The sequence below is a fragment of the Astatotilapia calliptera genome, chromosome 3 (assembly GCF_964374335.1).
Source record: "Astatotilapia calliptera chromosome 3, fAstCal68.1, whole genome shotgun sequence".
NCBI classification, from domain to species: domain Eukaryota; kingdom Metazoa; phylum Chordata; class Actinopteri; order Cichliformes; family Cichlidae; genus Astatotilapia; species Astatotilapia calliptera.
Window position 1 is genome coordinate 43,737,551 of NC_137424.1, and position 105,776 is coordinate 43,843,326.

Sequence of the window (105,776 nt, forward strand, 5' to 3'; positions counted from 1 at the left end):
AAACTATCAAAGCGGACATAAATAAGAGGCGATGACAGGCAGTTTATGGGAAAATGATGCTGAAAAGCAAAAGTCAAAGAAGAGAAGTGATGCAAGTCATAACAAGACGTGTGAAGACAGGTGAACTCGGTCAACAGGTTTCGCATCCATTACCAAACCTGCCACATGACTGTGGGAAAGAATAGGATGAGGCAATTTGTCACCCAGCTAACGTTGCTCAATCAAAAACCCCTTCATCGACCCACAGACATATTCTCCCTCTGTGACAAAAAAGCTTTTGTTTTTCTTCATAGAGATGTGAAACACGTGCAAACTGAAGAATGAGGAGATGTTTCTTGTTAAGTGGAAATGGGGCACTACACAAAACACGCAAACACTTGCACAGATTGAGAATAGAAGCTGGGAAAACTTCCAACATTTCTCCCAAATAAAGCCCCCCAAAAACACACACAACATGCTGCTTCTGCAGCTTCTGAATTGATAATCACAAAAGGCCCTTCAGGTATCACAGTAAGAAAAAAGGATGTAAAGTCTCCTCCTCTGGACTATTTCTGGAAATCGGGGGTGGCTGAATAAATAGAGGAAGGAAGGAAAAATGGCTATCGTGTGAGAGGTAGGGGGGGGGAGAAAAAAAAATATGGCAAGCACATTAAAGCAAAGCTCCCAAAATAGGAAGTCCACATGGACACTTAAACCACACAGGGGCTTCAAAATCTTCAATAAATTAACACTTAAAAAACTATTTTTGCCTGGCATCAAAGCACAGAGGTCAGTGGAGAAACAAAAGCAAACCAGCACGCGCTCAGGCGACACACGCAACACGGTGAAAACAGCTGGATAACAGCTGTGGCGAGGAACAAACGCCTCGCCGCAGGATTCGGCTTCGCTTCCTTCCATCCCATTTAAGCACAGGGGTAATGAACGAGTGTAACAACAAATAAGGCATTTCAGAGAGGAGGAAATAGATGTGTAGTGTAGACAAAGTTGTTTGTTTTAACGTAAGCACTAAGAAACATCATGAAGATATTTCTGCCAGACGCTGCAGCAGAGTGGAGAAGCCGGCCGCCTGCTGGGAGAGCTCTGCGACACGGTCCACCATCTCCTGGGTGGCAGATACTGATGGATAGTTCTGTGCAGCACCCTTTGTTGCCACCACGACTGCCTTCAAAGCTTGGCAGAGCCGTCCCCCCGAGGTAGTGATCTGATGGGGGAAAAAAATATTAAAGATATTACACCGCTATGAAATGCTGGATCTAAACATCATGCCAACTTTTCCACATACTTTGGCCCGGAGGTCAGCAGACGTGAGAAGACGGGAGAGCGTGTCCCCGATGAATACCAGCTTGTGCGCAGTTACAATGAGGCTCTTTCCTCTGGCGACGAAGATTCGAGGAGGTTGGTTTCCCTTCACGCTGCTGAAGAGCACATCGACGGCATCCGCCAGGCAGGAGAGGTGGGCGAGGCTTTGAGAGGAGTAGAAGGAGAGCAGCTCTGAGTCCTCCAGGCAGAGGGACACTGGCAGAGGAGGGGAGGGGGTCAACTGAAAAAGATGAGAAAGGAAAATGAAAATCTGCACAAGAAATGTAGGAAAGTAGCCAGAAGGTTTCTAATTTGAATTAAGGAGAATGAAAACAAGACTTTCAGATACATAAACAGCAAACTGAAAGAAGTCCTGAGAAATTAAAATAAAAAACACAACGCACATATTTACAGCACTGTGCAAATCTCATTATTTCTTAGGATAGTGCATGGAAAATGGGAGCAGCGATTTATTAAAACACGTGGAAACATACATAAATGTATAGTATATAAGGCAAAAACAGAGGTGGTACAAGCTAGAAAGCTAATATTTGGTATGACTGCCTTTATTCTTCACAATCTGAACTCTCTTTTGCAATCCTTGGTGTCATTTCTTCAAGTAGTCTTTGGTTCTCTTCTCTGTCAAGATGGTCCCACTGCTTCAATAATGTTCAGGGTCCAGGCTCTGCCACTCCATTGGCTGTGTTTTTGGGATCACTGTCATGCCGAAAAACGAAGATGCTGCCAGTGTGAGATGTTCTTAAATGGATCATAATCTGATGTTCATGATGACCTGCGTTCATAATTCAACCAATTTTGACAAGATCTCAAACAACACTGGCTCAAATACAGCTCCAAACCATGACAGAGCCTCCTCCGTGTCTTACAGATGCCTGTGGACACTCACTTCTGATGAGGCTTCAGTGAACAGCAGATGGATCAACTGAAGCATCTCTCAGCTCCTGTGCAGGGTCTTTGATGCAAAAATACAATTTTATGCCTGTAACTGTGTCATCTTTGTTATATAGTCAATAACAAATGACGTTTTATTCTGGCTCAATCAAAAATTCAGTGCAACAGCCTCCACTTTCCATCCTAGAAACACGTTACAAAAAATTGCTTCGGTCTCTCAGTTTTATAACATGTTGGTTGAGAAGCACAGAGGCACCTCAGACAATAAGCGACAGGAGTGAATACAAGAGTTAGAAGATATTTCACCCATTGAGTGGAGTAAAATATGTTTAAAGACACACACCCAAACCATCAACACCCGATTGAGACTTTAACTGGATAATGCGAACAAATGTCTCCCCTGCAAATAAATAAATTTGATCCTAATATACTGGACAAATGTTGTAAGTGTACCAATCACCAAGCTTCATTGTATCACTGTTTGTGGAAGTGTAAAAAGTTTTGGTGCTCAGTGTTAAAATGCATTTCTCGGGTCCCATGTTTCCCTGTTCTGTTAAGTCCTGTGTTCTGTATTTTAAGCATTTATCCAGATGACTGTAATTTATCTCGTACAGAGAGAAAGACAGTTTACCTTTGCTTACTCCAGGCCAAACGTTGTGTTGCAGTATGCTGGGAGAATGTTGATAGCCCCTCTTTTGACCAATGGTTAAACAATGTAACATCGAGTTTAGTTTGTTTAGGGAAGTTGAGGAAGTGGAGAGAGAGTGAGGTAATGAAAAATACATAACTAAATTTGGGAATATGCAAAATCCAATAAATATATGTTTAAAAAAATGGGATCAAATGATGTGTTGTTGCAGCAGGCTGCTACTAACAAAGTGCCTAAAGATACCACTTAATATTGGTTATTTGCTAAATTATGATGTGTAGACAGAACTCTGGTTCAACACTTGAATTAGGTGCTTTTTACGATTGCATGATTCATACATCTGAAAATGGTCAGGTAGGAGGGCTGGACTGAAAATGAGTGAAAAAGCAGCCAAAGAAAAACTTTAAGGGAGCTTCAGAAAGACTGGAGAAGTATTGCTCAAGACCACATTAAATAATCACAATAGAGTCAGATATAAAGAAATGAAAGGTGGCTCAAGACTTTTGCAAAGTATTCTATATTATTTTTTAACCTTAGCAATAATCTGCAACCATGTCTTAACTAATCATTTAGTCCACAAAGTGTAAAAGAGGCTGAGAAACCACCTGCAATAAACGTCTTAGAGTCCAAATGGCTCCTTCTGATTTATTTCTTTCCTAACTGAGCTCCAAAATACCAAAACAGACTGTCACAGGACTGCGTCCTAAAGCCCAGAAATTCCTTCATCTCAAAGCTTAAGACATTTTCACATTTTATTAACACCCCACTTACAAATCGTGTGCCAGAGAAGGCATTTGATTGTCAAAGTAGTTCTAGGCTTCAGTCAACTGACTTCATATTTTAATATTAGCCAGCAAAGACAAAGTCCTAAATGTCAGAGTTTCCTATCAGAGTTGCGCAAGAATTGCAGCCACTGTTAATTGTGCCAAATAACTGTTTAAGGCTGTTTGTCTTCATAAAATCCAAATAGGATCAAAGCATGTGATACATACACAAAAAACGGTCCTAATATAATAGTCAAATAACAGGAAATGTATTAATAACACATGAAAAAGCTGCTAATGAGAGCAGAAAATATATAACCAAATTAGCATATGGTAAGTCAAAGCAGGCAGCCTTGAACTGAACCCGAGTCGTACAAACAGAGGGTCCATACAGCACGTCAGCCACTGCTCAAAGGATGACTGTGCTCTTCTGTCACTCATTGTCCTGGAGTCTCCGTCCTATGTAAGAAAGTCTGTTGAGATCCACAAGTGACCTCTTGTTACCCGTCGATGACAAAACAAGGGAATGTAGCGAGGGGCAGGAAAAATGCAGACGGAGCAATAAGAAGACATGACTTCAGTCTGATGCAACAGAACTGACTTCGAGTTTTCGCAAGACAGGACAAGGTGTGATTAAAAAAAAAAGCTCAGAGACTGTCGTCGTGTGTAAACTGAGCACAGCATGGTCGTGTTGATGCCTGTGGTGTACCACAAGGTTCAATTTAAAGCCCCATTTTATTTTCCGTCTTCATACTCTCACTTGGCAAGAGTATGTGAACGTATATTTTTGATTGCTGTGCAGATGACACGCACATATACATCTAGGGTTGACACATGGTGATGCAAGAAGCCCAGGTTCACAGAGATGAAGGCCACAATTTGTCAGGCTATCAAAGCAGAGTTCTCCTCAAACACCCTGAGGTGACTGAGGGAGAGGATCAGCGCTAACCCAGAGTTTTGATGGATGCTTGCTCACATCCAAGTTTTTTTGGCTGCACCTCTACCACCATCTTTCCCTGCTGCTCTGCTTTATTCTCCAGATTTCAACCTCATGCTCTTTTCCAAAATGGAATTCAAGATTTCTTTTGGCACAGTGGAGGAGATCCAGGTGCCTGAGGTGCTTACAAAATGGGCCAAGGAACAGCGTATCCATCCACAATGTGACTAGTTCTGAAGCGATGGAGGCCAAATACAGATAAAAAGAATTTAATTTTTTTGATGGCACCTCATACATTTATGCTGATGTATGTGCTTACTTGACTTTCCTGTCAACCTGGATGACTGATTTCAGAATTAACTGCGGAGTAAACAGATTCATTTGAAAGACTGCAGTAGCATACAAATACACAGCACTAGGTAAACTTATGGAGTATAAAGCTTGTATTGGTAAAACAAACAGCTGCTGCAAACTGGATTAAAGAGTCATACTGTTCACTAGTAAACAGAGCAGACTGTGAAAACAAGAGTGAATCGATGCCTTCGCTGTGGGGAATCACTGTGAGTGAGTCAGGAACAAAGGATCAAGTAAACAGAGGTAAAAACACAGAGGGAACAGCTCACCCGTGGCTCTGAGGTGATAGTTTGTGTCTGTCCGTTCTCAGTGCGGGCGTCAGGAGGCGGTTCAGGTTTACCCTAGAGCAAAGTGACCAGAGAACATGTGTGACTAGTTACCAGCAAAGGAAAAAATGTGTTAAAGCACAATAACAGAAACTGTAAGGAATTAGATGCATATATAGCATAAATATCAAGGTAAGGAAGAAATTAATGTGATACTATAAAACGATGCATTCCTAACATAATAAAAACTAACCTGCAGCTTTACATATCCAACACTGTCTCCAGTAGGAACTGGAGCCGGGATGGGAGTCAAGCCGATCCCAGCATACTCGTTGCTGGGATCATCTTCTTCATCAGCAGGTCCCACTGTGAGCATCACCGTGGCTGGAGTAGGAGGCAAGGGGAAAGCAGGCTGAGGGGTTGGAGGCAGAGGCCTCTCCTGGATCCAGCTGCTTTTACGGGAACCCATTCCTCCTCCAGATGACTTCCCATCAGGCACCGGGAGCGCAGGCAACGGCCTACGTGACAGAGATTCTTGGGAAGGCAGACGGGGCCGGCCCTGAGCCTGTAAGAGGAGGGTGCTTTCCTCAAGCGAGCGCTGGACCAGCGACAAGAGCCCTTCGGATGGAGGAGCGCTACCGACGGCAGACAACGCTGGGAGCAGGTCCGATAAGCGTGCCCAGGCCTGCTGAAGGGGTGGCGGGGGATCCCCTGAATGACTGGCTTTCCAGGTGGACAGGATTTCCGCCAGTGAGGTAGCCAGGTCCCGTGATGACAGAGTGGAGGGCGAGTTGGAGACTGTGGTGAGCACAGAGTGGACCAGACTGGAAAGCGAAGCTCGCCACTGCATGTCACCAGAGCCGTTACTAGACACAGAGAGGCGGCGTGTGGAGGTGGAAGAAGATGATGAGGAATGAGGAAGGACTTCGACAGTCAGAGCTGGCATGTCATAAATCCCACCATCGGGCTCAGAGTCACCACGGCTATTATCTCCACCACTGACTCGTTTCTCGGATCCAGGAACACAAGAAACCCGTCCGACCTGAGGAACTTCCTCCCCACAGAGGCTGCTGGTCGACTCTCCCGGTGCCAGAGGGACGCCCGGAAGTGTAGGGACACTGTAGACTTCATCATCAGCTTCGTCAGGCTGAACATCTACTGTGGCCTTAGTCAGAGTGATTGTGGGGACATCATAGACCTATCAGTGAAGAGGGAAAAGCAGATTTGATTGTTTAAATAAATAAAGAAAACATTGCGAAACTTTGACATTTGAAAAACATATGAAGAAAGGAAGGAAGATACTCCAGGTAGATTCTTTATTATTTAGTCCAATAATGGCATAATAATAATAATAATAACATTTCATCCATGCAGTAAATGCAGTAAGTACCAATTATATGCTACATTAAAAAGGGAACCCATATGCACTCTGTAGGTACATCCAGCAAAGAGTTACTGACTCCCACTGATGTGGGAAACACATTTTTATTCATTAAGTCTTAAAGCGAGCCTGCAGTCCACATACAGTGACTGCAGGCAAGGAGGGAAAAAATAACCCAGCAGCTGGCACACATTTTCAAGCAACTTTAAAGTGGAGACCACTGGGGGCAGGGATGTGGTGGTGGTGGTGGTGGTGATGGCGGTGGTGTATCCTTGGCATGGTTGTGACAGATGGGTGTGACTGGGAGAAAAATAGAAGCAGCATTTGTACTGGATAGACTGGCTCCAGGAGCACACAGAGACAGGTGTGGCCTCGCCTCGAAGGGGGGCAGGGAGACAGGCTAATACTGGAATGTGGGAAGAAATAGTGGCGGGGTATATGATAGTCATCTCTTGTTCTTTGCTTGTGTAGGCATGCATTCAGCACAGCAGATTCCCACAGTTTCCAGCAAAATAATATACTAGGGTTGGGGGTAATCAGAGCATTTTGATTCTGCTGGATGTTTGTCAGGTCAAAATATGACAGGAACAAAACAGAAACACAGAAGCCCTGTAAGTAATTCTCTGTCAGACGCTCTCTAAAGTTGATTTTGCGTTTTGTGTGCCGGGAGATGAAGCACCAACTGCAACGTACCACTGTTTCAGTAATTCCTCTAAGTGATATTTAATACTGGCTTAATTAATTAAATAAATGTGTGTGGACCTAGATATGAAAACAGGTGGATGGATTGACCACAGGAAAACAGTTTGTTCCAAACATTTAATCATTATAAAACACTGAACTTCCAAGCTACCACAGCCAGCAGTGGAGCTCATCGTGGCCACACAAGGAAGGCAAAGAGGATATAAAGCCACTTGACAGCTCACAGTCAAACAAAAAATAAAGCAGTTGCTTTAGACACTAATTCAGAGGTTTATCCATAAGTCAGCCTCGTGTGCAAAGTCTTTACCTCTGACTCAGCGTCGGCCTGCGGTGGCACACTGCGGGGGGTGTCGTAAATGCTGTCATCTTCTCCAAGTGCAGAGGGGACTGGATGCTGCCACCTGCCCTTCGGAGGTGTATCGTATACCTACCAAGGCAACATTAGAATTTAAAAAAAAAAAAGAGAAAAATCCATAAAAAAAATATTTAATTTAACACTAAAATATTCCCAGTAAATATGATGGAGACTTTAAAAGTTTATTGCCAAACAAGTACCATCCAGGAGTAATAAAAGGATTCATGTACATGGTGAAGGGCTTTTCCTGGCTCAAAATAGACGTCTTTAAAGTTTTGGTGCGGGGCGTTGACAACGGACATGAGAACAATCAGTCCACATATAGTTAGAGAACAGTCTTTGTTACCTTAGTTAACACAAGTTTATGCAGTTTCCTGATATTTGATAAACAAAACTGTTGTAAATCAAGCCATGCTTAAAAAAATACTGACTTAAAGTTATTTTGTAACACTTCTGGTGATTTTTCCACTTCTTTCACAAACATCTTCTGTATGCAGAGGAAAAAAAACTGCTTATGATGTCATCATATTGAGAACTAAAGCAACATTACAGGACGACCCAACCTGTTTAACACACCACTAAAAATGCCTCCTCCCCCACCCCCTAGATGAAACCCAGCAGGGTTTCCAAAGAACGAAACAAAAAACAAACATTTAACAAAAACAAAACACTTTTTTAAAATCTGATATGAGTCACATTTCTTTTTATCAAATGGTCAAAACTGAACAGGAAACGCAGATTTTTTTCTGTTCAGCAAGGAAACAGGCTCACTGCCCTCACAGCATGCAGAGCTGCTGAGCCAGGATGTTATTAACAGGTAATAACTTTATTCTTACTTTATAAATACTGAAGAATTAGATAGAACAACTTTTAATCGCTTTAAGTATAATCGTCACATACCTGATCATCAACAGGATCTGAATAATCCTGATTTTCTCCCTTTTGATTCTGCACACTGCTGCTTTTCTCCACGCCATTACTCGTCCTTTCCTCCGTTCCCTGGGGGGCTGCCCTCTGTTTGCCCTCTTCTTGCTGCAGGCTTGCAGAAGTTGCTTGAGCAGCAGATTTGGGGACAGAGTTAGAGTCAGCTGACAGCTGTGATGGTTGTGTGTCCTTCCTGGTGACGCTCCTTACTGGAGGTGCTGGTGGAGGTGGTTTGCGGGCGAAATTTGGCGATCCAGGAGCCCTGACCTGGCCAGCTCTGATAAGCAATGGGGATCCCCGGTGAGAGGCAAGGCCGGGCTTGCCCCTGGCAGCGGCAGGGGTGGGCGAAGCTCCCTTGAGCAGGGCTCGAGGAGACGCTTGGGCAGAGGTTATCTGAGGCGGGTAGTGGTGAGCCAGAATTGTCGCTGGTGTCCTCGGAAGGCTCACTCCCACAGAAGTGGGTGTTTGGTACATCCCAGGTGTGTCCTGGTTCGCTTTTGATTGGGGGGTAGCTGTAGTTCCATTGGTTATCAATGGTCCATTAGAGCAAAAAGCACTGGCCACAGAGCCTCCCGTTGGGGATTGGTAAACATCATCGCCTGCAAGAGGCGTGCCTTTGGGCACCAAGTAACAGTCATCCGAGGCCCCCGTGGTTATTGTTTCTCTGGGAACAAGATATGTAGCGTCCTCTGCTTCATCGGCTGTCCTCGGCACTCCGCTGGGGGCAAGATACACAGACTCTGAAGCCAGGTGAGCTCCTGGCTGCCTCGCATGCTGAGCTGCTGCAGGCGCGGGACTCACTGGGCTCTGATAAACCGCTCCTGTCATGTCTGTTCCTCGTCCTCTCAAAGAGGGTGAGCGTGGCCGCCCCACCACCCCGATATCCCAGTCAGGTCTGGGCCGGGTGCCAGAGCTAGAGTGCGAGCGTGGCCGCCCGCCCTCAGTTCTGCGTAGCTCCCCTGGTCTCGACCCCGCTCCTCGTCCCTCGCCCACCGCTGGCGGGGAGCGATAAACTCCGTCCGCATCATTCGCGGTCCGAGCCAGCGGGGCACCAGGCGACAGGTAGACCGAGTCTTCACTGGAGCCACGACAGGGGTCCGAGCCAGGGGGCGGGGCGGTCTGAAGGAGTCGAAGGCGATTAGCGGGGGCGATCCCCTGTCTGCCATGCAGCGAACAGAGCCACCACCCGGGCCCGCCGCTCTGCTCCTGTTCAAGAACCATGAGGATGTCGCCCTTTCGGAAAGCCAACTCTTCTGGGCTTTCTGCCGTGTTGTCAAACAACGCCTTTGCCAATACCGTCTGTGCAGGAGGAAGAGACGAGAGCAGCAGTGATCAGCACTGACCCACAAAAACACACACACACAAAAACAACAACTAAAATGGCCATATGAAAGCACAAATTAATCAACAGCCTGAATTCACACTCCCTGCACGCCACAAACAAACAAGTACATTGACGTGGCAGTGCCAAGTGAGGAGTATAAAAAGGGTGATTGTTTCGATGCTGAATGGAGAGTGAAAGGGAGTGAATAGGGAAGATCTCGTTAAATGTCTGTGTGAAAGACCTGGTTGGGGGGGGGGGGGGGGATTAGCAAACGAAAACAAAACAAAAAAAGAAAAAGATGGAAAATTTAAAAGCCAAATCAAAATTCACAGCTGTGCAATTCATCCTGAGGAAGGGAGAAAGAGGGCCACAGTCAGGGAGGATCAATGATCAAATGGACACAAGAGCTTAATGGTAATGAGCGGGATGAGAGGGAAGGGGGAGGGGATGAGAGGCACATCTGTCCCTTGCTGTTTAGGGTTTAATTGCCAACCCAAAGCCAGAGAGTCAGGCCCCCTTTCATTCTCTAAACCAACCCCCCGGGGACAACCGAGCTCCAATGAGCCATGTGGGACCTCTTTTGCAATGGAGGCACTGAGGATCCCAATATAAGACACAGAGAACAAATAAACCATTTTAAAAGAAAGAAAGAAAGAAAGAAAGAAAGAAAGAAAGAAAGCGAGGAAAGCAAATTATTCCTTGACTTTCAAAGTATCCGAGCTATTGCGACACTGCCACACGAACACATGCAAATCCACGAACATAAAGAGAAAAACTGTACTCACCGAGACAGACATGATTGCCAAGTGATCAGCTTAGTCTCCGAGAAATTATCACTCAAGTGTCCACACCAGTCGGGTCATTTTTGGGAGGTCAGCTGTCACGGATATGCCGGTGGGCAGAGACCCTCGGTGCCGAGGCACAGCTGGCTCTGTTTAGGACACATCGCCCGGTCTGGGGGCTCCGTCGTCCCCGGTCTTCATAAGGCTCCTAAAATTCACACGGAAACGCTTTTTTAAATGTTTATTTTCTCACGAGTCACATGTAATAGGTATAGACAGCAAAACTTCACCCGTGCGCTCTGAGTCTCGCGTGAAACTGAAAGGTAGGCGGACGGAGGTAACACCTGTCTATGCCTTCCACGCCCAGTAACGTTTCTTTAAAGGCAACCCTATCGGGGGAAGCCCGCAACAGCTTAGCATCGTTTGCAAAAAAGAAGCGGTGTGCAGTGAGCGTCTAAAATACGGCGTGCAGCTGTGTATGAAACCGCTATCTAGGTCAAACGATAATTCATTTGAACAGTAGCCAGTATAAATAGACGTGCAGTCGCGGCCTAGCCACTAAACACCAGCCAACGCGGGCTAACGCTGCGCTAGCTAGTGCTGGTTTAGTTCAAAACAACAATGGCACCGCCGTATAAAGCGGCCAAAGGCGATTTATTTACCGAACAGCGTTAGCACTCAGGACCGCCGTAATGAAAATTATTACCTTTCTCTTTTCTTATCGCCGATAAACTTCCCATTGGGGTACAGCCTCTGATACGTAAATCCCTTCTTTTCATGCGTGAAAATCTGCGGTCATCGCCGTTCAATCATCTTCGATGACAACAAAATTATCTCCGCCCCTTTCTTAGGTCGCGGAGCTTCGCTGATCTACAAGTAACACCAGGGCGTAAATTCCAGCGTTTACACCAATCCCGACGTGTGTAAAATCGCGCAGCTAGCCGTCGCCTCAAAAATAGAGCTCTTCTGATTGGCTCGTTCCTAAAAGTTGCGTTTAAGGACGACTGACTCTGTAAACCAGGTAAACGATTTTCAAATGGGGAAAAATAACGGTCAGCTGCTGTTGGCAACTGCTGTTATCTTTATTTGCCATAGAAAAAAGATTAATTTGCACAATTACTAGTATTATTAAAGTGAGCATGGTTTCAGCACTTTTATATACATATGCACACAGCCAATTGCGAGCGAAGTAGGCTGTATGCTTTTATTTTGACAGGGGGACGTTTACCCGGAAAATATCGACTGTAGCGACACGAATCGTCAGTAGTCAAAGGTCTTTGAGAGTCTTTTATCAAACTATTCCTCTGCACCTCTTCGTGTTGAGCTTTTCATGCATTGCAGGGTGAGACAATCCTCTTCGTCACATTTGCACAACTGCATTTGCTTTGTAAAATGTCGGACTGCGAGTGACAATAAAGTTGGGAATGCGAGCTCAACAAAGTGCATGGCCTCTGCCCTCCTTAACTGCTGTTTGCGCTGAAAACATATCCGTGCGTGCTCTCTGTCCACAGGTGATGCTGAGGAGTGTATTCAGGTGCCTTAGGACCAATCTTGTAGCTGGCCAAAGAAATATGTCTCAAAGCAGTCTTTCTGGCAAAGTAGCCATAGTCACTGCCTCCACAGATGGGTAAAAATGACGTGATTGACCCCTGATTGTTGGTGCTGTCCATGAAAAAACAAACAGTAACCAAGCAAGGACTGTGTTAGTCACCTGTCTCCAATCATGACAAATCACTGATTATTGGAGAATTAGTAATAGAAGAGCTTAGTCCATGTTTGTTTGATTGTTTTGTGTATGTTCTAAAATGCTTATTTCTCAGATTCAGCACATTCATGAGAGTAATTACTGCTGTAAAGGGGTTAAAGCGATGCATCATAGAGCTCTTCTCCCCCCTCCTCAGAATCGGGCTGGCTGCGGCTCAGGCTCTGGGAAAAAGAGGTGCCCATGTGGTTGTGAGCAGCCGGCGGCAGGCCAATGTAGACAAAGCTGTGGCACTGCTGCAGAGCCAGAGCATCCAAGTGACTGGAACAACCTGTAATGTTGGGAAAGGGGAAGACCGAGAACAACTGGTTCAGATGGTAAGAAGCCGTCCATCGTGCTCAGAGGTGTAGAGCAGCACATAAACTATACAAGACCAAGCTTTGGCTCTTTATTATAACACAACTATTAAATGGGTGCTCATTTCTACATATATTTTTACTCTTGGACTCTATTAGAGTAGCTTCATGGTTCAAAATAATTATTATATGTCTAGCCCCTCAGTTGATCCTCTGTGAAAAAACCTATGAAACTTTATCTGGCATGAGCCACTTGAGAGGTGGAGAAAAGTTCAGCCAACGTGCACCTAACAATTTTTATCAATCATTAACAATAAAAAGGAATCCAAGCTGGATTTTAGTAGAATAAAGTTCAGCCTGATATTTTCGCTGTTTTTTCAATGTAGTTCCACTTAAAGTTGCTATTTGTGAAAATGTGTTTTTATAATGTTTTTATATGAAGCCGAAGTCCCTCGCTGCCACATTCCTCTGCCCTGTCAGCAACAGGAACGCTTCCAGTTACAGTTTCCCTCCTTTTCTATGCAGGAAATAAGTAACTAATTGGCAATGAGTTAAAATCTGGCCATAGTTCCACCCCAGATGCTTCTTACTTGTGTGAAGGGCAGAGTCAGAGCATGCTGCTAACACAAGCACTGAAACTACAGCTGTGCGCGACTGGACGACTCAGAGAACCACTATGACTGTTTCAAATACCTCCCGTTTCTAATGTGGACTGTATGTAAAGCGTTTTCAAGATTTAAGTTGCTGTCACAGCTCTTTCCCACGAAGAACTGAACCTACTCTTATGGTCTTACCAAACTGTCCAAAAACTGTAATTTTGCCTTTAGCTGCCTGTCTACATCTGTTATTAGTTACTCTGTAACTTTGGTGTTTTAACATATTTAGCTCTGACGCAAACTCATTAAAGTCCCCGATCATCCACACCACACCTGCAGGGCTTTCCCCACAGTTTAAGAGCCACTGTGGCTCAGGTGGTAGAGCGGGTTATCTACCAATCAGAGAGTTGGTGGATCGGTGTTTGACTGCACCCGCTGAGTGTGTGTGAACAGATAAAAGCTCGTATGAATGTGTGTGTGACTGGGTGAATGAGTCTGTATAAGTCTATGCTATTTAAGTCCACTTATCATGCACTGCTGTGCTTTCATCTGATTGGCTGCTTCTCAAAAACAGACTATTTGGACAGTCTGGAGCTTATCTCTATTTACCTCAGTGTTCACAGTCAGAGCTTTGTGCCTGAGATGTGCATGTTAAGGATATCTGTGCTCAGTGACATCACAGAGAGCTAAAAGCAGAACAAGCTGCCTGAAGCTGAGCGTTTCGGGCGGTCTGAGCCTGAGCTTCTGGCTCACAGTGATTACTTGTACATATGCTGGTGTCATTATTTGAAACTCTCCATGTTACTGTGAGCAAAAAGTCCCCTTTCATCATCCTCAGTGGTGGTGGAAAAAAGTAAGTGGGAACCATTAGCTGAGCCTCTTTTGGTGGTTTGGTGGTTACCTAGAGCACTTTCTGTAGCTGCACGTGCTCAGGGGGGATAATGGACCCCTCTGTCTTAAAGAGGCACTCCAGCTCAGCCATATTAGGATGTCTGGTCTGTGATGTCATTCCACAATAACCGATGGGTTTAAGGTGAAGCAGATTTTCTTGGTCTGCTGTATTTTTAAGGTTGGGGTCGCTGTCATGCTGCATCACTCAACTGGTCATGAGCAATTCAGACAATTCATCAGACTGCAGACGTTTCCCAGAAGCACTGTGGACTGCTAAGGTGCTCTGTGGAAAACTTTAGTGGAGGTTTTTTTTTTTACATTTTTTTGTGGTTTCTTCTGTGGAGTCCTGCCACGTAAAACATGCCTGCATGGTAGACTCATTAAGACAGATGTGAACCAGCTCCAGCCATTCCTTTAGCTTTTCCTCTGAGCTCCTTTTGGACTTTGTTTAGTATTTAGTGGCGTTCCTTTGACCTTATTGTATTCAACGCTTGTTTTTAAGGACGACAGCGGCCACGCAAGTAAAACGCTTTGAGTTTTAGACAGTGTATCTGAACAGTGTCTTTTACACGACTTTGTAAGAGTTTCATGAAAGCAAACAGTTCATCTTTTGGGCAAAGCGTGGTTCACATCAGCAGCTGCTTTTGTGACTCAAACTGCATTAAGAGGTGAAGTGCACGTGTCTGTTAAAATGTCCTCCACTTGTTGGCGTCACTGTGTAATAGCGTGAACGAGTGCTTGGCTCTGTGTTTGGTACAGACTCTGGATCGGTGTGGGGCCATTGACATCCTGGTGTCCAATGCAGCAGTCAATCCTTTCTTTGGAAACATCATGGACTCCACAGAGGAGGTCTGGGATAAGGTACGTACAAAAATTGAGCCCACACCAATCATTTATGATGTACGACATAAATTTGCATTTTTTTAAATGAAGGATACAGTAGCACTGATATGTTGTCATAAAAAAACAACATAAATCCAAAATGTGGTTCTGAAGAGCTGTTTACGTCACTCTGAGATCACTCTGTTATTTAAAGTATTCACTGTCACTGTGTCGACATTTTTCAGATCCTAGATGTGAACGTAAAATCAGCCTTCCTCATGACCAAGCTGGTGGCGCCTCATATGGAGAAGAGAGGGTGAGTGACAATGGCACCAAAAGGGGCGTCCATAAAAACCTGCCTGCTGTAATATTTCTAACACCTCTCACAGGTCTGTGTTTTTCTTTCAGAGGTGGAAATGTCATATTTGTGTCATCTGTGGCTGGATACCAACCAATGCAGGTCAGTGAGGAATTTCTCCTTGGCAGGAATTCGTGTGGTGCTGTGACTGAATCTCATCAGTGCGGTCAGGATTGGTTGGTCGCCTCCTTACATCACATCGAGACATAGAGATGGAAGTGAGAAAGCAATTCTCTGGAGAAAAGCTGTAATGTTAAGCATCTATGTTACTCACAGACTCCAGTATCTGCCAGTGTTTGACACAGCATTAGAGGTGTGGAGCCTGAGCTTTTATGGCTTTTGAAGTGGGAGAAAAGTCTTAGAAACCCTGTTTGGTAAGGTAGTCTTAGTGTACCAGGAGATTTCAGAAGAACATAAAAATCCCTTGGCGGTTGTGTCTGGAAAGGCAAATGTGCCAAGTCAAACATGCAGAGGCACCCGCTGTGGCGCCGTGTTAATAAGGAAACAGCTAATAATGGATATATGCACTTAAAACGAGTGAGACATAAACCTGAATGTAAAGAAGTGACATGCTCTGTTTTGTTTCTGCAAACCTGTTCACGTGGTGTGCATGTGCACCTCTCCAGGCTTTGGGTCCTTACAGCGTGAGTAAGACGGCCTTGCTGGGTCTAACCCGGGCTCTGGCCCCGGAGCTGGCTCAGAGTAACATAAGAGTGAACTGCGTGGCCCCTGGAATAATCAAGACCCGCTTCAGCTCTGCGGTGAGGACACGCGCTGGAGTCCTTTGCTAAAAATGTGGTTTTTGTTGCATTTCAGTCGTGCTTTCTCTTATTAGTGTTGTACTTTTTATAATAAACTCTTTTGTTCCAGCTGTGGCAGAATGAAGGCATCGTGGATGAGTTCAAAAAGCAGCTATGCATTAAAAGGTGAAGTTCAAGGTCACAGGAAAGCTTGTTGGTAATATTCAGAGTCCAGGATTTGACACGTTGAATTTGCTTCTCCTGTCAGAGTTGGAGAACCGGAGGAAATCGGAAGTGTGATCGCATTCTTGTGCTCCAAGGAAGCGTCCTACATCACCGGAGAGACCATCACAGTGACCGGAGGGATGAACTGTCGACTTTGAACGCATCGTTTTTAATTGGATTTCTTCTATTTTTCTGAAGTGCTGGCAGAGAACAGCCACAACTAAGCTTAGCGCAGGAGCTGCAACACACTAATATAAACCAATATAATGAAGCAGAGAGCTCTGGGTTACTGTGAGCGTCTTGAGTTTCCAGGTTGATTTTTGTTGTGTAAAGGTTTCTAATGAAAAATCTGATGTTTTTGTAAAAGAAAATAATTTAAAATGAGGAAATGTGTCATTTTAAACTGCACCAGCTATGAGATAAAAGCTTTTTCAGTGCATAAACATATTCATGATTTACAGGCCAGGGATGGTTTTATTAACAGTCATTACATGAGCTGAACGTCAGGAGCCGTTTGAGAGCTTCGCCTTCATCGATGAACCAAATGGAGCGTGCACCAGTCTCATCATCAACCAGTTTTTATTTTGCATTTCATTTCATATATTTCATACAAAAATCACAAACTTTATTAACAGAGATATTATTACATATTGCAAGTTAAAAATATTTCACATTTGTAACAGACAATCCAGATATGTTTTTAAAAAATGCAATTTAAATGACTTAAAAAAGCTGTATGACACTGCCTGTAACCGTGGCTACGTTTATCCACGATGTCAAAGCACCTGTTCAAGTTTTAATCGCCCTGAGTCAGGTTTATTTCAAGCAAATGGAAGATAAAAGTGTCCATCAGTCTCAATAGCATTTAAAAACCTGTTATTCTTTCCGACCATGTCGCCGGTGGAGGACAAAAATCGTTTCATCACCTCCGTTTGTGTCCAGCAGACAATAAGCGGCGCCGGGTCATCGCAGGTTTCCAAAACTCCCTCAGGGTGGGCACGTAGGTGCCGTGTTTGGTCTTGTAGTAGCGTTTCATAAACAGCTGGGGGAGACAAAGGGATTCAAAGCACTAAGAATAAGAGTTTACTGTGTTACAGGCATCAGTTACCGCACGGACGTGTAACTTATTTTACACTGAGCTGTAAGAATTCATGAACATGTATTTGAGCCTGCAATTCATGCCCTCCACATTTTACAAAGCCACCCGATGTGCCAGATTGAAGTCCTTACCAGGCCGATTTTACCCCCCGAGTCTTATGCTTTACACTCCCATTTATTCTATTTTGTCTGAAACTGCACATCATTCAGGTATAATCAAAGCCAAGACTGGATATGTTCTGCATACGCACCCTGACTTTGAAGTTCTTCGTCGCCTCATCCTCTGAATCAGCCACGTAGTCGTCATCTTCTGCACCGGCCAGCACCTCTGAACAGAACAGTAAACACACCTAAGCTCAAACCTTTGCAGGTGATACATTTCTTACATAATTACACCCCACATTCACCTGTGTCACTCTGCTGCTGAGAGGGAGAGCTTCTCATGCTGTGTAGTGCAGGATGGTTTCTGTTGAGGGGAAACAACAGTAGCTGTTAACTGGTGACTAATCACGGGGGGGGGGGGCATCGAGCTGACCTGCTTAGCTTCGTGCACTTCTAACTGAAGTCTAAAGGCAACCAGAAAACACTGAAGTACAAATGTTGATCAGTGTGTGTGATCTAGCTGCACATAGTTAAGTCATTAATATCAGACAAAAGAAACCAGAAATCTGTGGAGCTAAATCAGATGTTTTTATTGTATTCAGACAGTTTATACCATGTTTAAACGAGTTGACTGAACCACAATATCTATTTTTACTTCAAACATGTTCTTAAACAAATATGCAGCCATAGCATTACCCATATATTACTTATTCACACAGACCACAGTGCTTGGTTTATTGCCATTATGCACTTTAGTCCCTTACTCTTTGTCTTGCGAGCCGGGAGACTCTGTGTCAGACGACAGATGGCTGCTTGTCTGTCTCTGCGTTGACGTTGTGGCCGGTAACTTCCTCCTCTGCTTGTTTTGTGCCTGGTAAGAGGATGTTTCCTCTGGCCCAGATGTACTAGCCCTGAGAGAAGCAGCTGACATTTCTTCGATGACAACCCTGGGCTCCATGATCAGACAATCGACAAAAACAGAGTAGAGGTGTTGATCTTCAGGGTGATATAGTGTTTTAACACCTAGCTTTCTCATCCGGGCTGCCAGGACTTTCCTGCTGCATCCCTCTTTTCTTATAGTTTCTGCTCGGCCTTCCTTCCTCCTCTGGCCACCTTTACTCTGCGTCTGCCCGCTCAGTCTCTTTTCCACGGGTGTTGTTACACTTAGAACTTCTTCCTCCTCCAAATCGCTTTCTCCTCTGTCAGAGTTCTTGCGCTTCACCCCACTCCTTTGACTTGGGGTGCATCCCTCCTCCTCCTCCAGCTGCTCTCGCCCTTCCTTCGCTCCTTTATCGTTGGCTTTTGGCCTCTGTTTCACTGAGGTGAATTTGGAGTTCAGCTGCTCATGTCCAGCATTGTCAGCTGGACCATCACTTCTCTGTGTTCTTTTAATGCCAGAGTTCAAGACCGGGACGTCTTCATTCGATATTAGTCCAATAACAGGTGCGATAAATGAAGGTTTGCTTTTTGGCTCGGCGCCCTCAGATTCATCCACTGACAACTTCCTGGCTGCTGTCGGCTGATCTGATGGGACTCTTCCGGATGGTGGCAGAGAGAGTGAAGCCAGGATGGAGTCTCCCATATTCGGAGGTAGTGACGCTGTAAAGAGCAAAGAGCATTATCATGAGCTGACACTCAAAGTCTTCCCGTCACAGTCGTCACAACACAGATCTTATCTTTTTCAACCTGCTGACTCCAGGTGGCCAAGGCAGGTTTCATGCTGAAGTAAAATCTTCAGGAGCTGGGGCTGCGTGGCTGCCCGTGCACACTCCTCCAGGACAGGGGGGGCGTCACTGAGCCACGCTGCAGTCTGACAAAAAAATTAAATAAAACCCAAATATTAGATCAATTCTTGCACACAGAAACTGTTAAAGCAGTGACGATAAGAGCAATAAATCATGGCTAACGCTATGGAAACAGCCGTTTTCTCATTACCTGTACTAGGTTGGGAACAGGAAGCAGCTGGTCCAGTCGAACCAAAAACTCCCACAGCAGCTTCTCCAGCTCCTGGTCAAACGTTGCTCCGTAATCCACAGGAAACACTTCCTGTCAGGAGAGGGCGTGAAAGTTCATCAACAGGTGGAGGTGCTGAAGTGTGTGCTGCAGAGGCGAGGTACTCACTTTGTAGAACTTTTCTCTAATCGCTGGGTCTGTGAGGAACGTGTGAATCAAAGAATGGAAATCTCTCACTGTTCTCATTAGTTTTACATCCTTACTCTGGGAAGAAAAAGAGAAGAAATTACATTTATTTTCTCCACAATCAGGAAATCTGCAAGTAAGCAAATAAGACATGTAGATTGGTAACATAAAAATCCCCATTTGGCACATCGTCTTTTTGAATACATAATCTTTGCATCACAATGCAAGTATTCAGCTACAAGTACTGTGCTGCAACACACTATGAGCTCTTCCCTAAATATCAAAGGTTCAACTGAGCAATGTTTAATTCCGAAATCAGCTCCATGTTTTGTGGTCAGTGCCTGAAATGAATCAATCACAGAGCAGAAGGAATATGAAAACACTGAGGAAAATCAGTATCAAATTTTCACCACAGAATAAAAGTTGTCAAAAACGGCAGTGTGATCTGTGAGGTCACTTACTGAAGAAGTTCCAGCAGGTACACGGACTCTTTCCAGGTGTTCCTCAATCACCTCAGCATCAGGCTGTGAACTGCACAGCTCCAAGGTCAACTTGTTAAACAACAAACAAACAAACAAACAAACAAACAAAAAAAGAACGAGGTAAAGATCATCTGACTACAGAGAAACACCAGGTACAGTCCCCGCCTCCACTCTCATAGCCTCCGATAGGACCGCCATCATATTTTTGTAATTTTGCATCACTGGTGTGTTTTTCCTCTCTTCTATAAAAAGGTCTGCATGGTGTGAGAATGAGTGCGTGGTAACTGCTACTGTTGTTACAAGTCAGTTTGTGAAGTTTCTTCCCTCCTAGATATTCAAACATCAACTCTTAGTGGTGTTATTGCAAAGTGAACGTGTTTATGGACCACAGCAACTCAACCATGAAGTGTCAGACCACTTTAAGGCACAGAGCGGCGTCAACAAGTGCTGAGGGGCATAACATAGGCACTAACGTCTGTCTGCTGAAAGGTTCGTAACTGAAAGGTTCAAAGATTTAGTTTGTCTTTATGGCTTTTTTCCCCACTGGTATAAAATTCAGTCCACCTCAAGGCACTTTATACTGTAATATAAAGACCCTACAGTATTCTGGATCAAAATGAGTAACATAATCTTAAAAGTAGTGACAGTGTCTATCTCCCAAATCCAAACTGGGAACTGGTTCCTCAGAAGAGGGGCCTGAAAGCTGAAGGCTCTCCCTCCCATTCTACTTTTAAATACTGTAGGAACCACAAGTAAACACGCACTCTCACAGGGAAGTGTACTGTAGGGATAATATAAGGTCTATTAATGACAAGCTGTATGCAAGAAGAAGGATTTTAAATTCTGGATTTAACAGGGATCCAACGAAGCGAAGCCAATATAGGAGAAATATGCTCCGTCTTTCTAGTCCCTGTCAGTACTCTCACTGCAGCATTTTGGATCAACTGAAGGGTTTTCAAGGAGTGTTTAGAGCAACTTGATAATCATGAATTATAATTTTAAAGGCTAGAAGCAATAAATGAAATAAATGCATGAAAAAGGTTCACTGAGACAGAGTGCTTCCAATTTTAAAGATGATGAGCAGATAAAAGAAAGCAGTCCTGCATAATATTTCAATTTGCAATCTGCAGGACATATCCTGGTCAGAAATGACTCCAAGTTTGTTCATAGTGTTACTTTTCCTAATCGATGCTGTGCTGTCTTCCAGCAATGAGGTTAGGATGGTGTGCTTCCTTTTTAATACTATGTCAAAGCCCTAATAAACATGCAAACTCCAGGCTAAAGCTGCAGAGGTGGAGACTGGGACTGTGCCATTCTTGGACACAGTACAGTGGTTCAAGCACACATTTAAATCCGATTTCCAAATCAAATCCCTTTTATTGTCACATCACATGTGCAGGTACATGTGAGTGAAATTCTTGTGTGCGAGCTTCACAAGCAACAGAGGTGAAGCTTCTCCTGTTATACTCACTCTTGCTCTCAGCCCCACTGTCAGCCTGCCCTGGTGTCTCACAGTGAGCAACCCAGGCACAGCCTCACAGGAAGATGTCACGAACTCCTCCACAACCCCATACTGCATCACATCCCTTCGCTTCAGCACCTTCCACAGGGCTGCAGACACCAGACGCACAGGCGGGGCAAGCAGCTGGAGAGCAGCGAAAGGAAGGCTGGCATCTGCGCAAGAAACAAAAATAGACTACAGTACTGAATCACACTTGCATGAGCTCCTGACAGTAAAAGTTGGAAATAGTGGCATCAATCACCACACGTCCAGTTTAAACGTTACGCTTACCGCTTCCCTTTGGTTTTCTGGGGGCCATTCCACTGAAAAAGTCCAGAAGGAAACCGGCTCTAAAGTTGACGTTAGCTTAGCAACTTGGAGAGCTTCTAACCGCACTGAGCTTCAAAATAGCACGGGCACTAACACTGAATGCTGAGGAACTTATTTAGGAATAATAACACATACTAGCTCGAGTACTGTTTGGAGTCACCTGTTGATAAACATAAATGGCACTGCTGTTGTTCCCGCGATGCAAATAAAGCTCGTTCACGTCCACCAAAAGTTTGCCTTCTCGTCCTCCCGCCTTCACTGACAGGCTCGCAGTCATTCGCAGTGTTCATTGGAATCTGCCGAATGGGCGGTGCTTCAGATCAAAACACAATACTCCACCCCTGGCGTGTGTTGAAACGTTTTACACAAGCGCACCCAATCTGGTTTCAGGAAATGACGTATTGACGTTGCCTGCCAGCCAACACTTCATGATTTAAAGAAAACATTTAATGGAAAAAAGGTAAATAGAAATGAAAATTATATATTAGCTGAGGCGAGGAATACCAGAAAAGATTCATTTAGATTAATTTAATAATTAATTTAGTTTATATCTTTATAACGACCCGAAAGTGTTTATTTACTGTTTCTAAATTGCAGTTTTTAGATGATAGTTTTATTTATTAAGGCGAAAAAAAATCTGTACAAATCTACCTGATCCTCTGAAAAAAATAACTGCCACCTAAACCTAATAACTGGTTGTGCCCAACTTGGCAGCAAAACTGCGGTCAAGTGTTTGCAATAACTTGCAATAAGTGTTTCACGTGACATTGGAGGAATTTTGACACACTTTGTCTTTCTTCTTCTTTTTTTAAGCCATTCAGAGGTCGAATTGCTGATGTGTTTTGGATCATTGATCTTTTCCATAGCCCAGGTGAACTTGTCCTTCAGTGAGTCTCATCAGGATTTTCTGGTAAAGAGCAGAACTCATGGTTATAACAATTACAGCAAGCCATCCTGAAGCAGCAAAGCAACCCCAGACCATCACACTACTACCACCACCATGTTTGACTGTTAGTATGAACTTGGAAGGTTCATACTGGTCCAAGTTTTCTCCTTTTGTGGAAAATCGCTCTCAGTATGGTTCACTGGAATCCCAAAGCCTTAGAAATAACTTTTCAAACCTTTCCATACAGACAGATGTCAGTTTGCTTCCCAGCTGTCCTTGAGTCTCTTTAGATCGTGGCATAATGTGTTACTTTTTGAGATCTTTTAGCCTACTTCACTTTGTCAGACAGGTTCTGTTTAAATGATTTATTGAACACCTTATGTCAGCCAAAAATTACAAAAAGATTACAATGCACTATAGTTATCTCCTACAACATAAAACAGTCTCCAGTATACAGGCTTACAGACCCAACAAAGCTAACACCATCTAATAATTCTTTAAAGAAAAAAAAAGAGACTTCTTAAAAAACTGTTTATGTTCAGTTATAAAAACACAGGAAACAACCTCTGAATTATCAGCTGTAGATATCATTATTCTGCTTTTCAGATAAAAGAAGGCACGTCTGAGTCAAACACAATCAATATGAACTTTACCCTGTTCTGTTCTGTATCTGAATTATCACCAAGTCCCGGGGTAAAGTCCAGCAACTGGGTCAAACACAAGCAGCACGAACACTAATACAGTGTGTGACACCAAAACAGCCCCAAAAACATCAGGCTGAGAGACGAGAAGGGAAGAAACTAACCAGCATGGATACAACATCTTCATTCATCAAGTAAGTGACAAATGAGTTTTAACGTACCAGTTAGTACACTGCTGCTGTCTGCAGCTTGATACGATCGTAAAACAGGCATAAGTAACTTAATGATTCGACAGGTGTTCCCAAAAATGTACAGTACTGTGACTTATGTAAGACTGAGGTATGAAAAAAACTTTTTTCTCATTTCAGATTAAAATGTTTAAGAAAAACCGTAAAATAAAATAAAAGCAGGTAAAATCAGTGTGACAATGGAAGAGTGAAATTGAGAGGATGATTTAATGTAAATAAAAATACAGATGGTGCATAAAATAGAAATAACAATAAAAAAAGGAATGTATGTGAAAATGGTCTCTATCGCACAAGGATCAAACTCACATAACAGTTTGACTCATGTTAAGTACTTTGTGTAAATAACAAAACTAAAAACGGCTCAATGCAATTTAGTTGATAGATTTTGGGGTCATGTTCGGGTAATATCAGCTTGTTAATATAACCTACTGGGACACAAAACCAGCATCCTCTCAGATAAAAGTCAAACATTTGTTAAAGAGACCGTTCTATTATTTTCAAACCTTTTTTTGTCTCGTCTGTCCTCAGGTCTGTAACCAAGCGAGTGTGGTCCCCGACACAGAGACCTTTCAGAGTGTGCTGTCACAACAGGAACACCAGGAAAGGCGTCACGGCCGGGACGCTGGAGGAGCTGAAGGAGAGGGTGAGAGTGACTGAGGAAAGGTTCTCAATAGGGTGAAAATATTTTCAGCCAAAAATGTCAAAATAAAATAGAAGATTAAGAAATCTATTAAATTTGAAAAAAGAGAAATAAGCTTTTAAAATTATAAAATTAATTAATAGGGCAAATGATTTCAATGTGGCAATAAAAGAGGATTAAATAATCTTTTAGAAGATAGTTCATTACCTTAAGGCCATGACATCATCTAAAAACATGATATCATAATCTATAATTTTTGTATAGGATCACATGAAGTCATTAGTCAAATATTCACTGCCTTTGCCTGCAGAATATAAGAGGGCCAAACTGCATTTCCAAACGCCAGCTGAATATCAGCTATGTGTACAACAGCTCCACCTAGAGGCTGATCAAATGCATTTTTTCTTGCCAATTGGGTGCCATAAAAACTGGTTTATTAACTGATGATCATGGTATTAACAAAGGCTAAGACTAAGTCCTTAAGATGGCATGGAAATGTTTCCATTCAAGTCCATATCATGTTGAATTATTATTTAATGCTAATAAATGATTAAGAATGAGGGTTTGTTTTTTTTACAGCTGGGAAGTAAATATCACTAATTCATATTCTCTGTATATACCATACCATACCAACTTTATTTCTAAAGCACTTTAACATAAAACCAGAGTTTCACAAAGTGCTGTACATGTTAATAGCATACGTAAAGAAAATTAAAATGAGATACGATAAAATAAACAGATACAATAAATTGAAACATGTTAAAACAAATTGAGTCAACCCCTCTAATCAATGCCAAAGGCTTCAGCGAATAAATATGTTTTAAGAAGACTTTTAAATTCAGAGAGAGAAGAGGCCTGCCTAACATGCAAGGGCAGATCATTCCACAACTTTGGAGCAGCTACAGCAAAAGCACGATCACCTTTAAATTTATACTTAGTTTTCGGTACCTTAAGGAGCTGCTGATTGGCGGACCTAAGGGAACGGGCAGGTGTATATGGTTGTAGTAGCTCCGAGAGGTAGGGGGGGGCCAGGCCATTAAGAGATTTAAAAGCAACTAAGAGAATTTTAAAAACAATCCTAAAATGTACAGGTAGCCAGTGGAGTGAAATTAAAATAGGGGTAATGTGCTCAAACTTTTTTGTTCCAGTTAAAAGACGTGCTGCAGCATTTTGCACAACCTGCAGGTGCCTAATGGACGCATCACTAACCCCAAAATAAAGTGCGTTACAATAATCCAGCCTAGAAGTAACAAAGGCATGGATTACTGTCTCAAAATGCTGTTTCGATAAGATAGGCTTTATTTTGGCTAATTCCCTCAAATGAAAAAAGCTAGATCTTACAACAGCTCTGACCTGGCTTTCAAGTTTAAGATTTGCCTCTATTTTAACTCCCAGATTAGTGATGACTGGTTTAACATACTGTGCCAGTGAACCAAGATCTATAATAGTGGCCTCAGAAGCGCCACCAAAAACCATCACTTCTGTTTTCTGTTCATTAAAATGTAAAAAGTTCAAAGCCATCCAAGTCCTTATTTCATCAAGGCATCTGAGCAGCGGGTCTACTGAGAAGCCATTTATCTTTTTAAGTGGGAAATAAATCTGGGAGTCATCGGCGTAGCAGTGGAAAGAAATCCCATGTTTCCTGAAAATAGACCCAAGGGGTAGGAGATATAGAGAGAAAAGAAGCGGGCCTAAAACTGAACCCTGTGGAACCCCACATTGAAGAGAAGCAGTAGAGGATACAAACTCCCCTAGTTTCACAGAGAAAGTTCGCTCTGCCAAATAGGATCTGAGCCACTGCAGTGCGGTACTCCGCATACCCACCAACTGCTCTAAACGGGAAATTAAAATATTATGATCCACTGTATCAAAAGCAGCAGTTAAATCTAACAGCACAATAATAACACAGTCACCTGAGTCATTTGCCAAAAACACATCATTAAAAACTCGTAAAAGGGCAGATTCGGTACTATGTAAAGCTTTAAAACCAGATTGGAAAACTTCTAAAATACCGTGTTCTTCTAGGAAGGACATTAATTGCTTGTAAACTACCTTTTCAAGAATCTTTGAGATAAAAGGCAGTTTGGAAATAGGTCTGTAATTCGCAATAATATCAGGATCAAGAGCAGGTTTTTTGAGTAGAGGCTGAATCACTGCTTACTGTCCTCATACTGACAGGTATGCCAGGCGTTGCTGCTCTCGCTGTCTGCTGTGTCTCTGTGTCTGGTTTGTGAGGATGACGGTACAGAAGTCGACTCTGATGAGTTCCTCATGACCCTACCCGACAACGTCATGCTCATGGCCCTGGAGCCTGGACAGACGTGGAGATCACAACAGGTGGGTTTGACCGCAGAAGCTGTGTCTGGGTTTAGGGTGTGCTTTTTGTCTCTTGGTGACAGTTTTCTAATCTCTCTGATGCCCCCCAGGGTGCAGTTGTGCCCAAAGCTCAAGACCACAACAAGTCACGTACTGGGAGAGACATAGCCCGCGTCACCTTTGACCTTTACAGGATGAGCCCCAAAGATGTGTTTGGCTCATTGAATGTGCAGGCCACATTTCAAGGCCTGTACTCAGTGAGCGCTGACTTTCAGTGTCTTGGGCCCAAGAAAGTTCTCAGGTAAGCCAAGTGAAAAGGTTAGGAGGGTAATAAAGGTTCATTTGGATATGTAGTGCTGTGCAAGCTTTCAGTGGCAGAAGAAAAATTCAGTCTTTTAGCATCAATACAGACTTTAGTTTGCACTTAATAAAAATGAACAGACAGAACTTTAGTAGCAATAACTTTAACACGTCACATTGGACTCTATAAAACTTTGGTATACAGAGGAGTTCACAGTCAACTCACTGACTGTAAGACGCCCAAATCATCACCACCTCCACCACCGTGTTTCACAGTTGGTGTGAGGTGTGTTTGCTGATAGGCTGAGTTTGGTTTTCTTTAAATGTGGTGCTGTGCATCTCCACTTTGTTCTCATCTTAAAGGACATTGTTTCAGATGTTCTGTGGATTGTTCAGATGCAATTTTGGCTTGGGCATCAAGGCTTAGGCTCACAGACCTGTTCAGTCTTTTTCAAACTCCACTGTCATTAACTTTAATATTTGACATCATAACTCAGACCTGTAGAGTCTCAGCTGTAGCTACTGCGATTTTGCAGTTTCTCCGAGCATTGCATGACCTGACCCTGAGGTAAATTTGCTGGGATGTTGCATGGTGTTATCACACAGACCAGCAGACTGCCAGAACTTCTGATTCTCAGTTAACAAAATGCATTTGATCAGCAGCAGCACAATAATTCCTATGGAAGTAGTAAGGGTGCAGTAAGTTACCTGGTTTCCTGCCTGCTCTGGCTCCAGCCTGTGTTATGTACTTCAAATACATTTTAATAGTTAGGTGGAGTTCAGCTGATCCACACGATAAATTTTATTACACAAATTTGCTTTGATTTTTCTGATATTTCTTGATTTTATACTCCCAGATTAGTACCTCAAATAATAACAGTATAACATCTGAATAAAAGGACACTAAAGAAATACTTGTGTATAAGTCTGTTTTCTACAGATTTTGGATTATTTAACTTTAAACTTTAAAAGAGGATAAGAGAAATAGCAGCTGTCACTCACAGCCAGCTATTAAAAGCTTAACGATCACATTAGATGTTTCTGGTTCAGGCTGAAGAATCTGCACTGACCTTTAATCCTGATAACACTGTGCTGTTCCCAGAGAAGTGCTGCGTGTGGCCTCCACCCTTCTTCAGGCTGCTGGACACCTGCTTCTCACGTCTGCCACCATGATCCGCCGCATCATCGAAGGCGCAGAGCTCTGGCAGCCGCAGAGGGCGGAGTACGCAGCCAGATGGAACTGAGATGGACCCGTTTACATGCAACCTAAAGTAATGAGGTCTTTTGTGTGACTGCTGGACCTGTTTGAGAGCCTCTCAATTTACTCTAACCCTTCAGTACCTACAGTATTGGAAAATTATGTTTTACCTCCTTAAGAAGAGGAAAAAGAAAGCACCTTGTTAAGAGAAACATCTGCTGAGGTAGCATCTGTAAATATTAACTGTGATTGTATGAATAGATGTCGTATTTTTGTAATCATATTTCAGGTTTAAAACTGATTTTTAATACTTTTTGCCTCTAACAAAGCAAGATTTAGTAAGATAGCTGGCTAACTTGTGAAATATTACCCACTTAATATCTTTCACAGCAGGGCCAGACCAGTAAAACTCCTGCACTGAGGTTTAACTGCACATTTAATCCTGGACATAGTATGTTATTATAATAAAAATAAGCGCTCTTTGGGTTTAAATTGTAAGAAATAAAAGTGTAAAATAACAGAAACTTCTGGTAGCTCATTTTCTAGACTGTCTTTAAGTATAAAACTGAACCTAACCTAAATAGCAGAAAATGAAAGAAATGTACACAGTGGGGAAAAAATAACTTCTCTGTCATTTAGCTATTAATTACTTTGGTTTAGTATGAATGACCTGCAGAGCTCTTAGTAGGAAAACATGTAAAATTTAGTGAAAAGCCCAAAATCTACACTCTCCTTCACAGTTTCAGTCCAGGACTGAAGTCTTTATTGGGCCGATTCTTTGCCCCGGGCCTTATGTTTGACACCACTGTTTTAAAGTGTCCAGTGTTGGTGTAATTTAGTGTGGATTACATGCTGAAACATGTGTCTTCTTTCAAACATCCCTGTGTTTTCTGTCCGCACTGAGGAATAATTTGTGTTTTGCTGTAACTAATCAGCTGAGTCCTGCTGGAAGAGCAATAAAAGTGCTTTTATTAAGACAGTGAAAACAGCTGCACAGCATAAACAGACTAAAACTGCACCTAGAATCCGAATGAGGATCTTTTGAACACACTAACTAAAACAGCAGGAAAAACATGGAATCAGGGGGTCTGTCTAACATGGGACCTTGATAAACAAGTTGACAACTGCCTGAAGAACAGATGAACTAAAAAACGATCCAGCTGTGTTTTTATATGAGCCATAAGAGCTGTTGTGCTATTTCTACTCTGGAGGGATCTTCACATTTTTCTCCTCGCTGTAGCCTTTGTTCCCTTCGAGCATCATAATCCAGGAGTTAATGCTATTGGGCAACTTTACTTTAGTCATCGCGTTCATGTACTGCTGATACATGATGTTGCCCAGTACCCGATGGTGCTCCTCCTCATTCATCCAACGAGGCCTCCCTCTCTTAATGAAATAGCGCATGTCGGCGAACCACTGAATGACCGCCAAGCGTGGCACACCGACCAGCCTTGCCAGCCGGCTGTACTGCTCCTTGTCTGGGTACTGGCATTGCAGGAACGCCATCTTCATCATTGCCAGCTGGGCCGGCGTCTTGCAGTGGAGCCGAGTAGTAGGTGTAGGCTCTGCGGAAGAGGGGGTGTTTTTCACTTCGATGAGGGCCTTTAGTTTGTCAATATCTGTGATGAAAACGCTGTGGTCCGGCTCTGCTTGCAGATCTGCACCCTCGATTTCTTTTTTCTCCCTGAAGTCGCCGTCTATGGTAGAGCAGGGATCGCCGGCTCTCTGCAGCAGACGTGTCTGGTTGTCAGGCGCTGGAGATGCATCAGAAGTTTGGTTTTCAGCCTGGGGGCCGAGCAGAGAGCTGGGAGCCGGAGGTGCATTACTCTCCTCTTGCATGCAACTTTTGATCACTCTTGGTTTTTTTCTTTTTCTGCCACGACGCTTGGGGCATTTTTCTCCCCCACTTTCCACTTTATCCATCATCTCCTCCTTATCACGCTTCATGATCTTCTTTCCCATCTGGTCTGTTGCTGTTGTCTTTTTTCGTTTTTGCGTGCTGCTTTTTTTCTCCTTCACTGGTTGCTCCTTCATGTCTCTCTTCAACTGCTCATTAACATTTGCGCTGTCTCCTCTCACTCCTCTTCCCTTTGCATTCCCACCAGTTGCTTTCACTTTTCTCTTCTCTCTTCCGTCCTCCATTATTTCTCTCTCCGTCCCGCCTTGAAGCTCCTTCTTTTCCTGACTTGAGTTGAACTTCCTTTGGACCTCACGGATGTCTTCATAGTCCCAGCTGATGCCGTAGCGGAGCCTCTGTGCCATGAACCACGCCTTCACCTGGTCTGGGTGCAGGTGGCAACTCTCTGCCAGTTCGGCGGTCTGTCTGTGTGTTAGGTAGGGAAACCTGTCAAAGGCCTCGTCCAGCTCCGCAGCGCCGTGTATCTGTGAGTCGATCTGGTGCGAATGCACCCACATAAGCTTCCTACTCTCAGAGATCAAGGGGAAACACACCACACTTCTCTGGTTCATGCCGTTAGCCATGGGGGTAGGGCTCATGTCTGAGAAAGCTGGAGTCTCTTCACGAGTGCCAGGTGGTTTCTGACCGAGTCCGAGGAGCTCTTCATCAGCAAAGTGCCTCATCTTACTCATCTGTCGTGATGCACTCCTGAAAACAGCAGACAGAAACATGTACAACTAAATAAAATACTCTAAGGTCAAAATTACTGAGCAGGATTTTCCCAGTGCCTGTGATGAAGTATTTGATTTCTTAGATATTTGATTTGTTTATCGTGCACTTCCGGTAAGTAGCAGCCAGGTGCTGATAATCAAATGCACCTGATTAATGAGGTATCAGCAGGCGTGAGCATGTCTATAAAAGCAGAAGTTTTGGCAGTTTAATGGTCTGGAGCATTCAGATGTGTGTTAACATAAAGACTCAATCTTCCCAGGAGAGGGCGTCCCAGCAAATTCACAACAGGATCAGACCATGCAATCTTCAGAGACACTGCAAAAAAACCAAAGAGCTCCATCTCAGGCTCTACAGGTCTCAGTTAGCACGATTAATGTTAATGTTCATGACATTATTATTAGAAAAAAAACTGAAAAAGTATGGCTTGTTAGAAAGGGTTAAGGGAAAAAACTCTTCTGTCTAGAGCAGGGGTGGGCAATTCCAGGCTTCGAGGGCCAGTGTCCTGCAGGTTTTAGATCGCACCTTGGGTTAACACACCTGAATCACATGATTAGTTCATTACCAGGCCTCTGGAGAACTTCAGGACATGTCGAGGAGCTAATTTAGCCATTTAAATCAGCTGTGTTGGTTCAAGGACGCACCTAAAACCTGCAGGGACACTAGCCCTCGAGGCCTGCTCACCCCTGGTCTAGAATGAACATGGCAGCAGATCTGAACAAAACCAGAACACAAGCAACGAGGAATATCCCAAAATTTCTCCACAGCTATGTGAGAAACTGATAAGATACAGAAGACGGATAGATAGATCCCTCGGGTAGGTTCCTCCAGGAAAATGTCTGTTGCACAGTATTTTGACTATTGTCAGTCTATTGCACAGTGATTAGTTCTTAAGATGAATAGTCCAATATCTTTATTTACATTATGAACGGGCATTATAAGGTGTTATAGATAAAATTTTAAATTTTTAAAAATGACCTGCTTTGCAAGCATCCTTATAACTATGCATTATTGTATGTAGTCTGTTTCACATTATAATCAATCCAGTCCTTTTGGCCACTTAAATGTCTTGATATTAGTGTTATATTATATTTCTTGCAGTTTTTTATACCAGATTTTTGATGTCAATGAGACATTTTGCCCACATAAACAAAAGATATATAAAAGTGACTTTGCCAAAGAGTGGCTGCAACTTCTACATGCTGGCAGGTCTTTTCTTACTCGCTTACATAATGGCTTTTGATCATTCATTAGAGACACATTTGATAGATGATAGGTCCACAAAAGTTTAATATCAGAAATCACTTTTTGGCAGATGATCACCATTTTCACCGTGGCGCTGCTAAAGTTGTTTCACAAACTTAATGGTGCTGTGTAATTTATAACAGCTGGTTATTTTATATATTTTTTAAAATATTAATTATAAAATTAACTCATACCTGGAGCTCAATTTAATCCCCTAAGTTAGTAGTACCTCAATAAGAGTAAGACGTAAGAGTAAGAACTGAACATATTAAATACTCTAAATGTTAATTTTAATCCTTTTGGTTTCAGTGATTTAATGCCCAAGAAAGTAAGGTTACACCCAAACTGATTCCTGTTAATTACGTATTACTTTAATTAATTAAATATTACTTATTGTTTAATACTTTTAGCTAATTAACTAAACAAAGTCTAGATAACTTAGCTAGCTAACTTTAGCTGGCTACACTTTGATGTTAGCTTGTTATATTCTGACCGGGACTGACCTCTCTAACCCGGTTATGAGTAACACACAGTGATGTTAAAAAGTACTGGTTACCTTCACTGTTCACCCCGTTGCTTTATCGGAGCACTGCTGCCTGTTTGTTAGCACTAGCGGTACGTTTAAGGCTAACTTCGGTGCACAGGTGTAGTTAGCTTAATAAAAGTATTTCCTGGGTTTGCCTTGCATTCATAAAACTTTGGCGCCCGCCAACCTTGAGAAACAACGTCAGCTCCTGTCTGATGTTCCCTTTGAAAACTGTCCGAAATATACAATAAAAAGGCGAAAAAAATAATTTACAAATTCTTCCCCGAAGTCACTGGTCACATCATTAGGAACACATTGTTATTTGGCTCATGACTGAGGTTATATATGAAATGTGATAGACTTGCATTCACTTTACATATAAGGTACATCTGGGGTGCAGACCATTTTCAATCTCCCAAATGAAATGTTCTTAAATCATTTTTTTTCCGATTTTAATTTATTAAATGAGAAAACAAAACAAAATTAATTTTTGTCTCGATGACACCCCACAAAGAAATACACCTGGTTTTAATAAATATCCCATTTAAAAATATTAACTGGGACAGAAAGAAGGCAGGAAAACTGGGAGAAAAATTGCAGTAAATGGTCCCATATTCAGTCCTCTGCAACAACCTTATGGCACATGGTTTACCTGTTCAGCCAGGTAGGCTATGCTAGGAATTTCTTTTTTAAATACAGTTTTAAGAAATGATATGAACTGCCCTTGTGGCCTAACCCTGGCCACAAAGGTCAATCATTTCTTAGCTGACATACGTTTTATTTAGGTGTGGTGTTTATACTTGTAACTGTGTATTTATTTTGCCTGTGTTAAACAATTTCATATTTTTTGACAGATTTTTTTATGGGAGTGTGAACATATAGGATTAGGTTGCTACGATAAGAATTTATAGCTGACACTGGGTTATTTCTGAGTAAAGTATACCAGTGAGGACGGAGTGCAGCTCAAACTATCGCATCACACTGGGGTATGCACACTGATCAAAGCTTTTTAATTTCTGAATCTTTGGAAACAAGACCAATTCCTGTCAAAATCTTCTTTCTTCTAAAACATGTCTGACAACATACAAACAAAAAGGAGAAGAACAGATCCACAAACTATCCTCTGTGACATGTGTGCAGAGGACAGGAAACCAGCAAAGAAGACGTGCATGAAGTGTGAGATCTCCATGTGTGTCCAGCACCTCCAGCCTTTACCACCACTTGAAAAGGTGTTGTGGAACTTTGATGTCTCCTCACTCTTCTTCTACTGCAGAACCAGACAGCACCAGAGGGATGAAATAATAACTATTGAGATGAGCCTGAACAACAAGGAACTGACTCCATTTGTACGACTGGGAAAGGAAAATGTCCAAAACACGACCCAGAAGCAAGAATGGAAGTGCTCATGTGGGAAAGCTTACTACAGGGATGGTAATGGATACAGAAATAATGTGTCCTGCTTTTCTTCCCAGGCTAATTGTTCTTGTGGAAAAATGATTGGTGGTCCATGTGTCACAGAAATGGTTTGTAAACTCTGTTAGTTCAAACTCTGCTGATCATTTAGTCATTTTCTGTCCCTGTATGAATATCAATGTAACTGACTGTCTTTCACATTCATAAACTGTGAAGACATTGTGCTGCTTCAGTGATTAACTTGTTGTGCGATGTATCACATATGAAAGTAATGTAAATTAAAAAAGTAAAACAATTTTGTTTTTTTTGTTAATTAAAATATTCTTAGCTCCAGTGTTTGCTTTAAATGTAGCAACAAATTCTTTTAGTTTGAACCGTTTCTACTTTATTTCACCTGCAAGTTGAAGACGTGTGTCTCCATCTGCTGGTGGTGCTCTCACATTGTTCACACAGCTCTTCGGTCTTATTATCGACAACAAAGAAACAGCTGTTGTTTTATACAATGTAAATGATCTGATAAATAATAAAGTGAGTATACTTTTAATATATGCAATGCTTTACATATCTGAGTAACTGAAGCGAGAACATTGCATTTTCATTTGTGTTAATTGGACAAAAGAAAGTTACTGAATTTGCCAGTTTAAGTACACCTTTGTCAGTATAAAAGTAAAGCAAATCAATCTGCATTCTATTGGTTTTAATTAGTTTGAATATTCAAAACTGAAAAGACTGAGAGACCAGGCTGCAAAATACTACGGGTCTTATATAAGGACACAAAAACTGATAAGATTTTGTCTCATTAGATAAGAGCAGGCTCATTGTTTCACAGTAACTTGTAGGCACATACAGGGAACTATTGTTCTGCCATAAAGGTTTATAATCTACAGGCAGGGCGGTCAGTTTCCAACAATCTGATAAATACAGTTGTTCAGTGCTGACAGGAATCCTGCCTCTAACATCAAAGCCTTTAAATAATCACCAGGTATTGTGACTTTACATTAAAAATGTTTTTCCTCTTTGTTACACATGATAGAAAATAAGGGCAGCTGAACGCCAGTGAATGAATGTCATCCATAAGCTACATTATGGTAAATTAACAGTATTTTAATGTCAGCACAACAATGGAAAAATTGCTCTGTGGATTTCGTAATTCCATGTAAGTCCATGTCTTTTCTACCCTAAAAGTGTGTTTGCCAATCAAACTCTGATCATTTTTTCTAACACGTCCATATTTCTGCAGTTAAACTTGCCTGACTCTGCCTGTTCGCTATTTGTTTTAGCAGTGCAAAGTGCAAACTAACTTCCAGATGATCCAAACTGTTGTACGGTGCTACTGGATTTATAAATAAGTGAGAGACCAGGCTAGAAAACACTTCTGTTCATTGAACTGGAGTCAAACAAAGAGCAGCAGAGATTCTTTAAGGACTGAATGACATTCAACAAATCAAATCAGGAGATCCAGATTTAAATAAACATCTAAAAACACCGGCCGATCCATAAGCTGTTCTGTGTGAAAGAGGAAAGAAAACCAGCAAAGAAGACCTGTATGAAGTGTGAGAACTCCAGTATCCTCTTTGTTTCATTTAATGATGATGCTTATTTTGGAGCTAAATGAAGATGTGGTTCTGTACAAACATATGAAGTGAGAAAATGTGAATATTAAATAGCTCCTAAAATCTTGTGCTAATTATAACTGGCTTATTGCTGCCTGGATTTTATAGATTGCTTATTCAGTGTTTTAACATTTTGAGTGTTTCCTGTCAATCTTGGAGGAAATGAAACTGAATTGCAAACATTATAAAACAGCTGCAGTCACATTTGTCTGACTCCACCCCTTCAGTGTGGAGTTTTCAGGGAATTGAAAGTGTGGTGCAGCGCTCCTGAGCAGACTAAGCAGGTTGATCAGAAACAGGCAAGAAAAGAGCAAAACTCAGGAGTTCATCAAATTCCAAATTTTTTCTAAAAGAGAGTTGACAAGGACTTTATTCAACACTGAATTATACTCAACAAATCTAAGGAGGACCTCCTGCTGGAAAACATGTCTGACAGCATACAAACAAAAAGGAGAAGAACAGATCCACAAACTGTTCTCTGTGACATGTGTGCAGAGGACAGGAAACCAGCAAAGAAGACGTGCATGAAGTGTGAGATCTCCATGTGTGTCCAGCACCTCCAGGCCCACCTGACCACACCTGTGTTACTGCAGACTCATCTTCTGACTGAACCCATGGCTTTATGTGGGAACACCAAATGTTCTCAGCACGGCAAGCTCCTGGAGTACTACTGCTTGGACGACATGACCTGTGTGTGTGTTTCCTGCGCCATTGAGGACCAGCACCGCCTACACAATATGAAGACCTTCTCCACAGCCCACAAAGAGCTCCTGGAGAAGCTGAAAGCTGAGCAGCTGATCTTACAGGAGAAAACAGACGATGAGAATGTGAGTCTGGAAAAGTGGGAGAAGAGTGAAAGAGAGAAGCTGGGTCGCTGCAGTGTGCGTCTGATTGAGGCTGTGACTAAGCTGCGTGACATCTCTCTGACCAGCGTCCAGAGCTCAGTCTCTGCTCGTATGGTGTCCCTGAAAACCAGCAAGAGCAGCATGGAAGCAGCACAGAAGGAGAAGGACACCTTCAGTTTCCTGCAGATGTATTCTCAGGTGCATCAGGATGTGGAGAAGGCCAAAGCTGTGGATCTGAGTAAAGGGCTGGAGCCGGGCAGCCATCGGGACAAACTGGTTGAGGAGATGAGACAGAATGGGGAGAAGATGGTGAAGCAAGCGTCTCAGTTCTGGGGATCATTGCTGACTCTGGTTGATCCTGAACACCACCAGGAGCTTGTTCCCACTGGTTCAGACCTGATCTTTGAGCCACAGTCTCTGGGTCCTGGCATGTTGCTGTCCACTGACAACAGGAAGGTTTTCCACAATAGCTGGCTGGGACAGTGCTGTGCAACTCTTCTAATCTGTAGTACCAAGACAGCCAGCAGCTTTCAGAGGTGGGTGGTCAGTCTGTCCGAAGAGTCTGATTGGACGATTGGTTTATGTGATAAAAAGTGTGCAAAGAACTTGAAGGATGGAGCTGTGTATGGACTGTGCTGGGAGGATAAGCAGCTCAGCAGCCTCACAACAAAGAGATGTAATACAGTTTCCCATGTTTCAGATAGATCATTCAGAATGGATGAATGGGAAGAAACACCTCTGATTAAAACAGTGAAAGAATACATGGTGTCTTCATTATTAATCACATATCAGGGGGAGAATGGAGAAGAGCCTGTACCACGACCGGAAAAGGTGGAGGTGTTGTGGAACTTTGCTGCCTCCACGCTGTCCTTCTGTCCTTCATTACCTGACAATAACTTATCGTCCCTGGGTGGGCTTGAACCACCTACCTTTTGGTTAACAGCCAAACGCGCTAACCGATTGCGCCACAGAGACTGACAATCCGCAGCCCACAGGCGTCGAGACTGCACGGGGGACTGGGGGAGGGTGTTCCGGTGTTTTTGGTTGTGGGGTGAAAGGATTGTGCAACAGAGACTGAGTAAAGCCAAGCAGGGGCCTCGAGAGAGGGCCGGGTGGCTGGATGGAGGTGCTCTGGTACTTCCTCTCCATACCGCCTTGATTGTTTAAAATATGTGACTTGTAGGTAATGAACTTGGCAATAAGTATGCAGTTGCTGAAGAACAACACCACCCCAAAGATGCATATCACCCTTGATAAAACAGTTGACTGCGTTCATCAAACGACAGTCCTGGTTATAACATGGTATAACCAACATAACTGTCGCACTGCACGTTTGTGCAGGATTCTGCATTACCTGACAATAACTTATCGTCCCTGGGTGGGCTGAACCACCAACCTTTCGGTTAACAGCCGAACGCGCTAACCGATTGCGCTACAGAGACTGACAACGTGCAACACACAGGTGTCGAGACTGCACGGGGGACTGGGGGAGGGTGTTCCGGTGTTTTTGGTTGTGGGGTAAACGATTGTGCAACAGAGACTGAGTAAAGCCAAGCAGGGGCCTCGAGAGAGGACCGGGTGGCTGGATGGAGGTGCTCTGGTACTTCCTCTCCATACCGCCTTAATTGTTTAAAAAATGTGACTTGTAGGTAATGAACTTGGCAGCAAGTATGCAGTTGCGGACGAACAACACCACCCCAAAGATGCATATCACCCTTGATAAAACAGTTGACTGCGTTCATCAAACGACAGTCCTGGTAATAACACGATTGTTATAACATGGTATAACCAACATAACTGTCGCACTGCACGTTTGTGCAGGATTCTGCATTACCTGGCAATAACTGTAATATCGTCCCTGGGTGGGCTTGAACCACCATCCTTTCGGTTAACAGCCGAACGCGCTAACCGATTGCGCCACACAGACTGAAAACGCGCAACACACAGGTGTCAACACTGGACGGGGGACTGGGGAAGGGTGTTCCGGTGTTTTCGGTTGTGGGGTGAAAGGATTGTGCAACAGAGACTGAGTAAAGCCAAGCAGGGGCCTCGAGAGAGGACCGGGTGGCTGGATGGAGGTGCTCTGGTACTTCCTCTCCATACCGCCTTGATTGTTTAAAATATGTGACTTGTAGGTAATGAACTTGGCAATAAGTATGCAGTTGCTGAAGAACAACACAACCCCAAAGATGCATATCACCCTTGATAAAACAGTTGACTGCGTTCATCAAATGACCGAGTCTAGCATGGACGCTATTGTGAAACAAAATCAGTGCTTTTTTGGGAAGCACTTGCACTGCACGTTTGTGCAGGATTCTGCATTACCTGGCAATAACTGTAATATCGTCCCTGGGTGGGCTTGAACCACCAACCTTTCGGTTAACAGCCGAACGCGCTAACCGATTGCGCTACAGAGACTGACAACGTGCAACACACAGGTGTCGAGACTGCACGGGGGACTGGGGGAGGGTGTTCCGGTGTTTTTGGTTGTGGGGTAAACGATTGTGCAACAGAGACTGAGTAAAGCCAAGCAGGGGCCTCGAGAGAGGACCGGGTGGCTGGATGGAGGTGCTCTGGTACTTCCTCTCCATACCGCCTTAATTGTTTAAAAAATGTGACTTGTAGGTAATGAACTTGGCAGCAAGTATGCAGTTGCGGACGAACAACACCACCCCAAAGATGCATATCACCCTTGATAAAACAGTTGACTGCGTTCATCAAACGACAGTCCTGGTTATAACACAATTGTTATAACATGGTATAACCAACATAACTGTCGCACTGCACGTTTGTGCAGGATTCTGCATTACCTGGCAATAACTGTAATATCGTCCCTGGGTGGGCTTGAACCACCAACCTTTCGGTTAACAGCCGAACGCGCTAACCGATTGCGCCACACAGACTGAAAACGTGCAACACACAGGTGTCGAGACTGCACGGGGGACTGGGGGAGGGTGTTCCGGTGTTTTCGGTTGTGGGGTAAACGATTGTGCAACAGAGACTGAGTAAAGCCAAGCAGGGGCCTCGAGAGAGGACCGGGTGGCTGGATGGAGGTGCTCTGGTACTTCCTCTCCATACCGCCTTGATTGTTTAAAATATGTGACTTGTAGGTAATGAACTTGGCAATAAGTATGCAGTTGCTGAAGAACAACACAACCCCAAAGATGCATATCACCCTTGATAAAACAGTTGACTGCGTTCATCAAATGACCGAGTCTAGCATGGACGCTATTGTGAAACAAAATCAGTGCTTTTTTGGGAAGCACTTGCACTGCACGTTTGTGCAGGATTCTGCATTACCTGACAATAACTTATCGTCCCTGGGTGGGCTGAACCACCAACCTTTCGGTTAACAGCCGAACGCGCTAACCGATTGCGCTACAGAGACTGACAACGTGCAACACACAGGTGTCGAGACTGCACGGGGGACTGGGGGAGGGTGTTCCGGTGTTTTTGGTTGTGGGGTAAACGATTGTGCAACAGAGACTGAGTAAAGCCAAGCAGGGGCCTCGAGAGAGGACCGGGTGGCTGGATGGAGGTGCTCTGGTACTTCCTCTCCATACCGCCTTAATTGTTTAAAAAATGTGACTTGTAGGTAATGAACTTGGCAGCAAGTATGCAGTTGCGGACGAACAACACCACCCCAAAGATGCATATCACCCTTGATAAAACAGTTGACTGCGTTCATCAAACGACAGTCCTGGTTATAACACGATTGTTATAACATGGTATAACCAACATAACTGTCGCACTGCACGTTTGTGCAGGATTCTGCATTACCTGGCAATAACTGTAATATCGTCCCTGGGTGGGCTTGAACCACCATCCTTTCGGTTAACAGCCGAACGCGCTAACCGATTGCGCCACACAGACTGAAAACGCGCAACACACAGGTGTCGACACTGGACGGGGGACTGGGGAAGGGTGTTCCGGTGTTTTCGGTTGTGGGGTGAAAGGATTGTGCAACAGAGACTGAGTAAAGCCAAGCAGGGGCCTCGAGAGAGGACCGGGTGGCTGGATGGAGGTGCTCTGGTACTTCCTCTCCATACCGCCTTGATTGTTTAAAATATGTGACTTGTAGGTAATGAACTTGGCAATAAGTATGCAGTTGCTGAAGAACAACACAACCCCAAAGATGCATATCACCCTTGATAAAACAGTTGACTGCGTTCATCAAATGACCGAGTCTAGCATGGACGCTATTGTGAAACAAAATCAGTGCTTTTTTGGGAAGCACTTGCACTGCACGTTTGTGCAGGATTCTGCATTACCTGGCAATAACTGTAATATCGTCCCTGGGTGGGCTTGAACCACCAACCTTTCGGTTAACAGCCGAACGCGCTAACCGATTGCGCCACACAGACTGAAAACACGCAACACACAGGTGTCGAGACTGCACGGGGGACTGGGGGAGGGTGTTCCGGTGTTTTTGGTTGTGGGGTAAACGATTGTGCAACAGAGACTGAGTAAAGCCAAGCAGGGGCCTCGAGAGAGGACCGGGTGGCTGGATGGAGGTGCTCTGGTACTTCCTCTCCATACCGCCTTAATTGTTTAAAAAATGTGACTTGTAGGTAATGAACTTGGCAGCAAGTATGCAGTTGCGGACGAACAACACCACCCCAAAGATGCATATCACCCTTGATAAAACAGTTGACTGCGTTCATCAAACGACAGTCCTGGTTATAACACAATTGTTATAACATGGTATAACCAACATAACTGTCGCACTGCACGTTTGTGCAGGATTCTGCATTACCTGGCAATAACTGTAATATCGTCCCTGGGTGGGCTTGAACCACCAACCTTTCGGTTAACAGCCGAACGCGCTAACCGATTGCGCCACACAGACTGAAAACGTGCAACACACAGGTGTCGAGACTGCACGGGGGACTGGGGGAGGGTGTTCCGGTGTTTTTGGTTGTGGGGTAAACGATTGTGCAACAGAGACTGAGTAAAGCCAAGCAGGGGCCTCGAGAGAGGACCGGGTGGCTGGATGGAGGTGCTCTGGTACTTCCTCTCCATACCGCCTTAATTGTTTAAAAAATGTGACTTGTAGGTAATGAACTTGGCAGCAAGTATGCAGTTGCGGACGAACAACACCACCCCAAAGATGCATATCACCCTTGATAAAACAGTTGACTGCGTTCATCAAACGACAGTCCTGGTTATAACACAATTGTTATAACATGGTATAACCAACATAACTGTCGCACTGCACGTTTGTGCAGGATTCTGCATTACCTGGCAATAACTGTAATATCGTCCCTGGGTGGGCTTGAACCACCAACCTTTCGGTTAACAGCCGAACGCGCTAACCGATTGTGCCACACAGACTGAAAACGCGCAACACACAGGTGTCGACACTGGACGGGGGACTGGGGAAGGGTGTTCCGGTGTTTTCGGTTGTGGGGTGAAAGGATTGTGCAACAGAGACTGAGTAAAGCCAAGCAGGGGCCTCGAGAGAGGACCGGGTGGCTGGATGGAGGTGCTCTGGTACTTCCTCTCCATACCGCCTTGATTGTTTAAAATATGTGACTTGTAGGTAATGAACTTGGCAATAAGTATGCAGTTGCTGAAGAACAACAAAACCCCAAAGATGCATATCACCCTTGATAAAACAGTTGACTGCGTTCATCAAATGACCGAGTCTAGCATGGACGCTATTGTGAAACAAAATCAGTGCTTTTTTGGGAAGCACTTGCACTGCACGTTTGTGCAGGATTCTGCATTACCTGGCAATAACTGTAATATCGTCCCTGGGTGGGCTTGAACCACTAACCTTTCGGTTAACAGCCGAACGCGCTAACCGATTGCGCCACACAGACTGAAAACACGCAACACACAGGTGTCGAGACTGCACGGGGGACTGGGGGAGGGTGTTCCGGTGTTTTCGGTTGTGGGGTAAACGATTGTGCAACAGAGACTGAGTAAAGCCAAGCAGGGGCCTCGAGAGAGGACCGGGTGGCTGGATGGAGGTGCTCTGGTACTTCCTCTCCATACCGCCTTAATTGTTTAAAAAATGTGACTTGTAGGTAATGAACTTGGCAGCAAGTATGCAGTTGCGGACGAACAACACCACCCCAAAGATGCATATCACCCTTGATAAAACAGTTGACTGCGTTCATCAAACGACAGTCCTGGTTATAACACAATTGTTATAACATGGTATAACCAACATAACTGTCGCACTGCACGTTTGTGCAGGATTCTGCATTACCTGGCAATAACTGTAATATCGTCCCTGGGTGGGCTTGAACCACCAACCTTTCGGTTAACAGCCGAACGCGCTAACCGATTGCGCCACACAGACTGAAAACGCGCAACACACAGGTGTCGAGACTGGACGGGGGACTGGGGGAGGGTGTTCCGGTGTTTTCGGTTGTGGGGTGAAAGGATTGTGCAACAGAGACTGAGTAAAGCCAAGCAGGGGCCTCGAGAGAGGACCGGGTGGCTGGATGGAGGTGCTCTGGTACTTCCTCTCCATACCGCCTTGATTGTTTAAAATATGTGACTTGTAGGTAATGAACTTGGCAATAAGTATGCAGTTGCTGAAGAACAACACAACCCCAAAGATGCATATCACCCTTGATAAAACAGTTGACTGCGTTCATCAAATGACCGAGTCTAGCATGGACGCTATTGTGAAACAAAATCAGTGCTTTTTTGGGAAGCACTTGCACTGCACGTTTGTGCAGGATTCTGCATTACCTGGCAATAACTGTAATATCGTCCCTGGGTGGGCTTGAACCACCAACCTTTCGGTTAACAGCCGAACGCGCTAACCGATTGCGCTACAGAGACTGACAACGCGCAACACACAGGTGTCGAGACTGCACGGGGGACTGGGGGAGGGTGTTCCGGTGTTTTTGGTTGTGGGGTAAACGATTGTGCAACAGAGACTGAGTAAAGCCAAGCAGGGGCCTCGAGAGAGGACCGGGTGGCTGGATGGAGGTGCTCTGGTACTTCCTCTCCATACCGCCTTAATTGTTTAAAAAATGTGACTTGTAGGTAATGAACTTGGCAGCAAGTATGCAGTTGCGGACGAACAACACCACCCAAAAGATGCATATCACCCTTGATAAAACAGTTGACTGCGTTCATCAAACGACAGTCCTGGTTATAACACAATTGTTATAACATGGTATAACCAACATAACTGTCGCACTGCACGTTTGTGCAGGATTCTGCATTACCTGGCAATAACTGTAATATCGTCCCTGGGTGGGCTTGAACCACCAACCTTTCGGTTAACAGCCGAACGCGCTAACCGATTGTGCCACACAGACTGAAAACGCGCAACACACAGGTGTCGACACTGGACGGGGGACTGGGGGAGGGTGTTCCGGTGTTTTCGGTTGTGGGGTGAAAGGATTGTGTAACAGAGACTGAGTAAAGCCAAGCAGGGGCCTCGAGAGAGGACCGGGTGGCTGGATGGAGGTGCTCTGGTACTTCTTCTCCATACCGCCTTAATTGTTTAAAAAATGTGACTTGTAGGTAATGAACTTGGCAGCAAGTATGCAGTTGCGGACGAACAACACCACCCCAAAGATGCATATCACCCTTGATAAAACAGTTGACTGCGTTCATCAAACGACAGTCCTGGTTATAACACAATTGTTATAACATGGTATAACCAACATAACTGTCGCACTGCACGTTTGTGCAGGATTCTGCATTACCTGGCAATAACTGTAATATCGTCCCTGGGTGGGCTTGGACCACCAACCTTTCGGTTAACAGCCGAACGCGCTAACCGATTGCGCTACAGAGACTGACAACGCGCAACACACAGGTGTCGAGACTGCACGGGGGACTGGGGGAGGGTGTTCCGGTGTTTTTGGTTGTGGGGTAAACGATTGTGCAACAGAGACTGAGTAAAGCCAAGCAGGGGCCTCGAGAGAGGACCGGGTGGCTGGATGGAGGTGCTCTGGTACTTCCTCTCCATACCGCCTTGATTGTTTAAAATATGTGACTTGTAGGTAATGAACTTGGCAATAAGTATGCAGTTGCTGAAGAACAACACAACCCCAAAGATGCATATCACCCTTGATAAAACAGTTGACTGCGTTCATCAAATGACCGAGTCTAGCATGGACGCTATTGTGAAACAAAATCAGTGCTTTTTTGGGAAGCACTTGCACTGCACGTTTGTGCAGGATTCTGCATTACCTGACAATAACTTATCGTCCCTGGGTGGGCTTGAACCAGCAACCTTTCGGTTAACAGCCGAACGCGCTAACCGATTGCGCTACAGAGAGTGACAACGCGCATCACACAGGTGTCGAGTCTGCACGGGGGACTGGGGGAGGGTGTTCCGGTGTTTTTGGTTGTGGGGTAAACGATTGTGCAACAGAGACTGAGTAAAGCCAAGCAGGGGCCTCGAGAGAGGACCGGGTGGCTGGATGGAGGTGCTCTGGTACTTCCTCTCCATACCGCCTTAATTGTTTAAAAAATGTGACTTGTAGGTAATGAACTTGGCAGCAAGTATGCAGTTGCGGACGAACAACACCACCCCAAAGATGCATATCACCCTTGATAAAACAGTTGACTGCGTTCATCAAACGACAGTCCTGGTTATAACACAATTGTTATAACATGGTATAACCAACATAACTGTCGCACTGCACGTTTGTGCAGGATTCTGCATTACCTGGCAATAACTGTAATATCGTCCCTGGGTGGGCTTGAACCACCAACCTTTCGGTTAACAGCCGAACGCGCTAACCGATTGCGCCACACAGACTGAAAACGCGCAACACACAGGTGTCGAGACTGCACGGGGGACTGGGGGAGGGTGTTCCGGTGTTTTCGGTTGTGGGGTAAACGATTGTGCAACAGAGACTGAGTAAAGCCAAGCAGGGGCCTCGAGAGAGGACCGGGTGGCTGGATGGAGGTGCTCTGGTACTTCCTCTCCATACCGCCTTAATTGTTTAAAAAATGTGACTTGTAGGTAATGAACTTGGCAGCAAGTATGCAGTTGCGGACGAACAACACCACCCCAAAGATGCATATCACCCTTGATAAAACAGTTGACTGCGTTCATCAAACGACAGTCCTGGTTATAACACAATTGTTATAACATGGTATAACCAACATAACTGTCGCACTGCACGTTTGTGCAGGATTCTGCATTACCTGGCAATAACTGTAATATCGTCCCTGGGTGGGCTTGAACCACCAACCTTTCGGTTAACAGCCGAACGCGCTAACTGATTGCGCCACACAGACTGAAAACGCGCAACACACAGGTGTCGAGACTGGACGGGGGACTGGGGGAGGGTGTTCCGGTGTTTTCGGTTGTGGGGTGAAAGGATTGTGCAACAGAGACTGAGTAAAGCCAAGCAGGGGCCTCGAGAGAGGACCGGGTGGCTGGATGGAGGTGCTCTGGTACTTCCTCTCCATACCGCCTTGATTGTTTAAAATATGTGACTTGTAGGTAATGAACTTGGCAATAAGTATGCAGTTGCTGAAGAACAACACAACCCCAAAGATGCATATCACCCTTGATAAAACAGTTGACTGCGTTCATCAAATGACCGAGTCTAGCATGGACGCTATTGTGAAACAAAATCAGTGCTTTTTTGGGAAGCACTTGCACTGCACGTTTGTGCAGGATTCTGCATTACCTGACAATAACTTATCGTCCCTGGGTGGGCTGAACCACCAACCTTTCGGTTAACAGCCGAACGCGCTAACCGATTGCGCTACAGAGACTGACAACGTGCAACACACAGGTGTCGAGACTGCACGGGGGACTGGGGGAGGGTGTTCCGGTGTTTTTGGTTGTGGGGTAAACGATTGTGCAACAGAGACTGAGTAAAGCCAAGCAGGGGCCTCGAGAGAGGACCGGGTGGCTGGATGGAGGTGCTCTGGTACTTCCTCTCCATACCGCCTTAATTGTTTAAAAAATGTGACTTGTAGGTAATGAACTTGGCAGCAAGTATGCAGTTGCGGACGAACAACACCACCCCAAAGATGCATATCACCCTTGATAAAACAGTTGACTGCGTTCATCAAACGACAGTACTGGTTATAACACGATTGTTATAACATGGTATAACCAACATAACTATCGCACTGCACGTTTGTGCAGGATTCTGCATTACCTGGCAATAACTGTAATATCGTCCCTGGGTGGGCTTGAACCACCAACCTTTCGGTTAACAGCCGAACGCGCTAACCGATTGCGCTACAGAGACTGACAACGTGCAACACACAGGTGTCGAGACTGCACGGGGGACTGGGGGAGGGTGTTCCGGTGTTTTTGGTTGTGGGGTAAACGATTGTGCAACAGAGACTGAGTAAAGCCAAGCAGGGGCCTCGAGAGAGGACCGGGTGGCTGGATGGAGGTGCTCTGGTACTTCCTCTCCATACCGCCTTAATTGTTTAAAAAATGTGACTTGTAGGTAATGAACTTGGCAGCAAGTATGCAGTTGCGGACGAACAACACCACCCCAAAGATGCATATCACCCTTGATAAAACAGTTGACTGCGTTCATCAAATGACCGAGTCTAGCATGGACGCTATTGTGAAACAAAATCAGTGCTTTTTTGGGAAGCACTTGCACTGCACGTTTGTGCAGGATTCTGCATTACCTGACAATAACTTATCGTCCCTGGGTGGGCTGAACCACCAACCTTTCGGTTAACAGCCGAACGCACTAACCGATTGCGCTACAGAGACTGACAACGTGCAACACACAGGTGTCGAGACTGCACGGGGGACTGGGGGAGGGTGTTCCGGTGTTTTTGGTTGTGGGGTAAACGATTGTGCAACAGAGACTGAGTAAAGCCAAGCAGGGGCCTCGAGAGAGGACCGGGTGGCTGGATGGAGGTGCTCTGGTACTTCCTCTCCATACCGCCTTAATTGTTTAAAAAATGTGACTTGTAGGTAATGAACTTGGCAGCAAGTATGCAGTTGCGGACGAACAACACCACCCCAAAGATGCATATCACCCTTGATAAAACAGTTGACTGCGTTCATCAAACGACAGTCCTGGTTATAACACGATTGTTATAACATGGTATAACCAACATAACTGTCGCACTGCACGTTTGTGCAGGATTCTGCATTACCTGGCAATAACTGTAATATCGTCCCTGGGTGGGCTTGAACCACCAACCTTTCGGTTAACAGCCGAACGCGCTAACCGATTGCGCCACACAGACTGAAAACGCGCAACACACAGGTGTCGACACTGGACGGGGGACTGGGGAAGGGTGTTCCGGTGTTTTCGGTCGTGGGGTGAAAGGATTGTGCAACAGAGACTGAGTAAAGCCAAGCAGGGGCCTCGAGAGAGGACCGGGTGGCTGGATGGAGGTGCTCTGGTACTTCCTCTCCATACCGCCTTGATTGTTTAAAATATGTGACTTGTAGGTAATGAACTTGGCAATAAGTATGCAGTTGCTGAAGAACAACACAACCCCAAAGATGCATATCACCCTTGATAAAACAGTTGACTGCGTTCATCAAATGACCGAGTCTAGCATGGACGCTATTGTGAAACAAAATCAGTGCTTTTTTGGGAAGCACTTGCACTGCACGTTTGTGCAGGATTCTGCATTACCTGGCAATAACTGTAATATCGTCCCTGGGTGGGCTTGAACCACCAACCTTTCGGTTAACAGCCGAACGCGCTAACCGATTGCGCTACAGAGACTGACAACGTGCAACACACAGGTGTCGAGACTGCACGGGGGACTGGGGGAGGGTGTTCCGGTGTTTTTGGTTGTGGGGTAAACGATTGTGCAACAGAGACTGAGTAAAGCCAAGCAGGGGCCTCGAGAGAGGACCGGGTGGCTGGATGGAGGTGCTCTGGTACTTCCTCTCCATACCGCCTTAATTGTTTAAAAAATGTGATTTGTAGGTAATGAACTTGGCAGCAAGTATGCAGTTGCGGACGAACAACACCACCCCAAAGATGCATATCACCCTTGATAAAACAGTTGACTGCGTTCATCAAACGACAGTACTGGTTATAACACAATTGTTATAACATGGTATAACCAACATAACTGTCGCACTGCACGTTTGTGCAGGATTCTGCATTACCTGGCAATAACTGTAATATCGTCCCTGGGTGGGCTTGAACCACCAACCTTTCGGTTAACAGCCGAACGCGCTAACCGATTGCGCCACACAGACTGAAAACGCGCAACACACAGGTGTCGAGACTGGACGGGGGACTGGGGGAGGGTGTTCCGGTGTTTTCGGTTGTGGGGTGAAAGGATTGTGCAACAGAGACTGAGTAAAGCCAAGCAGGGGCCTCGAGAGAGGACCGGGTGGCTGGATGGAGGTGCTCTGGTACTTCCTCTCCATACCGCCTTGATTGTTTAAAATATGTGACTTGTAGGTAATGAACTTGGCAATAAGTATGCAGTTGCTGAAGAACAACACAACCCCAAAGATGCATATCACCCTTGATAAAACAGTTGACTGCGTTCATCAAATGACCGAGTCTAGCATGGACGCTATTGTGAAACAAAATCAGTGCTTTTTTGGGAAGCACTTGCACTGCACGTTTGTGCAGGATTCTGCATTACCTGACAATAACTTATCGTCCCTGGGTGGGCTGAACCACCAACCTTTCGGTTAACAGCCGAACGCGCTAACCGATTGCGCTACAGAGACTGACAACGTGCAACACACAGGTGTCGAGACTGCACGGGGGACTGGGGGAGGGTGTTCCGGTGTTTTTGGTTGTGGGGTAAACGATTGTGCAACAGAGACTGAGTAAAGCCAAGCAGGGGCCTCGAGAGAGGACCGGGTGGCTGGATGGAGGTGCTCTGGTACTTCCTCTCCATACCGCCTTAATTGTTTAAAAAATGTGACTTGTAGGTAATGAACTTGGCAGCAAGTATGCAGTTGCGGACGAACAACACCACCCCAAAGATGCATATCACCCTTGATAAAACAGTTGACTGCGTTCATCAAACGACAGTCCTGGTTATAACACGATTGTTATAACATGGTATAACCAACATAACTGTCGCACTGCACGTTTGTGCAGGATTCTGCATTACCTGGCAATAACTGTAATATCGTCCCTGGGTGGGCTTGAACCACCAACCTTTCGGTTAACAGCCGAACGCGCTAACCGATTGCGCCACACAGACTGAAAACGCGCAACACACAGGTGTCGAGACTGGACGGGGGACTGGGGGAGGGTGTTCCGGTGTTTTCGGTTGTGGGGTGAAAGGATTGTGCAACAGAGACTGAGTAAAGCCAAGCAGGGGCCTCGAGAGAGGACAGGGTGGCTGGATGGAGGTGCTCTGGTACTTCCTCTCCATACCGCCTTGATTGTTTAAAATATGTGACTTGTAGGTAATGAACTTGGCAATAAGTATGCAGTTGCTGAAGAACAACACAACCCCAAAGATGCATATCACCCTTGATAAAACAGTTGACTGCGTTCATCAAATGACCGAGTCTAGCATGGACGCTATTGTGAAACAAAATCAGTGCTTTTTTGGGAAGCACTTGCACTGCACGTTTGTGCAGGATTCTGCATTACCTGGCAATAACTGTAATATCGTCCCTGGGTGGGCTTGAACCACCAACCTTTCGGTTAACAGCCGAACGCGCTAACCGATTGCACCACACAGACTGAAAACGCGCAACACACAGGTGTCGACACTGGACGGGGGACTGGGGGAGGGTGTTCCAGTGTTTTCGGTTGTGGGGTGAAAGGATTGTGCAACAGAGACTGAGTAAAGCCAAGCAGGGGCCTCGAGAGAGGACCGGGTGGCTGGATGGAGGTGCTCTGGTACTTCCTCTCCATACCGCCTTAATTGTTTAAAAAATGTGACTTGTAGGTAATGAACTTGGCAGCAAGTATGCAGTTGCGGACGAACAACACCACCCCAAAGATGCATATCACCCTTGATAAAACAGTTGACTGCGTTCATCAAACGACAGTCCTGGTTATAACACAATTGTTATAACATGGTATAACCAACATAACTGTCGCACTGCACGTTTGTGCAGGATTCTGCATTACCTGGCAATAACTGTAATATCGTCCCTGGGTGGGCTTGAACCACCAAACTTTCGGTTAACAGCCGAACGCGCTAACCGATTGCGCCACACAGACTGAAAACGCGCAACACACAGGTGTCGAGACTGCACGGGGGACTGGGGGAGGGTGTTCCGGTGTTTTTGGTTGTGGGGTAAACGATTGTGCAACAGAGACTGAGTAAAGCCAAGCAGGGGCCTCGAGAGAGGACCGGGTGGCTGGATGGAGGTGCTCTGGTACTTCCTCTCCATACCGCCTTGATTGTTTAAAATATGTGACTTGTAGGTAATGAACTTGGCAATAAGTATGCAGTTGCTGAAGAACAACACAACCCCAAAGATGCATATCACCCTTGATAAAACAGTTGACTGCGTTCATCAAATGACCGAGTCTAGCATGGACGCTATTGTGAAACAAAATCAGTGCTTTTTTGGGAAGCACTTGCACTGCACGTTTGTGCAGGATTCTGCATTACCTGGCAATAACTGTAATATCGTCCCTGGGTGGGCTTGAACCACCAACCTTTCGGTTAACAGCCGAACGCGCTAACCGATTGCGCTACAGAGACTGACAACGTGCAACACACAGGTGTCGAGACTGCACGGGGGACTGGGGGAGGGTGTTCCGGTGTTTTTGGTTGTGGGGTAAACGATTGTGCAACAGAGACTGAGTAAAGCCAAGCAGGGGCCTCGAGAGAGGACCGGGTGGCTGGATGGAGGTGCTCTGGTACTTCCTCTCCATACCGCCTTAATTGTTTAAAAAATGTGACTTGTAGGTAATGAACTTGGCAGCAAGTATGCAGTTGCGGACGAACAACACCACCCCAAAGATGCATATCACCCTTGATAAAACAGTTGACTGCGTTCATCAAACGACAGTACTGGTTATAACACAATTGTTATAACATGGTATAACCAACATAACTGTCGCACTGCACGTTTGTGCAGGATTCTGCATTACCTGGCAATAACTGTAATATCGTCCCTGGGTGGGCTTGAACCACCAACCTTTCGGTTAACAGCCGAACGCGCTAACCGATTGCGCCACACAGACTGAAAACGCGCAACACACAGGTGTCGAGACTGGACGGGGGACTGGGGGAGGGTGTTCCGGTGTTTTCGGTTGTGGGGTGAAAGGATTGTGCAACAGAGACTGAGTAAAGCCAAGCAGGGGCCTCGAGAGAGGACCGGGTGGCTGGATGGAGGTGCTCTGGTACTTCCTCTCCATACCGCCTTGATTGTTTAAAATATGTGACTTGTAGGTAATGAACTTGGCAATAAGTATGCAGTTGCTGAAGAACAACACAACCCCAAAGATGCATATCACCCTTGATAAAACAGTTGACTGCGTTCATCAAATGACCGAGTCTAGCATGGACGCTATTGTGAAACAAAATCAGTGCTTTTTTGGGAAGCACTTGCACTGCACGTTTGTGCAGGATTCTGCATTACCTGACAATAACTTATCGTCCCTGGGTGGGCTGAACCACCAACCTTTCGGTTAACAGCCGAACGCGCTAACCGATTGCGCTACAGAGACTGACAACGTGCAACACACAGGTGTCGAGACTGCACGGGGGACTGGGGGAGGGTGTTCCGGTGTTTTTGGTTGTGGGGTAAACGATTGTGCAACAGAGACTGAGTAAAGCCAAGCAGGGGCCTCGAGAGAGGACTGGGTGGCTGGATGGAGGTGCTCTGGTACTTCCTCTCCATACCGCCTTAATTGTTTAAAAAATGTGACTTGTAGGTAATGAACTTGGCAGCAAGTATGCAGTTGCGGACGAACAACACCACCCCAAAGATGCATATCACCCTTGATAAAACAGTTGACTGCGTTCATCAAACGACAGTCCTGGTTATAACACGATTGTTATAACATGGTATAACCAACATAACTGTCGCACTGCACGTTTGTGCAGGATTCTGCATTACCTGGCAATAACTGTAATATCGTCCCTGGGTGGGCTTGAACCACCAACCTTTCGGTTAACAGCCGAACGCGCTAACCGATTGCGCCACACAGACTGAAAACGCGCAACACACAGGTGTCGAGACTGGACGGGGGACTGGGGGAGGGTGTTCCGGTGTTTTCGGTTGTGGGGTGAAAGGATTGTGCAACAGAGACTGAGTAAAGCCAAGCAGGGGCCTCGAGAGAGGACCGGGTGGCTGGATGGAGGTGCTCTGGTACTTCCTCTCCATACCGCCTTGATTGTTTAAAATATGTGACTTGTAGGTAATGAACTTGGCAATAAGTATGCAGTTGCTGAAGAACAACACAACCCCAAAGATGCATATCACCCTTGATAAAACAGTTGACTGCGTTCATCAAATGACCGAGTCTAGCATGGACGCTATTGTGAAACAAAATCAGTGCTTTTTTGGGAAGCACTTGCACTGCACGTTTGTGCAGGATTCTGCATTACCTGGCAATAACTGTAATATCGTCCCTGGGTGGGCTTGAACCAGCAACCTTTCGGTTAACAGCCGAACGCGCTAACCGATTGCGCTACAGAGAGTGACAACGCGCAACACACAGGTGTCGAGACTGCACGGGGGACTGGGGGAGGGTGTTCCGGTGTTTTTGGTTGTGGGGTAAACGATTGTGCAACAGAGACTGAGTAAAGCCAAGCAGGGGCCTCGAGAGAGGACCGGGTGGCTGGATGGAGGTGCTCTGGTACTTCCTCTCCATACCGCCTTAATTGTTTAAAAAATGTGACTTGTAGGTAATGAACTTGGCAGCAAGTATGCAGTTGCGGACGAACAACACCACCCCAAAGATGCATATCACCCTTGATAAAACAGTTGACTGCGTTCATCAAACGACAGTCCTGGTTATAACACAATTGTTATAACATGGTATAACCAACATAACTGTCGCACTGCACGTTTGTGCAGGATTCTGCATTACCTGGCAATAACTGTAATATCGTCCCTGGGTGGGCTTGAACCACCAACCTTTCGGTTAACAGCCGAACGCGCTAACCGATTGCGCCACACAGACTGAAAACGCGCAACACACAGGTGTCGAGACTGGACGGGGGACTGGGGGAGGGTGTTCCGGTGTTTTCGGTTGTGGGGTGAAAGGATTGTGCAACAGAGACTGAGTAAAGCAAAGCAGGGGCCTCGAGAGAGGACCGGGTGGCTGGATGGAGGTGCTCTGGTACTTCCTCTCCATACCGCCTTGATTGTTTAAAATATGTGACTTGTAGGTAATGAACTTGGCAATAAGTATGCAGTTGCTGAAGAACAACACCACCCCAAAGATGCATATCACCCTTGATAAAACAGTTGACTGCGTTCATCAAATGACCGAGTCTAGCATGGACGCTATTGTGAAACAAAATCAGTGCTTTTTTGGGAAGCACTTGCACTGCACGTTTGTGCAGGATTCTGCATTACCTGACAATAACTTATCGTCCCTGGGTGGGCTGAACCACCAACCTTTCGGTTAACAGCCGAACGCGCTAACCGATTGCGCTACAGAGACTGACAACGTGCAACACACAGGTGTCGAGACTGCACGGGGGACTGGGGGAGGGTGTTCCGGTGTTTTTGGTTGTGGGGTAAACGATTGTGCAACAGAGACTGAGTAAAGCCAAGCAGGGGCCTCGAGAGAGGACCGGGTGGCTGGATGGAGGTGCTCTGGTACTTCCTCTCCATACCGCCTTAATTGTTTAAAAAATGTGACTTGTAGGTAATGAACTTGGCAGCAAGTATGCAGTTGCGGACGAACAACACCACCCCAAAGATGCATATCACCCTTGATAAAACAGTTGACTGCGTTCATCAAACGACAGTCCTGGTTATAACACGATTGTTATAACATGGTATAACCAACATAACTGTCGCACTGCACGTTTGTGCAGGATTCTGCATTACCTGGCAATAACTATAATATCGTCCCTGGGTGGGCTTGAACCACCAACCTTTCGGTTAACAGCCGAACGCGCTAACCGATTGCGCCACACAGACTGAAAACGCGCAACACACAGGTGTCGACACTGGACGGGGGACTGGGGAAGGGTGTTCCGGTGTTTTCGGTTGTGGGGTGAAAGGATTGTGCAACAGAGACTGAGTAAAGCCAAGCAGGGGCCTCGAGAGAGGACCGGGTGGCTGGATGGAGGTGCTCTGGTACTTCCTCTCCATACCGCCTTGATTGTTTAAAATATGTGACTTGTAGGTAATGAACTTGGCAATAAGTATGCAGTTGCTGAAGAACAACACAACCCCAAAGATGCATATCACCCTTGATAAAACAGTTGACTGCGTTCATCAAATGACCGAGTCTAGCATGGACGCTATTGTGAAACAAAATCAGTGCTTTTTTGGGAAGCACTTGCACTGCACGTTTGTGCAGGATTCTGCATTACCTGGCAATAACTGTAATATCGTCCCTGGGTGGGCTTGAACCACCAACCTTTCGGTTAACAGCCGAACGCGCTAACCGATTGCGCTACAGAGACTGACAACGTGCAACACACAGGTGTCGAGACTGCACGGGGGACTGGGGGAGGGTGTTCCGGTGTTTTTGGTTGTGGGGTAAACGATTGTGCAACAGAGACTGAGTAAAGCCAAGCAGGGGCCTCGAGAGAGGACCGGGTGGCTGGATGGAGGTGCTCTGGTACTTCCTCTCCATACCGCCTTAATTGTTTAAAAAATGTGACTTGTAGGTAATGAACTTGGCAGCAAGTATGCAGTTGCGGACGAACAACACCACCCCAAAGATGCATATCACCCTTGATAAAACAGTTGACTGCGTTCATCAAACGACAGTACTGGTTATAACACAATTGTTATAACATGGTATAACCAACATAACTGTCGCACTGCACGTTTGTGCAGGATTCTGCATTACCTGGCAATAACTGTAATATCGTCCCTGGGTGGGCTTGAACCACCAACCTTTCGGTTAACAGCCGAACGCGCTAACCGATTGCGCCACACAGACTGAAAACGCGCAACACACAGGTGTCGAGACTGCACGGGGGACTGGGGGAGGGTGTTCCGGTGTTTTCGGTTGTGGGGTGAAAGGATTGTGCAACAGAGACTGAGTAAAGCCAAGCAGGGGCCTCGAGAGAGGACCGGGTGGCTGGATGGAGGTGCTCTGGTACTTCCTCTCCATACCGCCTTGATTGTTTAAAATATGTGACTTGTAGGTAATGAACTTGGAAATAAGTATGCAGTTGCTGAAGAACAACACAACCCCAAAGATGCATATCACCCTTGATAAAACAGTTGACTGCGTTCATCAAATGACCGAGTCTAGCATGGACGCTATTGTGAAACAAAATCAGTGCTTTTTTGGGAAGCACTTGCACTGCACGTTTGTGCAGGATTCTGCATTACCTGACAATAACTTATCGTCCCTGGGTGGGCTGAACCACCAACCTTTCGGTTAACAGCCGAACGCGCTAACCGATTGCGCTACAGAGACTGACAACGTGCAACACACAGGTGTCGAGACTGCACGGGGGACTGGGGGAGGGTGTTCCGGTGTTTTTGGTTGTGGGGTAAACGATTGTGCAACAGAGACTGAGTAAAGCCAAGCAGGGGCCTCGAGAGAGGACCGGGTGGCTGGATGGAGGTGCTCTGGTACTTCCTCTCCATACCGCCTTAATTGTTTAAAAAATGTGACTTGTAGGTAATGAACTTGGCAGCAAGTATGCAGTTGCGGACGAACAACACCACCCCAAAGATGCATATCACCCTTGATAAAACAGTTGACTGCGTTCATCAAACGACAGTCCTGGTTATAACACGATTGTTATAACATGGTATAACCAACATAACTGTCGCACTGCACGTTTGTGCAGGATTCTGCATTACCTGGCAATAACTGTAATATCGTCCCTGGGTGGGCTTGAACCACCATCCTTTCGGTTAACAGCCGAACGCGCTAACCGATTGCGCCACACAGACTGAAAACGCGCAACACACAGGTGTCGACACTGGACGGGGGACTGGGGAAGGGTGTTCCGGTGTTTTCGGTTGTGGGGTGAAAGGATTGTGCAACAGAGACTGAGTAAAGCCAAGCAGGGGCCTCGAGAGAGGACCGGGTGGCTGGATGGAGGTGCTCTGGTACTTCCTCTCCATACCGCCTTGATTGTTTAAAATATGTGACTTGTAGGTAATGAACTTGGCAATAAGTATGCAGTTGCTGAAGAACAACACAACCCCAAAGATGCATATCACCCTTGATAAAACAGTTGACTGCGTTCATCAAATGACCGAGTCTAGCATGGACGCTATTGTGAAACAAAATCAGTGCTTTTTTGGGAAGCACTTGCACTGCACGTTCGTGCAGGATTCTGCATTACCTGGCAATAACTGTAATATCGTCCCTGGGTGGGCTTGAACCACCAACCTTTCGGTTAACAGCCGAACGCGCTAACCGATTGCGCCACACAGACTGAAAACGTGCAACACACAGGTGTCGAGACTGCACGGGGGACTGGGGGAGGGTGTTCCGGTGTTTTTGGTTGTGGGGTAAACGATTGTGCAACAGAGACTGAGTAAAGCCAAGCAGGGGCCTCGAGAGAGGACCGGGTGGCTGGATGGAGGTGCTCTGGTACTTCCTCTCCATACCGCCTTAATTGTTTAAAAAATGTGACTTGTAGGTAATGAACTTGGCAGCAAGTATGCAGTTGCGGACGAACAACACCACCCCAAAGATGCATATCACCCTTGATAAAACAGTTGACTGCGTTCATCAAACGACAGTCCTGGTTATAACACAATTGTTATAACATGGTATAACCAACATAACTGTCGCACTGCACGTTTGTGCAGGATTCTGCATTACCTGGCAATAACTGTAATATCGTCCCTGGGTGGGCTTGAACCACCAACCTTTCGGTTAACAGCCGAACGCGCTAACCGATTGCGCCACACAGACTGAAAACGTGCAACACACAGGTGTCGAGACTGCACGGGGGACTGGGGGAGGGTGTTCCGGTGTTTTTGGTTGTGGGGTAAACGATTGTGCAACAGAGACTGAGTAAAGCCAAGCAGGGGCCTCGAGAGAGGACCGGGTGGCTGGATGGAGGTGCTCTGGTACTTCCTCTCCATACCGCCTTAATTGTTTAAAAAATGTGACTTGTAGGTAATGAACTTGGCAGCAAGTATGCAGTTGCGGACGAACAACACCACCCCAAAGATGCATATCACCCTTGATAAAACAGTTGACTGCGTTCATCAAACGACAGTCCTGGTTATAACACAATTGTTATAACATGGTATAACCAACATAACTGTCGCACTGCACGTTTGTGCAGGATTCTGCATTACCTGGCAATAACTGTAATATCGTCCCTGGGTGGGCTTGAACCACCAACCTTTCGGTTAACAGCCGAACGCGCTAACCGATTGTGCCACACAGACTGAAAACGCGCAACACACAGGTGTCGACACTGGACGGGGGACTGGGGAAGGGTGTTCCGGTGTTTTCGGTTGTGGGGTGAAAGGATTGTGCAACAGAGACTGAGTAAAGCCAAGCAGGGGCCTCGAGAGAGGACCGGGTGGCTGGATGGAGGTGCTCTGGTACTTCCTCTCCATACCGCCTTGATTGTTTAAAATATGTGACTTGTAGGTAATGAACTTGGCAATAAGTATGCAGTTGCTGAAGAACAACAAAACCCCAAAGATGCATATCACCCTTGATAAAACAGTTGACTGCGTTCATCAAATGACCGAGTCTAGCATGGACGCTATTGTGAAACAAAATCAGTGCTTTTTTGGGAAGCACTTGCACTGCACGTTTGTGCAGGATTCTGCATTACCTGGCAATAACTGTAATATCGTCCCTGGGTGGGCTTGAACCACTAACCTTTCGGTTAACAGCCGAACGCGCTAACCGATTGCGCCACACAGACTGAAAACACGCAACACACAGGTGTCGAGACTGCACGGGGGACTGGGGGAGGGTGTTCCGGTGTTTTCGGTTGTGGGGTAAACGATTGTGCAACAGAGACTGAGTAAAGCCAAGCAGGGGCCTCGAGAGAGGACCGGGTGGCTGGATGGAGGTGCTCTGGTACTTCCTCTCCATACCGCCTTAATTGTTTAAAAAATGTGACTTGTAGGTAATGAACTTGGCAGCAAGTATGCAGTTGCGGACGAACAACACCACCCCAAAGATGCATATCACCCTTGATAAAACAGTTGACTGCGTTCATCAAACGACAGTCCTGGTTATAACACAATTGTTATAACATGGTATAACCAACATAACTGTCGCACTGCACGTTTGTGCAGGATTCTGCATTACCTGGCAATAACTGTAATATCGTCCCTGGGTGGGCTTGAACCACCAACCTTTCGGTTAACAGCCGAACGCGCTAACCGATTGCGCCACACAGACTGAAAACTCGCAACACACAGGTGTCGAGACTGGACGGGGGACTGGGGGAGGGTGTTCCGGTGTTTTCGGTTGTGGGGTGAAAGGATTGTGCAACAGAGACTGAGTAAAGCCAAGCAGGGGCCTCGAGAGAGGACCGGGTGGCTGGATGGAGGTGCTCTGGTACTTCCTCTCCATACCGCCTTGATTGTTTAAAATATGTGACTTGAAGGTAATGATCTTGGCAATAAGTATGCAGTTGCTGAAGAACAACACAACCCCAAAGATGCATATCACCCTTGATAAAACAGTTGACTGCGTTCATCAAATGACCGAGTCTAGCATGGACGCTATTGTGAAACAAAATCAGTGCTTTTTTGGGAAGCACTTGCACTGCACGTTTGTGCAGGATTCTGCATTACCTGGCAATAACTGTAATATCGTCCCTGGGTGGGCTTGAACCACCAACCTTTCGGTTAACAGCCGAACGCGCTAACCGATTGCGCTACAGAGACTGACAACGCACAACACACAGGTGTCGAGACTGCACGGGGGACTGGGGGAGGGTGTTCCGGTGTTTTTGGTTGTGGGGTAAACGATTGTGCAACAGAGACTGAGTAAAGCCAAGCAGGGGCCTCGAGAGAGGACCGGGTGGCTGGATGGAGGTGCTCTGGTACTTCCTCTCCATACCGCCTTAATTGTTTAAAAAATGTGACTTGTAGGTAATGAACTTGGCAGCAAGTATGCAGTTGCGGACGAACAACACCACCCAAAAGATGCATATCACCCTTGATAAAACAGTTGACTGCGTTCATCAAACGACAGTCCTGGTTATAACACAATTGTTATAACATGGTATAACCAACATAACTGTCGCACTGCACGTTTGTGCAGGATTCTGCATTACCTGGCAATAACTGTAATATCGTCCCTGGGTGGGCTGAACCACCAACCTTTCGGTTAACAGCCGAACACGCTAACCGATTGCGCCACTCAGACTGAAAACTCGCAACACACAAGTGTCGACACTGGACGGGGGACTGGGGAAGGGTGTTCCGGTGTTTTCGGTTGTGGGGTGAAAGGATTGTGCAACAGAGACTGAGTAAAGCCAAGCAGGGGCCTCGAGAGAGGACCGGGTGGCTGGATGGAGGTGCTCTGGTACTTCCTCTCCATACCGCCTTGATTGTTTAAAATATGTGACTTGTAGGTAATGAACTTGGCAATAAGTATGCAGTTGCTGAAGAACAATACAACCCCAAAGATGCATATCACCCTTGATAAAACAGTTGACTGCGTTCATCAAATGACCGAGTCTAGCATGGACGCTATTGTGAAACAAAATCAGTGCTTTTTTGGGAAGCACTTGCACTGCACGTTTGTGCAGGATTCTGCATTACCTGGCAATAACTGTAATATCATCCCTGGGTGGGCTTGAACCACTAACCTTTCGGTTAACAGCCGAACGCGCTAACCGATTGCGCCACACAGACTGAAAACGCGCAACACACAGGTGTCGAGACTGCACGGGGGACTGGGGGAGGGTGTTCCGGTGTTTTCGGTTGTGGGGTAAACGATTGTGCAACAGAGACTGAGTAAAGCCAAGCAGGGGCCTCGAGAGAGGACCGGGTGGCTGGATGGAGGTGCTCTGGTACTTCCTCTCCATACCGCCTTAATTGTTTAAAAAATGTGACTTGTAGGTAATGAACTTGGCAGCAAGTATGCAGTTGCGGACGAACAACACCACCCCAAAGATGCATATCACCCTTGATAAAACAGTTGACTGCGTTCATCAAACGACAGTCCTGGTTATAACACAATTGTTATAACATGGTATAACCAACATAACTGTCGCACTGCACGTTTGTGCAGGATTCTGCATTACCTGGCAATAACTGTAATATCGTCCCTGGGTGGGCTTGAACCACCAACCTTTCGGTTAACAGCCGAACGCGCTAACCGATTGCGCCACACAGACTGAAAACGCGCAACACACAGGTGTCGAGACTGGACGGGGGACTGGGGGAGGGTGTTCCGGTGTTTTCGGTTGTGGGGTGAAAGGATTGTGCAACAGAGACTGAGTAAAGCCAAGCAGGGGCCTCGAGAGAGGACCGGGTGGCTGGATGGAGGTGCTCTGGTACTTCCTCTCCATACCGCCTTGATTGTTTAAAATATGTGACTTGTAGGTAATGAACTTGGCAATAAGTATGCAGTTGCTGAAGAACAACACAACCCCAAAGATGCATATCACCCTTGATAAAACAGTTGACTGCGTTCATCAAATGACCGAGTCTAGCATGGACGCTATTGTGAAACAAAATCAGTGCTTTTTTGGGAAGCACTTGCACTGCACGTTTGTGCAGGATTCTGCATTACCTGGCAATAACTGTAATATCGTCCCTGGGTGGGCTTGAACCAGCAACCTTTCGGTTAACAGCCGAACGCGCTAACCGATTGCGCTACAGAGAGTGACAACGCGCAACACACAGGTGTCGAGACTGCACGGGGGACTGGGGGAGGGTGTTCCGGTGTTTTTGGTTGTGGGGTAAACGATTGTGCAACAGAGACTGAGTAAAGCCAAGCAGGGGCCTCGAGAGAGGACCGGGTGGCTGGATGGAGGTGCTCTGGTACTTCCTCTCCATACCGCCTTAATTGTTTAAAAAATGTGACTTGTAGGTAATGAACTTGGCAGCAAGTATGCAGTTGCGGACGAACAACACCACCCCAAAGATGCATATCACCCTTGATAAAACAGTTGACTGCGTTCATCAAACGACAGTCCTGGTTATAACACAATTGTTATAACATGGTATAACCAACATAACTGTCGCACTGCACGTTTGTGCAGGATTCTGCATTACCTGGCAATAACTGTAATATCGTCCCTGGGTGGGCTGAACCACCAACCTTTCGGTTAACAGCCGAACGCGCTAACCGATTGCGCCACACAGACTGAAAACGCGCAACACACAGGTGTCGAGACTGCACGGGGGACTGGGGGAGGGTGTTCCGGTGTTTTCGGTTGTGGGGTAAACGATTGTGCAACAGAGACTGAGTAAAGCCAAGCAGGGGCCTCGAGAGAGGACCGGGTGGCTGGATGGAGGTGCTCTGGTACTTCCTCTCCATACCGCCTTAATTGTTTAAAAAATGTGACTTGTAGGTAATGAACTTGGCAGCAAGTATGCAGTTGCGGACGAACAACACCACCCCAAAGATGCATATCACCCTTGATAAAACAGTTGACTGCGTTCATCAAACGACAGTCCTGGTTATAACACAATTGTTATAACATGGTATAACCAACATAACTGTCGCACTGCACGTTTGTGCAGGATTCTGCATTACCTGGCAATAACTGTAATATCGTCCCTGGGTGGGCTTGAACCACCAACCTTTCGGTTAACAGCCGAACGCGCTAACTGATTGCGCCACACAGACTGAAAACGCGCAACACACAGGTGTCGAGACTGGACGGGGGACTGGGGGAGGGTGTTCCGGTGTTTTCGGTTGTGGGGTGAAAGGATTGTGCAACAGAGACTGAGTAAAGCCAAGCAGGGGCCTCGAGAGAGGACCGGGTGGCTGGATGGAGGTGCTCTGGTACTTCCTCTCCATACCGCCTTGATTGTTTAAAATATGTGACTTGTAGGTAATGAACTTGGCAATAAGTATGCAGTTGCTGAAGAACAACACAACCCCAAAGATGCATATCACCCTTGATAAAACAGTTGACTGCGTTCATCAAATGACCGAGTCTAGCATGGACGCTATTGTGAAACAAAATCAGTGCTTTTTTGGGAAGCACTTGCACTGCACGTTTGTGCAGGATTCTGCATTACCTTACAATAACTTATCGTCCCTGGGTGGGCTGAACCACCAACCTTTCGGTTAACAATCGAACGCGCTAACCGATTGCGCTACAGAGACTGACAACGTGCAACACACAGGTGTCGAGACTGCACGGGGGACTGGGGGAGGGTGTTCCGGTGTTTTTGGTTGTGGGGTAAACGATTGTGCAACAGAGACTGAGTAAAGCCAAGCAGGGGCCTCGAGAGAGGACCGGGTGGCTGGATGGAGGTGCTCTGGTACTTCCTCTCCATACCGCCTTAATTGTTTAAAAAATGTGACTTGTAGGTAATGAACTTGGCAGCAAGTATGCAGTTGCGGACGAACAACACCACCCCAAAGATGCATATCACCCTTGATAAAACAGTTGACTGCGTTCATCAAACGACAGTCCTGGTTATAACACAATTGTTATAACATGGTATAACCAACATAACTGTCGCACTGCACGTTTGTGCAGGATTCTGCATTACCTGGCAATAACTGTAATATCGTCCCTGGGTGGGCTGAACCACCAACCTTTCGGTTAACAGCCGAACGCGCTAACCGATTGCGCCACACAGACTGAAAACGCGCAACACACAGGTGTCGAGACTGCACGGGGGACTGGGGGAGGGTGTTCCGGTGTTTTCGGTTGTGGGGTAAACGATTGTGCAACAGAGACTGAGTAAAGCCAAGCAGGGGCCTCGAGAGAGGACCGGGTGGCTGGATGGAGGTGCTCTGGTACTTCCTCTCCATACCGCCTTAATTGTTTAAAAAATGTGACTTGTAGGTAATGAACTTGGCAGCAAGTATGCAGTTGCGGACGAACAACACCACCCCAAAGATGCATATCACCCTTGATAAAACAGTTGACTGCGTTCATCAAACGACAGTCCTGGTTATAACACAATTGTTATAACATGGTATAACCAACATAACTGTCGCACTGCACGTTTGTGCAGGATTCTGCATTACCTGGCAATAACTGTAATATCGTCCCTGGGTGGGCTTGAACCACCAACCTTTCGGTTAACAGCCGAACGCGCTAACTGATTGCGCCACACAGACTGAAAACGCGCAACACACAGGTGTCGAGACTGGACGGGGGACTGGGGGAGGGTGTTCCGGTGTTTTCGGTTGTGGGGTGAAAGGATTGTGCAACAGAGACTGAGTAAAGCCAAGCAGGGGCCTCGAGAGAGGACCGGGTGGCTGGATGGAGGTGCTCTGGTACTTCCTCTCCATACCGCCTTGATTGTTTAAAATATGTGACTTGTAGGTAATGAACTTGGCAATAAGTATGCAGTTGCTGAAGAACAACACAACCCCAAAGATGCATATCACCCTTGATAAAACAGTTGACTGCGTTCATCAAATGACCGAGTCTAGCATGGACGCTATTGTGAAACAAAATCAGTGCTTTTTTGGGAAGCACTTGCACTGCACGTTTGTGCAGGATTCTGCATTACCTGACAATAACTTATCGTCCCTGGGTGGGCTGAACCACCAACCTTTCGGTTAACAGCCGAACGCGCTAACCGATTGCGCTACAGAGACTGACAACGTGCAACACACAGGTGTCGAGACTGCACGGGGGACTGGGGGAGGGTGTTCCGGTGTTTTTGGTTGTGGGGTAAACGATTGTGCAACAGAGACTGAGTAAAGCCAAGCAGGGGCCTCGAGAGAGGACCGGGTGGCTGGATGGAGGTGCTCTGGTACTTCCTCTCCATACCGCCTTAATTGTTTAAAAAATGTGACTTGTAGGTAATGAACTTGGCAGCAAGTATGCAGTTGCGGACGAACAACACCACCCCAAAGATGCATATCACCCTTGATAAAACAGTTGACTGCGTTCATCAAACGACAGTACTGGTTATAACACGATTGTTATAACATGGTATAACCAACATAACTATCGCACTGCACGTTTGTGCAGGATTCTGCATTACCTGGCAATAACTGTAATATCGTCCCTGGGTGGGCTTGAACCACCAACCTTTCGGTTAACAGCCGAACGCGCTACCCGATTGCGCTACAGAGACTGACAACGTGCAACACACAGGTGTCGAGACTGCACGGGGGACTGGGGGAGGGTGTTCCGGTGTTTTTGGTTGTGGGGTAAACGATTGTGCAACAGAGACTGAGTAAAGCCAAGCAGGGGCCTCGAGAGAGGACCGGGTGGCTGGATGGAGGTGCTCTGGTACTTCCTCTCCATACCGCCTTAATTGTTTAAAAAATGTGACTTGTAGGTAATGAACTTGGCAGCAAGTATGCAGTTGCGGACGAACAACACCACCCCAAAGATGCATATCACCCTTGATAAAACAGTTGACTGCGTTCATCAAATGACCGAGTCTAGCATGGACGCTATTGTGAAACAAAATCAGTGCTTTTTTGGGAAGCACTTGCACTGCATGTTTGTGCAGGATTCTGCATTACCTGACAATAACTTATCGTCCCTGGGTGGGCTGAACCACCAACCTTTCGGTTAACAGCCGAACGCGCTAACTGATTGCGCTACAGAGACTGACAACGTGCAACACACAGGTGTCGAGACTGCACGGGGGACTGGGGGAGGGTGTTCCGGTGTTTTTGGTTGTGGGTTAAACGATTGTGCAACAGAGACTGAGTAAAGCCAAGCAGGGGCCTCGAGAGAGGACCGGGTGGCTGGATGGAGGTGCTCTGGTACTTCCTCTCCATACCGCCTTAATTGTTTAAAAAATGTGACTTGTAGGTAATGAACTTGGCAGCAAGTATGCAGTTGCGGACGAACAACACCACCCCAAAGATGCATATCACCCTTGATAAAACAGTTGACTGCGTTCATCAAACGACAGTCCTGGTTATAACACAATTGTTATAACATGGTATAACCAACATAACTGTCGCACTGCACGTTTGTGCAGGATTCTGCATTACCTGGCAATAACTGTAATATCGTCCCTGGGTGGGCTTGAACCACCAACCTTTCGGTTAACAGCCGAACGCGCTAACCGATTGCGCCACACAGACTGAAAACGCGCAACACACAGGTGTCGAGACTGGACGGGGGACTGGGGGAGGGTGTTCCGGTGTTTTCGGTTGTGGGGTGAAAGGATTGTGCAACAGAGACTGAGTAAAGCCAAGCAGGGGCCTCGAGAGAGGACCGGGTGGCTGGATGGAGGTGCTCTGGTACTTCCTCTCCATACCGCCTTGATTGTTTAAAATATGTGACTTGAAGGTAATGATCTTGGCAATAAGTATGCAGTTGCTGAAGAACAACACAACCCCAAAGATGCATATCACCCTTGATAAAACAGTTGACTGCGTTCATCAAATGACCGAGTCTAGCATGGACGCTATTGTGAAACAAAATCAGTGCTTTTTTGGGAAGCACTTGCACTGCACGTTTGTGCAGGATTCTGCATTACCTGGCAATAACTGTAATATCGTCCCTGGGTGGGCTTGAACCACCAACCTTTCGGTTAACAGCCGAACGCGCTAACCGATTGCGCTACAGAGACTGACAACGCGCAACACACAGGTGTCGAGACTGCACGGGGGACTGGGGGAGGGTGTTCCGGTGTTTTTGGTTGTGGGGTAAACGATTGTGCAACAGAGACTGAGTAAAGCCAAGCAGGGGCCTCGAGAGAGGACCGGGTGGCTGGATGGAGGTGCTCTGGTACTTCCTCTCCATACCGCCTTAATTGTTTAAAAAATGTGACTTGTAGGTAATGAACTTGGCAGCAAGTATGCAGTTGCGGACGAACAACACCACCCAAAAGATGCATATCACCCTTGATAAAACAGTTGACTGCGTTCATCAAACGACAGTCCTGGTTATAACACAATTGTTATAACATGGTATAACCAACATAACTGTCGCACTGCACGTTTGTGCAGGATTCTGCATTACCTGGCAATAACTGTAATATCGTCCCTGGGTGGGCTTGAACCACCAACCTTTCGGTTAACAGCCGAACGCGCTAACCGATTGTGCCACACAGACTGAAAACGCGCAACACACAGGTGTCGACACTGGACGGGGGACTGGGGGAGGGTGTTCCGGTGTTTTCGGTTGTGGGGTGAAAGGATTGTGCAACAGAGACTGAGTAAAGCCAAGCAGGGGCCTCGAGAGAGGACCGGGTGGCTGGATGGAGGTGCTCTGGTACTTCTTCTCCATACCGCCTTAATTGTTTAAAAAATGTGACTTGTAGGTAATGAACTTGGCAGCAAGTATGCAGTTGCGGACGAACAACACCACCCCAAAGATGCATATCACCCTTGATAAAACAGTTGACTGCGTTCATCAAACGACAGTCCTGGTTATAACACAATTGTTATAACATGGTATAACCAACATAACTGTCGCACTGCACGTTTGTGCAGGATTCTGCATTACCTGGCAATAACTGTAATATCGTCCCTGGGTGGGCTTGGACCCCCAACCTTTCGGTTAACAGCCGAACGCGCTAACCGATTGCGCTACAGAGACTGACAACGCGCAACACACAGGTGTCGAGACTGCACGGGGGACTGGGGGAGGGTGTTCCGGTGTTTTCGGTTGTGGGGTGAAAGGATTGTGCAACAGAGACTGAGTAAAGCCAAGCAGGGGCCTCGAGAGAGGACCGGGTGGCTGGATGGAGGTGCTCTGGTACTTCCTCTCCATACCGCCTTGATTGTTTAAAATATGTGACTTGTAGGTAATGAACTTGGCAATAAGTATGCAGTTGCTGAAGAACAACACAACCCCAAAGATGCATATCACCCTTGATAAAACAGTTGACTGCGTTCATCAAATGACCGAGTCTAGCATGGACGCTATTGTGAAACAAAATCAGTGCTTTTTTGGGAAGCACTTGCACTGCACGTTTGTGCAGGATTCTGCATTACCTGGCAATAACTGTAATATCGTCCCTGGGTGGGCTTGAACCAGCAACCTTTCGGTTAACAGCCGAACGCGCTAACCGATTGCGCTACAGAGAGTGACAACGCGCAACACACAGGTGTCGAGACTGCACGGGGGACTGGGGGAGGGTGTTCCGGTGTTTTTGGTTGTGGGGTAAACGATTGTGCAACAGAGACTGAGTAAAGCCAAGCAGGGGCCTCGAGAGAGGACCGGGTGGCTGGATGGAGGTGCTCTGGTACTTCCTCTCCATACCGCCTTAATTGTTTAAAAAATGTGACTTGTAGGTAATGAACTTGGCAGCAAGTATGCAGTTGCGGACGAACAACACCACCCCAAAGATGCATATCACCCTTGATAAAACAGTTGACTGCGTTCATCAAACGACAGTCCTGGTTATAACACAATTGTTATAACATGGTATAACCAACATAACTGTCGCACTGCACGTTTGTGCAGGATTCTGCATTACCTGGCAATAACTGTAATATCGTCCCTGGGTGGGCTGAACCACCAACCTTTCGGTTAACAGCCGAACGCGCTAACCGATTGCGCCACACAGACTGAAAACGCGCAACACACAGGTGTCGAGACTGCACGGGGGACTGGGGGAGGGTGTTCCGGTGTTTTCGGTTGTGGGGTAAACGATTGTGCAACAGAGACTGAGTAAAGCCAAGCAGGGGCCTCGAGAGAGGACCGGGTGGCTGGATGGAGGTGCTCTGGTACTTCCTCTCCATACCGCCTTAATTGTTTAAAAAATGTGACTTGTAGGTAATGAACTTGGCAGCAAGTATGCAGTTGCGGACGAACAACAACACCCCAAAGATGCATATCACCCTTGATAAAACAGTTGACTGCGTTCATCAAACGACAGTCCTGGTTATAACACAATTGTTATAACATGGTATAACCAACATAACTGTCGCACTGCACGTTTGTGCAGGATTCTGCATTACCTGGCAATAACTGTAATATCGTCCCTGGGTGGGCTTGAACCACGAACCTTTCGGTTAACAGCCGAACGCGCTAACCGATTGCGCTACAGAGGCTGACAACGCGCAACACACAGGTGTCGAGACTGCACGGGGGACTGGGGGAGGGTGTTCCGGTGTTTTCGGTTGTGGGGTAAACGATTGTGCAACAGAGACTGAGTAAAGCAAAGCAGGGGCCTCGAGAGAGGACCAGGTGGCTGGATGGAGGTGCTCTGGTACTTCCTCTCCATACCGCCTTGATTGTTTAAAATATGTGACTTGTAGGTAATGAACTTGGCAATAAGTATGCAGTTGCTGAAGAACAACACCAGCCCAAAGATGCATATCACCCTTGATAAAACAGTTGACTGCGTTCATCAAATGACCGAGTCTAGCATGGACGCTATTGTGAAACAAAATCAGTGCTTTTTTGGGAAGCACTTGCACTGCACGTTTGTGCAGGATTCTGCATTACCTGACAATAACTTATCGTCCCTGGGTGGGCTGAACCACCAACCTTTCGGTTAACAGCCGAACGCGCTAACCGATTGCGCTACAGAGACTGACAACGTGCAACACACAGGTGTCGAGACTGCACGGGGGACTGGGGGAGGGTGTTCCGGTGTTTTTGGTTGTGGGGTAAACGATTGTGCAACAGAGACTGAGTAAAGCCAAGCAGGGGCCTCGAGAGAGGACCGGGTGGCTGGATGGAGGTGCTCTGGTACTTCCTCTCCATACCGCCTTAATTGTTTAAAAAATGTGACTTGTAGGTAATGAACTTGGCAGCAAGTATGCAGTTGCGGACGAACAACACCACCCCAAAGATGCATATCACCCTTGATAAAACAGTTGACTGCGTTCATCAAACGACAGTCCTGGTTATAACACGATTGTTATAACATGGTATAACCAACATAACTGTCGCACTGCACGTTTGTGCAGGATTCTGCATTACCTGGCAATAACTGTAATATCGTCCCTGGGTGGGCTTGAACCACCAACCTTTCGGTTAACAGCCGAACGCGCTAACCGATTGCGCCACACAGACTGAAAACGCGCAACACACAGGTGTCGAGACTGGACGGGGGACTGGGGGAGGGTGTTCCGGTGTTTTCGGTTGTGGGGTGAAAGGATTGTGCAACAGAGACTGAGTAAAGCCAAGCAGGGGCCTCGAGAGAGGACCGGGTGGCTGGATGGAGGTGCTCTGGTACTTCCTCTCCATACCGCCTTGATTGTTTAAAATATGTGACTTGAAGGTAATGATCTTGGCAATAAGTATGCAGTTGCTGAAGAACAACACAACCCCAAAGATGCATATCACCCTTGATAAAACAGTTGACTGCGTTCATCAAATGACCGAGTCTAGCATGGACGCTATTGTGAAACAAAATCAGTGCTTTTTTGGGAAGCACTTGCACTGCACGTTTGTGCAGGATTCTGCATTACCTGGCAATAACTGTAATATCGTCCCTGGGTGGGCTTGAACCACCAACCTTTCGGTTAACAGCCGAACGCGCTAACCGATTGCGCTACAGAGACTGACAACGCGCAACACACAGGTGTCGAGACTGCACGGGGGACTGGGGGAGGGTGTTCCGGTGTTTTTGGTTGTGGGGTAAACGATTGTGCAACAGAGACTGAGTAAAGCCAAGCAGGGGCCTCGAGAGAGGACCGGGTGGCTGGATGGAGGTGCTCTGGTACTTCCTCTCCATACCGCCTTAATTGTTTAAAAAATGTGACTTGTAGGTAATGAACTTGGCAGCAAGTATGCAGTTGCGGACGAACAACACCACCCAAAAGATGCATATCACCCTTGATAAAACAGTTGACTGCGTTCATCAAACGACAGTCCTGGTTATAACACAATTGTTATAACATGGTATAACCAACATAACTGTCGCACTGCACGTTTGTGCAGGATTCTGCATTACCTGGCAATAACTGTAATATCGTCCCTGGGTGGGCTTGAACCACCAACCTTTCGGTTAACAGCCGAACGCGCTAACCGATTGTGCCACACAGACTGAAAACGCGCAACACACAGGTGTCGACACTGGACGGGGGACTGGGGGAGGGTGTTCCGGTGTTTTCGGTTGTGGGGTGAAAGGATTGTGCAACAGAGACTGAGTAAAGCCAAGCAGGGGCCTCGAGAGAGGACCGGGTGGCTGGATGGAGGTGCTCTGGTACTTCTTCTCCATACCGCCTTAATTGTTTAAAAAATGTGACTTGTAGGTAATGAACTTGACAGCAAGTATGCAGTTGCGGACGAACAACACCACCCCAAAGATGCATATCACCCTTGATAAAACAGTTGACTGCGTTCATCAAACGACAGTCCTGGTTATAACACAATTGTTATAACATGGTATAACCAACATAACTGTCGCACTGCACGTTTGTGCAGGATTCTGCATTACCTGGCAATAACTGTAATATCGTCCCTGGGTGGGCTTGGACCACCAACCTTTCGGTTAACAGCCGAACGCGCTAACCGATTGCGCTACAGAGACTGACAACGCGCAACACACAGGTGTCGAGACTGCACGGGGGACTGGGGGAGGGTGTTCCGGTGTTTTTGGTTGTGGGGTAAACGATTGTGCAACAGAGACTGAGTAAAGCCAAGCAGGGGCCTCGAGAGAGGACCGGGTGGCTGGATGGAGGTGCTCTGGTACTTCCTCTCCATACCGCCTTGATTGTTTAAAATATGTGACTTGTAGGTAATGAACTTGGCAATAAGTATGCAGTTGCTGAAGAACAACACAACCCCAAAGATGCATATCACCCTTGATAAAACAGTTGACTGCGTTCATCAAATGACCGAGTCTAGCATGGACGCTATTGTGAAACAAAATCAGTGCTTTTTTGGGAAGCACTTGCACTGCACGTTTGTGCAGGATTCTGCATTACCTGACAATAACTTATCGTCCCTGGGTGGGCTGAACCACCAACCTTTCGGTTAACAGCCGAACACGCTAACCGATTGCGCCACTCAGACTGAAAACTCGCAACACACAGGTGTCGACACTGGACGGGGGACTGGGGAAGGGTGTTCCGGTGTTTTCGGTTGTGGGGTGAAAGGATTGTGCAACAGAGACTGAGTAAAGCCAAGCAGGGGCCTCGAGAGAGGACCGGGTGGCTGGATGGAGGTGCTCTGGTACTTCCTCTCCATACCGCCTTGATTGTTTAAAATATGTGACTTGTAGGTAATGAACTTGGCAATAAGTATGCAGTTGCTGAAGAACAATACAACCCCAAAGATGCATATCACCCTTGATAAAACAGTTGACTGCGTTCATCAAATGACCGAGTCTAGCATGGACGCTATTGTGAAACAAAATCAGTGCTTTTTTGGGAAGCACTTGCACTGCACGTTTGTGCAGGATTCTGCATTACCTGGCAATAACTGTAATATCGTCCCTGGGTTGGCTTGAACCACCAACCTTTCGGTTAACAGCCGAACGCGCTAACCGATTGCGCCACACAGACTGAAAACGCGCAACACACAGGTGTCGAGACTGCACGGGGGACTGGGGGAGGGTGTTCCGGTGTTTTCGGTTGTGGGGTAAACGATTGTGCAACAGAGACTGAGTAAAGCCAAGCAGGGGCCTCGAGAGAGGACCGGGTGGCTGGATGGAGGTGCTCTGGTACTTCCTCTCCATACCGCCTTAATTGTTTAAAAAATGTGACTTGTAGGTAATGAACTTGGCAGCAAGTATGCAGTTGCGGACGAACAACACCACCCCAAAGATGCATATCACCCTTGATAAAACAGTTGACTGCGTTCATCAAACGACAGTCCTGGTTATAACACAATTGTTATAACATGGTATAACCAACATAACTGTCGCACTGCACGTTTGTGCAGGATTCTGCATTACCTGGCAATAACTGTAATATCGTCCCTGGGTGGGCTTGAACCACCAACCTTTCGGTTAACAGCCGAACGCGCTAACCGATTGCGCCACACAGACTGAAAACGCGCAAAACACAGGTGTCGAGACTGGACGGGGGACTGGGGGAGGGTGTTCCGGTGTTTTCGGTTGTGGGGTGAAAGGATTGTGCAACAGAGACTGAGTAAAGCCAAGCAGGGGCCTCGAGAGAGGACCGGGTGGCTGGATGGAGGTGCTCTGGTACTTCCTCTCCATACCGCCTTGATTGTTTAAAATATGTGACTTGTAGGTAATGAACTTGGCAATAAGTATGCAGTTGCTGAAGAACAACACAACCCCAAAGATGCATATCACCCTTGATAAAACAGTTGACTGCGTTCATCAAATGACCGAGTCTAGCATGGACGCTATTGTGAAACAAAATCAGTGCTTTTTTGGGAAGCACTTGCACTGCACGTTTGTGCAGGATTCTGCATTACCTGGCAATAACTGTAATATCGTCCCTGGGTGGGCTTGAACCAGCAACCTTTCGGTTAACAGCCGAACGCGCTAACCGATTGCGCTACAGAGAGTGACAACGCGCAACACACAGGTGTCGAGACTGCACGGGGGACTGGGGGAGGGTGTTCCGGTGTTTTTGGTTGTGGGGTAAACGATTGTGCAACAGAGACTGAGTAAAGCCAAGCAGGGGCCTCGAGAGAGGACCGGGTGGCTGGATGGAGGTGCTCTGGTACTTCCTCTCCATACCGCCTTAATTGTTTAAAAAATGTGACTTGTAGGTAATGAACTTGGCAGCAAGTATGCAGTTGCGGACGAACAACACCACCCCAAAGATGCATATCACCCTTGATAAAACAGTTGACTGCGTTCATCAAACGACAGTCCTGGTTATAACACAATTGTTATAACATGGTATAACCAACATAACTGTCGCACTGCACGTTTGTGCAGGATTCTGCATTACCTGGCAATAACTGTAATATCGTCCCTGGGTGGGCTGAACCACCAACCTTTCGGTTAACAGCCGAACGCGCTAACCGATTGCGCCACACAGACTGAAAACGCGCAACACACAGGTGTCGAGACTGCACGGGGGACTGGGGGAGGGTGTTCCGGTGTTTTCGGTTGTGGGGTAAACGATTGTGCAACAGAGACTGAGTAAAGCCAAGCAGGGGCCTCGAGAGAGGACCGGGTGGCTGGATGGAGGTGCTCTGGTACTTCCTCTCCATACCGCCTTAATTGTTTAAAAAATGTGACTTGTAGGTAATGAACTTGGCAGCAAGTATGCAGTTGCGGACGAACAACACCACCCCAAAGATGCATATCACCCTTGATAAAACAGTTGACTGCGTTCATCAAACGACAGTCCTGGTTATAACACAATTGTTATAACATGGTATAACCAACATAACTGTCGCACTGCACGTTTGTGCAGGATTCTGCATTACCTGGCAATAACTGTAATATCGTCCCTGGGTGGGCTTGAACCACGAACCTTTCGGTTAACAGCCGAACGCGCTAACCGATTGCGCTACAGAGGCTGACAACGTGCAACACACAGGTGTCGAGACTGCACGGGGGACTGGGGGAGGGTGTTCCGGTGTTTTTGGTTGTGGGGTAAACGATTGTGCAACAGAGACTGAGTAAAGCCAAGCAGGGGCCTCGAGAGAGGACCGGGTGGCTGGATGGAGGTGCTCTGGTACTTCCTCTCCATACCGCCTTAATTGTTTAAAAAATGTGACTTGTAGGTAATGAACTTGGCAGCAAGTATGCAGTTGCGGACGAACAACACCACCCCAAAGATGCATATCACCCTTGATAAAACAGTTGACTGCGTTCATCAAACGACAGTCCTGGTTATAACACAATTGTTATAACATGGTATAACCAACATAACTGTCGCACTGCACGTTTGTGCAGGATTCTGCATTACCTGGCAATAACTGTAATATCGTCCCTGGGTGGGCTTGAACCACCAACCTTTCGGTTAACAGCCGAACGCGCTAACCGATTGCGCCACACAGACTGAAAACGCGCAACACACAGGTGTCGAGACTGGACGGGGGACTGGGGGAGGGTGTTCCGGTGTTTTCGGTTGTGGGGTGAAAGGATTGTGCAACAGAGACTGAGTAAAGCAAAGCAGGGGCCTCGAGAGAGGACCGGGTGGCTGGATGGAGGTGCTCTGGTACTTCCTCTCCATACCGCCTTGATTGTTTAAAATATGTGACTTGTAGGTAATGAACTTGGCAATAAGTATGCAGTTGCTGAAGAACAACACAACCCCAAAGATGCATATCACCCTTGATAAAACAGTTGACTGCGTTCATCAAATGACCGAGTCTAGCATGGACGCTATTGTGAAACAAAATCAGTGCTTTTTTGGGAAGCACTTGCACTGCACGTTTGTGCAGGATTCTGCATTACCTGACAATAACTTATCGTCCCTGGGTGGGCTGAACCACCAACCTTTCGGTTAACAGCCGAACGCGCTAACCGATTGCGCTACAGAGACTGACAACGTGCAACACACAGGTGTCGAGACTGCACGGGGGACTGGGGGAGGGTGTTCCGGTGTTTTTGGTTGTGGGGTAAACGATTGTGCAACAGAGACTGAGTAAAGCCAAGCAGGGGCCTCGAGAGAGGACCGGGTGGCTGGATGGAGGTGCTCTGGTACTTCCTCTCCATACCGCCTTAATTGTTTAAAAAATGTGACTTGTAGGTAATGAACTTGGCAGCAAGTATGCAGTTGCGGACGAACAACACCACCCCAAAGATGCATATCACCCTTGATAAAACAGTTGACTGCGTTCATCAAACGACAGTCCTGGTTATAACACGATTGTTATAACATGGTATAACCAACATAACTGTCGCACTGCACGTTTGTGCAGGATTCTGCATTACCTGGCAATAACTGTAATATCGTCCCTGGGTGGGCTTGAACCACCAACCTTTCGGTTAACAGCCGAACGCGCTAACCGATTGCGCCACACAGACTGAAAACGCGCAACACACAGGTGTCGAGACTGGACGGGGGACTGGGGGAGGGTGTTCCGGTGTTTTCGGTTGTGGGGTGAAAGGATTGTGCAACAGAGACTGAGTAAAGCCAAGCAGGGGCCTCGAGAGAGGACCGGGTGGCTGGATGGAGGTGCTCTGGTACTTCCTCTCCATACCGCCTTGATTGTTTAAAATATGTGACTTGTAGGTAATGAACTTGGCAATAAGTATGCAGTTGCTGAAGAACAACACAACCCCAAAGATGCATATCACCCTTGATAAAACAGTTGACTGCGTTCATCAAATGACCGAGTCTAGCATGGACGCTATTGTGAAACAAAATCAGTGCTTTTTTGGGAAGCACTTGCACTGCACGTTTGTGCAGGATTCTGCATTACCTGACAATAACTTATCGTCCCTGGGTGGGCTGATGCACCAACCTTTCGGTTAACAGCCGAACACGCTAACCGATTGCGCCACTCAGACTGAAAACTCGCAACACACAGGTGTCGACACTGGACGGGGGACTGGGGAAGGGTGTTCCGGTGTTTTCGGTTGTGGGGTGAAAGGATTGTGCAACAGAGACTGAGTAAAGCCAAGCAGGGGCCTCGAGAGAGGACCGGGTGGCTGGATGGAGGTGCTCTGGTACTTCCTCTCCATACCGCCTTGATTGTTTAAAATATGTGACTTGTAGGTAATGAACTTGGCAATAAGTATGCAGTTGCTGAAGAACAATACAACCCCAAAGATGCATATCACCCTTGATAAAACAGTTGACTGCGTTCATCAAATGACCGAGTCTAGCATGGACGCTATTGTGAAACAAAATCAGTGCTTTTTTGGGAAGCACTTGCACTGCACGTTTGTGCAGGATTCTGCATTACCTGGCAATAACTGTAATATCGTCCCTGGGTTGGCTTGAACCACTAACCTTTCGGTTAACAGCCGAACGCGCTAACCGATTGCGCCACACAGACTGAAAACGCGCAACACACAGGTGTCGAGACTGCACGGGGGACTGGGGGAGGGTGTTCCGGTGTTTTCGGTTGTGGGGTAAACGATTGTGCAACAGAGACTGAGTAAAGCCAAGCAGGGGCCTCGAGAGAGGACCGGGTGGCTGGATGGAGGTGCTCTGGTACTTCCTCTCCATACCGCCTTAATTGTTTAAAAAATGTGACTTGTAGGTAATGAACTTGGCAGCAAGTATGCAGTTGCGGACGAACAACACCACCCCAAAGATGCATATCACCCTTGATAAAACAGTTGACTGCGTTCATCAAACGACAGTCCTGGTTATAACACAATTGTTATAACATGGTATAACCAACATAACTGTCGCACTGCACGTTTGTGCAGGATTCTGCATTACCTGGCAATAACTGTAATATCGTCCCTGGGTGGGGTTGAACCACCAACCTTTCGGTTAACAGCCGAACGCGCTAACCGATTGCGCCACACAGACTGAAAACGCGCAACACACAGGTGTCGAGACTGGACGGGGGACTGGGGGAGGGTGTTCCGGTGTTTTCGGTTGTGGGGTGAAAGGATTGTGCAACAGAGACTGAGTAAAGCCAAGCAGGGGCCTCGAGAGAGGACCGGGTGGCTGGATGGAGGTGCTCTGGTACTTCCTCTCCATACCGCCTTGATTGTTTAAAATATGTGACTTGTAGGTAATGAACTTGGCAATAAGTATGCAGTTGCTGAAGAACAACACAACCCCAAAGATGCATATCACCCTTGATAAAACAGTTGACTGCGTTCATCAAATGACCGAGTCTAGCATGGACGCTATTGTGAAACAAAATCAGTGCTTTTTTGGGAAGCACTTGCACTGCACGTTTGTGCAGGATTCTGCATTACCTGGCAATAACTGTAATATCGTCCCTGGGTGGGCTTGAACCAGCAACCTTTCGGTTAACAGCCGAACGCGCTAACCGATTGCGCTACAGAGAGTGACAACGCGCAACACACAGGTGTCGAGACTGCACGGGGGACTGGGGGAGGGTGTTCCGGTGTTTTTGGTTGTGGGGTAAACGATTGTGCAACAGAGACTGAGTAAAGCCAAGCAGGGGCCTCGAGAGAGGACCGGGTGGCTGGATGGAGGTGCTCTGGTACTTCCTCTCCATACCGCCTTAATTGTTTAAAAAATGTGACTTGTAGGTAATGAACTTGGCAGCAAGTATGCAGTTGCGGACGAACAACACCACCCCAAAGATGCATATCACCCTTGATAAAACAGTTGACTGCGTTCATCAAACGACAGTCCTGGTTATAACACAATTGTTATAACATGGTATAACCAACATAACTGTCGCACTGCACGTTTGTGCAGGATTCTGCATTACCTGGCAATAACTGTAATATCGTCCCTGGGTGGGCTGAACCACCAACCTTTCGGTTAACAGCCGAACGCGCTAACCGATTGCGCCACACAGACTGAAAACGCGCAACACACAGGTGTCGAGACTGCACGGGGGACTGGGGGAGGGTGTTCCGGTGTTTTCGGTTGTGGGGTAAACGATTGTGCAACAGAGACTGAGTAAAGCCAAGCAGGGGCCTCGAGAGAGGACCGGGTGGCTGGATGGAGGTGCTCTGGTACTTCCTCTCCATACCGCCTTAATTGTTTAAAAAATGTGACTTGTAGGTAATGAACTTGGCAGCAAGTATGCAGTTGCGGACGAACAACACCACCCCAAAGATGCATATCACCCTTGATAAAACAGTTGACTGCGTTCATCAAACGACAGTCCTGGTTATAACACAATTGTTATAACATGGTATAACCAACATAACTGTCGCACTGCACGTTTGTGCAGGATTCTGCATTACCTGGCAATAACTGTAATATCGTCCCTGGGTGGGCTTGAACCACCAACCTTTCGGTTAACAGCCGAACGCGCTAACCGATTGCGCTACAGAGACTGACAACGTGCAACACACAGGTGTCGAGACTGCACGGGGGACTGGGGGAGGGTGTTCCGGTGTTTTTGGTTGTGGGGTAAACGATTGTGCAACAGAGACTGAGTAAAGCCAAGCAGGGGCCTCGAGAGAGGACCGGGTGGCTGGATGGAGGTGCTCTGGTACTTCCTCTCCATACCGCCTTAATTGTTTAAAAAATGTGACTTGTAGGTAATGAACTTGGCAGCAAGTATGCAGTTGCGGACGAACAACACCACCCCAAAGATGCATATCACCCTTGATAAAACAGTTGACTGCGTTCATCAAACGACAGTCCTGGTTATAACACGATTGTTATAACATGGTATAACCAACATAACTGTCGCACTGCACGTTTGTGCAGGATTCTGCATTACCTGGCAATAACTGTAATATCGTCCCTGGGTGGGCTTGAACCACCAACCTTTCGGTTAACAGCCGAACGCGCTAACCGATTGCGCTACAGAGACTGACAACGTGCAACACACAGGTGTCGAGACTGCACGGGGGACTGGGGGAGGGTGTTCCGGTGTTTTTGGTTGTGGGGTAAACGATTGTGCAACAGAGACTGAGTAAAGCCAAGCAGGGGCCTCGAGAGAGGACCGGGTGGCTGGATGGAGGTGCTCTGGTACTTCCTCTCCATACCGCCTTAATTGTTTAAAAAATGTGACTTGTAGGTAATGAACTTGGCAGCAAGTATGCAGTTGCGGACGAACAACACCACCCCAAAGATGCATATCACCCTTGATAAAACAGTTGACTGCGTTCATCAAACGACAGTCCTGGTTATAACACGATTGTTATAACATGGTATAACCAACATAACTGTCGCACTGCACGTTTGTGCAGGATTCTGCATTACCTGGCAATAACTGTAATATCGTCCCTGGGTGGGCTTGAACCACCAACCTTTCGGTTAACAGCCGAACGCGCTAACCGATTGCGCCACACAGACTGAAAACGCGCAACACACAGGTGTCGAGACTGGACGGGGGACTGGGGGAGGGTGTTCCGGTGTTTTCGGTTGTGGGGTGAAAGGATTGTGCAACAGAGACTGAGTAAAGCAAAGCAGGGGCCTCGAGAGAGGACCGGGTGGCTGGATGGAGGTGCTCTGGTACTTCCTCTCCATACCGCCTTGATTGTTTAAAATATGTGACTTGTAGGTAATGAACTTGGCAATAAGTATGCAGTTGCTGAAGAACAACACCACCCCAAAGATGCATATCACCCTTGATAAAACAGTTGACTGCGTTCATCAAATGACCGAGTCTAGCATGGACGCTATTGTGAAACAAAATCAGTGCTTTTTTGGGAAGCACTTGCACTGCACGTTTGTGCAGGATTCTGCATTACCTGACAATAACTTATCGTCCCTGGGTGGGCTGAACCACCAACCTTTCGGTTAACAGCCGAACGCGCTAACCGATTGCGCTACAGAGACTGACAACGTGCAACACACAGGTGTCGAGACTGCACGGGGGACTGGGGGAGGGTGTTCCGGTGTTTTTGGTTGTGGGGTAAACGATTGTGCAACAGAGACTGAGTAAAGCCAAGCAGGGGCCTCGAGAGAGGACCGGGTGGCTGGATGGAGGTGCTCTGGTACTTCCTCTCCATACCGCCTTAATTGTTTAAAAAATGTGACTTGTAGGTAATGAACTTGGCAGCAAGTATGCAGTTGCGGACGAACAACACCACCCCAAAGATGCATATCACCCTTGATAAAACAGTTGACTGCGTTCATCAAACGACAGTCCTGGTTATAACACGATTGTTATAACATGGTATAACCAACATAACTGTCGCACTGCACGTTTGTGCAGGATTCTGCATTACCTGGCAATAACTGTAATATCGTCCCTGGGTGGGCTTGAACCACCAACCTTTCGGTTAACAGCCGAACGCGCTAACCGATTGCGCCACACAGACTGAAAACGCGCAACACACAGGTGTCGAGACTGGACGGGGGACTGGGGGAGGGTGTTCCGGTGTTTTCGGTTGTGGGGTGAAAGGATTGTGCAACAGAGACTGAGTAAAACAAAGCAGGGGCCTCGAGAGAGGACCGGGTGGCTGGATGGAGGTGCTCTGGTACTTCCTCTCCATACCGCCTTGATTGTTTAAAATATGTGACTTGTAGGTAATGAACTTGGCAATAAGTATGCAGTTGCTGAAGAACAACACCACCCCAAAGATGCATATCACCCTTGATAAAACAGTTGACTGCGTTCATCAAATGACCGAGTCTAGCATGGACGCTATTGTGAAACAAAATCAGTGCTTTTTTGGGAAGCACTTGCACTGCACGTTTGTGCAGGATTCTGCATTACCTGACAATAACTTATCGTCCCTGGGTGGGCTGAACCACCAACCTTTCGGTTAACAGCCGAACGCGCTAACCGATTGCGCTACAGAGACTGACAACGTGCAACACACAGGTGTCGAGACTGCACGGGGGACTGGGGGAGGGTGTTCCGGTGTTTTTGGTTGTGGGGTAAACGATTGTGCAACAGAGACTGAGTAAAGCCAAGCAGGGGCCTCGAGAGAGGACCGGGTGGCTGGATGGAGGTGCTCTGGTACTTCCTCTCCATACCGCCTTAATTGTTTAAAAAATGTGACTTGTAGGTAATGAACTTGGCAGCAAGTATGCAGTTGCGGACGAACAACACCACCCCAAAGATGCATATCACCCTTGATAAAACAGTTGACTGCGTTCATCAAACGACAGTCCTGGTTATAACACGATTGTTATAACATGGTATAACCAACATAACTGTCGCACTGCACGTTTGTGCATTACCTGGCAATAACTGTAATATCGTCCCTGGGTGGGCTTGAACCACCAACCTTTCGGTTAACAGCCGAACGCGCTAACCGATTGCGCCACACAGACTGAAAACGCGCAACACACAGACTGAAAACGCGCAACACACAGGTGTCGAGACTGGACGGGGGACTGGGGGAGGGTGTTCCGGTGTTTTCGGTTGTGGGGTGAAAGGATTGTGCAACAGAGACTGAGTAAAGCCAAGCAGGGGCCTCGAGAGAGGACCGGGTGGCTGGATGGAGGTGCTCTGGTACTTCCTCTCCATACCGCCTTGATTGTTTAAAATATGTGACTTGTAGGTAATGAACTTGGCAATAAGTATGCAGTTGCTGAAGAACAACACAACCCCAAAGATGCATATCACCCTTGATAAAACAGTTGACTGCGTTCATCAAATGACCGAGTCTAGCATGGACGCTATTGTGAAACAAAATCAGTGCTTTTTTGGGAAGCACTTGCACTGCACGTTTGTGCAGGATTCTGCATTACCTGACAATAACTTATCGTCCCTGGGTGGGCTGAACCACCAACCTTTCGGTTAACAGCCGAACGCGCTAACCGATTGCGCTACAGAGACTGACAACGTGCAACACACAGGTGTCGAGACTGCACGGGGGACTGGGGGAGGGTGTTCCGGTGTTTTTGGTTGTGGGGTAAACGATTGTGCAACAGAGACTGAGTAAAGCCAAGCAGGGGCCTCGAGAGAGGACCGGGTGGCTGGATGGAGGTGCTCTGGTACTTCCTCTCCATACCGCCTTAATTGTTTAAAAAATGTGACTTGTAGGTAATGAACTTGGCAGCAAGTATGCAGTTGCGGACGAACAACACCACCCCAAAGATGCATATCACCCTTGATAAAACAGTTGACTGCGTTCATCAAACGACAGTCCTGGTTATAACACGATTGTTATAACATGGTATAACCAACATAACTGTCGCACTGCACGTTTGTGCAGGATTCTGCATTACCTGGCAATAACTGTAATATCGTCCCTGGGTGGGCTTGAACCACCAACCTTTCGGTTAACAGCCGAACGCGCTAACCGATTGCGCCACACAGACTGAAAACGCGCAACACACAGGTGTCGAGACTGGACGGGGGACTGGGGGAGGGTGTTCCGGTGTTTTCGGTTGTGGGGTGAAAGGATTGTGCAACAGAGACTGAGTAAAGCCAAGCAGGGGCCTCGAGAGAGGACCGGGTGGCTGGATGGAGGTGCTCTGGTACTTCCTCTCCATACCGCCTTGATTGTTTAAAATATGTGACTTGTAGGTAATGAACTTGGCAATAAGTATGCAGTTGCTGAAGAACAACACAACCCCAAAGATGCATATCACCCTTGATAAAACAGTTGACTGCGTTCATCAAATGACCGAGTCTAGCATGGACGCTATTGTGAAACAAAATCAGTGCTTTTTTGGGAAGCACTTGCACTGCACGTTTGTGCAGGATTCTGCATTACCTGGCAATAACTGTAATATCGTCCCTGGGTGGGCTTGAACCACCAACCTTTCGGTTAACAGCCGAACGCGCTAACCGATTGCGCTACAGAGTGTGACAACGCGCAACACACAGGTGTCGAGACTGCACGGGGGACTGGGGGAGGGTGTTCCGGTGTTTTTGGTTGTGGGGTAAACGATTGTGCAACAGAGACTGAGTAAAGCCAAGCAGGGGCCTCGAGAGAGGACCGGGTGGCTGGATGGAGGTGCTCTGGTACTTCCTCTCCATACCGCCTTAATTGTTTAAAAAATGTGACTTGTAGGTAATGAACTTGGCAGCAAGTATGCAGTTGCGGACGAACAACACCACCCCAAAGATGCATATCACCCTTGATAAAACAGTTGACTGCGTTCATCAAACGACAGTCCTGGTTATAACACGATTGTTATAACATGGTATAACCAACATAACTGTCGCACTGCACGTTTGTGCAGGATTCTGCATTACCTGGCAATAACTGTAATATCGTCCCTGGGTGGGCTTGAACCACCAACCTTTCGGTTAACAGCCGAACGCGCTAACCGATTGCGCCACACAGACTGAAAACGCGCAACACACAGGTGTCGACACTGGACGGGGGACTGGGGAAGGGTGTTCCGGTGTTTTCGGTTGTGGGGTGAAAGGATTGTGCAACAGAGACTGAGTAAAGCCAAGCAGGGGCCTCGAGAGAGGACCGGGTGGCTGGATGGAGGTGCTCTGGTACTTCCTCTCCATACCGCCTTGATTGTTTAAAATATGTGACTTGTAGGTAATGAACTTGGCAATAAGTATGCAGTTGCTGAAGAACAACACAACCCCAAAGATGCATATCACCCTTGATAAAACAGTTGACTGCGTTCATCAAATGACCGAGTCTAGCATGGACGCTATTGTGAAACAAAATCAGTGCTTTTTTGGGAAGCACTTGCACTGCACGTTTGTGCAGGATTCTGCATTACCTGGCAATAACTGTAATATCGTCCCTGGGTGGGCTTGAACCACCAACCTTTCGGTTAACAGCCGAACGCGCTAACCGATTGCGCCACACAGACTGAAAACGCGCAACACACAGGTGTCGACACTGGACGGGGGACTGGGGGAGGGTGTTCCAGTGTTTTCGGTTGTGGGGTGAAAGGATTGTGCAACAGAGACTGAGTAAAGCCAAGCAGGGGCCTCGAGAGAGGACCGGGTGGCTGGATGGAGGTGCTCTGGTACTTCCTCTCCATACCGCCTTAATTGTTTAAAAAATGTGACTTGTAGGTAATGAACTTGGCAGCAAGTATGCAGTTGCGGACGAACAACACCACCCCAAAGATGCATATCACCCTTGATAAAACAGTTGACTGCGTTCATCAAACGACAGTCCTGGTTATAACACAATTGTTATAACATGGTATAACCAACATAACTGTCGCACTGCACGTTTGTGCAGGATTCTGCATTACCTGGCAATAACTGTAATATCGTCCCTGGGTGGGCTTGAACCACCAACCTTTCGGTTAACAGCCGAACGCGCTAACCGATTGCGCCACACAGACTGAAAACGCGCAACACACAGGTGTCGAGACTGGACGGGGGACTGGGGGAGGGTGTTCCGGTGTTTTCGGTTGTGGGGTGAAAGGATTGTGCAACAGAGACTGAGTAAAGCCAAGCAGGGGCCTCGAGAGAGGACCGGGTGGCTGGATGGAGGTGCTCTGGTACTTCCTCTCCATACCGCCTTGATTGTTTAAAATATGTGACTTGTAGGTAATGAACTTGGCAATAAGTATGCAGTTGCTGAAGAACAACACAACCCCAAAGATGCATATCACCCTTGATAAAACAGTTGACTGCGTTCATCAAATGACCGAGTCTAGCATGGACGCTATTGTGAAACAAAATCAGTGCTTTTTTGGGAAGCACTTGCACTGCACGTTTGTGCAGGATTCTGCATTACCTGGCAATAACTGTAATATCGTCCCTGGGTGGGCTTGAACCACCAACCTTTCGGTTAACAGCCGAACGCGCTAACCGATTGCGCTACAGAGACTGACAACGCGCAACACACAGGTGTCGAGACTGCACGGGGGACTGGGGGAGGGTGTTCCGGTGTTTTTGGTTGTGGGGTAAACGATTGTGCAACAGAGACTGAGTAAAGCCAAGCAGGGGCCTCGAGAGAGGACCGGGTGGCTGGATGGAGGTGCTCTGGTACTTCCTCTCCATACCGCCTTAATTGTTTAAAAAATGTGACTTGTAGGTAATGAACTTGGCAGCAAGTATGCAGTTGCGGACGAACAACACCACCCCAAAGATGCATATCACCCTTGATAAAACAGTTGACTGCGTTCATCAAACGACAGTCCTGGTTATAACACAATTGTTATAACATGGTATAACCAACATAACTGTCGCACTGCACGTTTGTGCAGGATTCTGCATTACCTGGCAATAACTGTAATATCGTCCCTGGGTGGGCTTGAACCACCAACCTTTCGGTTAACAGCCGAACGCGCTAACCGATTGCGCCACACAGACTGAAAACGCGCAACACACAGGTGTCGAGACTGGACGGGGGACTGGGGGAGGGTGTTCCGGTGTTTTCGGTTGTGGGGTGAAAGGATTGTGCAACAGAGACTGAGTAAAGCCAAGCAGGGGCCTCGAGAGAGGACCGGGTGGCTGGATGGAGGTGCTCTGGTACTTCCTCTCCATACCGCCTTGATTGTTTAAAATATGTGACTTGTAGGTAATGAACTTGGCAATAAGTATGCAGTTGCTGAAGAACAACACAACCCCAAAGATGCATATCACCCTTGATAAAACAGTTGACTGCGTTCATCAAATGACCGAGTCTAGCATGGACGCTATTGTGAAACAAAATCAGTGCTTTTTTGGGAAGCACTTGCACTGCACGTTTGTGCAGGATTCTGCATTACCTGGCAATAACTGTAATATCGTCCCTGGGTGGGCTTGAACCACCAACCTTTCGGTTAACAGCCGAACGCGCTAACCGATTGCGCTACAGAGACTGACAACGCGCAACACACAGGTGTCGAGACTGCACGGGGGACTGGGGGAGGGTGTTCCGGTGTTTTGGGTTGTGGGGTAAACGATTGTGCAACAGAGACTGAGTAAAGCCAAGCAGGGGCCTCGAGAGAGGACCGGGTGGCTGGATGGAGGTGCTCTGGTACTTCCTCTCCATACCGCCTTAATTGTTTAAAAAATGTGACTTGTAGGTAATGAACTTGGCAGCAAGTATGCAGTTGCGGACGAACAACACCACCCCAAAGATGCATATCACCCTTGATAAAACAGTTGACTGCGTTCATCAAACAACAGTCCTGGTTATAACACGATTGTTATAACATGGTATAACCAACATAACTGTCGCACTGCACGTTTGTGCAGGATTCTGCATTACCTGACAATAACTTATCGTCCCTGGGTGGGCTGAACCACCAACCTTTCGGTTAACAGCCGAACGCGCTAACCGATTGCGCTACAGAGACTGACAACGTGCAACACACAGGTGTCGAGACTGCACGGGGGACTGGGGGAGGGTGTTCCGGTGTTTTTGGTTGTGGGGTAAACGATTGTGCAACAGAGACTGAGTAAAGCCAAGCAGGGGCCTCGAGAGAGGACCGGGTGGCTGGATGGAGGTGCTCTGGTACTTCCTCTCCATACCGCCTTGATTGTTTAAAATATGTGACTTGTAGGTAATGAACTTGGCAATAAGTATGCAGTTGCTGAAGAACAACACAACCCCAAAGATGCATATCACCCTTGATAAAACAGTTGACTGCGTTCATCAAATGACCGAGTCTAGCATGGACGCTATTGTGAAACAAAATCAGTGCTTTTTTGGGAAGCACTTGCACTGCATGTTTGTGCAGGATTCTGCATTACCTGGCAATAACTGTAATATCGTCCCTGGGTGGGCTTGAACCACCAACCTTTCGGTTAACAGCCGAACGCGCTAACCGATTGCGCTACAGAGACTGACAACGTGCAACACACAGGTGTCGAGACTGCACGGGGGACTGGGGGAGGGTGTTCCGGTGTTTTTGGTTGTGGGGTAAACGATTGTGCAACAGAGACTGAGTAAAGCCAAGCAGGGGCCTCGAGAGAGGACCGGGTGGCTGGATGGAGGTGCTCTGGTACTTCCTCTCCATACCGCCTTGATTGTTTAAAATATGTGACTTGTAGGTAATGAACTTTACATTAAATACCATCATGAAAAAGGGCTCGGGGCAGGCAGACTATCCTTCGTATTTCGCAAATAATGATAGAAATATTACTAATATGAGAGATGTGGTAAATGAGTTCAATAAATTCTTTGTAAGTGTTGGGCCAGACTTGGCTGAAACAATTCCTGATATAACAGATTCTGTAGAGAAAGAAACTAGACTCATTGACCGCAATCCTCATTCAATGTTCTTAACGGTGGTGGAAGAAATGGAAATCATTGACATTGTTGGGAAATCACAAACAAAAAACTCTACAGACTCTGACGACATTGATATGGAAATCGTTACGAGAGTGATGGAGGGCATTTCCAAACCCTTAACACACATTTGCAATTTGTCCTTACAAACTGGTACATTCCCAAAACAAATGAAAACAGCTAAAGTAACACCACTGTTTAAAAATGGTGACAGACACCAATTCACAAATTATAGGCCTGTCTCTCTACTTTCTCAATTTTCAAAAATACTGGAAAAAGTCTTTAGTAATAGACTTGACAAATTTATAGATAAACACAAAATAATAATGGATAGTCAGTATGGTTTCAGATCAAATAGATCAACATCATTGGCATTAATGGAACTGATCGAAAATATCACCAACAATATAGATAAAAGACAATGTATCGTTAGTGTATTCATTGACCTAAAAAAAGCTTTTGACACAATTAATCATGACATATTACTTGATAAACTGGAATACTACGGCATTAGAGGAGTGGTGTTAGAATGGGTAAAGAGTTATTTGAGAGACAGGCAGCAATTTGTGAAAATTGGGGAATATCACTCAGAGTGTGTGGACATTGTTTGTGGAGTTCCGCAGGGGTCAGTATTGGGACCAAAGCTGTTTATCCTCTATATCAATGATATATGTAGAACATCAGATATACTACAGTTTATTCTATTTGCAGATGATACAAATATTTTTTGTGCTGGAGAGAATTCACAGCAGCTTTTGGAAATTGTCACACAAGAAATGATTAAACTGAAAACATGGTTTGATAGAAATAAGCTATCATTAAATTTGGAAAAAACTACATTTATGTTATTCGGAAATTGTAAAAAAGATGCAGAAGCAAAATTATTAGTAAACAATGTTGAAATAGAGCAAGTTTCGGATACAAAATTTCTGGGTGTGATAATAGATAACAAAATCTGCTGGAAACCTCACATAAAGCATATACAAGCCAAACTGTCAAGAAGCATCTCCGTACTGAGTAAAGTTAAATATTTTTTGCCTTCCAAATCACTCCGGGTACTTTATTGTTCACTTATATTGCCATATTTGGAATACTGTGTGGAAATTTGGGGAAACACATATAAAACTGCACTTCAACCAATATGTAAAATTAAAAAAAAAGCAATCAGGATGATTAATAAAGCAGGATTTAGAGACCATACTAACATCATGTTTTTGAAATTAAAAATACTGAAGTTTATGGATCTTATAAACTATAAAACTGCAAAAATTATGTACAAGGCCAGATACAATATGTTACCAGGAAATATACAGAGGATGTTCTATGACAGAGAAGGAGACTATGAATTGAGGGGGAAATTGAATCTAAGGATTCTTAAAGCACGGTCAAAGGTTAAAACCTTTTGTGTCACTATTTATGGGGTAAAACTGTGGAATAGTTTTACGATAGATCTACAGCAATGCTCAGGAATTAGTAAGTTCATGAAAATACTTCGAAAACTGATTTTGGAAGAATATGATACCGATAAAGATGATCACCCATTGTATGTATAAAAATATCAAATTATATCCAAATTATATCAATCACGGTAGCCATGTTTATATAGGTTCTCCTCGTGTATTGTGTGGAGTATGTGATGATGGGAATTAGGTGAATTATGTGGGATCAATAAGATGTTGACCAGGGGTAGGAATTAATAAGTATGTTCATACTTCTTCCTACTCCTTTTTAGGCCAAACATTGTTACATTATGTCAGACGATTTTGTTTTATTTCATTATATATTTTTTTTGTTTATCTGAACACATACGTGTGTGTGTGTATATCTACATATATATTCGTATCTGTAAATGAAAATATATGTAGTGTGTATATATTGTTTTTTTGTTTTATATGTCTGAAACAAATAAAGATAGAATACAATACAATACAACTTGGCAATAAGTATGCAGTTGCTGAAGAACAACACAACCCCAAAGATGCATATCACCCTTGATAAAACAGTTGACTGCGTTCATCAAATGACCGAGTCTAGCATGGACGCTATTGTGAAACAAAATCAGGGCTTTTTTGGGAAGCACTTGCACTGCACGTTTGTGCAGGATTCTGCATTACCTGGCAATGACTGTAATATCGTCCCTGGGTGGGCTTGAACCACCAACCTTTCGGTTAACAGCCGAACGCGCTAACCGATTGCGCCACAGAGACTGACAATGCGCAGCCCACAGGTGTCGAGACTGCACGGGGGACTGGGGGCGGGTGTTCCGGTCTTTTTGGTTGTGGGGTAAACGTTTGTGCAACAGAGACTGAGTAAAGCCAAGCAGGGGCCTCGAGAGAGGACCGGGTGGCTGGATGGAGGTGCTCTGGTACTTCCTCTCCATACCGCCTTGATTGTTTAAAATATGTGACTTGTAAGTAATGAACTTTGCAATAAGTATGCAGTTGCTGAAGAACAACACAACCCCAAAGTTGCATATCACCCTTGATAAAACAGTTGACTGCGTTCATCAAACGACCGTCCTGGTTATAACATGGTTGGTTAAAACATGGTTGATTATAATATGCTTATAACATGTGTAGCGAGTGAAAGCCAACCAAGCAACCGCTAAGGGCCTCTATACTACTTGTGCAAACTTTCAGGCCCAAAGGTCTCACAGGAACGAGCCCAGAATAAACGGGACAAGAGGGTCAATATCAGTCAGATATGTTAAAATTTATTATTTTAAAAGAACACAAAGGGTTTGCAAAAGGCCTAAAACATCAAAATGGGAAAGGTCACTAACGACCACAAGATAGTGTTATTGGTGCAACCTGCCAGCGATGCAACTATCACCTGAGGGCTTGCTCTCCCTTGGCGGTCCCAGATGCTCTTTGCTTTAAAAGAAACAAATCCACCCCAAATAAATACGAGCCCAACAGAACACTAGAACAAGTGCTAGTTCAGGCAATAATCGGTGGCACTAAAAATCACTCTTAATAAAAACTTATTCACTGCAAATCCACACGGAGCACCTCTAAAAATCCTAATTCCCCTAAGGTAAGAGCCCCGCTCAGGGATTGCACATTGCCCGACTAATATTGCACCAGCCAAGTAGAAATAAAAACAAACCCGGAATAAAAAACAGTTTTAAAAGGTGACCCTACTAACCAAAAAAACGCAACAAAAAGGAGGAGGAATAAACAGTGACAAATTCACATGTGCAGCCTGCCCTGCAGGAGGCAATACAATATAAATTAGATTATAGTGCATAAATATACTTTTTTTAATGTCCAAATATATTAAGTTAACATACCTCCAGCAGACAACTGTGTTTGCTGCACACCTGGCTTATCTTGGCTTATCTTCTAAAATCACTACTAAAAACATAAAATACAATAAACATCAAATACATTTCAACAAATTTAAACAAAACACTAAAGGAAAAACAGCCTGTACCTCAAACCTCTGCTGTAGAGGTTTAAAACAACAGTTTGGGTAGCAGACAATTAAAACTTCTCAGGCTCTTCACCTACTCACACAACCATTGTTTACAGCCGCTTGTCAGTGGAAATGAAGAACACCTGCTGCTACTTCCTATTTTATACCCTCCATTGGGTCCCCTGGGTACTAAAGCCTTCAGCATTACACATGGTTGGCTATAACTTCATTGGTTATAACATGGTTGGTGATAATACGGTTGGTTATAACATGGTTATTACATGGTTGGTTATAACATGGTTATAACATGGTTGGTTATAACATGGTTATAACATAGTTGGTTATAACATGGTTGGTTATAACATGGTTATAACATAGTTGGTTATAACGTGGTTATAACATGGTTGGTTACAACATGGTTGGTTATAACATGGTAATAACATGGTTGGTTATAACATAGTAATTACGTGATTGGTTATAACATGGTTAGTTATAACATGGTTGGTTATAACATGGTTATAACATAGTTGGTTATAACATGGTTGGCTACAACATGGTTGGTTATAACATGGTTGGTTATAACATGGTGGGTTAAAACATGGTTTCAATATAGTTGGTTATAACATGATTGGTTATAAAATGGTTTTAACATGGTTGGTTATAACATGGTTATAACATGGTTGGTTATAACATAGTAATTACATGGTTGGTTATAACATGGTTATAAAATTGTTGGTCATAACATTGTTATAACATAATTGGTTATAACATGGTTATAACATGGTTGGTTACAACATGGTTGGTTATAACATGGTTATAACGTGGTTGGTAATAACATCGTTGGCTATAACATGGTCATAACATGGTTGGTTATAACATGGTTATAACATAGTTGGTTATAACATGGTTGGTTATAACATGGTTATAACATAGTTGGTTATAACGTGGTTATAACATGGTTGGTTAAAACATGGTTGGTTATAACATGGTAATAACATGGTTGGTTATAACATAGTAATTACGTGATTGGTTATAACATGGTTAGTTATAACATGGTTGGTTATAACATGTTTATAACATAGTTGGTTATAACATGGTTGGTTACAACATGGTTGGTTATAACATGGTTTGTTATAACATGGTGGGTTAAAACATGGTTTCAATATAGTTGGTTATAACATGATTGGTTATAAAATGGTTATAACATGGTTGGTTATAACATGGTTATAACGTGGTTGGTTATAACATTGTTATAACATGGTTGGTTAGAACATGGTTATAACATGTTTGGTTATAACATGGTTGGTTATAACATGGTTATAACATGGTTGGTTATAACATGGTTGGTTATGGTTGGTTATAACATGGTATAACATGGCTGGTTATAACATGGTTGGTTATAACATGGTTATAACATGGTTGGTTATAACATGGTTGGTTATAACATGGTTGGTTATAACATTGTTGGTTATAACATGGTTATAACATGGTTGTAACATGGTTGGGTATAACATGGTTATAACATGGTTGGTTATAACATGGTTGGTTATAACATGGTTATAACATGGCTGGTTATAACATGGTTGGTTATAACATGGTTATAACATGGTTGTTATAACATAGTAATTACATGGTTGGTTATAACATGGTTATAACATTGTGGGTCATAACATGGTTATAACATAATTGGTTATGACATGGTTATAACATGGTTGGTTACAACATGGTTGGTTATAACATGGTTATAACATAGTTGGTTATAACATGGTTGGTTATAACATGGTTATAACATAGTTGGTTATAACGTGGTTATAACATGGTTGGTTATAACATAGTAATTACGTGATTGGTTATAACATGGTTAGTTATAACACGGTTGGTTATAACATGTTTATAACATAGTTGGTTATAACATGGTTGGTTACAACATGGTTGGTTATAATATGGTTGGTTATGACATGGTGGGTTAAAACATGGTTTCAATATAGTTGGTTATAACATGATTGGTTATAAAATGGTTATAACATGGTTGGTTATAACATGGTTATAACATGGTTGGTTACAACATGGTTGTTTATAACACGGTTATAACGTGGTTGGTTATAACATCGTTGGCTATAACATGTTCATAACATGGTTGGTTATAACATGGTTATAACATGGTTGGTTATAACATGATTGGTTATAACATGGTTATAACGTGGTTGGTTATAACATTGTTATAACATGGTTGGTTAGAACATGACTGGTTATAACGTGGTTATAACATGGTTGGTTATAACATGGTTATAACATGGTTGGTTACAACATGGTTGTTTATAACATGGTTATAACGTGGTTGGTTATAACATCGTTGGCTATAACATGGTCATAACATGGTTGGTTATAACATGGTTATAACATGGTTGGTTATAACATGGTTGGTTATAACATGGTTATAACGTGGTTGGTTATAACATTGTTATAACATGGTTGGTTAGAACATGACTGGTTATAACATGGTTATAACATGGTTGGTTATAACATGGTTATAACATGGTTGGTTTTAACATGGTTATAACATGTTTGGTTATAACATGGTTGGTTATAACATGGTTATAACATGGTTGGTTATAACATGGTTGGTTATGGTTGGTTGTAACATGGTTATAACATGGTATAACATGGCTGGTTATAACATGGTTGGTTATAACATGGTTATAACATGGTTGGTTATAACATGGTTGGTTATAACATGGTTATAACATGGTTGGTTATAACATTGTTGGTTATAACATGGTTATAACATGGTTGTAACATGGTTGGGTATAACATGGTTATAACATGGTTGGTTATAACATGGTTATAAGATGGCTGGTTATAACATGGTTGGTTATAACATGGTTATAACATGGTTGGTTATAACATGGTTGGTTATAACATGGTTATAATATGGTTGGTTATAACATTGTTGGTTATAACATGGTTATAACATGGTTGGTTATAACATTGTTGGTTATAACATGGTTATAACATGGTTATAACATGGTTGGTTATAACATGGTTATAACATGGTTGGTTATAACATGGTTATAACATGGTTGTAACATGTTGGGTATAACATGATTGGTTATAACATGGTTATAACATGGTTGGTTATAACATGGTTGGTTATAACATGGTTGGTTATAACATGGTGGGTTTTAACATGGTTATAGGATGGTTGGTTATAACATGGTATAACATGGCTGGTTATAACATGGTTGGTTATAACATGGTTATAACATGGTTGGTTATAACATTGTTGGTTATAACATTGTTGGTTATAACATGGTTATAACATGGTTGTAACATGTTGGGTATAACATGATTGGTTATAACATGGTTATAACATGGTTGGTTATAACGTGGTTATAACATGGTTGGTTATAACATGGTTTGTTGTAACATTGTTGGTTATAACATGGTTGGTTATAACATGGTTGGTTATAACCTGGTTATAACATGTTTGGTTGTAACATGGTTGGTTATAACATGGTTATAACATGGTTGGTTATAACATGGTTGTTACATGGTTGGTTATAAGATGGTTGTAACATGGTTGGTTATAATATGGTTATATGGTTGGTTATAACATGGTTGGTTATAACATGGCAATAACATGGTTGGTTATAACATGGCTATAACATGGTTGGTTATAACATGGCTATAACATAGTTGGTTATAACATGGTTGGTTATAACATTGTTGGTTATAACATGGTTATAACATGGTTGGTTTAACATGGTTTGTTATAACATGGTTATAACATTATTGGTTATAACATGGTCATAACATGGTTATAACACGGTTGGTTATAACATGGTTATAACACGGTTGGTGATAACATGGTTATAACACGGTTGGTTTTAACATGGTTATAACATGGTTGGTTATAACATGGTTGGTTATAACATGGTTGGTTATAACATGGTTATAACATGGTTATAACATGGTTGGTTATAACATTGTTGGTTATAACATGGTTTGTTATACCATGGTTGGTTATAACATGGTTGGTTATAACATTCCGGTCTTTTTGGTTGTGGGGTATACGATTGTGCAACAGAGACTGAGTAAAGCCAAGCAGGGACGTCGAGAGAGTACCGGGTGGCTGGATGGAGGTGCTCTGGTACTTCCTCTCCATACCGCCTTGATTGTTTAAAATATGTGACTTGTAGGTAATGAACTTGGCAATAAGTATGCAGTTGCTGAAGAACAACACAAGCCCAAATCTGTGTATCAATCTTGATATAACGGTTGACTGCATTCATCAAATGACCGAGTCTAGCATGGACTCTATTGTGAAACATAAACGGTGCTTTTTGAAGAAGCAGTTGCACTGTACGTTTGTGCAGCATTCTGCATTACCTGGCAATAACAGTGATATCGTCCCGATTAACAGCCAAACGCGCTAACTGATTGGACCACAGAGACTGACAACGTGCAACCCACGGTGTGAAGGAACAGGAGGAAGGAAGCAAATTAGTAATGGCGAGGAAAGCTGGAGGACCACCCTTAAGCCAGCTGACTCCTGCTGACCCCAATAGGTACCTGAGTTACCCAACATCCACCAATGGCACCACAGATCCCCACCAAGCATCCCACCAACCCCACTGCAGACAAAAAACTACACCCACTCCAACATTCAGTAAACTCCCAGACTATATAAGACAATAGACACTAAGGTTGAGTCCATCCTCCACCTCTGGCAGATCCCCCCACCTGCAAGCCAATTCCTCAAAAGCAGAGACCACTCTGCAAAAATATGGTAAAAACTTCCCAGGCAGTTAAAGAGACCCTGAGTTACACCAATGCAATGATACATAATCTGATAAGTTTTTTTCTCATTAGATAAGAGCAGGCTCATTGTTTCACAGTAACTTGGAGGCACATACAGGGAACTATTGTTCTGCCATAAAGGTTTATAATCTACAGGCAGGGCGGTCAGTTTCCAACAATCTGATAAATACAGTTGTTCAGTGCTGACAGGAATCCTGCCTCAAACATAAATAATCACCAGGTATTGTGACTTTACATTAAAAATGTTTTTCCTCTTTGTTCTACATGATAGAAAATAAGGGCAGCTGAACGCCAGTGAATGAATGTCATCCATAAGCTACATTATGGTAAATTAACAGTATTTTAATGTCAGCACAACAATGGAAAAATTGCTCTGTGGATTTCGTAATTCCATGTAAGTCCATGTCTTTTCTACCCTAAAAGTGTGTTTGCCAATCAAACTCTGATCATTTTTTCTAACACGTCCATATTTCTGCAGTTAAACTTGCCTGCCTGACTCTGCCTGTTCGCTATTTGTTTTAGCAGTGCAAAGTGCAAACTAACTTCCAGATGATCCAAACTGTTGTACGGTGCTACTGGATTTATAAATAACTGAGAGACCAGGCTAGAAAACACTTCTGTTCATTGAACTGGAGTCAAACAAAGAGCAGCAGAGATTCTTTAAGGACTGAATGACATTCAACAAATCAAATCAGGAGATCCAGATTTAAATAAACATCTAAAAACACCGGCCGAACCATAAGCTGTTCTGTGTGAAAGAGGAAAGAAAACCAGCAAAGAAGACCTGTATGAAGTGTGAGAACTCCAGTATCCTCTCTGTTTCATTTAATGATGATGCTTATTTTGGAGCTAAATGAAGATGTGGTTCTGTACAAACATATGAAGTGAGAAAATGTGAATATTAAATAGCTCCTAAAATCTTGTGCTAATTATAACTGGCTTATTGCTGCCTGGATTTTATAGATTGCTTATTCAGTGTTTTAACATTTTGAGTGTTTCCTGTCAATCTTGGAGGAAATGAAACTGAATTGCAAACATTATAAAACAGCTGCAGTCACATTTGTCTGACTCCACCCCTTCAGTGTGGAGTTTTCAGGGAATTGAAAGTGTGGTGCAGCACTCCTGAGCAGACTAAACACGGTGATCAGAAACTGGCAAGAAAAGAGCAAAACTCAGGAGTTCATCAAATTCCAAATTTTTTCTAAAAGAGAGTTGACAAGGACTTTATTCAACACTGAATTATACTCAACAAATCTAAGGAGGACCTCCTGCTGGAAAACATGTCTGACAGTATACAAACAAAAAGGAGAAGAACAGATCCACAAACTGTTCTCTGTGACATGTGTGCAGAGGACAGGAAACCAGCAAAGAAGACGTGCATGAAGTGTGAGATCTCCATGTGTGTCCAGCACCTCCAGGCCCACCTGACCACACCTGTGTTACTGCAGACTCATCCTCTGACTGAACCCATGGCTTTATGTGGGAACACCAAATGTTCTCAGCACGGCAAGCTCCTGGAGTACTACTGCTTGGACGACATGACCTGTGTGTGTGTTTCCTGCGCCATTGAGGACCAGCACCGCCTACACAATATGAAGACCTTCTCCACAGCCCACAAAGAGCTCCTGGAGAAGCTGAAAGCTGAGCAGCTGATCTTACAGGAGAAAACAGACGATGAGAATGTGAGTCTGGAAAAGTGGGAGAAGAGTGAAAGAGAGAAGCTGGGTCGCTGCAGTGTGCGTCTGATTGAGGCTGTGACTAAGCTGCGTGACATCTCTCTGACCAGCGTCCAGAGCTCAGTCTCTGCTCGTATGGTGTCCCTGAAAACCAGCAAGAGCAGCATGGAAGCAGCACAGAAGGAGAAGGACACCTTCAGTTTCCTGCAGATGTATTCTCAGGTGCATCAGGATGTGGAGAAGGCCAAAGCTGTGGATCTGAGTAAAGGGCTGGAGCCGGGCAGCCATCGGGACAAACTGGTTGAGGAGATGAGACAGAATGGGGAGAAGATGGTGAAGCAAGCGTCTCAGTTCTGGGGATCATTGCTGACTCTGGTTGATCCTGAACACCACCAGGAGCTTGTTCCCACTGGTTCAGACCTGATCTTTGAGCCACAGTCTCTGGGTCCTGGCATGTCGCTGTCCAAAGACAACAGGAAGGTTTTCCACAATAGCTGGCTGGGACAGTGCTGTGCAACTCTTCTAATCTGTAGTACCAAGACAGCCAGCAGCTTTCAGAGGTGGGTGATCAGTCTGTCTGAAGAGTCTGATTGGACGATTGGTTTATGTGATAAAAAGTGTGCAAAGAACTTGAAGGATGGAGCTGTGTATGGACTGTGCTGGGAGGATAAGGAGCTCAGCAGCCTCACAACAAAGAGAAATGAAGGTTCTCAATCATCCACTTCACAAGGTTTGAAGGTGCAAAATACTGGCACAGCCAAAACTGGGACCCAACTCGTGACAACCTCTGCATCAATCACATATCAGGGGGAGACCAGAGAAGAGCCTGTACCACGACCTGAAAAGGTGGAGGTGTTGTGGAACTTTGCTGCCTCCACGCTGTCCTTCTTCAGCAGAACCGGACAGCACCAGAGAGAAGAAATAATCACAATGAAGCTTAAAGCAAGCGTCAGTAACCGAGACCTGGCCCCATTTGTCCAACTGGGAAAGCAAAATATCCACAGCAGGACTCAGCAGCAGGACTGGAAGTGTTCATGTGGGAAAGATTACTACTGGGATGGTAACAGGTACCGGGATCATAGTTCTGGCTACTCCCACCAGTCTGTTTGTTCCTGTGGAAAACCTCTTAGTGTCACAGAGGTGGTTTGTAAACTTTGCTAATCATAGATCTACTCATTATTTAGTTTTTTTTTGTCCTAAAATGCTTTTTTTGGTTAATTATATATGTTTAGCTTTGGTATTTGCTTCTAATGCACCAACTAATTCTTTTAGTTTGAACCGTTTCTGCTTTATTTCACCTGCAAGTTGAAGATGTTTCTGTCCATCTACTGGTGGTGTTCTCCATTGTACACACAGCTCTTTGGTCTTATTATTGACAAGACAGAGCTACTTTTGATTTATACAATGTAAATCATCTGATAAATAACAGAGTATATTTTAATATGTGGAATGCTTTAACACTGCATTTTTAAGTTTTTTAACACCGTTTTTTTTTTTTAAATGAAATTTGCCAGTTTATTATATACATATTTTTCCCCATTAAAAGTTGAACGAAATATTTTAGGTCTTTTAATTTTATCCAGTGAACATTTAATATTTAAACACTGAGTGTACACCTCACTAGTTTTTGGGGTCATTAGATTAAACCAGACTCATTGTTATACATTCACTTGTAAGCACATACAGGGAACTGTTGTTCTGCTATAAATGTTTATAATCTACAGGCTGGGTCATCGATTTCCAACAAACTGATAGCTTTCACACAATGGAGAATGATGATGATTCTGATGCATCGTTTAAAGAAGGAGAAAGTAACATGGCCAACACAGCAAAGCAACACATGGTGTCTTCTGAGTTAACTACAAACGAGGAGGAGAATGGCGATGAGGCAATGCCACCACTTGAAAAGGTGGAGGTGTTGTGGAACTTTGATGCCTCCTCACCAGTGTTGGTCAAGTTACTTGAAAAAAGTAATCAGTAACTAATTACTGATTACTTCCCCAAAAAGTAATCCCGTTACTTTACTGATTACTTATTTTCAAAAGTAATTAATTACTTAGTTACTTAGTTACTTTTTAAAAACACGATTTACAACCTGAAGAGGTGATAAAGCGATAGATCTTTCAGCCCAATTCTACTTTTTCTGCATAATCCATCATACAAAATGTAATCAAATGGAAAAGTCTCTTTTTTTAAACTTGTTTTATCAGTTTTAATCTTTTAACTTTATGCATCAAGAAAAATTTTAATTATATGCAACACTCTCTGACTTGAATAAATTAGTTTAACATTTAAACCTATTTTCTACACATTCCAGCACATAAAATAAAATATTTTTTGTGTTTACACTCACTCTTTCAAATAGATGCAAGTAAAACACAGCAGAAAATAAATAAAGTCAAAGACTCAGCGGTCCTGTTGCTCTATTTTCACCTGTAAAGCAGGACTGTGGCAGGCGGAGGTTTACCCTGGTGCAGGTGTGCCGCGGTCAGTTGAAGAATCCGCGAGTTTCTCTGTGAGTTTCCCATTACGTTGTTGCGCACTCGGTGCTTGCTCGGAAGTTTAGGGGGTTTTTTCGCTGTAAAAAGAAGTTTTCTTCCCACGCACGATGGATGCTAATGTTTTTGTCACTTTTTATGGAATCAAACTCAAAGTAAGGTCAGTACTTCCACGCTTTAAACGCTGCACGCTCATACTCTCTCCCACAATCGATATGTGATCCATTGTTGATCTGCACACAGCTGTTGTCACCAACGGCGCACTTGCTTACGTCACTGTCGTGAGACATTCTCGCAAAAAATCACGGTTTTAGTAACGCAGTAACGCAGCGTTCCTATGGGAAAGTAACGGTAATCTAATTACCGATTTTGCAATAGTAATCCCTTACTTTACTCGTTACTTGAAAAAAGTAATCAGATTACAGTAACGCGTTACAAGTAACGCGTTACTGCCCATCTCTGCTCCTCACTGTCCTTCTACTGCAGAACCAGACAGCACCAGAGGGAAAAAATAATAACTATGGAGATGAGCCTGAAAGACAAGGAACTGACTCCATTTGTACGACTGGGAAAGGAAAATGTCCAAAACACGACCCAGAAGCAGAATGGAAGTGCTCATGTGGGAAAGTTTACTACAGGGATGGTAATGGATACAGAAATAATATGTCCCGCTTTTCTTCCCAGGCTAATTGTTCTTGTGGAAAAATGATTGGTGGTTCATGTGTCACAGAAATGGTTTGTAAACTCTGTTTGGTATTTGCTTTAAATGTAGGAACAAATTATTTTAGTTTGAACCATTTCTGGCTTTATATGTATGACATATGACATATAGGGCTACAGCAGACCAAGGGTCTGACAGACCCAGGGGCACAGACCCCCCCCCACAAGAAAATGCTGGGAATGAGCCGGTACACACCTGAGCACTCAGCCCCAGACACTGAGAACCACCAATAGACCGGGGCAGACAGGGAGTGTGGCGGGGGGAAAATGCCCCTCACTTGGGGGTGCCTGAGATGTTCTGACCTGACTCATAGACATTAAAAAACAGGCACACACAGACACAAGCATGCATTCCCAATCTCATGTACACATATACAAATACTCACACATTCAGCCAAAATGGAGACACACAGAAATGAATGCTGTATACACACACACACACACTATGTAACAGCCGTTATGGTGTGGTGTCCCTTTAAGACACCCAAGTCGAGGGTTGATGGTGTCATCAGTGTGTGCCACTGCTCTCTCGTTTTTCTCTCTCTGTGATTATGAGGACACGTGCCTTCACGCTCGTGCTTAACGAGGGACGGACTTATGTTTTCTTTTCCAGACCCTTTTTTTTGTTTTGTTTGCAACGCTTGGGTTGTATGAACGCTGGGCATTCTGTTGTTGAGCCGCAGCCGTTCAGCCGGGCTTTTATACGGTTGCTGAAGAATGCGTATTAAAGAACCACCGTGGATTACTGATACCAGCGTGGGTGTGTATCCTTCCGCCTAGCCTGCTAGGTGTTTTGCCGCCTCTTCTCAACCACACAACACAACCCAACGTTACAACACACACACACACACACACACACACACACACACACACACTATACTTCCAGGTCTATGCACTAATACCCCCAGAGGGTCAATCCCCCCAAGACCCAGGAGATGCTCCCCTTTACTTTGGGAGGAAGACAATCAGACCGCCTCGGTCCAAGCAGAGCAGCCCACCAACCCAGACTCCAACCGGACAGCCAGCTCCTGCTCCCAGCTTCCAGTTCTCCCAAGAACCCTCAATATCTACATAAAAAATAAAATTCTGAAGTGGGCACCAGCACTCGGAGTGAGGCTGAATGAACAGACCCCCCTCTGGACATTGTTCAGTGTGCCCACCCCCAAGGCCCTATATGTATGACACATGACTTCTAAAAACTCTCTTCTTTTATTCATGTATTGATTTGTTAATTATTCACAATAGTATGTATAGTGTTACAGTGCCAGAGTACATATAGACCTTTGTATTACAACATGTCAGACCATGACAGGAAGGGCCACTACTCAAAAAGATATGACTGATGGAAAATATTGTGTAAACATTTCTATGAAGTTTAAGTTAAGCTACAGGCTTATTTCTCCATCAGCCTGCAGAACTAAAATAGGAAGAACAATTTGGCTTGTTATAGATACTTGCTTTAATTGCTGCATTAATTATTTACAGTTATTAAACTGAACAAAAAAATCTGATGATACATCTTCTGCAGAGCATGAAACTTGATGTTTCCTAAAAACACTTTAGCTCTGGTGGGAATGTGGTGTCGTGTTATTCTTGTTATGAAATGTCAGTATGTGTAAAGAGGAACTGGAAGTTTGGTCATGGCCCAGAGTGAACTGTTTAACACAATGAAGCAACATGTGGTTTGTTGCAACAAAAAACATCCTGACATCTCACCTCTGTTTTTGAGATTGTGAAAACGAATTGCAAAAATATTTTTATTGTTTTTGTTTTTAATAAATAATTACAATCCACAGTAAACCTGAAAACAATGAATAAGTGTTGGGAATGTTTTAGAGCTAATTACTCATATTACAGGGACACCATAATATCTTCTGACATATCAGTCTACACATAATTTAACAGTCTGGCTGAACGTCTGTAGAAGTATACAATATTTTAGCCTCATTTATTTATTTATGTTGCCTGAAGGGTGTAAGTTGAAAACTTTTGTAATCTGAAAAAAGACCATAGAGAAGAATTTGTGATGAGCCACAGGTAAGGCTCTCTTTTCCTGCGATCACTTATCTGTAACTCAGTTTTCTTCATTTGTTACCATGGTGGCCTGAAACTATCAGCTGGTGTCAGCTTGGCCCCTCCCCAGAACCCACAATATCTACAGGGAGTGCAGAATTATTAGGCAAATGAGTATTTTGTCCACATCATCCTCTTCATGCATGTTGTCTTACTCCAAGCTGTATAGGCTCGAAAGCCTACTACCAATTAAGCATATTAGGTGATGTGCATCTCTGTAATGAGAAGGGGTGTGGTCTAATGACATCAACACCCTATATCAGGTGTGCATAATTATTAGGCAACGTCCTTTCCTTTGGCAAAATGGGTCAAAAGAAGGACTTGACAGGCTCAGAAAAGTCAAAAATAGTGAGATATCTTGCAGAGGGATGCAGCAGTCTCAAAATTGCAAAGCTTCTGAAGCGTGATCATCGAACAATCAAGCGTTTCATTCAAAATAGTCAACAGGGTCGCAAGAAGCGTGTGGAAAAACCAAGGCGTAAAATAACTGCCCATGAACTGAGAAAAGTCAAGTGTGCAGCTGCCAAGATGCCACTTGCCACCAGTTTGGCCATATTTCAGAGCTGCAACATCACTGGAGTGCCCAAAAGCACAAGGTGTGCAATACTCAGAGACATGGTCAAGGTAAGAAAGGCTGAAAGACGACCACCACTGAACAAGACACACAAGCTGAAACATCAAGACTGGGCCAAGAAATATCTCAAGACTGATTTCTCTAAGGTTTTATGGACTGATGAAATGAGAGTGAGTCTTGATGGGCCAGATGGATGGGCCCGTGGCTGGATTGGTAAAGGGCAGAGAGCTCCAGTCCAACTCAGACGCCAGCAAGGTGGAGGTGGAGTACTGGTTTGGGCTGGTATCATCAAAGATGAGCTTGTGGGGCCTTTTCGGGTTGAGGATGGAGTCAAGCTCAACTCCCAGTCCTACTGCCAGTTTCTGGAAGACACCTTCTTCAAGCAGTGGTATAGGAAGAAGTGCATCCTTCAAGAAAAACATGATTTTCATGCAGGACAATGCTCCATCACACGCGTCCAAGTACTCCACAGCGTGGCTGGCAAGAAAGGGTATAAAAGAAGAAAAACTAATGACATGGCCACCTTGTTCACCTGATCTGAACCCCATTGAGAACCTGTGGTCCATCATCAAATGCGAGATTTACAAGGAGGGAAAACAGTACACCTCTCTGAACAGTGTCTGGGAGACTGTGGTTGCTGCTGCACGCAATGTTGATGGTGAACAGATCACAACACTGACAGAATCCATGGATGGCAGGCTTTTGAGTGTCCTTGCAAAGAAAGGTGGCTATATTGGTCGCTGATTTGTTTTTGTTTAGTTTTTGAATGTCAGAAATGTATATTTGTGAATGTGGAGATGTTATATTGGTTTCACTGGTAAAAATAAATAATTGAAATGGGTATATATTTGTTTTTTGTTAAGTTGCCTAATAATTATGCACAGTAATAGTCACCTGCACACACAGATATCCCCCTAAAATAGCTAAAACTAAAAACAAACTAAAAACTACTTCCAAAAACATTCAGCTTTGATATTAATGAGTTTTTTGGGTTCATTGGGAACATGGTTGTTGTTCAATAATAAAATTATTCCTCAAAAATACAACTTGCCTAATAATTCTGCACTCCCTGTATATGCAATTTAAAATTGAGAATTGGGCACCAGCACCAGAGGTGAGGCTGAATGAACAGACCCCCCCCCCCTGGACACCATTCAGTGTATGTGTCATGAGAATGTAAGTACATTGTGGAATAAAACTGAGATGCAGGTATCCAGGAGGGGGCAGAGGAGGAATGCCTCCCCTGCACCTCAGTGACTCACCTGTACCTCAAGCCCCTGCATGTGTCGACAGAGGACTGGGTGGCTGGATGGAGGTGCTCTGGTACTTCCTCTCCATACCGCCTTGATTGTTTAAAATATGTGACTTGTAGGTAATGAACTTGGCAGTAAGTATGCAGTTGCTGAAGAACAACGCAACCCCAAAGATGCATATAACCCTTGATAAAACGGTTGACTGCGTTCATCAAATGACCGAGTCTAGCATGGACGCTATTGTGAAACAAAATTGGTGCTTTTTGAGGATGCAGTTGCACTGCACGTTTGTGCAGCATTCTGCATTACCTGGGAATAACAGTGATATCGTCCCTGGGTGGGATTGAACCACCAACCTTTCGGTTAACAGCCGAACGCGCTAACCGATTGCGCCACAGAGACTGACAACATGCAACCCACAGGTGTCGAGACTGGACGGGGGACTGGGGGAGGGTGTTCCGGTCTTTTTGGTTGTGGGGTATACGATTGTGCAACAGAGACTGAGTAAAGCCAAGCAGGGGCGTCGAGAGAGGACCGGGTGGCTGGATGGAGGTGCTCTGGTACTTCCTCTCCATACCGCCTTGATTGTTTAAAATATGTGACTTGTAGGTCACACATACTTGGCAGCAAGTATGCAGTTGCGGACGAAAAACACCACCCCAAAGATGTATATCACCCTTGTTAAAACAGTTGACTGCGTTCATCAAACGACAATCCTGGTTATAACATGGTTATAACATGGTTGGTTAAAAGATGATTGGTTAAAACATGGTTGATTATAACATGGTATAACCAACATAAATGTCATAACAGTTGCACTGCATGTTTGTGCAGCGTTCTGCATTACCTGGCAATAACATTGATATTGTCCCTGGGTGGTCTTGAACCACCAACCTTTCGGTTAACAGCCGAACGCGCTAACCGCTTGCGCCACAGAGACTGACAACATGCAACCAACAGCCGTTGAGACTGGACAGGGGACTGGGGGAGGGTGTGCCGGTCTTTTTTGGTTGTTAACAGCCGAACGCTCTAACCGATTGCGCCACAGAGACTGACAACGCGCAACCCACAGGTGTCGAGACTGGACGAGGGACTGGGGGAGGGTGTTCCGGTCTTTTTGGTTGTGGGGTATACGATTGTGCAACAGAGACTGAGTAAAGCCAAGCAGGGGCGTCGAGAGAGGACCGGGTGGCTGGATGGAGGTGCTCTGGTACTTCCTCTCCATACCACCTTGATTGTTTAAAATATGTGACTTGTAGGTCACACATACTTGGCAGCAAGTATGAAGTTGCGGACGAACAACAGCACCCCAAAGATGCATATCACCCTTGATAAAACAGTTGACTGCGTTCATCAAACGACCATCCTAGATATAACATGGTTATAACATGGTTGGTTAAAACATGGTTGATTATAACACATGGTATAACCAACATAACTCTCATAACAGTTGCACTGCACGTTTGTGCAGGATTCTGTGCAGTAATGAACTTGGCAATAAGTATGCAGTTACTGAAGAACAACACAACCCCAAAGATACATATCACCTTTGATAAAAACAGTTGACTGCGTTCATCAAATGACGGAGTCTAGCATGGACGCTATTGTGAAACAAAATTGGTGCTTTTTGAGGATGAAGTTGCACTGCATGTTTGTCCAGCATTATGCATTACCTGGCAATAACAGTGATATCGTC

The 105,776-nt window shown here is 45.2% G+C and overlaps 7 protein-coding genes, 1 long non-coding RNA gene and 27 other non-coding genes across 40 annotated transcripts; 5 read left to right on the forward strand and 30 right to left on the reverse strand.

Annotated features, from left to right (window-relative positions):
* Positions 1-320: 320 nt before the first annotated feature.
* Positions 321-11,495, reverse strand: efs (embryonal Fyn-associated substrate). The gene is made up of 8 exons (XM_026162227.2): positions 11,356-11,495; positions 10,653-10,857; positions 8,520-9,842; positions 7,572-7,691; positions 5,435-6,379; positions 5,185-5,256; positions 1,283-1,540; positions 321-1,201 (listed from the first exon to the last, which is right to left on the reverse strand). Exons 2-8 carry the CDS (start codon positions 10,662-10,664, stop codon positions 1,016-1,018), a joined length of 2,916 nt encoding a protein of 971 aa, XP_026018012.1. The 5' UTR covers positions 10,665-10,857; positions 11,356-11,495; the 3' UTR covers positions 321-1,015.
* A 156-nt stretch (positions 11,496-11,651) lies between these two features.
* On the forward strand, positions 11,652-16,782 carry dhrs4 (dehydrogenase/reductase (SDR family) member 4). 2 transcript variants are annotated; one of them, XM_026162246.2, is made up of 11 exons: positions 11,652-11,670; positions 11,866-11,991; positions 12,161-12,276; positions 12,551-12,728; positions 14,954-15,055; positions 15,262-15,332; positions 15,425-15,476; positions 16,001-16,135; positions 16,245-16,300; positions 16,383-16,536; positions 16,725-16,782. In XM_026162246.2, exons 2-10 carry the CDS (start codon positions 11,980-11,982, stop codon positions 16,495-16,497), a joined length of 837 nt encoding a protein of 278 aa, XP_026018031.2. In that variant the 5' UTR covers positions 11,652-11,670; positions 11,866-11,979; the 3' UTR covers positions 16,498-16,536; positions 16,725-16,782. The 2 variants fall into 2 exon arrangements, with proteins under 2 accessions (XP_026018031.2, XP_080154544.1); XM_080298418.1 differs by lacking the exons at positions 11,652-11,670; positions 12,161-12,276 and having other exon boundaries at positions 11,872-11,991; positions 16,383-16,782.
* A 119-nt stretch (positions 16,783-16,901) lies between these two features.
* Positions 16,902-22,272, reverse strand: tinf2 (TERF1 (TRF1)-interacting nuclear factor 2). The gene is made up of 10 exons (XM_026162238.2): positions 21,953-22,272; positions 21,632-21,834; positions 20,140-20,229; positions 19,661-19,756; positions 19,475-19,585; positions 19,226-19,349; positions 18,304-19,138; positions 17,845-17,903; positions 17,689-17,765; positions 16,902-17,381 (listed from the first exon to the last, which is right to left on the reverse strand). Exons 1-10 carry the CDS (start codon positions 21,978-21,980, stop codon positions 17,262-17,264), a joined length of 1,743 nt encoding a protein of 580 aa, XP_026018023.2. The 5' UTR covers positions 21,981-22,272; the 3' UTR covers positions 16,902-17,261.
* A 112-nt stretch (positions 22,273-22,384) lies between these two features.
* cideb (cell death inducing DFFA like effector b) lies at positions 22,385-28,744 on the forward strand. Of its 3 annotated transcripts, none has more exons than XM_080298419.1 (7): positions 22,385-22,451; positions 22,805-23,001; positions 23,564-23,712; positions 24,295-24,409; positions 26,585-26,743; positions 26,833-27,023; positions 28,125-28,744. In XM_080298419.1, exons 2-7 carry the CDS (start codon positions 22,918-22,920, stop codon positions 28,264-28,266), a joined length of 840 nt encoding a protein of 279 aa, XP_080154545.1. In that variant the 5' UTR covers positions 22,385-22,451; positions 22,805-22,917; the 3' UTR covers positions 28,267-28,744. The 3 variants fall into 3 exon arrangements, with proteins under 3 accessions (XP_080154545.1, XP_080154546.1, XP_026018032.2); XM_080298420.1 differs by having other exon boundaries at positions 22,805-22,878; XM_026162247.2 differs by having other exon boundaries at positions 22,805-22,862.
* A 425-nt stretch (positions 28,745-29,169) lies between these two features.
* On the reverse strand, positions 29,170-32,925 carry homezb (homeobox and leucine zipper encoding b). 3 transcript variants are annotated; one of them, XM_080298417.1, is made up of 2 exons: positions 32,805-32,925; positions 29,170-30,825 (listed from the first exon to the last, which is right to left on the reverse strand). In XM_080298417.1, exon 2 carries the CDS (start codon positions 30,807-30,809, stop codon positions 29,421-29,423), a length of 1,389 nt encoding a protein of 462 aa, XP_080154543.1. In that variant the 5' UTR covers positions 30,810-30,825; positions 32,805-32,925; the 3' UTR covers positions 29,170-29,420. The 3 variants fall into 3 exon arrangements, with proteins under 3 accessions (XP_080154543.1, XP_026018028.2, XP_026018027.2); XM_026162243.2 differs by lacking the exon at positions 32,805-32,925 and adding an exon at positions 32,648-32,785; XM_026162242.2 differs by lacking the exon at positions 32,805-32,925 and adding an exon at positions 30,996-31,132.
* Positions 31,525-34,325, forward strand: LOC113018849 (uncharacterized). Its single transcript, XR_013906084.1, has 3 exons — positions 31,525-31,663; positions 33,714-33,793; positions 33,891-34,325. It is a non-coding gene; the product is annotated as an uncharacterized LOC113018849 (long non-coding RNA).
* A 1,598-nt stretch (positions 34,326-35,923) lies between these two features.
* Positions 35,924-37,466, forward strand: LOC145423166 (E3 ubiquitin-protein ligase TRIM34B-like). The gene has a single exon (XM_080295354.1). It carries the CDS (start codon positions 36,069-36,071, stop codon positions 37,464-37,466), a length of 1,398 nt encoding a protein of 465 aa, XP_080151480.1. The 5' UTR covers positions 35,924-36,068.
* Positions 37,467-38,341: 875 nt separating this feature from the next.
* On the reverse strand, positions 38,342-38,415 carry trnan-guu (transfer RNA asparagine (anticodon GUU)). The gene has a single exon. It is a non-coding gene; the product is annotated as a tRNA-Asn (tRNA).
* Positions 38,416-38,832: 417 nt separating this feature from the next.
* On the reverse strand, positions 38,833-38,906 carry trnan-guu (transfer RNA asparagine (anticodon GUU)). The gene has a single exon. It is a non-coding gene; the product is annotated as a tRNA-Asn (tRNA).
* Positions 38,907-39,317: 411 nt separating this feature from the next.
* trnan-guu (transfer RNA asparagine (anticodon GUU)) lies at positions 39,318-39,391 on the reverse strand. Its single transcript has one exon. It is a non-coding gene; the product is annotated as a tRNA-Asn (tRNA).
* Positions 39,392-40,287: 896 nt separating this feature from the next.
* Positions 40,288-40,361, reverse strand: trnan-guu (transfer RNA asparagine (anticodon GUU)). The gene has a single exon. It is a non-coding gene; the product is annotated as a tRNA-Asn (tRNA).
* Positions 40,362-40,778: 417 nt separating this feature from the next.
* trnan-guu (transfer RNA asparagine (anticodon GUU)) lies at positions 40,779-40,852 on the reverse strand. The gene has a single exon. It is a non-coding gene; the product is annotated as a tRNA-Asn (tRNA).
* A 411-nt stretch (positions 40,853-41,263) lies between these two features.
* On the reverse strand, positions 41,264-41,337 carry trnan-guu (transfer RNA asparagine (anticodon GUU)). The gene has a single exon. It is a non-coding gene; the product is annotated as a tRNA-Asn (tRNA).
* Positions 41,338-42,724: 1,387 nt separating this feature from the next.
* On the reverse strand, positions 42,725-42,798 carry trnan-guu (transfer RNA asparagine (anticodon GUU)). Its single transcript has one exon. It is a non-coding gene; the product is annotated as a tRNA-Asn (tRNA).
* A 417-nt stretch (positions 42,799-43,215) lies between these two features.
* On the reverse strand, positions 43,216-43,289 carry trnan-guu (transfer RNA asparagine (anticodon GUU)). The gene has a single exon. It is a non-coding gene; the product is annotated as a tRNA-Asn (tRNA).
* A 1,868-nt stretch (positions 43,290-45,157) lies between these two features.
* Positions 45,158-45,231, reverse strand: trnan-guu (transfer RNA asparagine (anticodon GUU)). The gene has a single exon. It is a non-coding gene; the product is annotated as a tRNA-Asn (tRNA).
* Positions 45,232-46,613: 1,382 nt separating this feature from the next.
* trnan-guu (transfer RNA asparagine (anticodon GUU)) lies at positions 46,614-46,687 on the reverse strand. The gene has a single exon. It is a non-coding gene; the product is annotated as a tRNA-Asn (tRNA).
* An 896-nt stretch (positions 46,688-47,583) lies between these two features.
* Positions 47,584-47,657, reverse strand: trnan-guu (transfer RNA asparagine (anticodon GUU)). The gene has a single exon. It is a non-coding gene; the product is annotated as a tRNA-Asn (tRNA).
* Positions 47,658-48,074: 417 nt separating this feature from the next.
* trnan-guu (transfer RNA asparagine (anticodon GUU)) lies at positions 48,075-48,148 on the reverse strand. The gene has a single exon. It is a non-coding gene; the product is annotated as a tRNA-Asn (tRNA).
* A 411-nt stretch (positions 48,149-48,559) lies between these two features.
* trnan-guu (transfer RNA asparagine (anticodon GUU)) lies at positions 48,560-48,633 on the reverse strand. Its single transcript has one exon. It is a non-coding gene; the product is annotated as a tRNA-Asn (tRNA).
* An 897-nt stretch (positions 48,634-49,530) lies between these two features.
* On the reverse strand, positions 49,531-49,604 carry trnan-guu (transfer RNA asparagine (anticodon GUU)). Its single transcript has one exon. It is a non-coding gene; the product is annotated as a tRNA-Asn (tRNA).
* A 1,393-nt stretch (positions 49,605-50,997) lies between these two features.
* On the reverse strand, positions 50,998-51,071 carry trnan-guu (transfer RNA asparagine (anticodon GUU)). Its single transcript has one exon. It is a non-coding gene; the product is annotated as a tRNA-Asn (tRNA).
* Positions 51,072-54,891: 3,820 nt separating this feature from the next.
* trnan-guu (transfer RNA asparagine (anticodon GUU)) lies at positions 54,892-54,965 on the reverse strand. Its single transcript has one exon. It is a non-coding gene; the product is annotated as a tRNA-Asn (tRNA).
* Positions 54,966-59,275: 4,310 nt separating this feature from the next.
* On the reverse strand, positions 59,276-59,349 carry trnan-guu (transfer RNA asparagine (anticodon GUU)). The gene has a single exon. It is a non-coding gene; the product is annotated as a tRNA-Asn (tRNA).
* A 5,272-nt stretch (positions 59,350-64,621) lies between these two features.
* Positions 64,622-64,695, reverse strand: trnan-guu (transfer RNA asparagine (anticodon GUU)). The gene has a single exon. It is a non-coding gene; the product is annotated as a tRNA-Asn (tRNA).
* A 1,387-nt stretch (positions 64,696-66,082) lies between these two features.
* On the reverse strand, positions 66,083-66,156 carry trnan-guu (transfer RNA asparagine (anticodon GUU)). Its single transcript has one exon. It is a non-coding gene; the product is annotated as a tRNA-Asn (tRNA).
* A 3,818-nt stretch (positions 66,157-69,974) lies between these two features.
* On the reverse strand, positions 69,975-70,048 carry trnan-guu (transfer RNA asparagine (anticodon GUU)). The gene has a single exon. It is a non-coding gene; the product is annotated as a tRNA-Asn (tRNA).
* Positions 70,049-78,244: 8,196 nt separating this feature from the next.
* On the reverse strand, positions 78,245-78,318 carry trnan-guu (transfer RNA asparagine (anticodon GUU)). The gene has a single exon. It is a non-coding gene; the product is annotated as a tRNA-Asn (tRNA).
* Positions 78,319-78,729: 411 nt separating this feature from the next.
* On the reverse strand, positions 78,730-78,803 carry trnan-guu (transfer RNA asparagine (anticodon GUU)). Its single transcript has one exon. It is a non-coding gene; the product is annotated as a tRNA-Asn (tRNA).
* Positions 78,804-84,583: 5,780 nt separating this feature from the next.
* trnan-guu (transfer RNA asparagine (anticodon GUU)) lies at positions 84,584-84,657 on the reverse strand. Its single transcript has one exon. It is a non-coding gene; the product is annotated as a tRNA-Asn (tRNA).
* Positions 84,658-85,559: 902 nt separating this feature from the next.
* Positions 85,560-85,633, reverse strand: trnan-guu (transfer RNA asparagine (anticodon GUU)). The gene has a single exon. It is a non-coding gene; the product is annotated as a tRNA-Asn (tRNA).
* Positions 85,634-86,529: 896 nt separating this feature from the next.
* On the reverse strand, positions 86,530-86,603 carry trnan-guu (transfer RNA asparagine (anticodon GUU)). Its single transcript has one exon. It is a non-coding gene; the product is annotated as a tRNA-Asn (tRNA).
* A 2,578-nt stretch (positions 86,604-89,181) lies between these two features.
* On the reverse strand, positions 89,182-89,255 carry trnan-guu (transfer RNA asparagine (anticodon GUU)). The gene has a single exon. It is a non-coding gene; the product is annotated as a tRNA-Asn (tRNA).
* Positions 89,256-95,572: 6,317 nt separating this feature from the next.
* Positions 95,573-98,517, forward strand: LOC113017717 (uncharacterized). Its single transcript, XM_080298421.1, has 2 exons — positions 95,573-95,680; positions 95,809-98,517. The coding sequence occupies exon 2, from the start codon at positions 96,567-96,569 to the stop codon at positions 98,121-98,123; it is 1,557 nt and encodes a 518-aa protein (XP_080154547.1). The 5' UTR covers positions 95,573-95,680; positions 95,809-96,566; the 3' UTR covers positions 98,124-98,517.
* Positions 98,518-104,408: 5,891 nt separating this feature from the next.
* Positions 104,409-104,482, reverse strand: trnan-guu (transfer RNA asparagine (anticodon GUU)). The gene has a single exon. It is a non-coding gene; the product is annotated as a tRNA-Asn (tRNA).
* Between the last annotated feature and the right edge of the window lie 1,294 nt (positions 104,483-105,776).

Coding starts and splice junctions, on each gene's coding strand:
- LOC113017717 (XM_080298421.1), top strand. CDS start 96,567: ATGTCTGACAGTATACAAACAAAAAGGAGAAGAACAGATCCACAAACT.
- tinf2 (XM_026162238.2), bottom strand. CDS start 21,980: ATGGCCCCCAGAAAACCAAAGGGAAGCG. Junction 19,586..19,660: donor TTAGAGAAAAGTTCTACAAA/GTGAGTACCTCG, acceptor CTCTCCTGACAG/GAAGTGTTTCCTGTGGATTA. Junction 17,382..17,688: donor CGAAGAACTTCAAAGTCAGG/GTGCGTATGCAG, acceptor TGTCTCCCCCAG/CTGTTTATGAAACGCTACTA.
- homezb (XM_026162242.2), bottom strand. CDS start 31,027: ATGCTCACGCCTGCTGATACCTCATTAATCAG. Junction 30,826..30,995: donor GCTGATACCTCATTAATCAG/GTGCATTTGATT, acceptor TGCTGTTTTCAG/GAGTGCATCACGACAGATGA.
- dhrs4 (XM_026162246.2), top strand. Junction 15,333..15,424: donor CCTCATATGGAGAAGAGAGG/GTGAGTGACAAT, acceptor TTTTTCTTTCAG/AGGTGGAAATGTCATATTTG. Junction 16,136..16,244: donor AGACCCGCTTCAGCTCTGCG/GTGAGGACACGC, acceptor CTTTTGTTCCAG/CTGTGGCAGAATGAAGGCAT.
- LOC145423166 (XM_080295354.1), top strand. CDS start 36,069: ATGTCTGACAGCATACAAACAAAAAGGAGAAGAACAGATCCACAAACT.
- efs (XM_026162227.2), bottom strand. Junction 7,692..8,519: donor CAGATCCTGTTGATGATCAG/GTATGTGACGAT, acceptor TTGCCTTGGTAG/GTATACGATACACCTCCGAA. Junction 5,257..5,434: donor TTGGATATGTAAAGCTGCAG/GTTAGTTTTTAT, acceptor ACTTTGCTCTAG/GGTAAACCTGAACCGCCTCC.
- cideb (XM_080298419.1), top strand. CDS start 22,918: ATGGTTATAACAATTACAGCAAGCCATCCTGAAGCAGCAAAGCAACCC. Junction 24,410..26,584: donor TGGAGGAGCTGAAGGAGAGG/GTGAGAGTGACT, acceptor TCATACTGACAG/GTATGCCAGGCGTTGCTGCT. Junction 27,024..28,124: donor GGGCCCAAGAAAGTTCTCAG/GTAAGCCAAGTG, acceptor TGCTGTTCCCAG/AGAAGTGCTGCGTGTGGCCT.